This window comes from Canis lupus, chromosome 27 (genome assembly GCF_048164855.1).
Source record: "Canis lupus baileyi chromosome 27, mCanLup2.hap1, whole genome shotgun sequence".
Classification (NCBI taxonomy): Eukaryota; Metazoa; Chordata; class Mammalia; order Carnivora; family Canidae; genus Canis; species Canis lupus.
Window position 1 is genome coordinate 32,644,702 of NC_132864.1, and position 144,179 is coordinate 32,788,880.

The window sequence follows — 144,179 nt, forward strand, 5'->3', positions numbered from 1 at the left end:
CCTCTGGTTATAGAAATTAGATGGTGGCTTTCCCTCAACCCATATGTAAACCTACATCATCTTTTCCTTCTTCCTGTGAAAAGAGCCATTACCATGAATTTTAAATAAGGTATAATTATATGGGAAATAATTTATAAACATTCCATACATTCTGATGTATGGAACAGTCATGAGGAATAAGACCCCATATGTCATGAGTGACTCCATTCCCAAGAGCAAAAGGAAAGAAGGAGCAAGACTGTCCCCAGATATCATGGTGGTGCCCAAGAGACTGTGCAGTCATATTTCCTTCGTCGTTCAATGCCCAATTGCGACCTGAAATGTACTTGAGAACACCACCTGCTACCCAGTCTATCTCAGAGAGAAAACCCTGCTCTCACGTACAGGACGTGGTAGCCACCATGTGACCCCCTGCCCCAACCATGTGGGATACCAGAACTCCCACCTATTTCTACTCTGCACACATGAGCACCAAGAACTACATAGTCAGCATGATTAAGGTCTTTGTTCAGGTGACCAAATGTCAGAGAGGGCAACTGAGGATAGGACGCTTGTGATGGGAAGAATAACTGGGTGGTGTCCAGAGAGGAATGAGGAGGAGCTCCCTCAAATTGGAAGACTAAGGTGAGTGGCAGATGACAAGTTGTTCAGTTCACAGGGGCTTCTCTGGCCTGACAGTAGCCTGAGCTGTGAAAGGATCAATCTTCTCCCAGGTTCCCTATATCCATCCAGCTTCCTCATGCCCTCAGCCATTCACTCCAGAACATTCTGCAGGTTCCTCAGACAGCTCTCCTGTGGAGGGGCAGGGACTCTGTGCCGGGGAACCTGCAAGAGTCCAGGCAGAGGAAGTCCATTCTTTTTGCCTTAGATGGTCCTCTCTCATCTGCACTTTTTGCTTAACCTTCTTTCCTCTCCTGGGCATCTTCATACTTTTGACCTCCTATCCCTCTGGTATTGACTTGGTTCCCCAAACACTAATCACCTCCATTCTCAGAGGACAGGGTGGAAATCTCACCTTCACCTGGGATTCCATTAAGAACATGTCTCTCATATATTAACAGGCCCAGAGTGATCCTATTCCTGAACCACAATTTTCTAAGACAGAGTTTCATAATTCTGTCTCCAACTTCTCCTTCTTATACTTGCCTTTGTCTAAGACCAGAAGTAGAGACGGGCAAACATGTGGAATAGATGTATGGGGATAGGCCACTACCTCATATGAAGAAGATGCATCTTCTCAAATGAACCTTAATTTTGTTGAAGGTCCATATATCTTCCCCAGAATCCTCATTCAGACCCTCCCTCACATGGATAGTTCAGAGGTGGGGCAGACCCACACATCTCAAGGGAGGACTGCTGGTTTTTGACAACCTCCTCCCCTAAGGACTCAGTTGGTCTCTGTCCTCCTCAACATGAATTACCCTTATTTTCACAATCTGACCTTTGTTATTCAAATATCAAATCCCATCTATACCGATGTGTTTTAGATATTTATATACAATTCAGATATTACCACGTATTTGAAAATTATGTACTCTATGAATATCTGGCTCTTAGTCTAGAGACTCAATACTGAAGAATTTCTATATCTTCTTAATTTGAATCTGAAAAGTTTCAGCAGAGGAACATAGGAATCAATGAAATAAGGTATAATTGTCTGGGAAATAATTTATAACCAGAAACTTATAGGTTACTAACTGCACGATTCCAGCATAAATAGAAAAAAAAAGATGCTTCATTGGAGTGAAATATGCTTTTTTTCTCCACCTGCAAATAATTCAACAGTCCTAGGTGTGTGTCAAATATTGAGGGGTATTCCCTGGATATCATTGTTCTCAGAAAAAAGGGAATCATGGTCCAGTGAGGAGATGGGGGAGATGTTAGAGCCTGGAGGTGGGAGTGGGAGCTGGGGAACCAGCAGAGAAAGGCTGCTTGTAAGGAGGAGGGTGTCCTCTCCCAGGAGCCACATTCTGAGGAAGCAAAGAGCTAGAAGCATATCTCTCTTCTCCTTCCTGCCAAAATCACTGGGTCAGGAACAAAGAGGGAAGCTCCTTCCTCACCGGACCTATTATTCCTTCATCTGCATCAATCAGAGAATTCTTGGTTCTTGTGAAATACATGTTTCACAAATGATTACATAGGTTCTAGAAAACATAAATCAGGTATTCCTCAAACAGCAAAAGAAGAAAAGCTTTAGGGTTTTCTATTTTCCCCATAAGAGGTGGAAGCAACACCCATTCTATTTAGTCATCTACTTTCTCCTGTGCATACAGTCAATCATGTGAGATTGCTTATTTTAAGGTCACAGATGCAGAGCTTTCTCCTTATTCTTTGTTTCATTTCTTGTTCCTACTCTTCCAAAATAGGGAACAAACTCTATCATCAATCCTCAATGGGATTTATCTAGTATCTCCTACAGGAGTTCAAGTGGTAATGCCCTATAACAATCAGGTAGTTTTGTCTATATCAACAATGAAGAAGCCCAAAAAAGATACTAATAAGCAATTCTATTTAGGATAGCATCAAAAAGAATAAAACATTTAGGAGGGAATATAACCAGTAGGAAAAAAAAACTTGTGAACTGAAAACTACAAAAGATTACCAAAGTATAAACAGATTTAAGTAAGTGAGAGGACACGGTGGCAATGGATTAGATGACTTAATATAGTGAAGCGACAACCACCATCATCCAAATACATCTACACACTCGGTGCCATCCTGCCATTTGTGTACTGTCCCCGGTTTGATCCCTCAATGGCCTCTGCTCATCCCCTCCTGTTCCCTGTTAGTCAAGATGTTGGACAATAACTGTTCATTGGACTCAGATCTTAGAAACACAACTCCAGTGAAATCCATGGAAGTCTGAACAAAACATCTAGATTAGGGTCCACTGTATGTAGAGTGCAGGTCCACGAGGGTTTGAGTGCAGGGGAGGTTGAAGAACCCCTCAGAAGTGAGGAGAGGTCCATCGTTAGTAATGTTCTCTAGATAGGAATCATCATGCTGAGTAAGTAATAGAATGAGCCTAAAAATACTAAGTATATCAGAGGGACAAACAAATTAGAATTTCTGGCTAACACTCAAGGGAAAATTTGAACTCAGACAAGTCAGTAGGAGTGGAAGACACATTTCCCCTAATGGCATTATATTGTCATAGCAAATATAGGCTGAAAAGTCTTAGCACTGAGAGATGCACCCTGACAGGAAAATATATAGACAACAACAGCAACAACAACAACAACAAAACAATGCTCAAATGAAAGAAGTCACATAGAAATATTACAAGGTGTGAACCACCTTAGCACTCTGAGAACTTTATGACATTTACTTGTTTCAAAATGATGATAGACTGATAAGGACCTCATGCACCTGGAAGAGGCAACTCAATGTCAGATAATTCTGAAATATCCAGTAATATGAGCACCACGCAATACATCATGTATTTAATAACTGAGGTCAGTAGTGATTTTAAAATAAGTGTCAGGGCCAAAGGCGAGAGGGGGCACCTCCTCATTCTCCTGTCCTGGGCAGTGACATTAAAATGATCCAATTGCACAGTCTGGACACCATCCTAGGAGTGTTGGATGGTGTCAGAGGGGATGGTGGGCTAAGGATGTTAGTGCAATAGGGGGAGCTGTCACATTTGTCCTGTGAGAAAAGACCTCTGGGCCAGACATCTAAGAAAATACACAAATTCTTGCAAACTGGGAAGGCAGTGTCCTTAGTGAAGTGTGATTGTGCTGCACAGGAGTCACTGGAGTCTCATGATTTCTCAGTTCTGACTCACTTTCTCCAGATACATTTCATCCTCAATCCCCATGAAGTCCTTTTCAGAGCTGATGTTCAGGAAGGGGGAGATATCCCATATCTGGGCAAAAAAAAAAATATCTCTGTTGAAAAAAAGAGAGAGAGAGAGAATCAACCACAATGAGATACCACCTCACACCAGTGAGAATGGGGAAAATTAACAAAGCAGGAAACCAAAAATGTTGGAGAGGATGTGGAGAAAGGGGAGCCCTCCTGCACCTTTGGTGGGAATGTGAACTGGTGCAGCCACTCTGGAAAACTGTGTGAAGGTTCCTCAAAGAGTTAAAAATAGATCTTCCCTACGACCCAGCAATTGCACTGCTGGGGATTTACCCCAAAGATACAGGTGCAGTGAAACACCAGGACACCTGCACCCCGATGTTTATAGCAGCAATGTCCACAATAGCCAAACTGTGGAAGGAGCCTCAGTGTCCATGTAAAGATGAATGGATAAAGATGTGGTTTATGTATACAATGGAATATTCCTCAGCCATTAGAAATGACAAATACCCACCATTTGCTTTGACGTGGATGGAACAGGAGGGTAATATGCTGAGTGAAATGAGTCAATCGGAGAAGGACAAACAATGTATGTTCTCATTCATTTGGGGAATATAAATAATAGTGAAAGGGAATAGAAGGGAAGGGAGAAGAAATGGTTAGGAGATATCAGAAAGGGAGACAGAACCAAAAGACTCCTAACTCTGGGAAATGAACTAGGAGTGATGGAAGGGGAGGAGGGCAGGGGGTAGTGGTGAATGGGTGGCGGGCACTGAGGGGGGCACTTGACGGGATGAGCACTGGGTGTTATTCTGTATTTTGGCAAATTGAACACCAATAAAAATAAATTTATTATTTAAAAAAAAAGAAACGACAAATACCCACCATTTGCCTCGACGTGGATGGAACAGGAGGGTATTATGCTGAGTGAAATAAGTCAATCGAAGGACAAACATTATATGGCCTCATTCATTTGGGGATATAAAAAATAATGAAAGGGAATAAAGGGGAAAGGAGAATAAATGATTGGGAAATATCAGAAAGGGAGACAGAACATGAAAGACTCCTAACTCTGGGAAAGGAACTTGGGGTGGTGGAAGCGGAGGTGGGCGGGGGTTGGGGGTGACTGTGTGGCGGGTACTGAGGTGGGCACTTGACGGGATGAGCACTGGGTGTTATTCTGTATGTTGGCAAATGGAACACCAATAAAAAATAAATTTATAATAAAAAATAATAATAAAATTTAAAAAAAGAGAATCACCAGTATTGCTACCTGGGTCTAGGGTAAGAGACCCTTGAGGAGGGGAGGATGACAATGCCAACAGTGAGTCCTCAGGGAGCAGAGTTCTGGGGCTTCTCTGCCCTGTCCTGATTCTTCCCTTTACCTCCTCCCTCATCAAAAGGATTTCTTTTCAGTGATGAGAGAAAACATGCAGAGAGAGGTCATTTGTGTTCACTTGCTCCCATTATTTACACAGGATGGTCATCACCCCAGTCTTCCTGTTGCTTTATGGTCAAGCTCTTCTTCAGGGAGCTAACCTGGAATATGCTATACTGTCATCCATATAACTGATTTTCACTTAGAAAAAAAATATTCATATTTGCGTCTAATTTGTAATATATATATATTCATATTATATATTTGACATTATATTTCAAAAATATATAAGCATTAAACACATATGTTAAATGATGCCTGGGTGGCTCAGCAGTTAAGGGTCTACCTTTGGCTCCAGGTGAGATCCTGAAGTCCTGGGATCCAGTCCCACATCAGGCTCCCTGCATGGAGTCTGCTTCTGTCTCTTCCTATGTCTCTGCATCCCTATCTCTCTGTCTCTCATGAATAAGTGAATAAAATCTTAAAAAAATAAACACATATGATAAATATATAATAAAATATTTTTAAAGACTTTATTATTAGAGCAAGAGAGAGAGTGTGTGGGGGAGGGCAGAGCGAGAGGAGAGAGAAATTTTAGCAGACAGCTGAACAGGTTATCAGGCTGAACAGGTAGCTGAGAACAGGGCTAGATTTCAGGTTCCTGGGATCATGATGAGAGTCAGTACCATAAATGGGACACTTAACCAACTGAGCCACCTCGCACTCCAAAGGAAATACATTTTATCTAGCCTCTTTATTATCTAATGCCTATTATGATTCTCAAAAAAAATGTGAATCAATATTTGTAAGCAAAAAATGTCAATCAGATACAGGGCGACTCAAACAACAACACCAGCAATAAATAACACAGTAATACCCAAGATAATAAGGGAAACCTATGCAGAACTGTAATGACCTGTGGAGTTATGGGATATTCTGGGGACCTCTAACCTTTAACACTGGATTAAGATGGCTCTAGATTGGTAATCACCCCGGGCGCTGGCAGAGGACAACTCAGTGCCAGGTTATGCCGAAACCCCTATAGAGGTGACAAGTAGATGTGTGGAATTGAGGCCAAACCTCCTTAGTTCTGTCCTCAATCCATTGGGACTGAACAAAATGGCTTTTGTTTGGAAGCTTGTTTGTAGCATGTATGGATTCAGGCTGTGTGTTCTCTACGCCTCCAGATGAGATCGTCATAAGGACTTTTACTACCAATGCTGGTATCACTTCAGAGCAGTTATTTCTTCTTCAACAAGTCATTAGAAACACTGGTGTATTTCGCCAAACTCATAGGCAAAGATTATAGCAGCAGAACACAGAGACTTGGGGTTTCAGGAACATGGGAGCTGATGGAGAGCAGCTGGTGCCATGACTGGTATGGAACCACTTCTAGTATGACCTGCCTGACTGGAAAATGCGATGTTAAATGATGTTAAATACCTCTAAGAGAAGATGTGTCCCATTTTCTCTGAATAATGACAAAAATAAAGCCTAACAGAGGGATCCCTGGGTGGCGCAGTGGTTTGGCGCCTGCCTTTGGCCCAGGGCACGATCCTGGAGACCCAGGATTGAATCCCATATCGGGCTCCCGGTGCATGGAGCCTGCTTCTCCCTCTGCCTGTGTCTCTGCCTCTCTTTCTCTCTCTCTCTCTCTCTCACTCTCTGTGACTATCATAAATAAATTAATTAATTAAAAAAAAACCTAACAGAGAAAATCAATAAACCAGAAACAATATATTTCAGATAAATTGCCAATCTTCTGGAGAGTTGAGCAGTCATAAATACACAAATACAGATATATATAAGAAGGAAAGGAAGAAAGGAAAGAGAGACAGAAAAAGAAAGAAAAAGAAAGAAAAAAGGAAGGAAGGTTAGAAGTGATACAATGAACTTCTCAAAGCACAAAAAAAAAACCTCAATAAAGAGTAAGTTAAAGACATTACTAGATATTTCACAAAAGGAGATAGGCAGATGGAATTTAAACGTGTGACATCGTGTTCCATATTATATATCATTAGGGAAAAGCAAATGCAATCATGAATGAGTTACCATTGCACACCAATCAGAATGGCCAAAATCCAGTAGACTGGCATCAGATAGATTATGTACAGAGAAAGAATAATTTAAAATAGCACCAAGAGGCACGGTTCCCCACCCATATGCTCAGTGATATGTCATGTTAATATGACACATCTTCCCAATGATGCACAAAGAACATCAATGCACCTCTGTGCTTTTCTTGGCACAAATTGATAATATTAGCGTAATCATGAGAAAACCTCAGATAGGGCAGCCCGGGGGGCTCAGCGGTTTAGCGCCGCCTTCAGCCCAGGGTGTGATCCTGGAGACCCAGGATCCAGTCCCACGACAGACAGGCTGCCTGCATGGAGCCTCCTTTTCCCTTTACCTGTGTCTCTGCGCCCCTCTCTCTCTGTCTCTCTCATGAATAAAGAAATAAAACCTTAAAAAAAGAAAACATCATATAAACCCATACTCAGGGATATTTTACAAAATACCACACCAGGTGTCTCCAAATCCCCAAAATCAAGAACAGGGAAAGACTGGAAACTCATATATTGGAGGATTTTAGTATCTCCTGATGAATAGATGCAATGTTGTTAGTTGGATTGATTGCAGGAAAAACAGTGTTAAAATAAATAAATAAATAAATAAATAAATAAATAAATAAATAAATAAAAAACAAATAAATAAACTTTGAAATGTAGGTAAAGTCTGTAATTTTGCAAAATGATCAGAACACCAGTAAGTAATTGATTTTACAAACGATTCATAACAATACAAAATGTTACCATTCAGAAAAGCTTGGTGAAACGTAGTGATCTCTATCCCATATATGCATTTATTTCTGGAAATATAAAATTATTACAGAAAAAAATTTCTACATACAATACATAATGGAAAAAAGGAATAAAAATTTCTTCCCTCCACTCCTCACATTTAAGATCAGAAAGCCAGACGTCTGTGCTCTACTGGTTTCCACACAGCCTATAAAACTTTTCACATTGAGTTCTTGGTTATGGAATGTATTTACTTTTTATTATGCTGTAAATAGTAATATAAAAATAATAATCATGTTCCTTGTCTTTTATGAGTCAAGATAATTCACCTCCATCACAGCAGCTCAGGAGGATACCCAGCATCCTAGCACTGGAAAAAAGCAGACATCAGACACCAGAGGATCCCTAGTTCTGGACAGTAGGAAGTGCTCCTATTCATACATGCTCTCTCTTACAGCTGAAATGTTCTGACACACTACAACAAACAAATACAGGTAGTCTCTGACGGTAGAAAGAAAATGAAGACTTCAAACAAATTGAGGAAAACACAACAGCATGTACCCTGGTTCCTTTTCTTATTATGTTGCCCACATGTAAGACAGGATCCTGTAGGTTCCTCCAACCAAGAAACATTCAAAGGCTGAGATCCAGAAAATCAAACCAGAAAACACTAAAACTTCAAAAGCACCAACTCCTCTGGTCAGAGGATATTGAGATAAGTTGGCCTGAGTGGAGGGAATATTTGGGTAAACGTGTCCACCACTTGCACACACTAATGAATCTCCAAACTGTGCCTCATGCAGGGTTCACATTATTGCTCAGCAGAGACATGGTGTCCATATCCTCCTGGCAGAAGCAGGCAGTGCCCCAATACCCACCCGCCATGGTGTCAGTGACTCAGGAGATAGCTGAGCCTCCATCGCATGGGATCATCAACAACTATGGGCAATGCAGGCTTAGATGACTAGTTTGCACTCCAGTTTTTCCCACCTATGATATTGGCAGGTCCTGGGTAGCTCATCTGAAGCCCATTGATCCGGAGAGAGAATGAATGCAGTGGTACAAGGCAAAGCTGGTTTGTTGTCATATACCCAATGCTGGTGACTGTCTGAACTCTGGGGACTGAGACTGGGCTCTCCCTGAGCATGAAAATACTGAATTTTGATGCAGGAGGCAAGGGAGCTGGACCTGCATTTGATCCTCCACTCCCTGGTGTCAGTGAGGACAAGGAATGCAGTGGGGAGCAGAGGATCCACTCCCTGAAGGAAAGGAACTCCATTCAGTCCTGTGCATCCCACCCTGATGTTGGCAGGGCCCAGCAAAGAGCTTGTCCCACAACCCCCCACCTGATGGGAGCTGGGAAGTGGCAATCACTGCCCCACCTTCTCCAGCAGAGAGTAAGCAGCAGAATGCTAAGCATTTTCACTTGAGTCACCTGGAAGCTGACACAAACACCCTTCACCTGCTGAGGCACCTCAGCAGGAGGATCATTTGTTTGAAGAAAAATAACTGAGGACCAAGCATCTCATTATATAATAACCATAATATCCAGGGTCCAATAAAAAATATGATATGTCAAGAACCAGTAAAATAAAATCCTGAATGAGAAAGGTGAATTTAATGACACCAACACTGAGGTTACTAACATGCTGTAATTATTGGACAGGTAGTTTTAGGCAACTATCATAGAATCCATGTGGTGTAAAATTACACTCTTCAAACAAATGGAAAAAATAGAAATGCAGAAATTAAAGAGAAATCATCAAAACAAACCAAATGGAAATTTTAGATCTGAAAAAGACAACAGAAGTCATCGAAAAAAAAAAGGAAAATCTCCAGAGGGACTCAAGAGTAGGTAACACTTCTTATTTGTTTGTTTTCTGGCTTATTTGTTGAAACCAAAAATGGGCTCCATTCCTTCTGTGCAGTTCCCACCACCTTGACTGATCTGCTGCGGCTGTCAGCAGAGGGCGCTGTGCACCTGCTCAGAGGTGGCCAGGCCTGAAACCCACTGAAATGGTTCCACCTGCCTGGGCCCTGCACTGGTGCTCACTGCCAGAGGGAGAGATGACAGCAGCTGTCTCCTCCCAGGGGACAAACCCATAGCTCTCACCAACCCCAGAACTCCTCCCTGGATGGAAGCTCCTAGCTAGGCTGAGGATCCAGAATCATATGGCATTGTGGGCTCCTATTTGCATAACATATCACCAAGCATGCCCTTCATGGCTGGAGCTGAGGAGGAGATAAAGGAAACACCCCAAATACAAATCAAAGTTAAACTGAGGGGATCCCTGGGTGGCTCAGCGGTTTAGCGCCTGCCTTTGGCGTAGGGCGCGACCATGGAATCCCGGGATCAAGTCCCGCATCAGGCTCCCGGCATGGAGCCTGCTTCTCCCTCCTCCTGTGTCTCTGCCTCTCTCTCTCTCTCTCTATCATAAATAAATAAATAAATAAATAAATAAATAAATAAATCTTTAAAAAAAAGTTAAACTGAGATATGACCTCCCACCAATCATAACAGCTAACAGACACAACATAGGAAACAGCAAGTGTGGGCAATGATGCGGAGCAAAAGGAACCCTCTTGCACTTATGATGGGTGTAAAACTTGTGAGCTCCTTTGGAAAACAGTCTGGAGGATACTCAATACATTAAAAATAGAAATACTCTATGATTCAGCAATTACCCTCCTAGGTATTTACTTAAAGAATACAAAAATAGTAATTTACAGGGATACATGCACCCAAAGTTGTATAGTAGCACTTCCAACAATACCCAAATTATAGTGTAAGCCCAACTGATAAATGGTTAAAGAAGTTTTATATAGGTATAGATACAAATATAAATATCATACATACATGAAGGAATATTATATATTATATATGACGGAACATTATATATAATATCTGATGATGGAATATTACTCAGCCCTAAAAAAGAATGAAATATTATCATTTACAAAGAAGTGGATGGAGCTAATGAGTATACTGCTAAGTGAAATAAGTCAATCAGAGAAAGACAAATATCATATAATTTCACTCATGTAGAATTTAAGAAATGAAACAAAGTATCATGTGGGAAAAATACAGTAAAACAAGAAACAAACCCTTAACGCCAGAGAACTAACTAATGCTTACCAAATGGAAGGCGGTTGGAGGGATGGGTTTAAAAGGTGGTGGGGAGGGCAGCCCAGGTGGCTCAGCTTTTTAGCACCACCTTCAGACCAGGGCCTGATCCTGGAGACCCAGTATTGAGTCCCACATCAGGTTCCCTGCATGGAGCCTGCTTCTCCCTCTGTCTCTGTCTCTGTCTCTCTCTGTCTCTCATGAATAAATAAACAAATAAAATCTTTTTTTTAATTTATTTATGATAGGCACACAGTGAGAGAGAGAGAGGCAGAGACACAGGCAGAGGGAGAAGCAGGCCCCATGCACCGGGAGCCCGACGTGGGATTCGATCCCGGGTCTCCAGGATCGCGCCCTGGGCCAAAGGCAGGCGCCAAACCGCTGCGCCACCCAGGGATCCCCAAATAAAATCTTAAAATAAATAAAAGGTGGTGCGGGGGTTAAGGAGTGCACTTTTGACGAGCACTGGCTGATTTATTTAAGTCTTGAATGACTAAATTGTACTCCTATTACACATGGTGTTAGATAATTGAAATATAGAGAAAAACTTAAATAGAAAAGAGACATACCAGCGACCAGAGCAAGTTTCAAGGCCAGGGAATCTGTGGAAATTCCACATCATGATCTTAACTCCTCTCCTCACCTCCCCCTCTTGGACACTTCTTCTGTTAGAGATTTCAGAGGCATCCTTAGGAGGGATTCCTCTGTCTTTCTTCTCCATTCCTAATAAGAGTCTATTTTCATTTCAGGGATGAATTATCAGATTGTGGTGACTCAGTAGCCTTCTTGGCCATGTCCCCAGGAGGGAGAGTCACTCTCAACAATGCCTCTAGCAGAGGACACTATCCATACTGGATCCAGGAAGAGATTGGCCAAGTCTAGGCCATTTATTTATAATAAAAACAATAAATACTGATTTCTCAGGCTCCCTTCATGGGAACAAGTCTGACTTGACCATCTGCTAGTGCCCAGCCTGAGGACGAGGATGAGTACCCCTGGGGGCTACACTATAGTGGTGCTGGGTCCAGTGAGAGACCCAGATGATGAAGGGAGACATACACTTTGTTTCATCCACTGTGGATACAAATATCATGTGATTAATGACATCGCATGGCCAAACACCTGAGCCCAGAGCAGTATAAATGCAGACTGGCCATGGGGAGATGGGCATTGGGAAGAGTCTGGACTGATTTCCATCCCTGTGTGAGTCCTAACATTGAGTAAGTGTATGAGTGACTCAGGAGGAATTAGTTCACAAAAACCCAAATTTAGGTATTTTGTATTATAAAATGTCTGTTGGATCAGAACTATAGATGGAGGCTAAATACATTTCTTCAAGGACAAAAAAGAACATTAAAAAAATCTTCCTTTACAGCTAAGAAATGAAAAATGGAAAAATCCTCATTTTGTATTCTCTTAATATTTACTTTATTAGATGGCATTTCAGTGTAATGCAACTGTGTTGCATATTTTAAAAAAGTAATGATAATGTGTTGAAAAAAAAAAAGGGACACCACCTTGGCTCAGCGGTTGAACTCCTGCCTTCCACCCTGGGCTTGATCCTGGAGTCCTGGGATCAATTCCGATGTCGGGCTCCCGGCATGGAGCCTGTTTCTCCCTCTGCCGGTGTCCCTGCCTCTCTCTGTGTGTCTCTCTTGAATGAATAAATAAAAATTTTGAAATAAATAAATAAATAGTGATAATTATAAGCCTTTTTGGAAAAAATTATTCTTTCCTAATATCCTCATTTAAACTGTATCCTACCGGGATCCCTGGGTGGCGCACCGGTTTGGCGCCTGCCTTTGGCCCAGGGCGCGATCCTGGAGACCCAGGATTGAATCCCACATCGGGCTCCCGGTGCATGGAGCCTGCTTCTCCCTCTGCCTATGTCTCTGCCTCTCTCTCTCTCTCTCTCTGACTATCATAAATAAATAAATACATAAATAAAAAAGGTTAAAAAATAAAAATAAATAAAATAAATAAATAAACTGTATCCTACCAAAGAACATATGTTGAAATTGTAGATCTCAGGACTTTAGGATATGACCTTCTATGGAAAAGGGGTGCTGCAGTTATAACTGGTCCAGATGCGGTGATGAAGGGGGTGGGGTGACCTCCTAATTCAATTGATTCTTGTGCTTGTAACATGACAGTCAGATGGAGTCAAGGAGGCATCCGTGGGAGGGTGAAGACAGAGATTGTGGTTCTGCAGCTGCAGACAGGGAACCCCAAAAATTGTCTTCAAATTTCTTACAGTTATGGAGAGGCAAGAAGGACTCCTCTGTAGGTTCCAAACAGATCATGGCCACACCCTACAGACTGTGGAGTTGTGTATGAACAGCAGAAATGCACTCTTACTGTTTTTAAGTCACCGATTCTGTGGTGCTTTATTATGGCAGCCCTAGAAAAAACAAAGTGTATCTAAGAACCAATACATAGATCTAGGAAATGTCACTAATAAGTGGATTACAAATGAACAATGAAATTATTTCTTAATTATAAAATTGGAAGATATTGAGTTTGACTTTATCCACTGAAATTGTCTGCTGAAATAGGAAATCTCATACTTTGATGATGAGAGTATAAATTGGTCAATCAATTTTGGAACATAAATCTTTTTTTTTAAGATTTTATTAATTTATTCACGAGAGACCCAGAGAAAGAGGCAGAGAGAGGGAGAAGCAGGCTCCATGAAGGGAGCCCGATGTGGGACTTGATCCCGGGTCTCCAGGATCAGGCCCTGGGCTAAAGGCGGTGCTAAACCGCTGAGCCACCGGGCTGCCCGGATAATAAATCTTAAATGCTTATCAAATATTAAATATATATATGACCTGCATCAGTGTTACAAATTTTTGAAATTAATTCTTATGAAAATTATCTAGCTAATATACTCCAAGATAAATGTACAGGTACATCTAGTTAAGACATGTTACAATAACAAATAATTGAAACCAAAATGAATATTCTTCTGTGGAAAAGTTGTGAAATTATGGTAAATTATCCTATGAATTAATGATGAACTATGAATCAAAAGGAGAGCATCCTAATGCTTTTTAAGCATCCTAATGCTTGTCAAAAATCAGTGATTAGCGGACCCCTGAGTGGCTCAGCAGTTTAGCGCCTGCCTTCGGCTCAGGACATGATCCTGTGGTCCCAGGATTGATTCCCACTTCAGGATCCCTGCTCGAGCCTGCTTCTCCCTCTGCCTGTGTCCCTGCCTCTCTCTCTGTTTCTCTCTCATGAATAAATAAATGAAATCTTTAAAAATATAGTTGATTTTATTTTTATTTTTTATTTTATGAGGGGGCACTTGATGGGATGAGCACTGGGTGTTATTCTATATGTTGGCAAATTGAACATCAATAAAAAATAAAGTAAAAAAATAAAAAATAAAATAAAATATATTTTAAAAAATTCAGTGATTATGTTGTATAAGGAGCAATGGAACTACAGCAAAAACAAAATTATGTTATGTAATATATACTGTTTGGGTATGTGTGGGAGTGTGTCTATATATATTATGAGAGCACATCTTCGAGACTCATATCAGTCATCCCTTCAGGAAGTAAGTGGCAGTGGAACTAAGGGTGCACTGGTATCACATTAATTTTTGTAAAGGATTTATTTATTTATTTATTTATTTATTTATTTATTTATTTATTTATGATAAAGAGTCAGTAAGAGAGTATGAGCAGTGAGATGATAAGAGGGAGAGGGAGAAGCAGACTCCTTACTGAGCAAAGAGCCCAGTGCAAGGCTCTGTCCTGGATTTCTGAGATCATAATCTGAACAGAAGGCAGACACTTAACCAACTGAGCCACCCAGCTCCTAATTTCAATTTTATAGACCATTTACAGCAATGTTACTTTATTTATTTATTTATTTATTTATTTACTTACTTACTTACTTACTTAGTTGTTTATTAAAGATTTTATCTCTTTAAAAAAGAGAGACAGAGAGAGAGAGAGGCAGACAGGCAGAGGGAGAAGCAGGCTCCATGCAGGAAGACCAACATGGGACTGGATCCCGGGACTCCAGGATCACACCCTGGGCTGAAGGTGGCACTAAACCACTGAGCCACACAGGCTGCCCAAGAGCAATGTAATTTTATACCAAACTTTGTACTGAGCAAATTACAGAAGTAGACCAAAAATATCTTAAACGTCTCAACAAGTCACTATAAAATAAATCATGTAAAGGTAATATCCAGGAATAAATGAGAACCCACAGAAGTAACCAAAGGAAAAAGTACATGTCATCCCTCAAAGCATGATATTCTTGTTGCAAAGACAGAGATCAAAGCCAACACATGCATCATGGAGGCTGGTGAACCTAGCAGGAGACCCTGACAACAAGAGCAATAACTAAGTAAGTCAGCCTATAAGGGTAACCCAAGGAGAATTATTACCAAGGTTGAACCAATGGGCTTCTCTAGAGACTTTAAATCTTGAGCTTACTTCAAGTGCATTAAATCCCAGTAATGATACCAGGGACAAGGCAGATGCAAACTCCAGTGTCCGGAAAACCTGAAACATACTGAGACATAAATATTCCAGTAAGCTATTCAATTGAGGGAATCGATGCCCTGCAAAAATGAATGGCTCAACCCCACAGAGCTGACCTGCTCATTGTACTGTCCTGGGTGGTGACATCAGAGGTCCACCTGCAAAGGTCAGAGGCCCTTCCAGGAGGTCTGGGAAGGTTAATTCAGGCTGGGGGACATGGTGTCTGAGGCCAGCAGGGGGCGCAACTGGGCTGCTCCTGGGAGTCAGGGTCTGGGTGAGGAAGACCAGGAAAATCTGACTGGCTCCTGCACATTAGAGGAAGCAAGTGGCCACCTCACTGTGGGTGACTTTCCTGAACTTATGGCCTTGGAGCCACAAGAGCTCTCAGCTCTGAATCACACAGGCCTCATAATTTGTCCTCTAGTACAGCATGGAGTAACCTGTCCAGACATGATTTCACGGAATGATAGATGGACAGGACAATCATACAATACAATCAATCATCAGCAGAACACAAAGGGGAATGGCGTTCAAAATGATCCATGAGCATCACCTGTTCACACAATGTCATCTTCAATTCTGATAAAGAAACATCCCTGTTCAGCTCCCTGGGGACTACTGCAGACCGGGTCCATGATTAACTGAGAAGAGACCACTGCCCCTACCTCTGTCACAGGGGCTCTGAGATTTCCAGTGTCCTTACTGTTGGAAGGGGCACTACTATGACCCTCCAAGGACAGAAGAGGGAATGTCACTGGGGAGGGAAGAAAATGTTCCAGGGATGGGTTAGGTTTGAGGTGAGGTAGATGTGGGGCCAGGAGGTGAGAACACACCCATCTCCTCATTCAGCTCTCAGGCTTTTCAGAGAAGAACCTTGGGACAGAGGTCTCTAGAGACAGTATGGTGATCATTTGCTGAAAGATGTCCTCCTGACACCCAGTGTCTCAGGACACCCTGCAGTCACTTGTGTGTGTGAAGTCCCAGTTTCTGCTCATTTCAAAGTCTCCTAGGGGACATGCTGGTGACTCTTGGGCAGGGAGAGAGAGAAAGCTGATTTGCATGAAATGCTTTCTTAACCTCATAGGACAGGAGACATGAAAAGGTCCAGGGACACCCCATTCCATCCCAGGAGTCTAAGGAGGCTGTAGTCTGTGAGGGTTCCCACCATGGCCTGGACAGTGTTTCTTCTTGGGCTCCTTGCCTATGGCTCAGGTCAGGGAAAAGACTTTACATCTGTGGGGAACACTTAAAACAGGGACTCATGTGACCCTTGTCTCCCATATCAACACCTTTCTCTCCTCTTGATTTTAGGAGCAGATTCTCAGACTGTGGTCACCCAGGATCCGTCACTCTCAGTGTCTCCAGGAGGGACAGTCACATTCACATGTGGCCTCAGCTCTGGGTCAGTCTCTAAAAGTAACTACCTCAGCTGGTACCAGCAGACCCAAAGCCGGGCTCCTTGCATGCTTATCTACAGCACAAGCAGCCACACCTCTAGTGTCCCTGATTGCTTCTCTGGATCCGTCTCTGGGAACAAAGTCGCCCTCACCATCACAGGAGCCCAGCCTGAGGATGAGACTAACTATTATTGTTCACTGCATATGGGTAGTACATTTACACAGTGATTTAAATCCATGGGGAGGTGCAGCCAAAACCTCCTCATGGGCTAAGAAAAGCTCAGCTTTAAAGGCAGGAGAGAAAGTGAGATGGGGAAAGAGTCAACACCACCATGGGAAGTGAAGCTCCCTGACCCCATTCTCCTGTTCAGTGGTTCATGAAATGAACCCCATTTCTCTCTCCCAAGGTGTGTCCATCTCTCCAATGTGACCTTCCAAGACTGTGCTTCCTTGCTCCCTCTCTGTCTAAAATGTTGAGGAGTGGGGCTTCCTTTCCATTATACTTAAACAAATACTGAGCCTCAATCGATGGTTTTCCTTTTTTTGATCGACAGTTTTCAATATGGTCTATTAAACATAGAGCCTTGGTAGGGATCCCTGGGTGGCGCAGTGGTTTGGCGCCTGCCTTTGGCCCAGGGCGCGATCCTGGAGACCCGGGATCGAGTCCCACATCGGGCTCCCGGTGCATGGAGCCTGCTTCTCCTTCTGCCTGTCTCTCTGCCTCTCTCTCTCTCTCTCTGTGACTATCATAAAAAAAAAGTAAAAAAAATAAACATAGAGCCTTGGTAGATCTCATTTTATTCACTAATTTGATGATGAGGATCAAATTAATATTTTCATCATGTGGAGCTTGATAAAACTATCATTCTCCATTTTATAATTCTAAATCAGAAACCATTCTCATTGTTCATAGATGTATATTTAACAAGCATTCCAAGATACTCGTATGCAAGTTAGTGTTAAGTGTCTGTTACTGTATTAATATGAAATTAGTTCTGAAAATATCCCCTTACATGTAAAGAGAGTAACATCTTCTAACTTAATCATTCTCACATCCCACTAACGATCCAAGAACACTGAGAAACAGATTCAAAATTGCAATCTATTTGTGGTCACAACAGCCTGCTTTGGAGCAGTGCATGCTGTGACATGAAGAGGTGAGGGACAACACGTGACCAGTAGATGTCAATGTGTTACTCAGCCTGGAGACTGTACGATTTGAGCATCATGGTTCCTGATGACCATGGGCTCTCAGGGAAATATCAAGAGACATAGGATAGCGTAATTATTGTATGTCAGATGGCTCCTTCTAAATAATGTTGTGCAACACTTGACATTATACTTGGATGATTTCTGTTTATTTTGCTTTAAAATACATTATATTTATTAAATATTACTAAAATAATCTCATTGTAATAAAATTAGCATTTTAGTTCTTTTTACATCAACAATGATATGGGGGCACCTGGGTGGGACATTTGGTTAAGCATCTGTTTTCAGCTCAGATCATGATCTTGGTGTCCTGGGATTGAGCCCCACATCCAGCTACCTGCTAAGCTGTGAGCCTGCTTCTCCCTTGGCCTATGCCTGGCTCTCCTCCTGATTGTGTGCACTCTCTAAAGTCAGAGATCACTCTGTCAAATACATAAATAAAATATTTAAAATAAAAAACAAAAGAAACCATGATATTAAAGGTAAATGAAAATTACAATCAAATAAAGTGGAGCCACGGACATAATTTATGCACTGTAGATTATGTTTAAGGAATGAGGAATCACTTTGTTTAACTCATACTCACCAGTACTTATACCAAGTTATTTGTTCATATCTGCTGCTGACATCCTTGCCACAAGTGTAACTCCAGGTTCAAAGGCTTTTCTAGAGAATCCCTTCAAACATTTAAGGAGGAAATAATGAGAATACTACAGAGAAGCAGGAAGGAATGAACAACTTTGAGTATACATTATAAAGCTTATTTTCCTCATTTATTATACCCAGACTCAAATTTCAAAATAAAGGATATTAAAAATCCATAAGTTTCATGAAGATAGGGGGAGGAGCAAGATGGCGGAAGAGTAGGGTCCCCAAATCACCTGTCTCCACCAAACTACCTAGAAAACCTTCAAATTATCCTGAAAATCTATGAATTCGGCCTGAGATTTAAAGAGAGACCAGCTGGAATGCTACAGTGAGAAGAGTTCGCGCATCTATCAAGGTAGGAAGACGGGGAAAAAGAAATAAAGGAACAAAGGCCTCCAAGGGGGAGGGGCCCCGCGAGGAGCCGGGCTGAGGCCGGGGCGAGTGTCCCCAGGACAGGAGAGCCCCGTCCCGGAGACGCAGGAGCTGCACCGACCTTCCCGGGGTAAAGGGGCTCTCGGGGAGTTGGAGCAGGACCCAGGAGAGCGAGGATGCCCTCGGGCTCCCGGGGAGAGTAACAGCAACTGCGCGCCCAGGAGAGTGCGCCGAGCTCCCTAAGGGCTGCAGCGCGCACGGCGGGACCCGGCGGGATACGGAGCAGCTGAAGGGGCTGGGGGGCGGCTCCGCGGAGGGGGCTGCGCGGCCCCGGGAGCAGCTCGGAGGGGCTCGGGCAGAGGAAGAGGCTCCGTGCGGAGGGGGCTGCGCGGTTCCAGGAGCAGCTCGGAGGGGCTCGGGCGGCAGCTCCGCGGAGGGGGCTGCGCGGCCCGGGAGCGCGAATCCAACAGCGCAGGCTCCGGAGCACAGGGCGCCGGGACACAGCCCAGGATCCGGCCTCCCCCGGGACAGGCAGAGGCCGGGAGGGCCCAGGACAGCAAGGACGCTCCTGCCCCAGCTGAGCACATCAGCGGCCCCGCCCCGGAGCCTCCAGGCCCTGCAGACGGAGTTCCTGCCGGAGCTGAATCCAGGGCTCCAGAGCTGCCCCGCCACTGGGGCTGTTCCTCCTGCGGCCTCACGGGGTAAACAACCCCCACTGAGCCCTGCACCAGGCAGGGGCACAGCAGCTCCCCAAACTGCTAACACCTGAAAATCAGCACAACAGGCCCCTCCCCCAGAACACCAGCTAGACGGACAACTTCCAGGAGAAGCCAAGGGACTTAAAGTACACAGAATCAGAAGATACTCCCCGGTGGTTCTTTTTTTGTTTGTTTGTTTTTGTTTTTGTTTTTGTTTTGTTTTGCTTTTTGATTTGTTTCCTTCCCCCACCCCCTTTTTTTCTCCTTTTTCTTTCTCTTTTTCTTCTTCTTTTTTTTTTCGTTTTTTTTTCTTTTTCTTCCCTTTTTTTTTCTCTTTCTCTTTTCTTTCCTTCTTTCTCTCCTCTTTTACTCTTTTTCCCAATACAACTTGCTTTTGGCCACTCTGCACTGAGCAAAATGACTAGAAGGAAAACCTCACCTCAAAAGAAAGAATCAGAAACAGTCCTCTCTCCCACAGAGTTCCAAAATCTGGATTACAATTCAATGTCAGAAAGCCAATTCAGAAGCACTATTATACACCTACTGGTGGCTCTAGAAAAAACTATTAAGGACTCAAGAGACTTCATGACTGCAGAATTTAGAGCTAATCAGGCAGAAATTAAAAATCAATTGAATGAGATGCAATCCAAACTAGAAGTCCTAACGACGAGGGTTAACGAGGTGGAAGAACGAGTGAGTGACATAGAAGACAAGTTGATAGCAAAGAGGGAAACTGAGGAAAAAAGAGACAAACAATTAAAAGACCATGAAGATAGATTAAGGGAAATAAACGACAGCCTGAGGAAGAAAAACCTACGTTTAATTGGGGTTCCCGAGGGCGCCGAAAGGGACAGAGGGCCAGAATATGTATTTGAACAAATTCTAGCTGAAAACTTTCCTAATCTGGGAAGGGAAACAGGCATTCAGATCCAGGAAATAGAGAGATCCCCCCCTAAAATCAATAAAAACCGTTCAACACCTCGACATTTAATTGTGAAGCTTGCAAATTCCAAAGATAAAGAGAAGATCCTTAAAGCAGCAAGAGACAAGAAATCCCTGACTTTTATGGGGAGGAGTATTAGGGTAACAGCAGACCTCTCCACAGAGACCTGGCAGGCCAGAAAGGGCTGGCAGGATATATTCAGGGTCCTAAATGAGAAGAACATGCAACGAAGAATCCTTTATCCAGCAAGGCTCTCATTCAAAATGGAAGGAGAGATAAAGAGCTTCCAAGACAGGCAGCAACTAAAAGAATATGTGACCTCCAAACCAGCTCTGCAAGAAATTTTAAGGGGGCCTCTTAAAATTCCCCTTTAAGAAGAAGTTCAGTGGAACAGTCCACAAAAACAAAGACTGAATAGATATCATGATGACACTAAACTCATATCTCTCAATAGTAACTCTGAATGTGAACGGGCTTAATGACCCCATCAAAAGGCGCAGGGTTTCAGACTGGATAAAAAAGCAGGACCCATCTATTTGCTGTCTACAAGAGACTCATTTTAGACAGAAGGACACCTACAGCCTGAAAGTAAAAGGTTGGAGAACAATTTACCATTCGAATGGTCCTCAAAAGAAAGCAGGGGTAGCCATCCTTATATCAGATAAACTAAAATTTACCCCAAAGACTGTAGTGAGAGATGAAGAGGGACACTATATCATACTTAAAGGATCTATTCAACAAGAGGACTTAACAATCCTCAATATATATGCTCCGAATGTGGGAGCTGCCAAATATATAAATCAATTATTAACCAAAGTGAAGAAATACTTAGATAATAATACACTTATACTTGGTGACTTCAATCTAGCTCTTTCTATACTCGATAGGTCTTCTAAGCAAAACATCTCCAAAGAAACGAGAGCTTTAAATGATACACTGGACCAGATGGATTTCACAGATATCTACAGAACTTTACATCCAAACTCAACTGAATACACATTCTTCTCAAGCGCACATGGAACTTTCTCCAGAATAGACCACATATTGGGTCACAAATCGGGTCTGAACCGATACCAAAAGATTGGGATTGTCCCCTGCATATTCTCGGACCATAATGCCTTGAAATTAGAACTAAATCACAACAAGAAGTTTGGAAGGACCTCAAACACATGGAGGTTAAGGACCATCCTGCTAAAAGATAAAAGGGTCAACCAGGAAATTAAGGAAGAATTAAAAAGATTCATGGAAACTAATGAGAATGAAGATACAACCGTTCAAAATCTTTGGGATGCAGCAAAAGCAGTCCTAAGGGGGAAATACATCGCAATACAAGCATCCATTCAAAAACTGGAAAGAACTCAAATACAAAAGCTAACCTTACACATAAAGGAGCTAGAGAAAAAACAGCAAATAGATCCTACACCCAAGAGAAGAAGGGAGCTAATAAAGATTCGAGCAGAACTCAACGAAATCGAGACCAGAAGAACTGTGGAACAGATCAACCGAACCAGGAGTTGGTTCTTTGAAAGAATTAATAAGATAGATAAACCATTAGCCAGCCTTATTAAAAAGAAGAGAGAGAAGACTCAAATTAATAAAATCATGAATGAGAAAGGAGAGATCACTACCAACACCAAGGAAATACAAACGATTTTAAAAACATATTATGAACAGCTATACGCCAATAAATTAGGCAATCTAGAAGAAATGGACGCATTCCTGGAAAGCCACAAACTACCAAAACTGGAACAGGAAGAAATAGGAAACCTGAACAGGCCAATAACCAGGGAGGAAATTGAAGCAGTCATCAAAAACCTCCCAAGACACAAGAGTCCAGGGCCAGATGGCTTCCCAGGAGAATTTTATCAAACGTTTAAAGAAGAAATCATACCTATTCTCCTAAAGCTGTTTGGAAAGATAGAAAGAGATGGAGTACTTCCAAATTCGTTCTATGAAGCCAGCATCACCTTAATTCCAAAGCCAGACAAAGACCCCGCCAAAAAGGAGAATTACAGACCAATATCCCTGATGAACATGGATGCAAAAATTCTCAACAAGATACTGGCCAATAGGATCCAACAGTACATTAAGAAAATTATTCACCATGACCAAGTAGGATTTATCCCTGGGACACCAGGCTGGTTCAACACCCGTAAAACAATCAATGTGATTCATCATATCAGCAAGAGAAAAACCAAGAACCATATGATCCTCTCATTGGATGCAGAGAAAGCATTTGACAAAATACAGCATCCATTCCTGATCAAAACTCTTCAGAGTGTAGGGATAGAGGGAACATTCCTCGACATCTTAAAAGCCATCTATGAAAAGCCCACAGCAAATATCATTCTCAATGGGGAAGCACTGGGAGCCTTTCCCCTAAGATCAGGAACAAGACAGGGATGTCCACTCTCACCACTGCTATTCAACATAGTACTGGAAGTCCTAGCCTCAGCAATCAGACAACAAAAAGACATTAAAGGCATTCAAATTGGCAAAGAAGAAGTCAAACTCTCCCTCTTCGCCAATGACATGATACTCTACGTAGAAAACCCAAAAGTCTCCACCCCAAGATTGCTAGAACTCATACAGCAATTCGGTAGCGTGGCAGGATACAAAATCAATGCCCAGAAGTCAGTGGCATTTCTATACACTAACAATGAGACTGAAGAAAGAGAAATTAAGGAGTCAATCCCATTTACAATTGCACCCAAAAGCATAAGATACCTAGGAATAAACCTCACCAAAGATGTAAAGGATCTATACCCTCAAAACTATAGAACACTTCTGAAAGAAATTGAGGAAGACACAAAGAGATGGAAAAATATTCCATGCTCATGGATTGGCAGAATTAATATTGTGAAAATGTCAATGTTACCCAGGGAAATATACACGTTTAATGCAATCCCTATCAAAATACCATGGACTTTCTTCAGAGAGTTAGAACAAATTATTTTAAGATTTGTGTGGAATCAGAAAAGACCCCGAATAGCCAGGGGAATTTTAAAAAAGAAAACCATATCTGGGGGCATCACAATGCCAGATTTCAGGTTGTACTACAAAGCTGTGGTCATCAAGACAGTGTGGTACTGGCACAAAAACAGACACATAGATCAGTGGAACAGAATAGAGAATCCAGAAGTGGACCCTGAACTTTATGGGCAACTAATATTCGATAAAGGAGGAAAGACTATCCATTGGAAGAAAGACAGTCTCTTCAATAAATGGTGCTGGGAAAATTGGACATCCACATGCAGAAGAATGAAACTAGACCACTCTCTTTCACCATACACAAAGATAAACTCAAAATGGATGAAAGATCTAAATGTGAGACAAGATTCCATCAAAATCCTAGAGAAGAACACAGGCAACACCCTTTTTGAACTCGGCCATAGTAACTTCTTGCAAGATACATCCACGAAGGCAAAAGAAACAAAAGCAAAAATGAACTATTGGGACTTCATCAAGATAAGAAGCTTTTGCACAGCAAAGGATACAGTCAACAAAACTCAAAGACAACCTACAGAATGGGAGAAGATATTTGCAAATGACATATCAGATAAAGGGCTAGTTTCCAAGATCTATAAAGAACTTATTAAACTCAACACCAAAGAAACAAACAATCCAATCATGAAATGGGCAAAAGACATGAACAGAAATCTCACAGAGGAAGACATAGACATGGCCAACATGCATATGAGAAAATGCTCTGCATCACTTGCCATCAGGGAAATACAAATCAAAACTACAATGAGATACCACCTCACACCAGTGAGAATGGGGAGAATTAACAAGGCAGGAAACAACAAATGTTGGAGAGGATGCGGAGAAAAGGGAACCCTCTTACACTGTTGGTGGGAATGTGAACTGGTGCAGCCACTCTGGAAAACTGTGTGGAGGTTCCTCAAACAGTTAAAAATATACCTGCCCTACGACCCAGCAATTGCACTGTTGGGGATTTACCCCAAAGATACAAATGCAATGAAACGCCGGGACACCTGCACCCCGATGTTTCTAGCAGCAATGGCCAAGATAGCCAAACTGTGGAAGGAGCCTCGGTGTCCAACGAAAGATGAATGGATAAAGAAGATGTGGTTTATGTATACAATGGAATATTACTCGGCTATTAGAAATGACAAATACCCACCATTTGCTTCAATGTGGATGGAACTGGAGGGTATTATGCTGAGTGAAGTAAGTCAGTCGGAGAAGGACAAACATTATATGTTCTCATTCATTTGGGGAATATAAATAATAGTGAAAGGGAAAATAAGGGAAGGGAGAAGAAATGTGTGGGAAATATCAGAAAGGGAGACAGAACGTAAAGACTGCTAACTCTGGGAAACGAACTAGGGGTCGTAGAAGGGGAGGAGGGCGGGGGGTGGGAGTGAATGGGTGACGGGCACTGGGTGTTATTCTGTATGTTAGTAAATTGAACACCAATAAAAAAAAAACTGAAAAAAAAAGTTTCATGAAGATAGGAACAGAAATATAATGAAATATTTGCAAATGCAAAGTGACAGATTATCAAGAGTGGTCATTTTAGACATTTAATTTGTGTAACATTTAAAATCAATCAACTTGTCAGGTATCCTGCTCAGGAGAGAGCCTGCTTCACCCCTCCCGATCTGTCTCTCTCTTACTATCCCAATTCTCTCTCTTACATAAATAGATAAATAAATAAATAAATAAATCTTTTATAAAGATATAAAAGAAAATCAGGGTAACCCGGGTGGCTCAGCGGTTTAGCACCGCCTTCAGCTTCAGGATCCTGGAGATCCTGGATTGAGTCCCATGTCAGGCTCCCTGCATGGAGCCTGCTTCTCCCTCTGACTGTGTCTCTGCCTCTCTCTCTTTCTGTGTATCTCTCATGAATAAATAAATGAAATCTTAAAAACAGGAAAACAGTAAATGTAATACATTTTATAAGAGAATAAATTAAAAGATATGGCCATCTAAATAAATGCATCATGACTCATCTGAAACATTCATCCTAAAGTTGTCTGAGGGAAGAAGGTGATCATGGTCATATATCTTTTACCTCAGGTCCTTAAGAGTCTAGATATTTTGTGACTATTTGCACATATACCAAAGTTGTTTGGGGCCCATTGAGAACATGATCTGCACGCCTATCCCAGGCATGTGGAAACAACGATAAAACTTCACATTCATATTCCAATTGAAGGAAAGCAAAGGGCATGAAACTACAAGTGAAAATAATTGGGTACACTTGATGGGATGAGCACTGGGTGTTATTGCTATATGTTGGCAAATTGAACTCCAATAAAAAGAAATTTAAAAAAGAAAGAAAACAATTGGGTACAATATGAACAGAGTGTGAAGCAACAAATAACCTGAAAGGAATTGGAAAACACAAATGCACAGAAACCATGAATTTACGAGATATGTCTCACTTCCAAACCTAAAGAGCTATGTCTAATATTCACCAGTAAATGTTCCACCAGACAAAGCTGTTTGCTTTTCACAAATCACTCGGTCATATCTGATCCCGAACAGATTGTAACAGCATCATTTGAACTTTAAAATCATTGCTGACCTGCTGTCTTTGCAATAAGCCACGGATCTTACTTCCTGGACAGTATGCAACTCCAGCAATCCCTCATGATCCGCTACAAGCCCCTCAAACCAGCTTCACTGTCCTCTGATTGGTGATGCTTGACAGGATACATACTTTACTTTCACCTTGTGGTAACTTCTCTGGTGACACCTGAATGGGTCATTTGTGTACATGTTTGTCTTTTCCATACAGAAGCATCACTTCAGAGAATGAGGAAGCAGAGTAATTGTGTGCAGTGTGTACGAATCATGGTATCTAGAGATCAGACATGGGACTGTCAATAGACATGGACCTGGTGAGCTGGTGAAAGCCCCTGGGATTCCAGGTCTTTGGTCCAAGGTGGGCTGGGTGCCTGTGACCAGTAAGGGGAGGTATGGGCCCGTGATCCCTACATAGCTGCTCAGAGAGGACCCTTCACTCTGTGTATTGGGCCCTGTGCTCCTTGTTGGGGCTCAGCAGCTGTGTCCTCTCAGGCCTGGAGGAGTCCCCTAAGCAGACACTTGTATGTGGTCTCAGCAGGTGCATCCTCCAGGGCTCTCCCCAGAGGTGATGCAACTCCCAACCTCCACCGTGTGGTGTGAGCTGAGCTCCAGCACCAGGACTCAGAGAAGGGCTGGGAAATCACTAGATGGACTTAATTTGCATGGATACCCCTCTTGTAGAAAAGAGTGGAGGACAAAAAAAGGTCTGGGGCAGCCCACCTGGTGTGGGGATGGTCATCATCACCTGTACTCCTGTCTCCTGATATACTTCTCTCAGTGCACAGGTACAGACAAACAGGCCTCACATGCCAGATCTCAGTTCCTAGGCTCCATCAGCTCCTCTGGTTCAGATGCTGGGAAGCTTTACCTTGGTCTCTGATCCATTACCCATCAGTGTCTGTGTTTGCAGGTCCTTGTCTCAGCCTGTATAGACCCAGTCACCCTCCCTTTCTGCATCTTTGGAACAACAGTCAGACTCACCTGTGCCCTGAGAAGTGGCTCCAGTCTTGGCAGCTACTACATATACTGGTTCCAGGAGAAGCCATGGAGCAATCCCCGGTATCTCCTGTACTACTCAGGCTCAGATGAGCACCAGGGCTCTGGGATCCCCAGCTGCTTCTCCTGATGCAAGGATGCCTCAGCCAAGGCAGAGCTCCCTCATCTCTGGGCTACAGCCTGAGGACTATACTGACCTTCACTGTCTAATCAGAAACAATAATGCTTCTCACAGTGACACTGGCAATTTGGGACATAGGACAAAATCCTTCATCTGTTCAGATGCTTCTGAACTTTGAGTATACATTATAAAGCTTATTTTCCTCATTTATTATACCCAGATGCGTCTTCCATGAAAATTTATAACGTGTAAAATAAGTGGTATATCTAACATGTACTTAAAAGTACCACCTGGTTCATAATGAGCCTATTCTCAATTATCTCTTCAAGTTCTATATGTCCTCTGAAATAAGAAAACAATAATAAAACAAAACACTTCAATGTGGTAACAGTCATGCTACCTGGGTTTCCAAATGTCATAAAACCAGAGTCTGTGCTGCGAAGCTTTTTTCTCCTGAAATGAGGACAATGAGCCTTTCCTTGACTTTATCCCCCTCAGAGGTCCAGGACCATCTAAATAGGGGGTACAGTCCTTCCCAGCATGGATTCTGCACCTCCAGGGCTCAGAACAGAGCCTACCCTTCCCTCACAGGCTCCAGTGCTCAGAAGTGACCAAGGTTCACTGTGTCTTAGGCCTGAACACTGGGATATGGGATGTTGTGTGAGGACACAGGTCGTAGGCAATCCCATTCTCAGAGCTGGATGGGATCCCTCGCTCAGCACCTGAGGCTTGGGTTGTGCACTTGAGGAGAAGGGGGTCCATCAAAGTAGGAATTTGGGGCCTATGGCCATGAACCCTTTTATGGGCTATGAGATTTGGGGGATGTTGCACCATTACTGGGAAAATGCTCAGCCTGCCTCAGTGAAGTTGGTTGATGTGGGTGCATGAATGAGCCTTTGCTATAGCTGCCACCAGGTTGATGGAGACTCCTGTGAGTGGGTGTCCTGAGCCCACAAGTACTGACTCTGTCTCCCTCTTCCCTTAGTCCCCATTGGAGCTTTTCCATAATCCAGGGCTGTAAGGGATGTGAATATCAAGAGTAAGAACTCTCCCATGTGTACATGTGTCACTGCCCTAAGGAATCTCTTGATGACCCCAGATCCAAGGTCATCTTCTCTTTCACAAGAGCAGTAGAAACACAGCGGTTACCATGGCAATGTTACCACAGCTCTCAGGCAGAGATCCTACATTGTGACCCAGAACAGCATTGAGAGACCAGCCAGGGATTCAAACCTAATTTTCCAGGCCCAGGTATGTTGACAAAACGTCTTTGACCACCTTGGGCTGCAGCCTGGGGAGAGATTGATCATCATTGCTATAGAGCTGCATACAATCAATATCACCCAGATAATTTCTGTTTCCCAGGGACATGTGATAACATCTACTCTTCACATCTTTTATTTTCTTCTATTTATTTATTCATGTGAGACACACAGTGAGAGAGGAGAGACACAGGCAGAGGGGGGAAGCAGGCTGCATGCAGAGAGACAAACATGTGCCTGGATTCCGGGTCTCCAGGGTCTCGCCCTGGGCTAAAGGTGGCGCTAAACCACTTGGGCTGCCCTACTATTCACCTCTTATTCCATCACTCCCCTGTCCCTGCCTTTAAGCAACACAGGCTCAGAATCTAGCTTTGAATGCTTTGTTACTCACTAGAAACAGAATTGTTTAAATTTAAATTCCAGACTTGTTTAAATTTAAAAGGTCAATGAAAATACCTCCTTTTGAAGATATTCATCTCCCAATGAAAAAATAGTTACATGGATTTCAGAAGCGATATGGCTCACATTATTGCCATGTTGGAATGAGAAGGGCAGTTGTGCAACATGTGTGACCCAAGAGAACCAGTTGGCACACTGCCCAGCCCTGCCTGTCCACTGGTACCATCCTAGGGATTTAGTGAGAAATCCCTGAGTTCTTGTATTTGGTGATAATGATTTTCTCTTTTTTTTTCAGATTAGAACTTTGGGAGCTCCTGAATTCCAGGGTGCTGGGTCATGTTGTCCCAGTGAGAGATGTGAACAGACCCCTTATCAAAAATGTACACAGAGAACAATTGTACCTGTGTAAAGATTTCCCACATGATAAGTCACCGGGGGATTACACACCAAAACAGTGAGTTAGCACCAGACTCGCATCAGCATGGCTAAAATTAAATACCATGTCAGCATCAGATGGTGCCCAGGATATGGGGCAACAGGAACTCTCCTTCACTGCTGGGGGGAAGGCCAACTCTCCCAGCTGCTTGGGAACATACATGGGTAGTTTCTAACAGAGCTAAATGAAATATTATTTATTTATTTATTTATTTATTTATTTATTTATTTATTTATTTTTTTGTTGTTTAATTTGCCAACATATAGCATAACACCCAGTGCTCATCCAGTCAAGTACCCCCCTCAGTGCGCGTCAACCAGTCACCCCCACCCCCTGCCCACATCCCTTTCCATGGCCCCTTGTTCTGTTCCAGGAGCCAGGATTCTCTCCTGTTCTGCCTCCCTTTCTGATATTTCCCACTGATTTTTTCTCATTTCCCCCTTTATCTTTTTCACTATTTTTTATATTCCCCAAATGAATGAGACCACACACTGTTTGTCCTTCGGTGATTAACTTATTTCACTCAGCATAATACCCTCCAGTTCCATCCACGTTGAAGCCAATGGTGGGTATTTGTCATTTCTAATGGCTGAGGAATATTCCAATGCATACATAGACCACATCTCCTTTATCCATTCATCTTTCGATGGACACCGAGGCTCCTTCCACAGTTTGGTTATTGTGGACATTGCTGCTATAAACATGAGGGCGCAGGTGTCCCAGAATTTCACTGCATCTGTATCTTTGGGGTAAATCCCCAGCAGTGCAATTGCTGGGTTATAGGGCAGGTCTATTTTTAAATCTTTGAGGAACCTCCACACAGTTTTCCAGAGTGGCTGCACCAGTTCACATTCCCACCAAAAGTGTAAGAGGGTTCCCTTTTTCTGCATCCTCTCCAACATTAGTGGTTTCCTGCCTTGTTAATTTTCCCCATTCTCACTGGTGTGAGGTGGTATCTCATGGTGGTTTTGATTTGTATTTCCCTGATGGTCAGTGATGCGGAGAATTTTCTCATGTGCTTGTTGGTCATGTCTATGTCTTCCTCTGTGAGATTTCTGTTAATGTCTTTTTCCCATTTCATGATTGGATTGTTTGTCTCTTTAATGTTGAGTTTACTAAGTTCTTTATAGATCTTGGAAACTAGCCCTTTATCTGATACGTCATTTGCAAATATCTTCTCCCATTCTGTAGGTTGTTTTTTAGTTTTGTTGATTGTTTCTTTTGCTTTGCAGAAGCTTCTTATCTTGATGAAGTCCCAATAGTTCATTTTGCTTTTGTTTATCTTGCCTTTATGGATGTTTCTTTCAAGAAGGTACTGTGACCAAGTTCGTGGTGAATAATTTTTTTTTTCTGGAGAGGGAATTTATTTTATTTTATTTTATTATTTTATTTTATTTTTTTAATTTATTTATTTTTTTTTTAATTTTTATTTATTTGTGATAGTCACAGAGAGAGAGAGAGAGAGAGAGGCAGAGACATAGGCAGAGGGAGAAGCAGGCTCCATGCCGGGAGCCTGACGTGGGATTCGATCCCGGGTCTCCAGGATCGCTCCCTGGGCCAAAGGCAGGCGCCAAACTGCTGCGCCACCCAGGGATCCCTAATTTATTTTTATTGGTGTTCAATTTACTAACATACAGAATAACCTCCAGTGCCCGTCACCCATTCACTCCCACCCCCCGCCCTCCTCCCCTTCTACCACCCCTAGTTCGTTTCCCAGAGTTAGCAGTCTTTATGTTCTGTCTCCCTTTCTGATATTTCCCAGACATTTCTTCTCCCTTCCCTTATATTCCCTTTCACGATTATTTATATTCCCCAAATGAATGAGAACATATAATGTTTGTCCTTCTCCGATTGACTTACTTCACTCAGCATAATACCCTCCAGTTCCATCCATGATGAAGCAAATGGTGGGTATTTGTCATTTCTAATAGCTGAGTAATATTCCATTGTATACATCCATGAAGGCAAAAGAAACAAAAGCAAAAATGAACTATTGGGACTTCATCAAGATAAGAAGCTTTTGCACAGCAAAGGATACAGTCAACAAAACTAAAAGACAACCTACAGAATGGGAGAAGATATTTGCAAATGACATATCAGATAAAGGGCTAGTTTCCAAGATCTATAAAGAACTTATTAAACTCAACACCAAAGAAACAAACAATACAATCATGAAATGAGCAAAAGACGTGAAGACAAATCTCACAGAGGAAGACATAGACATGGTGAATAATTTTCTTAATGTATTGTTGTATCCTATTGGCTAATATCTTGTTGAGAATTTTTGCATCCATGTTCATCAGGGATATTGGTCTATAATTCTCCTTGTTGGTGGGGTCGTTGTCTGGTTTTGGAATTCAGGTGATGCTGGCCTCATAGAACGACTTTGGAAGTATTGCATCTATTTCTGTGTTTCCGAACAGCTTTAGTAGAATAGGTATGTTTTCTTCTTTAAACGTTTGATAGAATTCCCCTGGGAAACCATCTGGCCCTGGACTTTTGTGTCTTGGGAGGTTTTTTTTTTTTAAATATATTGTTTTGATTTTTTTTTAATTTTTATTTATTTGTGATAGTCACAGAGAGAGAGAGAGAATGAGGCAGAGACACAGGCAGAGGGAGAAGCAGGCTCCATGCACCAAGAGCCCGATGTGGGATTCGATCCCTGGTCTCCAGGATCGCGCCCTGGGCCAAACGCAGGCGCCAAACCGCTGCGCCACCCAGGGATCCCATCTTGGGAGGTTTTTAATGACTGCTTCAATTTCCTCCCTGGTTCTCGGCCTGTTCACATTTTCTATTTCTTCCTGTTCCATTATTGGTAGTCTGTGGTTTTCTAGAAATGCATCCATTTCTTCTAGATTGCCTAATTTATTGGTATATAGCTGCTCACAATAACTTTTTAAATTTGTTTGTATTTCCTTGGTATTGGTGTGATCTCTCCTTTATCATTCATGATTTTATTAATTTGAGTGTTTTCTCTCTTCTTTGTAATAAGCCTGACTAATGGTTTATCTATCTTATTAATTCTTTCAAAGAACCAACTCCTGGTTATGTTAATCCATTCCACAGTTCTGGTCTGTATTTCATTGAGTTCTGCTATAATCTTTATTAATTATCCCCTTCTTCTGGGTGTAGTATCTATCTGCTGTTTTTTCTACAGCTTCTTTAGGTTCAAGGTTAGCTTTTGTATTTGAGTTCTTTCCAGTTTTTGAATGGATGATTGTATTCCGTTGTATTTCCCCCTCAGGACTGCTTTTGCTGTATCCCAAAGATATTGAATGGTTGTATCTTCATTCTCATCAGTTTCCATGAATGTTTTTAATTCTTCCCTAATTTCCTGGTTGACCCTTTCTTCTTGTAGCAGGATGGCCCTTAACCTCCACATGTTTGAAATCCTTTCAAACTTCTTGTGATTTTGTTCTAGTTTCAAAGCATTATGGTCTGAAAATATGCAGGGGACGTTCTCAATGTTTGGTATTGGTTAAGATCTGATTTATGACCTATTATGTGGTCTATTCTGGAGAACGTTCCATGTGCACTTGAGAAGAATGTGTATTCAGTTGCGTTTGGATGTAAAGTTCTGTAAATATCTGTGAAGTCCATCTGGTCCAGTGTATCATTTAAAGCTCTTGTTTCTTTGGAGATGTTGCGCTTAGTAGATCTGTCGATAATAGAAAGTGTTGTGTTCAAGTCACCAAGTATAAGTGATTTATTATCTAAGTATGTCTTAACTTTGGTTATGAATTGATTGATATCCTTGGCTGCTCCCACATTCGGGGCATAAATATTCATGATTGTTAGGTCCTCTTGTTGGATAGATTCTTTAAGTATGATATCGTGTCCCTCTTCATCTGTAACTACAGTCTTTGGGATAAACTTTAATTTATCTGCTATAAAGATGGCTACCCCTGTTTTCTTTTGAGGATCATTTGATTGGTAAATGGTTCTCCAACCTTTTATTTTTAGGCTGCAGGTGTCTTTATGTCTACAATGAGTGTCTTGTAGACAGCAAATAGATGGGTCTTGCTTTTTTATCCAGTCTGAAACCCTGCGCCTTTTGATGGGGTCATTAAGCCCATTCACGTTCAGAGTTACTATTGAAAGGTATGAATTTAGTGTCATAATGATACCTATTCAGTCCCTGTTTTTGTGGACCATTTCCTTAAACTTCCTCTTTCTTTTTCAGTGTCCCCTTTAATATTTCTTACAGAGCTGGTTTGGTGGTCACATATTCTTTATATTTCTGCCATTTTGGAGGCTCTTTATCTCTCCTTCTAATCTGAATGAGAGCCTTGCTTGATATAGTATTCTTGGCTGCATGTTCTTCTCATTTAGGACCCTGAATATATCCTGCCAGCCCTTTCTGGCCTGATAGGTCTCTGGAGATATCTCCTCTTAACCAGTACTTCTCCCGATAAAGGTTAGGGATTTCTTGTCTCTTGCTTCTTTAAGGATTTTCCCGTTACCTTTGCAATTTGCAAGTTTCCCTATTGAATTTTGAGGTGTTGAATTTTGATTTTATTTTTATGATATTAGGGTGGAATCTTTCTATCTCCTGGATCTGAATGCCTGTTTCCCTCACAATATTAGGGAAGTTCTCAGATACGTTTTGTTCAAAGACACCTTCTGCTCCTCTATCCTTTTTGTTGCTCCCTGGATCCCCAATTATTTTTTTTTATAAGAGACTCTTAAATTTTATTTTATTTTTTTTATGATAGTCACACAGAGAGAGAGAGAGAGAGAGAGAGAGAGAGAGGCAGAGACACAGGCAGAGGGAGAAGCAGGCTCCATGCACCGGGCCCAATGTGGGATTCGATCCCGGGTCTCCAGGATCGCGTCCTGGGCCAAAGGCAGGCGCTAAACCGCTGCGCCACCCAGGGATCCCTGGATCCCCAATTAAACATAGATTTTTCTTTCTGAGGCTGTCGTTTATTTCACTTAACCTTTCCTCATGATCTTTTAATTGTTTTGTCTTTTTTTTTCTCAGCTTCCTTCCTTGCCATCAACTTGTCTTCTATGTCACTCACTCATTCTTCTATGTCATTAACCCTTGCCATTAGGACCCTCAGTTTGGATTGCATCTCATTTAATTGATTTTTAATTTCAGCCTGATTAGATCAAAATTCTGCAGTCATGTAGTCTCTTGAATCCTTTATGCTTTTTTTCCAGAGCCACCAATAGTTTTATAATTGTGCTTCTGAATTGGCTTTCTGACATCAAATTGTAATCCAAATTACAGAATTTTTATTACAATTTGATGTCAATAAGTCAATTGGAAAAGAACAAATATTATATGGTCTTATTCATTTGGGCAAAATAAAACTTAGTGAAAGGCAATAAAGGGAAAGGGGAGACAATGAGTGAAAATATTAGCGAGGGTGACAAAACATGAGAGATGCCCAACTCTGGGAAATGAACAAGGGGTAGTGGAAGGGGATTTGGGAGGGAGTATGGGTGACTGGGTGATGGGCATTGAGGGGGCACTTGGCGGGATGAGCACTGGGTGTTATACTATATGTTGGCAAATTGAACTGCAACAAATTTAAAAGGAACAAATTGTGATTCATCATATAGGAAGAGAAAAACCAAGAACCATATGATCCTCTCATTAGATGCAGAGAAAGCATTTGATAAAATACAGCATCTATTCCTAATCAAAACTCTTCAGAGTGTAGGGATAAAGGGAACATTCCTCAACATCTTAAAAGCCATCAATGAAAAGCCCACGCCAAATATAATTCTCAATGGGGAAGCACTGAGAGCCTTTCCCCTAAGATCAGGAACAAGACAGGGATGTCCACTCACACCACTGCTATTCAACATAGTACTTGAAGACCTAGCCTCAGCAATCAGACAACAAAAAGACATTAAAGGCATTCAAATTGGCAAAGAAGAAGTCAAACTCTCCCTCTTCGCCAATGACATGATACTCTACATAGAAAACCCAAAAGCCTCCACCCCAAGATTGCTAGAACTCATACAGCAATTTGGTAGTGTGGCAGGATACAAAATGAATGCCCAGAAATCAATGGCATTTCTAGACACTAAATGAGACTGAAGAAAGAGAAATTAAGGAGTCAATCCCATTTACAATTGCACACAAAAGCATAAGGTACCTAGGAATAAACCTAACCAAAGAAGTAAAGGATCTATACCCTAAAAACTATAGAACACTTCTGAAAGAAATTGAGGAAGACACAAAGAGATGGAAAAATATTCCATGCTCATGGATTGGCAAAATTAATATTGTGAAAGTGTCTATGTTACCCAGGGCAATGTACACATTTAATGCAATCCCTATCAAAATACCATGGACTTTCTTCAGAGAGTAAGAACAAATTATTTTAAGATTTGTGTGGAATCAGAAAAGACCCCGAATAGCCAGGGGAATTTTAAAATAGAAAACCATAGCTGGGGGCATCACAATGCCAGATTTCAGGTTGTACTACAAAGCTGTGGTCATCAAGACAGTGTGGTACTCGCACAAAAACAAACACATTGATCAATGGAACAGAATAGAGAACCCAGAAGTGGACCCTGAACTTTATGGTCAACTAATATTCGATAAAGGAGGAAAGAGGGATCCCTGGGTGGCGCAGCGGTTTGACGCCTGCCTTTGTCCCAGGGCGCGATCCTGGAGACCCGGGATTGAATCCCACATCAGGCTCCAGGTGCATGGAGTCTGCTTCTCCCTCTGCCTGTGTCTCTGCCTCTCTCTCTCTCTCTGTGACTATCATAAATAAATAAAAAAAATAAAAAAAAGGAGGAAAGACTATCCACTGGAAGAAAGACAGTCTCTTCAATAGATGTAGCCTCAGTGTCCAACGAAAGATGAAGGGATAAAGAAGCTGTGGTTTATGTATACAGTGGAATGTTACTCAGCCATTAGAAATGACAAATACCCACCATTTGCTTCAACGTGGATGGAACTGGAGGGTATTATGCTGAGTGAAGTAAGTCAGTCGGAGAAGACAAACATTATATGTTCTCATTCATTTGGGGAATATAAATAATAGTGAAAGGGAATATAAGGGAAGGGAGAAGAAATGTGTGGGAAATACCAGAAAGGGAGACAGAACATAAAGACTGCTAACTCTGGGAAACGAACTAGGGGTGGTGGAAGGGGAGAAGGGCGGGGGGTGGGAGTGAATGGGTGACAGGCACTGGGGGTTATTCTGTATGTTAGTAAATTGAACACCAATAAAAAATAAATTAAAAAAAAGAAATGTGTAGGAAATATCAGAAAGGGAGACAGAACATAAGGACTCCGAACTCTGGGAAATGAACTAGGGGTGCTGGAAGGGGGAGGAGGGCTGGGGGTGGGGGTGAATGTGTGACAGGCACTGAGGGGGCACTTGACAGGATGAGCACTGGGTATTATTCTGTATGGTGGCATATTGATCACCAATAAAAAATAAATTTATTATTAAGAAAAACCCTATTATCATTGGGTAAAATAAATGGCACATTTGTGTTTAACCTTCAGCATAACAACTGAAAGGCCAGTGACTCCCACATGAGATTCTAGAAAAATCTGAAGGACACATAGTGCCATGCTGGATGCCACTTGCCAGGGGACAGTTTACTGGCTTTTGTTAGTTATCCTGTTTGAATGTCCTGTAAGGGTTCTTCAGGACATCAGAATAAAATGAACATATATTCTAGGATTGAAAATGCTCCATGATTCAAAGATCACAGTTTGGTAAAAATTTGCAAGATATGTAATAGAGCACATCCTTAGATTCAGATAGACTCTGTGATATAAGAAAGTGATTTAATCATATAGATACAACATTTACTAGTGAATAATATCATCTTTTTTTCTCTAGAGTCATAGGTTTCTCTGAGTAAAGTGGGTGTTTGTGCATAACTGTGTCATATATTTCTTGTTGGGATTTTGTGCTAGGTTTTATCATTTGCTCCTTTTGTTATAGCCCCACCTTAATTTCTCATTGGGTATTTTCTATATCTTGGCAAGACCAGTATTTATTTTAAATTCCTACTCAGATATTTTGACTATTTGGTTATGCCTGAACAGAAATATGCATTTCCTCAAAGTCACATGCAAATATACCTGTATGAATTCAGAGAGTATCCCCAGATTTCATGTTGGAACTTTCTTTCTTTTAAGATTTCATTTATTTATAAAAGTCAGAGGGAGAGAGAGAGAGAGAGAGAGAGAGAGAGAGAGAGGCAGAGACACAGAGAGAGGGAGAAGCAGGCTCCATGCAGGGATCCTGTTGTGGGACTGGGTCCTGGGACTGCAAGATCACACCCTGAGCCGAAGCCAGACGCTCATCTGCTGAGCCACCCAGGCATCCCTTGTTGGAACTTTCATAAGGAATCCAGGATCTTCAGTAAGAATCCAATGTCTTCAGAAAATAATGCAGTAGTAAACATCTGTTTCTCCTAGGCATGCTTTCATTATCTCCCTTTGATTTTCTCAGATCCAGTTCAGGATTCTTTTCAACATTTAGTTCTGAAGTCTCCTTAAGCATCTCTCATTGTGACATTTTTTCAGACTTTTCTTGATTTGGTGACTTTGTCCACACTTTAGGAGATTATTCCTAACATCCCACAGTGCTAACTGCATGCACCTGTTACTTGAAAGCTCTATACTGGGATGTGTCCCTTCTCCCGCCATTTATTCATTTCTTCAAACAGTTAACAATAAGGAGCATGGACAGCTATTTTAGACTTTGAAATTCTGTCTGTGATCAAGGTGGTTGTTAACATACGGGCTATGGTTGTGTGCTCAGTCACACAAGAGTCAGATTTTATGGCATGAGATGTGGGTATGAGCCTGAATGTCTTGGCGCCATTTTCAGTAGAGATATCTTATGGTGAGATCTTAGAAATTACAGTCAAGACTACCCCTGGTTCCTGGCTGCTGAAACCATCATCAATTCGTAAGTGACAAGAGCACTGGGAGCATCTTTGTTTGAATGAAGGGAAGGGACTCTGTGTGGGCTCCTGGGTGGCTCCCTAGAGAGATGGGGCTGGTCCCTAGAGAGATCAAGCCCTGGTCTGAGGCTGGGAAAATACACCTCCGTAGCCTCATCCTTGAGAAAGAGGGAATGAGATCCAAGAGGGTAGGCACATCCATTCCAGGAGCGTGATACCTCCCAACTTCACAGGTAGAGAAGCTACTACACATAAGTCACTCCCAGATTTAGCCCTAGATGTCTCTCTACCTGGCTGTTCACCTATCTCATTTATCAGGTCCTTTAATGGACTGGCAAACAGAAGAAAGAGTTTCCCAGAGTTCTGTGAGCTGCTCTACGAAGTTAATCAAATCTGAGGAGGGAATCATGAGAACTCCTGATTCCTACCCAAGTTGGACAGAAGGTAAGCTATTCCTTCCTGTTGGATTCAAAGAAGGTAGCCATGTCCAGGGACTGAGCTCTGGCGCTGTGCATGTGACACAATCTCTGGACAGAGAAATTAAGTGTTGCATTGACATACATTGTAGAACACCCAGTAGGTACCACATCCCACAGAATTGCTGGTTTTGGAGAAAGGAAGAAAAAAAGAGAAAACAAAACAAAACCTAAAAAATGTAGGGTTTAAGACAATAGTATGAAGCAAATGGTGGGTATTTGTCATTTCTAATGGCTGAGTAATATTCCATTGTATACATAAAGGGAGAAGAAATGTGTGGGAAATATCAGAAAGGGAGACAGAACATAAAGACTCCTAACTATGGGAAACGAACTAGGGGTGGTGGAAGGGGAGGAGGGCGGGGGTGGTGGTGAATGGGTGATGGGCACTGAGGGGGGCACTTGATGGGATGAGCACTGGGTGTTATTCTGTATGTTGGTAAATTGAACACCAATAAAAATTAAATTTATTATTAAAAAAAAGACAATAGTATGATATGTGAAACATGTAGTGTGTGTAGTAAAGGAGAGACAAGAGGAGGAAATCCAAGATTTTTGTTTTTGTAGTTTTTGTTGGGATTCCTGAGTGGCTCGGTGGATGAGCATCTGTCTTTGTCTCAGGCATGATCCTTGGGCCCTTGGATCCAGTCCCACATGGTGCACCCTGCAGGGACACTGCTTCTCCCTCTTTCTGCGTCCTACCTCTCTTTTCGTGTTTCTCAGGGTACAGGTGAGTCTGGCTTTAGTACCTGGAGACACAGGGAAGGGGGTGGCTGGGTAGCAGAGGCTGGGACAGGGTACTTACAAACACGGACATGCATGAGTGATAGAGCATTTTTGCCAGAAAGTTCTCAGTTGTGGGGGCTGTTAACATCTTGGAAGCTCCCCCAGAAGTCAGATTTTGTCTCTACCTGACCAAAGAGACTGGAACAGGAGGAGGACAGGTATCTACTCCATGTTGCTGAAGACCCTGCCACCACAGTGAGAATGGCTTGTCCCAGGAATGTCATATCTCACTGAGGACCCAGAGAAATGAAAGTGCTTGTTATGCAACTTTGCACCTTCTGCCCGACTCTCAGACTCTACTTGATTAGTGATTCAAGATCAGAGGTAGGACCTGAGGACAAGAAGGCTGAACAGGCTCTGCTCAGAGTGGGAAACAGGGATGGGTGGAGAGATCAGCTGGGGGAACCCCCACAGGACACTGCCCAGGAGCCGCTGCCAGGCCCTGAGGACACCAGGCTGCTGGGGTCTCAGCCTCTGACCAGCCCTGAGGTCCAGGGGCCTTCCCCAGCTGGGAGGGTCCCCCTGCAGGGCCCAGGGGATGCACAGTGCCGCCTGCTGCTTACACGTCCCACTCAGGGTCCTCAGTGTCCTGAGGTTAATATCCAGAGTTGTGTCACCAGCACTCACCTGTGACCTGAAAGACTCTGTGAAGCAGCCTGTGGGGTCTGATGCAAGTAACATCGATACACTGTGGTTGAGAGCTTCCCACATGGAGGGAACAGTCATCCAGCTATAATCACTCCTGTGACTGTGGGAATTTCTACAAAATAAAAGTCATGCAAAAGACTGAGCCTATCCCAACTGTGGGACATTTTGGGAGCTCCTCAGAGGAGTGCCTTTCAAGTTCATCTCAAGAGAGGAGTAACCGTGTCCTGCACAAAGAGTCATAGAAGAGAAAATCAAAGCAGGGCATAAGGATACTCAAACCAGGATGGAAGGCAGTGATTTCACAGAAGCAACAGCACCTGGTGACATTTGGGTCACCTCCCCGGTGAGATCCCCTCATTTGGGGATCTCCTCCCTGGATGGGAGGACAGAGAGAACAGGGCAGGACTGAAGATAACAAGTTGTCAAGGTAGAGCAACTTAGGAACACGTCAGGTGGGGATGCAAGCAGCTGTGCTCCCAGGAGCCACTCAGGGCTGTGCAGCAGGAGGAAGGCTGGGAGAGAAGGGGGAAGAGGACTGTGTGAACCAGGGTCTCTATTATGACAGGCCCCAGAGAGGGTGCTGCTGTCAGTGCAGGGGAGCCTCAGGTAGGGAGAGGCTTCTCTGTGCATGAAAGAGTAGAAGATCTGGGGAAGGAGCACAAACACTGAATTCCTAGCTCAGAAGTTGGGGCCCCAGACTGCACTGGGGCTGCACTCATGAACCCAAATGGCTCTGAGTCCCCTGCTGTGGCTCCTCCCTGGGGACTGTCTCCAACTGTCCCCACTGCTCCACTGCTTCTCCAGGATCAGAGTGAGGCTCAGGGTCAACACGATCCCCAGGGCAGGGAGCACATGGACAAGGACATCAGGGATGCTGCCCCCATGGACTCCACTATGGGTCCCTGAAGCCTGGTCACTCTCTGTCTCTGTGTCTCACCCCAGCTCCTTCTCTGTCAGCGGAGCCTCTGTCCACACTCCTGGTGGGGAGGCCACAGGCTCGCTCTGTCTCTACGATCTCCTCTGTCTGTGGCCCCCGGTGTGTGCTATAATTACAGGTTTATAGATGACCAAGCTCTATTTTTCAAAGTTTCCTGTGTTGTAGCTGAAGGACCTCTTGCAGTCATCACCAGATCCACAAGGGCAGATCCGACCTTGACATTGGTTATGGAGAGGCTGAGACCCTCACTACACAAGACCTTCTGTTCCTGAAGGGACAACGCTGGATCCCACCCTCTGTGACCACGGAGGTCGTGGTTCAATTCCAGGCACGGCTCTGACACATCACAATGCCTGACTACCCCGCCCTGGGGACACACTCTGACAACTGGACTAAGGGGCTCATGTGAAGTTTCTTTGCTCCCTTTTCTAACTGCCTGTTCAAACTCCCTCAGAACCCCTCCCTCCTGTCCTCCCCCTTTCAAGGACAGGGGGTCACACCTCCTTGAGCAGTGGATGGGATGATGTCACCCTGTCAGCTCCATCATGGATCCCAGACTCCTAGATGACCTTCTCTGTCTGTACAAAGGTGCTGTCGCTCTGGGGTAGAGTTTACTGAGCTGTGACAACACAGCAGTGGTGTGGCCACCCTCAATGGGCCCTGTAGGAGAGTGACATCACCAGGAATGCAGTCACCTCACACACTCACCCTCCTCCTTCCTCCCCCTGCTGTCAATACCTGGCCTCCTTAGGACCTCTAGATTCCCACCTCTTCCAAAATACATTGAGATTCCAATGATGTGGAGTGTAGCCAGTGGTATGTTCTTCCAAAGAAATGTGCAGTTAATACTTATGCATATTTTAGGACTTGACAACTTATTTTCTTTAAATATTGACTAATATCACCCTTTATTAATATACATCATGTTTGAGGACATCTTCATTACATCAAGTCTGATCATTTTATAAACAGCTGGTATAAAAATCAGTGTGTAAATTTTTTTTATGCTTTCAGGGTTGCTGATTATGCATAAAGTTTCCATAAACAAGCACATGGTGGTTTTTCTCTGGAAAGCTTTTTTTTATACCTTTTATAATTTTGATTGTGGCATTGATTTATGGTATCCATGCAATCAACAAATAATAAGGAAAACTAGTCATTTGGTTGAAGCTAAGGCAATAATGATCCCAGCTGCAAAAAGATGTGACATGTGCATCAGCAGAACAGGGATGGGGCTGAAGGACCATGATAGCTTCATGACCTAAGGGTGTTTCATTTACTGAGAAATCAGAAGATGAAAAGTGAATATACACTAGCCTAAAAGAACCTGTCCCTGATCCTGAGGACAAAACTGTCTCTTTCATTTGACACCTTCTGTGTATTATGGGCTACTCTGAGTGACTCTGAGGTCAGAGACGTGAAGGAGTCTCCATTCCCAGGAGGGTCCCCCAGATGCACCTGGGCCTAGGGTATCAACTGAAGAATGAGCAGAAACCCAGGGGGAGCCTAAGCAGGCAGCTGCTGGGGTGCTCACTCACTTTGCAGATGGGTAAGTGGGTCTTTGTCTCACTTCCCCACAGACCTGGAGCACTGTGAGAGCACTGAGACTGCTGTCCCAGGATGAGCAGTAATAATCAGCCTCATCCTCAGCCTGGAACCCAGAGATTGTCAGAGTGTCTGTGCTGCCTGACCTGGAGCCAGAGAATCGATTGGGGACCCCTGAGGGTTGGTTACTACTACCATATATGAGGGTTCTTGGGCGTGTTCCCAGGAGCTGTTGGTACCAGATCACATAACCTCTACCGACTTTGGAGCTGCTTCCAGTGCAGGAGATGGTGACCCTCTGGCCCAGGGACCTGAACACTGAGGGAGGCTGAGTCAGCACAGACTGGGTCCAGAACCCTGCAAGAGGCAGAGACACAGAGAGGGTGATGCTGGATACAAGAGGAAGATGCAGGACCCCACATGCCCTCCAAGAGCCCCTCCTCTGTCCCACATCCAGTCACCTGTGCAGTGAGCCAGGAGGGTGAGGAGGAGAGGGGACCAGCCCATGGTGGAGGTCATCACTGATCCTGTCTTCAGTGGCCCCTCAGCTGAGCAGAGCCTCCCCTCGTCTCTCCCTTCCCCTCTTCATCCTCTGAGAGAGGGAGGAGCCCTCCCATGCAAATGAGACCCCAGATCTTTAACCCCTCCCTGGCCCTGGGTCAGGTCCCTCTGCTTAGGATGTCAGGGGGGTAAGTAGGGGAGGGGCTATGTGGGGCTGGGGTGTGGTTAGGGAGGTCCCAACTGTGAGACCTGAGAAGAGGCCACAGTTAGTGCTAGGTGGTGTTCCCAGCTCTGATCAAGCCTGACACCTCATAAATATGCCTCAATCACTTTCTGGCATCCTGACACCACCTCACCCTGCATGACCTGGGGATCAGTTGGCCATAGGACTCAGGTCCTGTCCCCAGATCTCTACGCACTCTCCTCCTATGATCAGGACATGTGTCCACGCACATGGTCTCCCACCTTGCAGCATAGATTTTAGGCTACACTCTCATTTCTCTGTGTGAGGGACGCCTGGGTGGCTCACTGGTTAAGCGTCCGTCTTTGTCTCAGGTCATGATCCTGGAGTCCTGGGATCAAGTCCCACAACCGGCTTCCTGCAAGGAGCCTGCTGCTCCATCTCCCTATTTCTCTGCACTTGTAGTTGGATGAATGTTCTTTTTTAGAAATCCTTCCCAAATACACTGATTAAGTCTCACTGACGATGTCACTGTGAAGATGTAGGTGGAATCACTAGGACATTGTTTTCAGATCTGTGTGGACTGCATGGAGAATAACGATGGAAGTTGCAGTTAAAACCTCAGTGCAGTTGCACCTGGTGGCTCAGTGATTGAGCATCTGCCAATGACTCAGGTCATGATTCTAGGGTCTTGGGATCGAGACCTATATCAGGTTCCCTGAGGGGACCGTGCTTCACCCTCTGACTGTGTCTCTGCCTCTCTCTCTCTATGTGTCTAATGAATAAGTAAATAAAATGTTTTTTAAAAAAGGAATGACTTTGGCTTTCATTTAAATAGACATTTAAAAACATTTTATAAAATCATTTGTCTCTTTTTTTAACCTTATGATTATATCATGCGTCTGATCGTGCAGGTAGGAAAGCCTGAAGTAGTGCCCATGAGCCCCCATGAGGACCCAGTTGTATGAACTTTACAGCCATCTGAATGGGGAATTCGCAAATATAGACCAGCTTCTATGATGAGCAATTCAGGGTCCAACTACAATCTGGGGTGGGCACAGCTGGGGCCTGGGTCCAGCATGTCAGGACAGAGCAATTACTCATTCAGCCATGCATGAGTAGGAGAATAATGTTCTTTTTGTTTGTTTGTTTATTTATTGGAGTTCGATTTGCCAACATATACACCCAGTGCTCATCCCAACAAGTGCCCCCCTCAGTGCCTATCACCCAATCACCCCTATCCCCCACCCACCTCCCTTTCCACTACCCCTTGTTCATATCCCAGAGTTAGGAGTCTCTCATGTTTTGTCATCCTCACTGATATTTTCACTCATTTTCTCTCCTTTCCCTTTATTGCCTTTCACTAATTTTTATATTCCCCAAATGAATGAGACCATATAATATTTGTCCTTCTCTGATTGACTTATTTCACTCAACATAATGAAGATCTATTGGCAAAAGCCACCTGGACCCAGAGTTTCTATCATAGGTCACCTGTGAGTGGTGGAGAGTGGAGATGAAGGAACCATGTCCCTGAGGTCACAGACTCTGTGGTCCTGACTTGGAAAGATTATTTAGCAGAGGTCCAGCCTAGCTTATGTGTCCCTGTTGAGACTCAGGGAGTGACAGCCCAGCCCTGAGAGCATAGGGAGTGTGAGTCCCACATCCCCAGGGACCTTGATCTCCGGTGGAGCAGCCCTGAGGCTGGGGACCCAGAATCAACGTACTGATCAGCCTCAGGTGCCGATTGGATCCCAGAAATGGTGAGGGACAGAGCTACCCGTGGGGACGAAGACTCTCCCTAGGAATCCTGAGGATCAGCTTTGTCCCAAGGAACAGGTATTCAGAGCACATCCTGGCTACCCAGGTCACAGCACCTCAGTAACTTGAGTTCCCTGTTACTAGGGATTGTGTCTTCTGGAGATTGTGACACCAAGGACAGCAGGTGAGCACAGATTAGTCTAACATTTGAATGGATGGAGAAGCCCAAAAACACGGGAGATTGCCCTTTATCTCAGGTCCTGGTACCCAGATTTCAAGGCCTTTGTCTCAAAGCCCTTCTCCCTGAGAGAGGATTGATCCAGGCAGTGAGGACTCAAATGAGAACAGCTCTGAATCAGACGTGCAGGTGCTGCCGAGTGACAGAAACAGGAAGGAGAATGTAGGGTGTCACATGCAGCCCCAATTTCTGGTCATTCTTCCCCACAGATGGACCCTAGGGACTGGGAACTTCAGCAAGATCATTTCTGATTTTCTCTGAAATCCTGAGGTGGAGACAGAGTTCAGACCTGAAGAACCGGAGGGAGAGACAAGCCTGAGGGACAGGAGCGCAGAGGGGAGAAGAGGAGGGAGGGGGTGGGGATGTTGTCAGGGAGAGTCTGCAGGAGCTTGTCCAAATTCACGTGTGTCTGGTTCAGAGAGAGGAGACCGTCCAGGACCAGGTTATTGACAGTGCATCAGCCATGGGTACATCAGGAGTGACAAAGGTCACACTTCATGGAATGAGATGATAGAACTGACTGTGGATGAATATTTGCTGGGCAGCAAGTTCAGTTGCAGAAACAGTATTTATCCCTGTCCATCTTCTCCAGACCCCAAGGGGGTGTGCAGCTGGACTCTGACCTCTCATTTCTTCCTGTCTTCCTCGGATGTCCTATGACGTGTCACCTTGCAGGCATATCCTTAGTTTTTCTCTTTCATCTTCTGAAACATGACCTTTGGGGCAGCTGGGTGCCTCAGTGATTGAGCATCTGTCTTTGGCTCAGATTGTGATCCCAGGTCCAGGGATGGAGTCCTGCATCAGGTTCCCTGCAGGGAACCTGTTTCTCCCTCTGCCTATGTCTCTGCCTCTCTCTCCATGTCGCTCATAAATAAATAAATAAATAAAAAGAATATTAAAAAGAACCCAGACCTTCCTACATATATGTGCCCCTGCATGTATCTCTGGGTAAGATTCTCTGAAAATTAGCTCCGGACCATGTCTGTGGGTCCAGAGGTCTTTGTCTCACATCCTCCATATCTGAGACGCTGTGAGTATTGGGAGCTGTTCCCACTGCCATGGTCTGTAGCACAGTGACAGTCAGCCTCATTCTCAGGCTGCAGCCCAGAGATGAGCAGGAGCCCTGCATTGGCCAAGGTGTTCTTGGAACCAGAGAAGAGGCTGGGGACCCCAGGGCCCTGGTGAGTCTCAGTAGACCATCAGCAGGTACTCAGGAGGCCTCTTGCATGCTGGAACCAGCATATGGCCACCGCTGCAGCTGCTGCTCAGGGTGCAGGTGAGTCTGGCTGTTGTTCCCAGGGATGCAGAGAGGGAGGGCGGCTGGGTCAGCACAGGCTGGGACGGGAAACCTGCAGACACATTCACGGGTGATCGATCAGGGGCCAGACTGAATTTCCTCAAACCTCTAAGCTAGACCAGCTGACGTAGGCTGACAGTGGCTCTGTGTCCCTGAGGTCAGTCCTGACCTGTGCACTGACAGAGTAGAAAGAACATTAAAGATCTGGTCCCCTCTGTGGCCTGGGCTGCCGCAGATCTCCTCGTATCCCCCCTCTGCCACAGGAGAGCCTGTCCTTGCACATGGGCTCCACCCACTGACTGCCCAGCCCCTCCCTGGGCCCTGATCCTGGAGCTCTGCTCACACCACACACTGAGGAGGATGGAGGTGGCTTCAGCCCTGGGGAGAGCCCTGGATGGAAGCACCTGCTGGGACCACACACAGGTCCTCAGAGGAGACTGCCAGGCCAGAGGGGACACAGATGATGAGTCCCCATCAGGAAGCTCATAACCCCGTTCTCAGGCCCAGGCACCCTGAGTGAAGGGTCCTCACTGAGCAGCCCTGTAGGGACCACAGGGCGGTCCCTCAGCGCCCCCTCCTTGTTACAGGACACACACCTCAGCAACGCCCAAAGCCCTGAGAGCCCAGCTGGTTTCCAGGCTCACCAGTTCCCTCCCCATTGACGTGTCCAGGTCAGATTCTCAGAAGCGGTTCCATCTCTGGGGAATTAGAAGCATGAGTTCCACATGTTCTCACAGAAATGTATTTGTGTTTTAAACTCCCTTTTTTGTTTATTTTTGTGTATTTTTTACTGGAGTTTTGGATTGACTTACTTCACTCAGCATAATACCCTCCAGTTCCATCCACGTTGAAGCCAATGGTGAGTAATTGTCATATCTAATGGCTGAGGATTATTCCATTGTATACATAAACCACATCTTCTTTATCCATTCAACTTTCAATGGACACCGAGGCTCCTTCCACAGTTTGACTATCGTGGACATTGCTGCTAGAATCATCGGGGTGCAGGTGTCCCAGCGTTTCATTGCATCTGTATCTTTGGGGTAAATCTCCAACAGTGCAATTGCTGGGTCATAGGGCAGATCTATTTTTAACTCTTTGAGGAACCTCCACACGGCTTTCCAGAGTGGCTGCACCATTTCACATTCCCCCAACAGTGCAAGAGTGTTCCCTTTTCTCCGCATACTCTCCAACATTTGTGGTTTCCTGCCTTGTTAATTTTCCCAATTCTCACTGGTGTGAGGTGGTATCTCATGGTGGTTTTGATTTGTATTTCCCTGATGGCAAGTGATGCAGAGCATTTTCTCATGTGCATGTTGGCCATGTCTATGTCTTCCTCTGTGAGAGGAAAGTTTTCAGCTATGATTTGTTCAAATACATATTTTGGACCTCTGTCCCTTTCGGCACCCTCAGGAACCCCAATTAAACGTAGGTTTTTCTTCCTCAGGTTGTCATTTATTTCCCTTAATCTATCCTCATGATCTTAAAATTGTTTGTCTTTTTTTACTCGGTTTCCCTCTTTGCCATCAACTTGTCTTCTATGTCACTCCCTCGTTCTTCCACCTCATTAACCCTTGTGGTTAGGACTTCTCGTTTGGATCGTATCTCATTCAATTGATTTTTAATTTCTGCCTGATTAGATCTAAATTCTGCAGTGATGAAGTCTCTTGAGTCCTTTATGCTTTTTTTCTAGAGCCACCAGTAGCTTTATAATAGTGCTTATGAATTGGCTTTCTGACATTGAATAGTAATCCAGATTTTGTAACTCTGTGGGAGAGAAGACTGTTTCTGATTCTTTCTTTTGAGGTGAGGATTTCCTTCTAGTCATTTTGCTCCGTGCAGAGTGGCCAAAACCAAGTTGTATTGGGAAAAGGAGAAATGGAGAGGAGAGAAAGAAGGAAAGAAAGGAGAAAAAAATAAAAGATAAAGGAAGAAAAAAAGAAAAAAAAGAATAAAAAGAAAAAGGAAAAAAAGGGTGGGGGAAGCAAACAAAGAAATCAAAAAGCAAAAAGAAAACAAAACAAAACATTGGGGCGTATCTTCTGATTCTTTATACTTTAAGTCCCTTGACTTCCCCTGGAACTTGTCCGTCTAGTTGGTCTTCTGGGGAAGGGGCCTATTGTGCTGATTTTCAGGTGTTAGCCCTTGGGGAGCTCCTCTCCCCCTGCCTGGTGAAGCGCTCAGTGGGTGTTGTTTACCCCGTGAGGCCCAAGGAGGAACAACCCCAGTGGCAGCGGCCAGGTCTGAAAACCTGTATACAGCCCCTGCAGTAACTCCGGAGCAGTCAATCTGCAGGGTCTGGAGGCTCCGGGGTGGGCTGCTGAAATGCCCAGCTCTGGGCAGGAGCATCCTTGCTGTCCTGGGCCCTCCTGGCCTCTGCCTGTCCCGGGGGGGGGCCAGATCCTGGGCTGTGTCCCGGCGCCCAGTGCTCCCAGGCATGCACTTTTGGATTCGCGCCCCTGGTGGTGCAGCCCCCTCCGCGGAGCCACTGCCTGAGCCCCTCAGAGCTGCTCCCGCCCCGCAGCACCCTCCACGGAGCCGCCACCCCAGCCCCTCCGAGCTGCTCTGGTCCTGCCGTGGGCGCTGCAGCCCTTAGGGAGCTTGGCGCACTCTCCCGGGGCGCAGGTGTCTGTTAATGTCCCAGGGAGCCTGAGGGCATCCCCGCCCTCCTGCAGCCCTGCTCTAACTCCTTTAGAGCGCCTTTTTGCCCACGAAGGTTGTTGTAGCTCCTGCTTCTCTGGGAGGGAGCTTTCCTGTCCTGAGGACACTCGCCCCAGCCTTAGCCCGGCTCCTCGCGGGGCCCCTCCCCCTTGGAGGCCTTTTGTTTGTTTAATTCTTTTTTCCCGTCTTCCTACCTTGACAGGAGCGTGAACTCTTCTCACTGTAGCATTCCAGCTGTTCTGTCTTTAAATCTCAGGCTGAACTCGTAGATTTTCAGGATGATTTGAAGGGTATCTAGGTAATTTCGTGGGGACAGGTGATTTGGGGACCCTACTCTTCCGCCGTCTTGCCCCTCCCTCCGATAATAGGGTTTTTTATTAAGAAAAACAGAATTGACATCCAGGACAGGAAGGTATGGGAAAACCACAGGCAAGTCCAGAGAAGAAAAGATAAGAGAGTTCTTTTTTTTTTTTTTAATTTTTTTTAATTTATTTATGATAGTCACACACACAGAGAGAGAGAGAGAGAGAGAGAGAGAAAGAGGCAGAGACACAGGCAGAGGGAGAAGCAGGCTCCATGCACCGGGAGCCCGACGTGGGATTCGATCCCGGGCCTCCAGGATCACGCCCTGGGCCAAAGGCAGGCGCCAAACCGCTGCGCCACCCAGGGATCCCGAGAGTTCTTTTATAGAGCAAAGGGTGATTGACTGTGGGAGGGCTGTTATTGATAAAAGGTCCATGGGAGTAAATTGAAATATGGCTTGTCATCGGTTGAGTTGTTACAATGTCTTATTGGCTGGGTTGTTGCCAGGGGAGGAAATCTTTCTCTTACTGAGGTAGTAAGGCAGTGACTACAGTAGTGTAGACTTGCAAGGTCTGTCTTCAGGTGGGTCTGCAATTGAGGGTTGTGGTCACAAGTGCTCCCTACTGGTTTCAGAACTCCCATTCAAAGAGATTTTCCTTCTATTAATTTTCACGGACACTGCCATATCAGGACCCCCTCTGAGAGTGAGACTCAACAGAATCATGGGCAGGCCTAAAGGATCCTGGTACCTAGAAATGAGACCTAGTGAGGTCGAGGCACTAACTAGCTCACTCTCAAGGTTTGGGTCGTGGTGAGGTGTGTGCCCTGGCCAGCAGTGGGGGGGCTGTGGGGCTGCTTGTGGTCCCTAAGCAGCTCATTAGTGAGAAGCATTCAAAGGATCCTGGGCCTTGGGGCCTGGCACAGTGCTCCCTGATGGGACTCAGCAGCTGTGTCCCCTCTGGACTGACACAGTCCCCTGAGCAGGTACCTGTGTGTAGTCTCAGTGGGTTCTTCCTCCCAACAGCTCTCCACAGGGCTGAAGCCACCTACATCCTCCTCAGTGAGTGTTGTGAGCTGATCTAGCACCAGGGGCTGAACAGTCACGGAATGGAGCCCATTTTCATGGACAGCCCCTCCTGTGGCAGAGGGTGAAGGAAAAATGGAGCCTGGGGCAGCCTAGACCACTGCAGGGACCTTGGGGACGTATCATCATGGCCTGGACTCCTGTCCTCTTTATGCTCCACTCTCATTGCACAGGTAGGGACGGGCTTACCTCAGAGACCAGCCTGCATCGCCCCTGTGGTTCAGAGCCTAGATATAATTTACTCTGAATCTAGCTAATATTTATGTGTGTCTGTGTCTACAGGTTCCCTGTCACAGGCTGTGAGGACACACTCCTCCTTCCTCTCTGCACCTTTGGGATCATCAACCAGACTCACCTTCATCCTTCCCAGGGCCTGAATGTTGGCAGGTACTGAACATACTGGACAAGGAGAATCAAGGAGGCATCAGGAGTTCCCTCAGATCCAGATAAGTGCCAGGGCACGGGGTTCTCAGCCACTTCTATGGATCTAATGATGCCTCAGGCAATGCAGGTCTCCTGCTCATGTCTGGGCTGCAGCCTGAGGACGAGGCTGACTATGACTATGCTGCACATTGTGGGGTGGGAGCAGCTCCCGATACTCACAGGGTCTCAGATAGGGAGGACATGAGACAAATCCTCAGGACCCAAGGATCTTGTCTCTGAGCCTCCTTTCAGAGCTTTCTCTCCAAGAAAATTACCTGGAGAGACAAAGCAGGGTGGTCTCTTCTGCACTATGATCCATCATTCCACAGGAAAGAGAAACAGTCCTGTGATGCATATGAAGTAAGAAAACTGGGACATCCCAGGAGACACAGGCAGATGAGGTATCAGCATCTAGTGGCACATCGCCACTCAGTGTGGAGAAGAAGAACAGGGACAACTACTGTTTGCAACTGACCATGTGGATCCAAACAGTGTTGCACAATCAGCTCTATCATCTCATCCCATAAACTGTGACCCTGCGTCACTACTGATGTATCCACAGTTGAGACATTGACCTTAACCCTGGTCACAGACACAGTCTCCTCTCTCTAAACCAGCTCTGTGTTCATATCCTCCATATTGGACCAGATCCTGCAGATTCTCCCTGCCAAAATCCCCAAGCCCTCCCTCGTCTTCTCCTCTCTGCTCCCCTGTCCCTCAGGCTTTGGTCTCTCCCTCTGGCTCTTCATGTCTGAGCTATGTCTCTAAGCCATTATTGTAGAGAAAATCAAAATGATCTTTCTGTAGTTTCCAGTCTTCAGGGTCCATCTCTAGGGAGGACAATGACCAGAAAATGGAGTTGCATGCAACCCCTCAATTCTCCTTCCTGCTCTAAGATCTAGGCTCCATTTTTTGGTACCCAGCACTCCTAATCAGTCTTAATTTTTTTAGAGGTTTCTTTATTTTATATATAGAGAGATCCTGCAGTGGCAGGGAGGGAGGTGGGGGAAAGCAGAGAAAGAAGGAGACTGGAGAAGGACAAATATTATATGGTCTCATTCATTTGGGGAATATAAAAAATACTGAAAGGGAATAAAGGGGAAAGGAGAAATTGAGTGGGAAATATCAGAAAGGGAGACAGAACATGAGAGACTCCTAACTCTGGGAAATGAACAAGGGATGGTGGAAAGGGAGGTGGGCGGGGGGTGGGGGTGACTGGGTGACAGGCACTGAGGGGGGCACTTGATGGGGTGATCAGTGGATGTTATGCTATATGTTGGCAAATTGAACTCCAATTAAAAAAAAAGGTAAAATTAAAAAAAAAATGAATGGGTAGCTGAAATCTGCCTCCAAGGCATACATACTTCTAAAAAAATAAAAGGAGCCTGGGCTCAGTGCAGAGCTCTGTGCGGGGCTGGAGCTCATCATCTGGAGATAAGGACCCCAGGCAAAATAAGAGCTGATGCTCAACCACCTGCACCACATAGGTGCATGTTCCCTCTCTTTAAAATGAAAGAAGAGTTATTACATTTCCCTGAAAAGGATATGTTTATCTACTTTTAGGCATTTGCACATGGGATGTAATGATTTTTACCTACTTCAGAATTATCCGATACCCTCACACATGGGGAACCATGGAGAAATCCATAGACAAAGGTTTGACTGGATATTTTAAAATATGCCATTATTTTTCTTGTTCTCCAAATTCTCATTCTGAAGGATTCTCTGGACACTAGATCCACCATGGAAATATTTTTTACCATAGACAAAGTCCCAGGCTGTAGCGTTTTTTTCACACAGAGACACAAAACTATCAGCAATGTATTTTCTCATTCCCTGAAAGACCCCTTGGAGCTCAGGGGATATTGGTCTGGCTGGGATGTGGGGTCCAAAGGAGAAGGCTGTGTGCTCACCCTTGCCTTGTGTTCCAGTCACCTGGAAACCCTAGAACTGTAGGTTTCATGTCTGCAGACATAAAAAATGGACATTTTTTTGTCACTGAACAAGTCCTACACTCCTGAATCAGTGGATTCTTAACATGTTTGATCTCATAAGAGTCCTCTTTGCTAAAATAAGTATTTCTAATAAAAATCTTTGAGACATTTATCTCTAAACGTAGGAACAGGATCCTGAAGAATTACAAGAAAATCTCCATGGAGAACCATCCCATGCTTCAAAGTCATTAGAAGGAAGAGTCACATAACCTGCTTCTCTCTCTCTCTCTCAATCTCTCTCTCTCTCTCTCTCTCTCTCTCACACACACACACACACAACATACACACACACACACTCACGCAGAGTTCTTTCCTCTGCCTGAGTGAATAGTATCCTCGACTCTGCAGTTTGCATGCTTAGCTCTCCCTCCAGAGCCAACCTGTGCTCACGCAGTCATCCTCAGATATATAATCTCCAGGAGACAGAAGTTTCTTCAACAGGGAACACTGGTGACACCTACTATGACTGGAGTCCTGTCACCGGGGCTGCCTGGATGTGCACAGAGTCGCTCCTCTGGGAAGAGGTTGATGCCCAGGATTCCCAGGGGGAATCTCTGTCCTCATGGGTAACTCAGCTGCTGAGCATCTCTGGGCTCCAGTCAGTGCCTGAGACTGATCAGTACATTGATTCTGGGACCCCAGCCTCAGCGGTGCTCCACCAGAACTTCAGGCCCCTGGGGACATGGAACACTCCCTCCCTGTGTTTTTTGCCTGGAATTTCACTCTCCCAGTCACTCAACTTCCACCTCCAACCGAGCTGAACTCTGATGGAAAGTCTTGTGCCCCAACGCAGGGCCACAGAACCTGTGAGCTCAGGGCAATTGTTCGCCTCAGCACCAACGCTCTTCCAATCACATGTGGGATGTTTGAAAGAAACTTCTGTGTCTATGTGGCCTTGTGTAGGAGAAATTCATGCCTGTAGTCATAGGGACTTAGTAATAACTGATCTATCCTGAACATGCTGGACACAAGTTGCAGGGACTTGAGCTGTGCCCACCCCAGAGAGTCTGTCTCCAAATCCCTTTGTCCTAGAAGCTGTCTGTGGTTGGTAAATTTGTCAGTAGGATGGTTCTCAGTTCATACTTATTATAAAGTTACTGGTGACTCTAGGAAAAAGCATAAAGGACTCAAGAGACTTCATCACTGCAGAATTTAGATCTAATAAGACAGGAATTAAAAATCAATTGAATGAGATACGATCCAAACGAGAAGTCCTAACCACGAGGGTTAACGAGGTGGAAGAACGAGGGAGTGACATAGAAGACAAGTTGATGGCAAAGAGGGAAACTGAGGAAAAAAGAGACAGACAATTAAAAGACCATGAGGATAGATTAAGGGAAATATGTGACAGCCTGAGGAAGAAAAACCTACATTTAATTGGGGTTCCTAAGGGCGCCGAAAGAGACAGAGGTCCAGAATATTTATTTGAACAAATCATAGCTGAAAGCTTTCCTAATCTGGGAAGGAAAACAGGCATTCAGATCCAGGAAATAGGGAGATCCCCCCCACCTAAAATCAATAAAAACCGTTCATCACTTCAACATTTAATAGTTAAGCTTGCAAATTCCAAAGAAAGAGAGAAGATCCTTAAAGCAGCAAGAGACAAGAAATCCCTGACTTTTATGGGAAGGAGTATTAGTGTAACAGCAAACCTCTCCACAGAGACCTGGAAGGCCAGAAAGGGCTGGCAGGATATATTCAGGATCCTAAATGAGAAAAACATGCAACCAATAATATTTTATCTAGCAAGGCTCTCATTCAGAATGGAAGGAGAGAAAGAGAGCTTCCAAGACAGGCAGAAACTGAAAGAATACACCTTAAAATTCCTTGCAGAGCTGTTATGGAGGTCACATATTCTTTCATTTCTGCAAGAAATTTTAAGGGGGACTCTTAAAATTCCCCTTAAAGAAGAAGTCCAGTGGAACAATCCACAAAAACAAGGACTGAATAGATATCATGACGATACTAAACCCATATCTTTCCATAGTAACTCTGAAGGTGAACTGGCTTAATGACCCTATCAAAAGTCACAGGGTTTCAGACTGGATAAAAAAGCAGGACCCATCTATTTGCTGTCTACAAGAGACTCATTTCAGACAGAAGGACACCTACAGCCTGAAAATAGAAGGTTGTAGAACCGTTTACCATTCAAATGGCCCTCAAAAGAAAGCAGGGGTAGCCATCCTTATATCAGATAAACCAAAATTTACCCCGAAGACTGTAGTGAGAGATGAAGAAGGACACTATATCATACTTAAAATATCTATCCAACAAAAGGACTTAACAATCATCAATATATATGCTCCGAATGTGGGAGCTGCCAAATATATCAATTAATAACCTAAGTTAAGACATACTTAGATAATAATACACTTATACTTGGTGACTTCAATCTAGCGCTTTCTACACTCAATAGGTCTTCTACACAACATCTGCAAAGAAAGGAGAGCTTTAAATGATATACTGGACCAGATGGATTTCACAGATATCTACAGAACTTTACATCCAAACTCAACTGAATACACATTCTTCTCAAGTGCACATGGAAATTTCTTCAGAATACATCACATACTGGATAACAAATCGGGTCTGAACTGATACCGAAAGATTAGGATCATCCCCTGCATATTCTCAGACCATAATTCCTTGAAATTAGCACTAAATCACAACACGAAGTTTGCAAGGACCTCAAACACGTGGAGGTTAAGGAACATCCTGCTAAAAGATGAAAGGGTCAACCAAGAAATGAAGGAAGAATTAAAAAGATCCATGGAAACTAATGAGAATGAAGATACAACCGTTTAAAATCTTTGGGATGCAGGAAAAGGAGTCCTGAGGGGGAAATACATCACAATATAAGAATCCATTCAAAAACTGGAAAGAACTAAAATAGAAAAGATAACCTTACACCTAAAGGAACTAGAGAAAAAACAGCAAATAAATCCTACACCCAGCAGAAAAAGACAGTTAATAAAGATTCGGGCAGAACTCAACAAAATTGAGACCAGAAGAACTGTGGAATAGATCAACAAAACAAGGAGTTTGTTCTTTGAAATAATTAATAAGATAGATAAACCATTAGCCAGCCTTATTAAAAAGAAGAGAGAGAAGACTCAAATTAATAAAATCATGAATGAGAAAGGAGAGATCACTACCAACACCAAGGAAATACAAACGATATTAAGAACATATTATGAACAGCTATACGCCAATAAATCAGGCAATCTAGAAGAAATGGACGCATTCCTGGAAAGCCACAAACTACCAAACCTGGAACAGGAAGAAATAGAAAACCTGAACAGGCCAATAACCAGGGAGGAAATGGAAGCAGTCATCAAAAACCTCCCAGGACACAAGAGTCCAGGGCCAGATGGCTTCCCAGGGGAATTCTATCAAACATTTAAAGAAGAAACAATATCTATTCTACTAAAGCTGTTTGGAAAGATAGAAAGAGATGGAGTACTTCCAAATTCGTTCTACGAGGCCAGCATCACCCTAATTCCAAAACCAGACAAAGACCCCACCAAAAAGGAGAATTACAGACCAATATCCCTGATGAACATGGGTGCAAAAATTCTCAACAAGATACTAGCCAATAGGATCCAACAGCACATTAAGAAAATTATTCACCACGACCAAGTAGTATTTACCCCCGGGACACAAGGCTGGTTCAACACTCGTAAAACAATCAATGTGATTCATCATATCAGCAAGAGAAAAACCAAGAACCATATGATCCTCTCATTAGATGCAGAGAAAGCATTTGACAAAATACAGCATCCATTCCTGATCAAAGCTCTGATTCAGAGTGTAGGGATAGAGGGAACATTCCTCAATATCATAAAAGTCATCGACGAAAAGCCCACTGCAAATATAATTATCAACAGGAAAGAACTGGGAGCCTTTCCCCTAAGATCAGGAACAAGACAGGGATGTCCACTCTCACCACTGCTATTCAACATAGTACTAGAAGTCCTAGCCTCAGCAATCAGACACCAAAAAGACATTAAAGGCATTCAAATTGGCAAAGAAGTCAAACTCTCCCTCTTCACCGGTGACATGATACTCTACATTGAAACCCCAAAAGACTCCACCCCAAGATTGCTAGACCTCATACAGCAATTTGGCAGCATGGCAGGATACAAAATCAATGCCCAGAAATCAGTGGCATTTCTATACACTAACAATGGATGAGACTGAAGAAAGAGAAATTAAGGAGTCAATCCCATTTACAATCGCAACCAAAAGCATAAGATACCTAGAAATAAACCTAACCAAAGAGGTAAAGGATCTATACCCTAAAACTATAGAACACTTCTTAAAATAATTGAAGAAAACAGAAAGAGATGGAAAAATATTCCATGCTCAAGGATTGGCAGAATTAATATTGTGAAAATGTCAATGTTACCCAGGGCAATTTACACATTTAATGCCATCCCTATCAAAATACCATGGACTTTCGTCAGAGAGTTAGAACAAATTATTTTAAGATTTGTGTGGAATCAGAAAAGACCCCGAATAGCCAGGGGATTTTAAAAAAGAAAACCATATCTGGGGGCATCACAATGCCACATTTCAGGTTGTACTACAAAGCTGTGGTCATCAAGACAGTATGGTACTGGCACAAAAACAGACACATAGATCAGTGGAACAGAATAGAAAATCCAGAAGCGGACCCTCAATTTATGGTCAACTAATATTCAATAAAGGAGGAAAGCTTCTCCACAGGAAGAAAGACTGTCCCTTCAATAAATGGTGCTGGGAAAATTGGACATCCACATGCAGAAGAATGAAACTAGACCATTCTCTTTCACCATACACAAAGATAAACTGAAAATGGATAAAAGATCTAAATGTGAGACGAGAACCATCAAAATCCTAGAGAAGAACACAGGCAACACCTTTTTTGAACTCGGTCACATTAACTACTTGCAAGATACATGCATGAACGCAATACAAACAAAAGCAAAAATGAACTATTGGGACTTCATCAAGATAAGAAGCTTTTGCACATCAAAGGATACAGTCAACAGAACTAAAAGACAACCTACAGAATGGGAGATGATGCTTGCACATGACGTTTCAGATAATGGGCTATTTCCCAAGATCTATACAAAAATTATTAAACTCAACACCAAAGAAACAAACAATCCAATCATGAAATGGGCAAAAGACATGAAGAGAAATCTCACAGAGGAAGACATAGACATGGCCAACATGCACATGAGAAAATGCTCTGCATCACTTGCCCTCAGGGAAATACAAATCAAAACCACAATGAGATACCACCTCACACCAGTGAAAATGGGGAAAATTAACAAGGTAGGAAACCACAGATGTTGGAGAGGATGCGAGAAAGGGGAAGCCTCTTACACTGTTGGTGGGAATGTGAACTGGTGCAGCCACTCTGGAAAACTGTGTGGAGGCTCATCAAAGAGTTAAAAATAGACCTGCCCTATGACCAGCAATTGCACTGTTGGGGATTTGCCCCAAAGATACAGATGCAATGAAACGCCGGGACACCTGCACCCTGATGTTTATAACAGCAATGTCCACGATAGCTAAACTGTGGAAGGAGACTTGGTGTCCATTGAAAGTTGAATGGATAAAGAAGATGTGGTTTATGTATACAATGGAATATTACTCAGCCTTAGAAATGACAAATACCCACCATTTGCTTCAACGTGGATGGAACTGGAGGGTATTATGCTGAGTGAAATAAGTCAATCAGAGAAGAACAGACATTCTCATTCATTTGAGGAATATAAATAATAGTGAAAGGGAATATAAGGGAAGGTAGAAGAAATGTGTGGGAAATATCAGAAAGGGAGACAGAACATAAAGATTCCTATGTCTGGGAAACGAACTAGGGGTTGTGGAAGGGGAGGACGGTGGGGGGTGGGGGTGAGTAAGTGACGGGCACTGAGAGGAGCACTTGATGGGATGAGCACTGGGTGTTATTCTGTATGTTGTTAAATCGAACACAAATAATAAATAAATTTATTAAAACCAAACCAAACCAAAACAAAACAAAACAAAACAAAACAAGAGCCAGATTCACCTGCTTCCTGAGCAGTGGCTTCAGTGTTGGTGGCTATAACACACTGGTACCAGCAGAAGCCAGGGAGCCCTCCCTGTTACCTCCTGTACTACTACTCAGAATCAGATAAACACCATGGCTCCGGGATCACCAGCTGCTTCCCTGGCCCTATGGACACCTCGGCCAATGCAGGGCTCCTGCTCATCTCAGGGTTGCAGCCTGAGAACGAGGCTGACTACTACTGCGGTATACTCCACAGCAGTGGGAGCAGCTACTCTTACCCTCAGTGTCTCAGAAAATGAGGAAGTGAGACAAAAACTTCTCCAACAACAGGTCTTGTCTCTGAGTCTCTTTTATTGAGAAGCATCTGTGGAGGCTCCTGTAGGGAGAATCATATGTGGGGAGACCTGTCGTTGAGGAGGGAGGAGTTACACATGGATTCTGCTGTAGCTTGAGATAGCACAGGTTCCCCAGGAGCACACCCAGATGAAGGAATAGAGACCAGGTGCTCGTGCCCCAGAGTCTGGGGTAAATTATAAAGAGTACATATTTTGGGACTCCAGTGGTTGAGCATATCCCTTTGGCTCAGGGCATTATCCCAGAGTTCTGGGATCGAGTCCCACATCTGGCTCCCTGTGAGGAGCCTGCTTATCATTCTCCCTATGTCTCTGCCTTCTCTCTGTGTCTCTCATGAATCAATGCCTGAAATATTTTAAAAAATGATTACATTTTAAAGCCAAAACCTCAACCTTTCCTTCCTGTTGTGTCTCTGTGACTACAAACAGGAAGAAGGAACATCAGGTCCATTTTAAGATCCTTCTACCTGAACTAAGAATCAAATTGGCATAAGACAGATTAATCAGATAAAATCAATTTTAATAGCCCATATATGGGAATTTGCATGGACATGGAAATTCCAAAGACACCCTAACAAAATGAGGGATCTCTGGTTTTGGGAACTAAGGAAAAGTTAGGGGTCGAGTATTCAATGCAAAGAAATACCATTCAGACAAGAAGAGTCCTCTTTTGCTGACAAATGTGTATGTGGCCGCTGGGAAGCAGTGACACATGGAGGACTTTGACCAAACAGGCCTGCTGGGTCCCTCCCTGTCTGCCCCACAAAGTTCATGTCCTGTTGTCCTTGTCTGTGCTGCGAGCTCTCTTCCTGCATCAGATGCTTGGCCTACATTCCTTTACTTGACTCAGGGTGTGGTGAGGAGCTGTTCCGGAGTCTGCTGGGTTTCAACTGCTTTTTCACTCAGGATCATCTTCATGACAAAGTGGCCCATTTAGGAGCATCCTTCCCTTGTCCCCTCCAGCTCTCTCCTCTGGTTTTTCCCTGAAGTCTCACACAGTTACATGTGAGCTGGGAGTGTGTTTCCTCTGGTTGAACCAGAACACTTGTCTGACCATAGGTCAGTTCACTTAATCTCATTTCAGGAGGCAGACATGCAGGTGGGCCTGCCAAGTTAGGCCCACAAAGTAAAACACAGGATAATGGTTGGAGCTAATTATAAACTCAGGTCTGAGGCCTGGGTACTGCCAGGGAGAAGACTCCTAGGTGTGGGGCTGGAAGCATCTGCAGATGGAGTGAGGGCAGGCAGTGACCTCTACTGGGTTTTCCTGGTTTCTAGTTTTGATGTCTCTGGTGATTTTTTTCTAAGTGGCCCACAAAGCAGCAGGCAGAAAGATTATCTACATGTGATCTAATGCGCGGATTTCTTTCAAGTTTATATCAAGCAACTCATATTAAATTGTAGAGCATCTGAAAAACAGCAACTTTAGCTCTGAAACGATTTCTATTGTGAGAAAGTGGGAGAAAAAAATTTTTTAACCATTACCTTGGACAGATATAGCCAGACATTGGAGGATACTAGAAATATCAGGATCTAGTCCTATTTATAATGAACAGTATTAAAATCTAATATCTATCATGTATGTTCCTGAAAGTTATTTGTCTCTATAATCATCCCTAGTTTTACTGAAGATAGCCAAATTAATATGAATGTACTTTCAAAATAAGTCTAGTTTCAAAAAAAATGTACTAATTATTTCAAAATTGAACCAAGAATAGTGGTTGACCATATAGGTTCTTTAACACTTGCTTTTCTAGAACTTCCATGAGGAATCTCTAGATTGCACTTTTAGCTGCCCTTCAAGACCATGAGGCAAGCCAATTACTTAGCAACAGGCTTCCCACATGAAACCTATAGAACTGGTGAATTCTTCTCAAGCTACTCAAAATATCTTGTGGTTTCTGCACCTGCCAGAAAGTGACCTTCTTTACTCACCTGGTGAGGCTGCTGGGATACTAGTTAGAAGGGACCAGACTCGTATTTCTTAAGGGTTTTAATGGCTCCATCAAATTATGTTACTTCCTAAAGCTGTCTGGTCATATGTCTCTCAAATGTGATATTCCAGCAAACTGCTCTGTCACAAGGAGACCAGGTTCATATTGAATGAATAGAAGTAAATACATTGTCATAAAAATATAGACATATGTACTGAGAGTTTCTGAGTTTTAGAGGGATCAGTTAAGGAAAAAAGATGAATGTTTTCATTTGCTCACAAAGCTATATTTTAATAAAAATTTTCTAACTCCGCTTCAGATGAAAAAAAAGTTCCTAAATCTGGAAAAACAAATTATGTATATTTTGAGAGTCTGGAATATTTTGGGCACCTAGGTGGCTCAGTGGTTGAGCATCTGCTTTTGGCTCAGGGCATGATCCAGGCATCCTGGGATCAAGTGTCGCATCGGGTTCCCTATGGGGGAACCTGTTTCTCTTTCTGCTTATGTCCTGCCTTTCACTCTGTGTCTCTCAGAAATAAATGAATAAAATCTTCAAAAAAGAAAAAGGAACTTGCAATTTTTTACTTTTTGTCTTGTATAATTTTTATTGGAGTTCTGTTTGCCAACATATAGCATAACACCCAGTGCTCATCCTGCCAAGTGCCCCCCTCAGTGCCTGTCACCTAGTCACCCCAACCCCCCTTTCCATGACACCTTGTTCATTTCCCAGAGTTAGGAGTCTCTCATGTGCTGTCACCCTCACTGATATTTCCGACTCATTCTCTCCTCTTTCCCCTTTATTCGTTTTCACTATTTTTTATATTCCCCAACTGAATGAGACCATATAATGTTTGTCCTTCTTCAATTGACTTATTTCATTCAGCATAATAACCACAGTCACATCCATGTCAAAGCAAATGATGGGTATTTGTCATTTCTAATGGCTGAGTAATATTCCATTGTATACATAAACCACATCTTCTTTATCCATTCATCTTTCGATGGACACCAAGGCTCCTTCCACATTTTGGCTATTGTGGACATTGCTGCTAGAAACATCAGGGTGCAGGTGTCCCGGCGTTTCACTTCATCTGTATCTTTGGAGTAAATCTCCAGCAGTGCAATTGCTGGGTCATAGGGGAGCCCTATTTTTAACTCTTTGGGGAACCTCCACACAGTTTTCCAGAGTGGCTGCACCAGTTCACATTCCCACCAACAGTGCAAGAGTGTTCCCCTTTTACCGCATCCTCTTCAACTTTTGTTGTTTCCTGCCTTGTTAATTTTCTCCATTCTCACTGGAGTGAGGTGGTATCTCATTGTGGTTTTGATTTGTATTTCCCTGATGGCAAGTGATGCAGAGCATTTTCTCATGTGCATGTTGGCCATGTCTATGTCTTCCTCTGTGAGATTTCTCTTCATGTCTTTTGCCCATTTCATGATTGGATTGTTTGTTTCTTTGGTGTTGAGTTTAAGAAGTTCTTTATAGATCTTGGAAACTAGCCCTTTATCTGATATGTCATTTGCAAATATCATCTCCCATTCTGTAGGTTGTCTTCTAGTTTTGTTGACTGTATCCTTTGCTGTGCAAAAGCTTCTTATCTTGATGAAGTCCCAATAGTTCATTTTTGCTTTTGTTTCTTTTGCCTTCGTGGATGTGTCTTGCAAGAAGTTACTGTGGCCGAGTTCAAAAAGGGTGTTGCCTGTGTTCTCCTCTAGGATTTTGATGGAATCTTGTCCCACATTTAGATCTTTCATCCATTTTGAATTTATCTTTGTGTCTGGTGAAAGAGAGTTGTCTATTTTCATTCTTCTGCATGTGGATGTCCAATTTTCCCAGCACCATTTCTTGAAGAAACTGTTTTTCTTCCAATGGATAGTCTTTCCTCCTTTGTTGAATATTAGTTGGCCATAAAGTTCAGGGTCCACTTCTGGGTTCTCTATTCTGTTCCATTGATCTATGTGTCTGTTTTTGTGCCAGTACCACACTGTCTTGATGATCACAGCTTTGTAGTACAACCTGAAATGTGGCATTCTGATGCCCCCAGATATGGTTTTCTTTTTTAAAATTCCCCTGGCTATTCGGGGTCTTTTCTGATTCCACACAAATCTTAAAATAATTTGTTCTAACTCTCTGAAGAAAGTCCAAGGTATTTTGATAGGGATTGCATTAAACGTTTAAATTGCCCTGGGTAACATTGACATTTTCACAATATTAATTCTGCCAATCCATGAGCATGGAATTTTTCCATGTCTTTGTGTCTTCCTCAATTTCTTTCAGAAGTGTTCTATAGTTTTGAGGGTATAGATCCTTTACGTCTTTGGTGAGGTTTATTCCTAGGTATCTTATGCTTTTGGGTGCAATTGTAAATGGGATTGACTCTTTAATTTCTCTTTCTTCAGCCTCATTTTTTTAACATTTATTTATTTATTCATGAGACAGAGAGAGAGAGAGAGAGAGAGGCAGGCAGAGGGAGAAGCAGGCTCCATGCAGGAAGCCCAACGCGGGACTCGATCCTGGGTCTCCAGGATCACACCCCGGGCTGTAGGCGGCGCTAAAATGCTGTGCCACTGCGGCTGCCCTTTCTTCAGCCTCATTGTTAGTGTATAGAAATGCCATTGATTTCTGGGCATTGATTTTGTATCCTGCCACGCTACCAAATTGCTGTATGAGTTCTATCTATCTTGGGGTGGAGGCTTTTGGGTTTTCTATGTAGAGTATCATGTCATCAGCAAAGAGGGAGAGTTTGACTTCTTCTTTTAATGTCTTTTTGTTGCCTGTAGGCTGAGGCTAGGACTTCCAATACTATGTTGAATAGCAGTGGTTAGAGTGGACATTCTTGTCTTGTTCCTGATCTTAGGGGAAAGGCTCCCAGTGCTTCCCCATTGAGAATGATATTTGCAGTGGGCTTTTCATAGACGGCTTTTAAGATGTCGAGGAAATTTCCCTCTATCCCTACACTCTGAAGAGTTTTGATCAGGAATGGATGCTGTATTTTGTCAAACGCTTTCTCTGCCTCTAATGAGAGGATCATATGGTGCTTGGTTTTTCTCTTACTGATATGATGAATCACATTGATTGTTTTACGAGTGTTGAACCAACCTTGTGTCCCGGGGATAAATCCTACTTGGTCGTGGTGAATAATTTTCTTAATGTTTTGTTGGATCCTGTTGGCTAGTATCTGTTGAGAATTTTTGCATCCATGTTCATCAGGGATATTGGTCTGTAATTCTCCTTTTTGGTGGGGTCTTTGTCTGGTTTTGGAATTAGGGTGATGCTGGCCTCATAGAACGAATTTGGAAGTACTCCATCTCTTTCTATCTTTTCAAACAGCTTTAGTAGAATAGGGATGATTTCTTCTTTAAACGTTTGATAGAATTCCTCTGGGAAGCCATCTGGCCCTGGACTCTTCTGTCTTGGGAGGTTGTTGATGACTGCTTCAATTTCCTCCCTGGTTATTGGCCTGTTCAGGCTTTCTATTTCTTCCTGTTCCAGTTTTGGTAGTTTGTGGCTTTCCAGGAATGCGTCCATTTCTTCTAGATTGCCTAGTTTATTGGCATATAGCGGTTCATATTATGTTTTTAAAATCGTGTGTATTTCCTTGGTGTTGGTAGTGATCTCTCCTTTCTCATTCATGATTTTATTAATTTGAGTCTCCTCTCTCTTCTTTTTAATAAGGTTGGCTAATGGTTTATCTATCTTATTAATTCTTTCAAAGAACCAACTCCTGGTTCTGTTGATCTGTTCCACAGTTCTTCTGGTCTTGATTTGGTTGAGTTCTGCTCGAATTTTAATTAATTCACTACTTCTGCTGGGCGTGGGGTCAATCTACTGTTTTTTCTCTAGCTCCTTTAGGTGTAAGGTTAGCTTTTGTATTTGAGTTCTTTCCAGTTTTTGAATAGATGCTTGTATTGCGATGTATTTCCCCCTTAGGACTGCTTTTGCTGCATCCCAAAGATTTTGAATGGTTGTATCTTCATTCTCATTAGTTTCCATGAATCTTTTTAATTCTTCCTTAAGTTCCTGATTGACCCTTTCATCTTTTAGCAGGATTGTCCTTAACCTCCCCGTGTTTGACGTCCTTCCAAAATTCGTGTTGTGATTTAGTTCTAATTTCAAGGCATTATGGTCTGAGAATATGCAGGGAACGATCCCAATCTTTTGGTATTGGTTCATTCCCAATTTGTGACCCAGTATGTGGTCTATTCTGGAGAAATTTCCATGTGCACTTGAGAAGAATGTGTATTCAGTTGAGTTTGGATGTAACGTTCTGTAGATATCTGTGAAATACATCTACTCCAGTGTATCATTTAAAGCTCTCGTTTCTTTGGAAATGTTGTGCTTAGAAGACCTATCGAGGGTAGAAAGAGCTGTATTGAAGTCACCAAGTATAAGTGTATTATTATCTAAGTATTTCTTCACTTTGGTTATTAATTGGTTTAAATATTTGGCAGCTCCCACATTCGGGGCATATATATTCAGGATTGTTAAGTCCTCTTGTTGGATGGATCCTTTAAGTATGAGATAGTGTCCCTCTTCATCTCTCACTACAGTCTTCGGGGTAAATTTTAGTTTATCTGATATAAGGATGGAAAACCCTGCTTTCTTTTGAGGACCATTCGAATGGTAACTGGTTCTCCAACCTTTCATTTTCTGGTTGTAGGTGTCCTTCTGTCTAAAATGAGTCTCAGGATCCCTGGGTCGCGCAGTGGTTTGGCGCCTGCCTTTGGCCCAGGGCGCGATCCTGGAGACCCGGGATCGAATCCCATGTTGGGGCCTGGTGCATGGAGCCTGCTTCTCCCTCTGCCTGTGTCTCTGCCTATCTCTCTCTGTCTCTCTCTCTCTCTGTGTGTGACTATCATAAATAAATAAAAATAAAAATAAAATAAAATGAGTCTCTTGTAGACAGCAAATAGATGGGTCCTCCTTTTTTATCCAGTCTGAAACCCTGTGCCTTTGATGGGGTCATTAAGCCCGTTCACGTTCAGAGTTACTATTGACAGATATGAGTTTAGTGTCATCATGATATCTATTCAGTCCTTGTTTTTGTGGATTGTTGCACTGAACTTCTTCTTAAAGGGGAATTTTAAGAGTCCCCCTTAAAAGTTCTTGCAGAGCTGGTTTGGAGGTCACATATTCTTTCAGTTCCTGCCTGTCTTGGAAGCTCTTTATCTCTCCTTCTATTTTGATTGAGAGCCTTGCCAGATAAATTATTCTTGGTTGCATGTTCTCCTCATTTAGGACCCTGAATATATCCTGCCAGCCTTTTCTGGCCTCCAGGTCTCTGTGGAGAGGTCTGCTGTTACCCTAATATTCCTCCCCAGAAATGTCAGGGCTTTCTTGTCTCTTGCTGCTTTATTTTTTTTTTCTCTTGCTGCTTTAAGGATCTTCTCTTTGTCCTTGGAATTTGTAAGCTTCACTATGAAATGGAGGTGTTTAATGGTTTTTATTGATTTTAGGGGGGGATCTCTCTATTTCCTGGATCTGAATGCCTGTTTCCCTTCCCAGATTAGGAAAGTTTTCAGCTAGGATTTGTTCAAATACATATTTTGGCCCTCTGTCCCTTTCGGCGCCCTCAGGAACCCCAATTAAACGTATGTTTTTCTTCCTCACACCTTCGTTTATTTCCCTTAACCTGTCTTCATGGTCTTAATTTTCTGTCTCTTTTTTCCTCAGTTTCTCTCTTTGCCATCAACTTATGTTCTATGTCACTCACCCGTTCTTCCACCTCTTTAACCCTCATCGTTAGGACTTCTAGTTTGGATTGCATCTCATTCAATTGATTTTTAATTTCTGCCTGATTGGATCTAAATTCTGCATGAAGTCTCTTGAGTCCTTTATGCTTTTTTCTAGAGCCACCAGTAGCTGTATAATAGTGTTTCAGAACTGGCTTTCTGACATTGAATTGTAATCCAGATTTTGTAACTTTGTGGGAGAGAGGAGTGTTTCTGATTCTTTCTTTTGAGGTGAGTTTTTCCTTCTAGTCATTTTGCTCAGCGCAGAGTGGCCAAAAACATGTTGTATTGGGAAAAGGAGAAAAAGAGAGAGAGAGACGGAAAGAAAAGAGAAAAAGAAAAAAGTAAAAGGAAGAAAAAAATGAAAAAAGAGAAGAAAAAGAGCAAGAAAAAGAAAGGCGAGAAAAATGGTGGGGGAAGCAATCAGAAATCAAAAAGAAAGAAAAAAAAAGAAGAAGAAAAAAAAACGGGGGAGTATCTTCTGACTCTATACTTTAAGTCCCTTGACTTCCCCTGGAACTTCTCAGTCTAGCTGGTCTTCTGGGGGAGGGGGCTGCTGAGCTCTTTTTCAGGTGTTAGCACTTGGGGGAGCTGCTCTGCCCCCTGCCTGGTGCAGGGCTCAGTGGGGGTTGTTTACCCCGTGAGGCCGCAGGAGGAACAACCCCAGTGGTTGCTGCAGCTCTGGAAACCTGGATTCAACTCCCGCAGGAACTATTCTGTCTGTAGGGCCTGGAGGCTCCGGGGTGGGGCCGCTGATCTGCTCAGCCCGGGGCAGGCGTGTCCTTGCTGTCCTGGGCCCTCCTGGCCTCTGCCTGTCCTGGGGTGAGGCCGGATCCTGGGCTGTATACTGGCGCCCTGTGCTCCGGAGTCTGTGCTGTTGGATTCGCGCTCCCGCCCCGCAGCCCCCCGGCGGAGCCACCCCCCGAGCCCCTCCGAGCTGCTCCGGATCCCGCCGCGCGCTGCAACCCTTTAGGGATCTCAGCGCACTCTTCCCGGGGCGCAGGTGTCTGTTACTGTCCCAGGGAGCCCGAGGGCATCCCCGCCCTCCTGGGGTCCTGTTCCAACTCCCTGCGAGCCTCTTTCCACCCGGAAAGGTTTGTGCAGCTTCTGCTTCTCCGGGACGGGGCTCTCCTGTCCTGGGGACACTCGCCCTGGCCTCAGCCCGGCTCCTCACGGGCTCCCTCCCCCTTGGATGCCTTTTGTTTCTTTATTTCTTTTTCCCCGTCTTCCTACCTTGATAGAAGTCCGAACTCTTCTCACTGTAGCCTTCCAGCTGGTCTCTTTAAATCTCAGGCCGAATTCGTAGATTTTCAGGATAATTTGAAGGTTATCTAGGTAATTTGGTGGGGACAGGTGATTTGGGGACCCTACTCTTCCGCCATCTTGCCCCTCCTTCTCATGCGTTTCTTGACCATGTGTATGTCTTCTTCAGTGAAATGGAAAAAGCATTTTCTCTTCATTAAATGGTACTGGGAAAATTGGACAGCCACATGCAGAAGAATGAAGCTGGATCATTCTCTTACACCACAGAAAAAGATAAACTCAAAATGAATGAAATATCTAAATATGAGATAAGAATCCATCAAAATCCTAAAGGAAAACACAGGCAACACTCTTTTTGAACTTGGCCACAGCAACTTCTTGCAAGATACATCCATGAAGGCAAGGGAAACATAAGCGAAAATTAACTATTGGGACTTAATCAAGATAAAAAAACTTCTTCACTGTAAATAAACAGTCAACAAAACTCCAAGACAACCTACAGAATGGGAGAAGATATTTGCAAATGACGTACCAGATAAAGGGCTAGTATCCAAGATCTATAAAGAACTTATTAAACTCAACATCAACGAAATAAATAATCCAATCATTAAATTAGCAGAATACATGAACAGAAATTTCAGTTCAGGTACTTTTAACTCTCTCTTCAATGTATTTTTTTTTACCTTTTACAAGTTTCTCTCTCCCTTCTGTACTCTTGAAAAGAAAAAGAAAAGCGAGAATTCACTTCTGTATTTTTATACTCTAAGGACAGATGCACATGAGTAGTTTTATGTATCTTCTGCTCTTCTTTTCATATTAGGATTCCACATCCCAGGTCCAAAAACAAGACCACTGCAGCCTCTTCTAAGACATAAGCAAGTTCAGCATGTACCTTAGTATGTAGAGGGGTTCTGACCACATCTATGAGTGTTTCCCTGTCCATTTTTTTTTTGCGTTTTTGATTCGGTTCAAAACTGAAGTCCCTTTTCCTTTATAGTTTTACATGCTTTGGTTATTATTCTGGGAGGAAGACCTTCAGATATGTACATTCTGCTGTTTCAGCAGCTTCCTAATGATTGGAAATTAAGAGTCAGTTACTTAAACAACTGAGCCATCCAGATGCCCTGTCTGTGCATAATTATTTATGAAAAGTTGGAAAATCTTTTACAGGTAGGACAAATGACCAGAGGACAATTGGATATCCGTAGAGGGAAATGAATCTCACCTAAACCTCTCACCTTCTAGAAAACCATCATTAAAAGTATCCTAGCCCTAACTATAAAACATAAAGTTACAATCTTTTAAAGAAAATAGAAAAAATTTTTACAGGATTTCTGTAAACATGTTTAGACAAAACACCAAAATCACAACATATAATTGAAAAAAACTGATAAGTTGAACTTCTTTAAAGACAATTCATTCTTCTTCCTTCATGAATCAGACAAATGATCTGAAAGAGATTAAAATACAACACAATTTATGGAAAAGTTGTTGGAACCCACCGCTTTAATGAACAAATGAACATAGCTGTGGAACACTCAAAATGTATGTGAATATTATAAATTGCAAATAAAAGAGGGATATAACATTTGCAGGATCTTCTCTGGTGTGCCAGCAACTTACATCATAGTTTAGGTGAATGTTTGCATCTCACAGAAATCGGGATTCCTTTGGAGAGTGAAAAACATTATAGTTATCATGCGCAGCACTAGAGAAGCACACTGTCAGTGAATTAGATCACTGATATGTAAATAATCAGGGACCTGGTAAATTGAAGAAACCAGCTAGGCTTTCAGAGATTGGGGCCTAGTGAGGCGTGTGTCCTTTTGCCCAGTAGGTGGTGCTGTGGGACTGCCCTATGGTCTCCATACAGTTGCTAAGTGAGAATCATTCACTTAAAGAAGTGTGGACATTGGGGCTGGGCTTGTGTTCCCTGATGGGGAGTCAACAGCTGTGTCCGATCACTTTTGACAGAGTCCCCTAAGCAGGGATCCATGCACTGTCACTGCAGGTGCTTCCTCCCAGGGCTCACCACAGGGGGGAAACCAACCCTTATAATAAATGATAATTAATTAATTTAATTAATTAATTAATTAAAATAATAGAAACAAACAAACAAAGGAAAATCCAGCAAAGAAACAAACAATCCAATCATGAAATGGGCAAAAGGCATGAACAGAAATCTCACAGAGGAAGACATAGACATGGCCAACAAGCACATGAGAAAATTCTCCGCATCTCCTGCCATCAGGGAAATACAAATCGAAACCACCAGGCGATACCACCTCACACCAGTGAGAAATTTCCAAATTAACAAGGCAGGAAACAACAAATATTAGAGAGGATTTGGAAAAAGGCGAACCCTCTTGCACTGTTGGTGGGAATGTGAAGTAGTGCAGCCACTCTGGAAAACTGTGTGGAGGTTCCTCAAAGAGTTAAAAATAGATCTGCCCTATGACCCAGTAACTGCATGCTGGGGATTTACCCCAAAGATACAGATGCAATGAAACGCTGGGACACCTGCACCCCGATGTTTTTAGCAGCAATGTCCACAATAGCCAAACTGTGGAAGGAGCCTCGGTGTCCAACGAAAGATAAATGGATAAAGAAGATGTGGTCTATGTATACAATGGAATATTGCTCAGCCATTAGAAATGACAAATACCCACCATTTGCTTCGACATGGCTGGAACTGGAGGGTATTATGCTGAGTGAAGTAAGTCAATCGGAGAAGGACAGACGTTATTTGATCTTATTTATTTGGGGAATATAAAAAATAGTGAAAGCGAATAAAGGGGAAAGGAGAAAAATGAGTGGGAAATATCAGATAGGGAGACAGAACATGAGAGACTCATAACTCTGGGAAATGAACAAGAAGTGATGGAAAAGGGAGTGGACGGGGGGTTGGGGTGACTGGGTGATGAGCACTGAGGGGGGCACTTGATGGGGAGAGCACTGGGTTTTAATCTATATATTGGCAAATTCAACAGCAAAAAAGGAAATTTTAAAAAACATTATTAATTAATTAATTAATTTGAGAGGGAGAAGATGAGGCAGGGAGGGGCAGTAGGAGTAGCAGACTTTAGTAAGTGGAGAGACAAACACAGGGCTCTATCTCTGGATACCAGGGACATGACCTGAGCTGAAGGTAGATATTAACTGACTGAGCTACCCAGACACCCCCCTCCTCCAATTAGAAATCCTTAATCCAGATTAAAAATGAGAAAGGTTTTGGATAGGTCACAGGACAAACTCTGTATCGCTGTTGCTGGAGGATGTCAGAAATAGGTGTAACCGCAGATTGACCCAAGAGCTGGGTTCAGGCCCTCTGAGGCTCTTCACCTCTGTCCTTGTCTGTGGTTGGTGTGTTCTGGTTGCCTTGCTCCTCCAGAGTCTGCCCCAAGGATGCATACTTGAGATAGTGATTTGGTGTACACATGCCTCAACCTAGTAAAGACCTCTTCATAAAGTTATGATTCAGTGGATGTGTGTGAGGATCTATTAATCTTGCTGCTGATCAAGACAAGACTTGTATGCATGTCCCCTTTACTTACTAGTCATCTACTGATCTAGGATGGCCTTCCTCTTTCTCCTGTCTCTCCCAGCTCTCTCAGAACTGGGGCATTTCAGCTCACATGTAGGAGCTCCCAAAAGTGTTGGAAGCCAACACCAGGTGGGCAGAGCTGAGCACCTGTACTGAGGCGCCTGGAATGGAGCAGGGAGGTGTGAAGCGCAAGGCCATGCTTGAGAGAGCATGGAGAAGGTTACTGTTGAAGTTCTGTAGGAGGTGAGGGAGTCTGCACAGGCAGTGGCTCCACATAGCCAGGGTGATCTCGTGTTGGATAGCATGAACAGCATCTCTGTGTCTGTCTTCTTTTTTTTTTTAATTTATTTTTTATTGGTGTTCAATTTACTAACATACAGAATAACCCCTAGTGCCCGTCACCCATTCACTCCCACCCCCCGCCCTCCTCCCCTTCCACCACCCCTAGTTCGTTTCCCAGAGTTAGCAGTCTTTACGTTCTGTCTCCCTTTCTGATATTTCCCACACATTTCTTCCCCCTTCCTTTATATTCCCTTTCACTATTATTTATATTCCCCAAATGAATGAGAACATATAATGTTTGTCCTTCTCCGACTGGCTTACTTCACTCAGCATAATACCCTCCAGTTCCATCCACGTTGAAGCAAATGGTGGGTATTTGTCATTTCTAATAGCTGAGTAATATTCCATTGTATACATAAACCACATCTTCTTTATCCATTCATCTTTCGTTGGACACCGAGGTCTGTGTCTGTCTTCACTGTGTGTCCCACACTTGAGATTTTTCCTTTTGTGTATGTGTTACTACTGAATACACAAAGCTGAAACCCCACCCGGACACCAAAGACAAATTCAACACCAGCTTGTTGAATACATTCGTAAATTCACCTCAATAGGAAATCCCTGAAGAGGAATAGATCTGTGGCAATAAAAAAATGACCTATGCCTGTGGACCTTTCTATATTTGGAGGTCTGATTTGATTGGAGAGGAGTTGTGAACTAAGGAATTGATATTATGACAGAGGACAAGAGGAATACATAGACTTCCGTCTTGGGGAGGGTGACAGATCCATGGACTGGATTCCATTTGTTCACATGGGGAAGAAGAAAGGACCCGACTAGCCTCCAGCTACTGGTTGAAGAAAATGAACAGCTGAATTGTGGAGAACATTCTGAGCACAGAAGACAAAGTTCTTGATAAAATGAACTGCAGCATGCAGGTCAGCTGTATGAAAATCTGCTAACATTTCACTTAACTGAGTACCTGTTGAATTGTCATTTGCCTACATAAGGATGCATTTTGTAAAACACATTATAGGATTGCACAATTGTCGTATTTACCTCCCCATCGAAATTCCTTGAAAAGACCTCATAGGGGATCCCTGGGTGGCGCAGCGGTTTGGAGCCTGCCTTTGGCCCAGGGCGCGATCCTGGAGACCCGGGATCGAATCCCACGTCGGGCTCCCGGTGCATGAGCCTGCTTCTCCCTCTGCCTATGTCTCTGCCTCTCTCTCTCTCTCTCTCTCTCTGTGTGACTATCATAAATAATTAAAAAAAATAATAAACATATTAGAAATGTTAAAAAAAAAAAAGAAAAGACCTCATAGTGGCAAATCTATTGAAGAATGATGGTACGTGAGTGCAATATTCAGAGAAGAGAAGGCTCTTCAGATAGAGAAGGGGAGGATGGAAGCCAGTGAATAAATGCCTGAGAATTGATACCTCCATTGCATTTTACTTTTCGACAGTGTGGCATGCTGTAAACATAGCATCTGCAAAATGCCGTACATGATGCTCCTGTCACAATACCAATTAGAGGAACCTTTCTTTTATGACAACATGAAGCCGTGCAACACAATGTAATTTTTTGTGACAGTAGGTAAAAACTCTTATTTTGATGCATAGCAGATGGAAAGCTACCAATGAAAGTGTAACCAAAATCACAGGCCAATGAAGTGATACAAAGTGTGCAGTGCCTTCTTTGGAGAAGAATATCTTAAGTTGTCACTGATGTACATTCCTGAACCTCCTAAAGATTGGGACACCTCCCAAGGGTGAGATACAACAGAATGAAGTACAATATATTAGTTTTACCATATCTAGAAATCAAATCAGCAATCTCTGAATAGACAGGGATCTGGCAAGTTGCAGAAACCTGCTGGACTCAGGTCTTTGGGCCAGGGTGAGTGTGTGCTCTGCAACCAGCAGGGGGTGCAGTGGGACTGCCTTGTGGTCCCTACTCCACTGCTTACTGAGGATCATTGACACTAAGGAGCCTGGTCCTGGGGGCTGGGCCCTGTGCTCCCAGCTGGGGACTCAGGCCTGGCAGAGATTTCTGAGGGATGTCCAGTGTATAATATCCTACAATGCACACGACCACTTCTACCCACAACCTGGGAAGAGCGATCCCTGGTCCTCAGTGCTGAGGGAACTTCTGGGAGAAGAGAACTCCACAAACCAGAGAGAAATCAAGTAAGAGGAAAGAAATAAAAACCGGCCATGTGTCAATATGGACACATCACTGCTCTTGCTGTGATCCTCATCTGTGTGGTTCTACAAGATACATCACTTCAGTCCTGTCCCATGAACAGCCCAGGGATCTGTGGACAGACTCACTATGTGGAGCATGAATAGAGTAAAAATGTGCCCTGTGGGGATAGGAGGCCACATAAGGTGACACATGCCCTGGCCCTAAGGAGTTTGACAGTGGACAGTGTAGTGAGGAGGCATGAGTTATCTCTAATAGACTCATTGTGTCACCATGTCATACAATGCTTTGTCTAGGCCTGGACCCAGGGAGCATCCTTCACCTGTTTCTGAAGGATAAGAGTTGATAAGAACAAGAAATTTTCCACCTGCTGGTGCCTGTGTCAGGGCTCATAGCTCAGACCTCCCACCCCTGGCCCATTCAGCCACTCCCAGTCACACCCCATTAATATCCTCATGTAGTGGGACCTGGGGTCTTATTGGCATGGATGGCCCCTCCCTCTCTCAGAGGATGAAGAGCGGAAGGGAGAGATTAGAGGTCTGCTCAGCTCTGCGACCACTGAAGGCAGGATTAATGATGACCTCCACCATGGCCTGGTCCCCTCTCCTCCTCACCCTCCTTGCTCACTGCACAGGTGATTGGATATGGGGATGAGAGAAGGGGCCATGGGAGGATAGATGTGCCTTGATTTCTCCTCTTGTCTAAAGAAAAGAACATCACTCTCTCTGTGTCTCTCCCCCATTCAGGGTCCTGGGCCCAGTCTGTGCTGAATCAGCTGCCTTCAGTGTTAGGATCCCTGGGCCAGAGAATCACCATCTCCTGCTCTGGAAGCACGAATGACATCGGTATGCTTGGTGTGAACTGGTACCAAGAGCTCCCAGGAAAGGCCCCTAAACTCCTCGTAGATGGTACTGGGAATCGACCCTCAGGGGTCCCTGACCGATTTTCTGGCTCCAAATCTGGCAACTCAGGCACTCTGACCATCACTGGGCTCCAGGCTGAGGACGAGGCTGATTATTATTGTCAGTCCACTGATCTCACGCTTGGTGCTCCCCCAGTGCTCTGGGCCTAGAGGGAAGTGAGACACAAACCTGCTGTCCCTCGAACAGTGGCACTGCCTGTGCAGCCCTGGCCTTATGGCAAAGTCAGCTGCTTCTTTGATATGAACTGAGTTTTGAGATCCATCTCACTGAATTTGTTTACCCCAGTCTTTCCACCTTCTTTGAAATTTCTCCTTGAAGCCTATCCTTGGGAGCTAGATATTGTGTGATTTTCTTAAATTGAGCACAGATTCCTGGGTGCCAGGGGCAGCTGTCCTGAAGATAGATTCCATGACAGATCAGGGCAGAATCAGCAACCCTGAATACAGGTCTGTCTGAGTCAGGACACATCAGAAGTGTCCCGTATGTGTCCTAGTACAAACAGCTCCTTGAATGGGCAACCAAATCCTCATCTATTATGGTGGTTAGATGTTCTGTGGACGCTGATCCATTCTCTGGCTCCTTGTCTGGTGATCTAGCTCCCTGACCATCGCTGGGCTGAGGAGGAGGCTGCTCCTCAAAACCTCTCCTATGACAACATCTTAGAGCTCACACAGAGCTCCAGCCCTGTGGGAACTAAGATCAGAAGCCCTTCCTCATCTGCTCAGGCTTAGCCTTTGGCTTCTGTTTCTGTTGCTCCTGCTTCCACCAACATGGATCTAGGTGCTTCCAGGGGAACCACTTGGGAGGAAGCAATCCACCTTCCCTCTGTCCCCAAAGTCATTCAGCCACTTCCTAGACAAAGGGGCTAAAAGGACACAGAAAGGTCATCTCCACCATCAGGTTAGTGCACAGAGTTTCTTTGGACTGAAGTACGTTGACTGGGGAGTGAAAGGTTCAGGGTGCTCATTCTCTCACCTGACCTCTGATGAATCCAGGATCTCCATCCTTGGTCATTTACCTATTTCTGGAATTTCGAGACCCATTTAATACTCTTAGTAGTCTTCAATAGGAAGGCCTATTATTTTTGCTCATTGGGGTGATTTCTCCTGTCACAACTGCACCAGCCCCAGAGAATCTATGGAAGAATTATATATTTGGGTCTTTTGAAATAACTTCATGACCATTCCCTCAATGCTATGATGTAACCAGTAATTTTTCTTTTTTACTTGTGTTGTCTAATACTTGAAGAAGATGTTGAATTATAATGGAATTTAAGTCACACTTGCTTGTTTCCAAACTTGTAGAAATGTACTCCACCCACCACCTCACTGGCTAATATCCTAGCTGTGGGGCTGAGTTTTTTTTGTGTGGGAGAGAGTGTGTTTAGTCAAAGGATCTTTCAGGGTCTAATGAGACCATGTGATATTCATCAGTTGATTTACTAATTTGATGTCTTATCTCAGAGGATTGAACATTATGCAATCCAATTCTATATCTAAAAAAAATCACTATAACAAAATTTGGAAACAATTCAATGTCGAAAAGCCAATTCAGAAGCACAATTATAAAGGTACTAGTGGCTTTGGGGAAAAAAAAACATAAAGAATTCAAGAGACTTCATGCTTGCAGAATTTAGATCTAATCAGACCGAAATTTAAAATCAGTTAAAAGACATGCAATCCAAACTGGAGGTCCTAATGACAAGGGTAAACGAGGTAGAAGAACAAGTGAGTGACATAGAAGACAAGTTGATGGAAAAGAGGGAAACTGAAAAAAAAACAGAGAAAAACAATTAAAAGATCAAGAGGAAAGGTTAAGGGAAATTTATGACAGCCTCAGAAGGAAAAATTTCCGTTTAATTGGGGTTCCTGTGGGCACCAAAAGGGACAGAGATCCAGAATATGTATTTGAACAAATCGTAGCTGAGAAAATCCCTAGCTTGGGAAGGGAAACAGGCATTCCAATACAGGAGTTAGAGAGATATCCTCCCCCTAGAATCAATAAAAACCGCTCAACACCACAACATTTAATAGGGAAAATTGCAAATTCCAAAGATAAAGAGAAGATCCTTAAAGCAGCAAGCGAAGAGAAATCCCTGACTTTTATGGGAAGAAGCATCAGGATAACAGCAGACCTCTCCACAGAGACCTGGCAGGCCAGCAAGGGCTGGCAGGATATATTCACGGTCCTACATGAGAAGAACATGCAGGACCATCCTTCTAAAAGTTGAAAGGGTCAACCAGGAAATTAAGGAAGAATTAAAAATATTCGTGGAAACCAATGAGAATGAAGACACAACCATTTAAAATCTTTGGGATAACGGGATCCCTGGGTGGCGCAGTGGTTTAGCGCCTGCCTTTGGCCCAGGGTGCGATCCTGGAGACCCGGGATCGAGTCCCACGTCAGGCTCCCGGTGCATGGAGCCTGCTTCTCCCTCTGCCTGTGTCTCCGCCTCTCGCTCTCTCTCTGTGACTATCATAAATAGGTAAAAATTAAAAAAAAATTAAAATCTTTGGGATAGGGATCCCTGGGTGGCGCAGCGGTTTAGCGCCTGCCGTTGGCCCAGGGCGTGATCCTGGAGACCCGGGATCGAATCCCACGTCGGGCTCCCGGTGCATGGAGCCTGCTTCTCCCTCTGCCTGTGTCTCTGCCTCTCTCGCTCTCTCTGTGTGACTATCATAAATAAATAAAAATTAAAAAAAATAAAAAATAAAATCTTTGGGATACAGCAAAAGCAGACCTGAGGGGGAATACATTGCAATACAAGCATCCATCCAAAAACTGGAAAGAACTCAAATACAAAAGCTAACCTTGAACCTAAAGGAGCTGGAGAAAAAACAGCAAATAGATCCTACACCCAGCAGAAGAAGACAGTTAATAAATATTCGAGCAGAACTCAATGAAATTGAGACCAGAACTGTGGAACAGATCATCAAAACCAGGAGTTGGTTCTTTGAAAGAATTAATAAGATAGATAAACCATTAGCCAGCCTTATGAAAAGAAGAAAGAGAAGACTCAAATTAATAAAATCATGAATGAGAAAGGAGAGATCACTACCAACACCAATGAAATACAAATGATTTTAAAAACATATTATGAACAGCTATATGCCAAAATATTAGGCAATCTAGAAGAAATGGACGCATTTCTAGAAAACCAGAAACTACCAAAACTGGAACATGAAGAAATAGAAAACCTGAAAAGACCAATAACCAGGGATGAAATTGAAGCAGTCATCAAAAACCTCCCAAGGGGGATCCCTGGGTGGCTCAGTGGTTTAGCGCCTGCCTTTGGCACAAGGTGTGATCCTGGAGTCCCAGGATCGAATCCCACGTCAGGCTCCCGGCATGGAGCCTGCTTCTCCCTCCTCCTGTGTCTCTGCCTCTCTCTCTCTCTATGTCTATCATTCATAAATAAATAAATATTTAAAAAAAACCTCCCAAGACACAGAAGTCTATGGCTTCCCTGGGGAATTCTATCAAACATTTAAAGAACAGAACCATACCAATTCTACTAAAGCTCTTCGGAAAGATAGAAAGAGATGGAATGCTTCCAAACTCGTTCTATGAGGCCAACATCACCGTAATTCCAAAAGCAGACAAAGACCCCACGAAAAAGGTGAATTATAGACCAATATCCCTGATTAACATGGATGCAAAAATTCTCAGCAAGATACTTGCCAGTAGGTTAGAACAATACGGGCACTTCAGGGATTGAGCACTGGGTGTTATTCTATATGTTGGCAAATTGAACACCAATAAAAAATAAATTTATAAAAAAGAAAAGGATACAAAAATACATTAAGAAGATTATTCACCAAAAAAAAAAAGACTATTCACCATGAGCAAGTGGGATTTAACAAGAACCATATGATCCTCTCAATAGAAACAAAGAAAGCATGTGACAAAATACAGCATCCATTCCTGATCCAAACTCTTCAGGGTAGGGATGGAGGGAACATTCCTCAGCATCTTAAAAGCCATCTACAAAAAGCCCACAGCAAATATCATTCTCAATGGGGAAACACTGGGAGCCTTTCCCCTAAGATCAGGAATGAGACAGGGATGTCCACTCTCACCACTCCTATTCAACATAGTACTAGAAGTCCTAGCCTCAACAATCAGGCAAGAAAAATACATAAAGGCATTCAAATTGGCAAAGAAGAAGTCAAACTCTCCCTCTTCGTCAATGACATGATACTCTACATAGAAAACCCAAAAGACTCCCCCCCAAGATTCTTAGAACTCATACAGCAATTTGGCGGTGTGGCAGGATACAAAATCAATGCCCAGAAGTCAGTGGCATTTCTATACATTAACAATGGGACTGAAGAAAGAGAAATTAAGGAGTCAATCCCATTTACAATTGCACCCAAATGCATAAGATACCAAGGAATAAACCTAACCAAAGTAGTAAAGGATCTATACCCTAAAAACTACAGAACACTTCTGAAAGAAATGTAGGAAGACACAAAGTCTTGGAAAAGTATTCCATGCTCATGGATTGGAAGAATTAATATTTTGAAAATGTCCATGCTACCCAGGGCAAATTACACATTTAATGTAATCCCTATCCAAATACCATGGGCGGGACTGTCCCTGTGGTGCAGCGGTTTAGTGCCGCCTGCAGCCTGGGGTGTGATCTTGGAGGCCCAGAATAGAGTCCCACGTCGGGCTCCCTGCATGGAGCCTGCTTCTTCCTCTGCCTATGTCTCTGCTTATCTCTCTTTCTGTGTCTCTATGAATAAATTTTAAAAATCTTAAAAAAAAATACCATGGGTGGTAGGTTGCAGTGATGGGGTAACAGGCACTGAGGGGGGCACTTGATGGGATGAGCACTCGGTGTTATGTTATATGTTGGCAAATTGAACTACATTTTAAAAAATATGTAAAAAATACAAAATAAAAATAAATAAATAGATAAATAGATAAATAAATAAATAAATAAATAAATAAATAAATAAATAAATAAATATCTTCTGAGCGAAAAAAAAATACCATGGACTTTCTTCAGAGAGGTGAAACAAATTATCTTAAGAATTGTGTGGAATAACACTAATGAGAATGGGAAAATTAACAAGGCAGGAAACAACAAATGTTGGAGAGGATGTGGAGAAAGGGGAACACTCTTGCACTGTTGCTGGGAATGTGAACTGGTGCAGCCACTCTGGAAAACTGTGTGGAGGTTCCTCAAAGAGTTAAAAATAGATCTGCCCTACGACCCAGCAATTGAGCTGCTGGGGATTTCCCTCAAAGATACAGATGCAGTGAAACTCCCAGACACCTGCACCCCGATGTTTCTAGCAGCAATGTCAACAATAGCCAAACTGTGGAAGGAGCCTTGGTGTCCATCGAGAGGTGAAAGGATAAAGAAGATGTGGTCTATGTATACAATGGAGTAATACTCAGCTATTAGAAACAACAAATACCCACCATTTGCTTCGACGTGGATGGAACTGGAGGGTATTATGCTGAGTGGAATAAGTCAATCAGAGTACAAACATTATATGATCTCATTCATTTGGGGAATATAAGAAACAGTGAAAGGGAATAAAGGGGAAAGGAGAAAAAATGAGTGGGAAATATCAGAAAGGGAGACAGAGCATGAAAGACTCCTAACTCTGGGAAACGAATTAGGGGTCATGGAAGGGGAGGTGGGCGGTGGGTGGGGGTGACTGGGTGACGGGCACTGAGGTGGGCACTTGACGGGATGAGCACTGGGTGTTATTCTATATGCTGGCAAATTGAACACCAATAAAAAATAAAAAAGTAACATCAATTGAAACCAGATCCACCATGCATATTCTTCCAGGAGAGCTGAGGATTCCAGTGAGCTGTTTCGGTCCCTGGGTGCAATGAGACAGAAAGCAAGGTGCCTTGAAGAGTGAAGGGAAGAGTTTCACCTGGTGCTGGTGAGCTCTGCCCAGTTTGGGGGCCCAACTCAGAGGGAATACCTTCCCCTGGAGGCAGGGTGAAGTGTGCACCTGAGCTTACTGGAGACCAGAGCATCTGCCTGCACCCAAGCCAGGCAAGCTGCCATGGCTGCCAGGTCCTATATGTCCTAGGTCCTGGCCCATTATTGTTCTTTGCCAGCTTAGTGAGCCTCACTATACGCTTGTGATCACAGGGTGCCCAACTTTATCCACAGATCCAGGACACATCTGTTCTTTTGTGACCACAACCTTTCTGTTTATCCCATATCAGACAAGATACCAGAAGGGAGGCCCCATGGACTTAGATTCTTGACCATGACTAACGCCAGCCTCCATGCAAATGTAGCTGCATGCAACTAGGTACCAAGAGCTCCCCATCTGATGCAGGATTCCACCACCCCAGGAACAGACCATGCCTTGTGGTCCCAGGTGCCAGGAGGGCTCCTGTACACCCAATCTTCTGACCCACCTTTGTTTCAGGCTGACTTCAAGGACCTAGCCTCCAGACTGGCTCCTCTAGACAGAGGCACCAACCCGTTACAATATGAGGCCAGAACCTACCGACCCAGACTCAAGACCACTCCCCCTCTGTGGCACCCAGCACATGGTCACCCCTGTGGTTGCAGAATCTCGGCCCACTCCGACAGCCCCAGGACCATGGCAATCGCTGCAGGAGGTGGAGATGGACAAGATGGGCCCTCTGTACTGAGTTAGGAAAGCACAGGGAGAAGGAGGGAGAGGACAAATCCTGAGCACAAGAGATAAGTTCTGTGAGCAAGTAAAGTGCAGAGTGTGGCTAATCTGGGTAATTGTCCCTAATGTTACCCTAAAAAATATATAAGTTCACCATTTGTAACAAGATGTTACCTATTGAGTTCATAGCCCAGAATATGAGCAATAATTTATAATTTTCATGTTTCAACACAATCCTACTAAGAGGATTACACACCAAAATATGTGAAAAAATTAGGTTTGTCCAAAAAGAAAAGACTCTGTACAGGGAGAAATGAATTATGGAGACAATGAGTGAGGGTCTGAAAATGTCCCTAAAGTGTAGACTGTATGCTAACACAATATGGCCACACTAGTGCTCAACTGTGAACACACTGTGCTTCTCGGATTTGTCACTGATACAACAAATATTTTGGTACAAATGAACAAGGGAAATATCAGAAAGGGAGACAGAACATGAAAGAATCCTAACTCGGGGAAATGAACAAGGGGTAGTGGAGGGAAGGTGGGCAGGGGGTGGGGGTGAATGGGTGATGGACACTGAGGTGGGCACTTAACGGGATGAACACTGGGTGTTATTGTATATGTTGGCAAATTGAACACCAATAAAAAATAAATTTACATAAAAAAACAAGACAAAACGAACAAGGGTAATGGAATGGGAGGTGGGTGGGGAATAGGGTGTCTGGGTGACAGGCAATGAGGGGTCACTTGACGGATGAACACTGGATGTTATAATATATGTTGGACAAATAACTCCAATAAAAAATACACAAAAATAAACAAAAACGGGAGGTCAAAAAGCAAATATATTTCTGTGAGAACATGTGGAACTCATGCTTCTAATGCCCAAGAGATGGAACCCATTCTGAGAGTCAGACCTGGACATGTCAATGGGGAGGGAACTGGTGAGCCTGGAAACCAGCTGGGCTCTCAGGACTTTGGGCCTTGCCAAGGTGTGTGTCCTATGAACAGGAGGGGGCGCTGAGGGACTGCCCTGTGGTCCCTACAGGGCTGCTCAGTGAGGCCCCTTCACTCAGGGTGCCTGGGACTGAGAACTGGGTTCTGAGCTCCCTGACGGGGACTCAGCATGTGTGTTGCCTCTGGCCTGGCAGTCTCCCCTGGGGGCCTGTGTGCAGTCTCAGCAGGTGCTTCAGCCCAGGGCTCTCCCCAGGGCTGGAGCCACCTCCATCCTCCTCAGTGTGTGGTGTGAGCAGAGCTCCAGGATCAGGGACCAAGGAGGGGCTGAGCTGTCAGTGAGTGGAGCCCATGTGCATGGAAAGCCCCTCCTGTGGCAGACTGGGGAGAAGAGGAGGCCTGGGGCAGCCCAGCCCATGGAGGAGATCAGGGACTGTCACCCTGACCTGTGATCTTTAATGTTTATTCTACTCTGTCAGTGCACAGGTCAGGACTGACCTCAGGGACACAGAGCCACTGTCAGCCTACTTCAGCTGGTCTAGCTTAGAGGTTTGAGGAAATTCAGTCTGGCCCCTGGTCCATCACCCGTGAATGTGTCTGCAGGTTCCCCGTCAAAGCCTGTGCTGACCCAGCGCCCTTTCTCTCTGCATCCCTGGGAACAACAGCCAGACTCACCTGCACCCTGAGCAGCGGCTGGAGTGGTGGCTATAGGCTGGTTCCAGCGGCCAGGAAGCCTCCTGAGTACCTGCTGATGGTCTACTGAGACTCACCAGGCTATGGGGTCCCCAGGATCTTCTCTGGCTCCAAGGAAGCCTCGGCCAATGCAGGGCTCCTGCTCATCTCTGGGCTGCAGCCTGAGGTCGAGGCTGACTGTCACTGTGCTACAGACCATGGCAGTGGGAGCAGCTCCCGATACTCACAGCGTCTTAGATAAGGAGGACATGAGACAAAGACCCCTGGACCCACAGACATGGTCTGGAGCTACTTCTCAGAGAAACTTACCTGGAGATACATGCAGGGACACATATCTGTAGGAAGGTCTGGGTTCTTTCTTTTTTTATAGTTTATTTATTTATTTATTTATTTATTTATTTATTATTTATTTATTTATTATTTATGAGCGATATGGAGAGAGACAGAGACATAGGCAGAGGGAGAAGCAGGCTCCCTGCAGGGAACCTGATGCATGACTCCATCCCTGGACCTGAGACCACCTGAGCTGAAGATAGATGCTCAACCACTGAGCCACCACAGAGCCCTAGAAGGTCTGGATTCAAAAGACAAAAGATAAATGCTAAGGGGATGTCTGCAAAGTGACACATCACAGGACTTCTGAGGAAGACTGGAAGAGATGAGGAATCAGAGCCCAGCTGCACACCCCTTGGGGGCTAGAGAAGATGGACAGGGATAAATACTGTGTCTGCAACTGAACCTGCTGCCCAGCAAATATTCATGCACAGTCAGTTCTATCATCTCATTCCATAAAGTGTGACCTTTGTCACTCCTCATGTACCCGCAGCTCATACACTGTCTCTAACCCTGGTCACAGACAGTCTTCTCTCTCTGAACCAGACACATGTGAATTTGGACCAGGTCCTGCAGACTCTCCCTGACAACACCTCCACCCCCTCCCTCCCCTTCTCCCCTCTGCTCCCTTGTCCCTCAAGCTTGTCTCTCCCTCTGGTTCTTCAGGTCTGAGCTCCGTCTCCACCTCCGGATTTCAGAGAAAACCACAAATTACCTTGCTGATGTTTTCAGTCCCCAGGGTCCATTTATGAGGAGAAGAATGACCAGAAATTGAGGCTACATGTGACACCCTACATTCTCCTTCCTGTTTGTGTCACTCGGCAGCACCTGCACGTCTGATTCAGGGATGTTGTTACAGGGCTGCTCTCATATGAGTTCTCACTACCTGGATCAATCCTCCCCCAGGCAGAAGGGCTTTGAGACACGGGCCTTGAAATCCGGGTACCAGGACCTGAGATAAAGGGCATTCCCCCAGTGTGTGGAGAAGGCTTAGAAGGGAATGAGGGCCACTTGGCCTAATTTTGGGTCACGTGTGCACAAACATGCAGACACACACACGTTCACACTCACAATTGTCTCATCTTTGGTTGTATATTGTCCTGGGCTCTGCAGTTTTTGGGCTTCTCCAGCCGTCCAAAAGTTAGGCTACTCTGTGCTCACCAGCTATCCTTGGTGTCACAGTCTCCAGAAGGCACAATCCCTAGTAACAGGGAACACAAGGAACTGTAGTCGTGTCACCTGGGCAGCCAGGATATTCTCTGAATTCCTGTTCCTCGGGAGAATGCTGATCCTCAGGATTCCTAGGGAAACTCTCTGTCTCCATGGTCAGCTCAGCCCCCCCACCATTTCTGGGCTCCAATCAGAGCCTGAGGCTGATCAGTACATTGATTCTGGGACCCCAGTCTCAGTGCTGCACCACCAGTTGTCAAGGCCCCTGAGGATGTGGGACTCACCCTCCCTATGCTCTCAGGGCTGGGGTGTCCCTCCCACAGTCTCAACGGGGACACATCCAGCCAGGCTGGACCTCTGCTAAATCATCTGTTCCAAGTCAGGACCACAGGGTCTGTGACTTTAGGGATGTGGCCCCTCATCTCCACTCTCCACCACTCACAGGTGACCTTGACAACAACCCTGGGTCCAGGTGCTTTTTGCCAATAGAAATTCTTTCTCCTACTCATGGGGGGCTGAATTAACAATTGCTCTGTCCGGCACATGCTGGACCCAGGCCCAAGCTGTGCCCACCCCAGATATGAGTGGGACCCGGAATTTCTCATCCAGAAAGCTCATTTGTGTATGGGAATTCCAGTACTCAGATGGCTGCGAAGTTCATACAACAGGGTCCTCATGGGGGCTCTTGGGTATCACTTCCGGTTTTCCTGCCTGCATGATCAGACCCATGATGTTAAAAAAAAGACAAAGCATTTTATAAAATGTTTATATATGTCTGTTTAAATGAAAGCCTTTTAAAAAATGTTTTATTTATTTAAACTAAGTTTAAAACAGGCCAAAAAACAGTGACAGACAACAACGATGTTCAGTGTGTAACCTTTCCTGGAAAGCACATGAGGGCTTCCACCCACAACCTGGAAAATCTACCTCCCTGGGCTTCAGTATTTCAGAAAACTCAGAGAAGGAGAGGGCTGAAACCAGGGTCATCATATAGGAGGAAGGTCTCAGCATCCTGCACAGAAAAGGCCAATTGTACACGGGGACACTTCACTCCTCTGGCTGTGACAGTGATGTCAGACGAATTGGTGTAGAGACACCACCTGAGTCCTGAGTGGCCCATGAAAAGCCAAGGGATACGTGGCAGACACACACACACACACACACACACACACAGAAACAGAGAGAGACAGAGACAGAGACACAGAGAGACAGAGACAGAGAGAGAGACATAGGCAGAGGGAGAAGCAGGCTCCCTCCACAGAGTCGGATGTGGGGCTTGATCCCAGACTTCCAGGATCATGCCCTGAGCCAAAGACAAATGCTTAAGCACTGAGCGACCCAGGAGTCCCTCACACCGAGACACTAGATTGTAACCTAAAATCTATGCCACAGTCATGGGAGACTAAATTCACCTAAAATCTATGCCACAGTCATGGGAGACTAAATGTGGGGAGACATGTCCAGATAATAGGAGGAGAGTGGATAGAGCTCTGGAGACAGGACCTGAGTCCTATGGCCAACTGATCCCCATGTCATGCAGGGTGAAGTGGTGTCAGGATGCCAGAAGGGAATTGAGGCTTATTTCTTAGGGCTCAGGCTGGATCAGAGCTGGGAACACCTCCTGGCACTGACTGTGGCCTCTTCTCAAGTCTCACAGCCGGGACCTCCCTAACCACACCCCAGCCCCACATAGCCCCTCCCCTACCTACCCCCTTGACATCCTCAGCAGAGGGATCTGACCCAGGGCCAGGGAGGGGTCAGAGACCTGGGGTCTCATTTGCATGGAAGGTCACCTCCCTCTCTCAGAGGATGAAGAGGGGAAGGGAGAGATGAGGGGAGGCTCTGCTCAGCTGAGGGGCCACTGAAGACAGGATCCGTGATGACCTCCACCATGGGCTGGTTCCCTCTGCTCCTCACCCTCCTGGCTCACTGCACAGGTGACTGGATGTGGAACAAGGGGAGGGGCTGGGAGGCATGTTGGGTCCAGACTACAGCATCACCCTGTTTATTTCTCTCCTTCTTGCAGGTTCCTGGGCCCAGTCTGTGCTGACTCAGCCAGCCTCAGTGTCTGGGTCCCTGGGCCAGAGGGTCACCATCTCCTGCACTGGAAGCAGCTCCAACATTGGTAGTGGTTATGTGGGCTGGTACCAGCAGCTCCCAGGAACAGGCCCCAGAACCGTCATCTATGATAATAGTAACCGACCCTCGGGGGTCCCTGATCGATTCTCTGGCTCCAAGTCAGGCAGCACAGCCACCCTGACCATCTCTGGGCTCCAGGCTGAGGACGAGGCTGATTATTACTGCTCAACATACGACAGCAGTCTCAGTGGTGGCACAGTACTCCAGGCGTGTGGGGAAGTGAGACAAAAACCCACTTACCCATTTGCAAAGTGAGTGAGCGCCCCAGCACCTGCCTGCTTAGGCTCCCCCTGGGTTTCTGCTGATTCTTCAGTTGATGCCCTGAGCCCAGGCGCATCTTGGGGACCTCCCGGGAATGGCACTTGCTTCATCATCTCTGACCTTAGAGTCACTCAGAGTAGCCCATTATACACAGAGAGTGTCAAAGGAAAGAGACAGTTTTGTCCTCGTGATCAGGGACAAGTTCTTTTAGGCTAGTGAACATTCACTTGTCATCTTCTGATTTCTCAGTAAAAGAAATTCTCTTAGGTCGCGATGCTATCATGGTCCTTCAGCCCCATCCCTGTTCTGCTGATGCACATGTCAGCTCTTTTTGCAGCTGGGATCATTATTGCCTTACTTTCAACCAGAGGATGATTTCTTATTATTTGATTATTGCATGGAACACATAAATCAATGCACACTAAGAAATATAAAAGGTAAAAAAAAAAGCTTTGTAAAGAAAAATCCCCACATGAATATTTATGGAAATTTTATTCATAATCAACACAATTCAAAGCAATCATAAATCTGCACACTTCCTTAGTTCTATCCTCAATGCATTGGACCTGAACAAAATGGCTTATTGTTTGGAAGTTCATTTGCAGCTGGTATGGATTCAGGCTGTGTGTTCTCTAGGCCTCCAGATGGGATCGTCATAAGGACTTTTACTACCAACCCTGGTGTCACTCCAGAGCAGAGTTATTTCCTCTTCGCCAAGTCATTAAAAACACTGGTGTATTTCGCTAACTTTATAGGCAAAGATTATAGCAGCCGAACACGGGTTTTAGGAACACGGGAGCCAATGGAGAGCAGCTGGTGCCATGACTGGTATGGTAACACATCTAGTATCATCTGGCTGACTGGAAAATGTGATGTTAAATGTCTATAAGAGAAGATGTGTCCCATTTCCCCTTAATAATGACAAAAATAAAATCTAAGAGAAAATCAATAAATCAGAAGCAGAATGTATTTCAGATAAATTGCCAAACTTCGTCAGAGTTGAGCAGTAATAAAAAAATAGAAAAATACAAATATATATAAGAAGGAATAAAAGAAAGGATACAAAGAAAGGTACATAAATAAAGAAAAGGAAGAAAGGAAAAAGGAAAGAAAGAAGGAAAAAAGCTATATAATGAACTTCTCAAACAAAGCACAAGAAAAAAAAAACAGAAGAAAAAGTAAGTTAAATTGTTACCACTAAGGTGGGCACTTGATGCAATGAGCACTGGGTGTTATTCTGTATGTTGACAAATTTAACACCAATAAAAAATAAATTTATTAGAAAAAAGACATTACCAGATATTTCACAGAAGGAGATAGGCAGATAGAATTTAAACGTGTGATATTCTGTTACATATTGCATATCATTAGGGGAAAACAAATGCAAACGTGGATGAGCTACCATTGCACACCTATCAGAATGGCCACAATCCAGTAGACTGGCATCAGATAGATTATGAACAGAAAAGGAATCAGCAAATTTGGACTGTCCCCATCCATATGCTCAATGATATGTCATGTTAGTTTGACACATCTTCCCTATGAGGTATTAAGAACATCAATTCATCTCTTGTTATTTTCCCCCAAATCCATAACGTTAGCATAATCATAAGAAAACATGAGATAAACCCATATTTTGGGACATTTAAAAAATAGCATACCAACTGTTTCCAAATTCCCAAAATCAAGAGCAGAGAAAGACTGAAAACTCCTACATTGGAGGATTTTAATATGTCCTGATGAATAGATGCAATGTTGTTACTTGGATTGATTTCAGGCAAAACTGTGTTATAATAAGTAAGTAAGTAAGTAAGTAAGTAAATAAATAAATAAATAATAAGTAAATAAGTAAACCTTGAAATCTAGATAAATTCTGTAGTTTCACAAGATGATCAGGCAAGTACTTGTTTTTATAAACATATCATAGGAACACAAATGTTACATTAGAAAAAGCTAGGTGAAATATAGAGATATCTATCCAATATTTGCATTTATTTATCTAAATATGAAATTATTGCAGAAAAAAGTTCTACACACAAACAATAAGGGAAAGAAGGAATCAAAATTTCTTCTTTCCACTCTTCTGCATTTAAGAACAGAAAGACAGACATTTGTGCTATGCTGGTTTCCTGCTGGCCTTTAAAACGTCTCACATTGAGTTCTTGGTTATGGAATGTATTTAATTTTATTACCCTGTATAGAATAATGTAAAACTAATAATCACGTTCTTTGTCTTTTAATTACACAGCTTGAGAGTCAAGATAATCTCCTCCATCGCAGCAGCTCAGCAGGATCCCCGGCATCCTAGCCCTGGAAGAAAGCATTCAGAGAAGGCACCATGAGGATCCCCAGTTCTGGACAGTAGGGAGTGCTCCCATTCATGCAGGTCCTCTCTCTTACAAATGAAATGTCCTGACACACGACAGCAAACAAGTATAGGAAGACATCAAAAGGTAGAAGAAGGAAAAAGGAAGAGTTCAAACAAATTGAGGGAAACACAAGAGTGCATACCCTGGTTCTTTTTCTTGTATGATGTCCCACACAGGTAAGACAGGATGCTGTAGCTTCCTCCAACCAAGAATCATCCAGAGCCTGAGATCCAGAAAATCAAACCAAAAAACACCCAAACTCCAAAAGCAGCAACTCCTCTGCTCAGAAGATATGGAGATAAGTTGGCCTGAGAGGAGGAAATATTTGGACAAACCTGCCCATCACTTGCACACCTAATGAATCCCCATACTGTGCCCTCATGCAGGGTTTACATTATCGTTCATCAGAGACATGGTGTCCATATCCTCCTGGCAGAAGCAGGCAGTGCCCCAATACCATCAGCCATGGTGTCAGCTACTCGGGAGATAGCTGAGCCTCCATCGCATGGGAACATCAACAATTCTGGACAAGGCAGGCCTAGTTGGCAGTTTGCACTCCAGTATTTCCCACCCATGATTTTGGCAGGTCCTGGTGACCCCATCTGAACCTCATTGCTCAGCAGAGAGAATGAATGCAGTGGTACAAGGCAAAGCTGGTTTGTTGCTATATACCCATTGCTAGTGACTGTCTGAACACTGGGGAACTGAGCCTGTGCTCTCCCTGAGCATAAAATCACTGAACTTTGATGCAGGAAGCAAAGGAGCTGGACCTGCATTTGACCCTCTTCTCCCTGGTGTCAGTGAGGACAAGGAATGCAGTGGGGAGCAGAGGATCCATTCCCTGCAAGAAAGCCATTCCATTCAGTCCTGTGCATCCCACCATGGTGTTGGCAGGGCCCAGGAAACAGCTCGTCCCACACCTCCACCTGATGGGAACTGGGAAGTGGCAATCACTGCCCCACCTTCTCCAGCAGAGAGTAAGCAGCAGAGTGGTAAACATTTCACTTGAGCCACTGGGGAACTGACACAAACACCCTTCCACTTGCTGCTGCTCATCAGCGGGAGGATCACTTGTTTGAAGAAAAGTAACTGAGGACCAAGCAAAACATTATATAATAGCCATTATATTCAGGAGCCAGTAAAAATATATGACATGTCAAGAACCAGGAAAATAAAATCCTGAATGAGAAAGGAGAATCTATACTGGATCCAGGAAGAGATTGCCCAAGTAAATACTGATTTCTCAGGCTCCCTTCTTGGGAACAAGTCTGACTTGACCATCTGCTAGTGCCCAGCCTGAGGACGAGGATGAGTACCCCTGGGGGCTACACTATAGTGGTGCTGGGTCCAGTGAGAGACCCAGATGAGGAAGGGAGATATACACTTTGTTTCATCCAGTGTGGATACAAATATCATGCGATTACTGACATCTCAAGGCCAAACACCTGAGCCTAGAGCATCATGCAGACCAGCCATAGGGAGATGGGGATGAGAAGGGTCTGGATTGATTTCCATTCCTGTGTAAGTCCTAATATCGAGTAAGTGTATGAGTGACTCAGGAGGCATTAGTTCACAAAAACCCAAATTTAGGTATTTTGTATTATAAAATGTCTGTTGGATCAGAACTAGATGGAGGCTAAATACATTTCTTCAAAGACAGAAAGAAACATTAAAAAATCTTCCTTTACAGCTAAGAAATGGAAAATGGAAAAATCCTCATTTTGTATTCTCTTAATATATATTTTATTAGATGGCATTTCAGTGCTATCCAACTGCGTTGCATATTTAAAAATAGTAATGATAATGTTTTGAGAAAAAAAAAAAGGACGCCACCTTGGCTCAGCGGTCGAACTTCTGCCTTCCACCCTGGGCTTGATCCTGGAGTCCTGGGATCAATTCCCATGTCGGGCTCCCTATATGGAGCCTGTTTCTCCCTCTACCTGTGTTCCTGCTTCTCTCTGTGTGTCTCTATTGAATGAATAAATAAAAAATTTAAAATAAATAAATAAATAAATAGTGATAATTATAAGCCTTTTTGGAAAAAATTCTTCTTTCCTAATATCCTCATTTAAACTGTATCCTACCAAAGAACATATGTGAAATTGTAGAACTCAGGACTTTAGGATATGACCTTCTATGGAAAAGGGTTGCTGCATATATAACTGGACCAGATGCGGTGATGAAGGGGGTGGTGTGACCTCCTAATTCAATTGATTCCTGTGCTTGTAACGTGACAGTCAGATGGAGTCAAGGAGGCATCCGTGGGAGGGTGGAGACAGAGATTGTGGTTCTGCAGCTGCAGACAGCAAACTCCAAAAATTGTCTTCAAATTTCTTACACTTATGGAGAGACAACAGGGACTCCTCTACAGGTTCCAAACAGATAATGGCCACTCCCTACAGACTGTGGAGTTGTGTATGAACAGCAGAAATGCACTCTTATTGTATTAAGTTACCGATTCTGTGGTGCTTTATTATGGCAGCCCTAGAAAAAAAGTGTATCTAAAAACCAATATATAGATCTACGAAATGTCACTAATAAGTGGATTAAGTGGAATAAGTGGAGGCTGGTGAACCTAGCAGGGGACCCTGACAACAATAGCAATAACCAAGTAAGTCAGCCTATACGGGTAACCCAAGGAGAATTATTACCAAGGTTGAACCAATGGGCTTCTCTAGAGACTTTAAATCTTGAGCTTACTTCAAGTGCATTAAGTCCCAGTAATGATACCAGGGACAAGGCAGATGCAAACTCAAGTGTCCAGAAAACCTGAAACATACAGAGACATAAATATTCCAGTTAGCTGTCCAATTGAGGGAATCGATGCCCTGCAAAAATGAATGGCTCAACCCCACAGAGCTGACCTGCTCATTGTACTGTCCTGGGTGGTGACATCAGAGGACCACCTGCAAAGGTCAGAGGCCCTTCCAGGAGGTCTGGGAAGGTTAATTCAGGCTGGCGACATAGTGTCTGAGGTCAGCAGGGGGCGGTAGTGGGCTGATCGTGAGACTCAGGGTCTGGGTGAGGAAGACCAGGAAAATCTATGACTGGCTCCTGCACACTAGAGGAAGCAAGTGGCCACCTCACTGTGGGTGACTTTCCTGAACTTATGGCCTTGGAGCCACAAGAGCTCTCAGCTCTGAATCACACAGGCCTCATAATTCATCCTCTACTAAAGCATGGGATAACCTGTCCAGATATGATTTTCATGGAATGATAGATGAACAGGACAATCATGCAATACAATCAACAGCAGAACACAAAGGGGAATGGAGTTCAACATGCTCCATGAGCATCACCTGTTCACACAATGTCATCCTCATTTCTAATAAAGAGACATCCCTGTTCAGCTCCCCGGGGACTACTGCAGACCGGGTCCATGATTAACTGAGAGGAGACCACTGCCCCTACCTCTGTCGCAGGGGCTCTGAGATTTCCAGTGTCCTCACTGTTGGAAGGGGCACTACTAAGACCCTCCAAGGACAGAAGAGGGAATGTCACTGGGGATGGAAGAAAATGTTCCAGGGATGGGTTAGGTTTGAGATGAGGTAGATGTGGGGCCAGGAGGTGAGAACACATCCACCTCCTCATTCAGCTTTCAGGCTTTCCAGAGAAGAGCCTTGGGGCAGAGGTCACTAGAGACAGTATGGCGGTCATTTACTGGAAGATGTCCTCCTGACACCCAGTGTCTCAGGTCACCCTGCAGTCACTTGCGTGTGTGAAGTCCCAGTTTCTGCTCCTTTCAAAGTCTCCTAGGGGACATGCTGGTGACTCTCGGGCAGGGAGAGAGAGGAAGCTGATTTGCATGAAGTGTTTTCTTAACCTCATGGGACAGGAGACATGAAAAGGTCCAGGGACACCCCATTCCATCCTAGGAGTCTAAGGAGGCTGTAGTCTGTGGGGTCCCCACCGTGGCCTGGACAGTGTTTCTTCTTGGGCTCCTTGTCTATGGCTCAGGTCAGGAAAAAGACTTTACATCTGTGGGGAGCACTTAAAACAGGGACTCATGCGACCCTTGTCTCCAATATCAACACCTTTCTCTCCTCTTGAATTTAGGAGCAGATTCTCAGACTGTGGTCACCAAGGATCCATCACTCTCAGTGTTTCCAGGAGGGACAGTCACATTCACATGTGGCCTCAGCTCTGGGTCAGTCTTTACAAGTAACTACCCCAGCTGGTACCAGCAGACCCATGGCCGGGCTCCTCGCATGCTTATCTACAGCACAAGCAGCTGCCCCCCCGGGGTCCCTGATCGCTTCTCTGGATCCATCTCTGGGAACAAAGTTGCCCTCACCATCACAGGAGCCTAGCCTGAGGATGAGACTATTATTGTTCACTGCATATGGGTAGTACATTTACACAGTGATTTAAATCTATGGGGAGGTGCAACCAAAACCTCCTCATGGGCTCAGAAAAGCTCAGCTTTAAAGGCAGGAGAGGGACATCTGCTTTCAGCTCAGGGAGTGATCCTGGAGTTCTGGGATCGAGTCCCACATCGGGCTCCCTGCATGGAGCCTGCTTCTCCCTCTGCCTATGTCTCTGCCTCTCTCTGTGTGTCTCATGAATAAATAAACAAAATCTTAAAAAAAAATAAAGGCAGGAGAGAGAGTGAGATGGGGAAAGAGTCAACACCACCATGGGAAGTGAAGCTCCCTGACCCCATTCTCCTGTTCAGTGGTTCATGAAATGAACCCCATTTATCTCTCCCAGGGCATGTCCATCTATCCAATGTGACCTTCCAAGACTGTGCTTCCTCGCTCCCTCTCTGTCTAAAATGTTGAAGAGTGAGGAGCTTCATTTCCATTATACATAAACAAATACTGAGCCTCAATCGATGGTTTTCTTTTTTTTTTAATCGACAGTTTTCAATATGGTCTATTAAACATAGAGGCTTGGTAGATCTCATTTTATTCACTAATTTGATGATGAGGACCAAATTAATATTTTCATCATGTGGAGCTTGATAAAACTATAATTCTCCATGTTATATTTCTAAATCAGAAACCATTCTCATTGTTCATAGATGTGTATTTAACAAGCATTCCAAGATACTCGTATGCAAGTTAGTGTTAAGAAGCATCTGTTATTGTATTAATATGAAATTAGTTCTGAAAATATCCCCTTACATGTAAAGAGAGTAATATCTTCTAACTTAATCATTCCCACAACCCACTAACGATTCAAGAACACTGAGAAACATATTCAAAATTGCAATCCATTTGTGGTCACCACAGCCTGCTTTGGAACAGTGCATGCTGTGACATGAAGAGGTGAGGGACAACACGTGACCAGTAGATGTCAATGTGTAATTCAGCCTGGAGACTGTACGATTTGAGCATCATGGTTCCTGATGACCGTGGGCTCTCAGGGAAATATCAAGAGACATAGGATAGTGTAATTATTATCTGTCTGATGGCTTCTTCTAAATAATGTTGTGCAACACTTGACATTATACTTGGATGGTTTCTGTTTATTTTGCTTTAAAATACATTATATTTATTAAATATTACTAAAATAATCTCATTGTAATAAAATTAGTATTTTAGTTCTTTTTACATCAACAGTGATATAGGGGGCACCTGGGTGGGTCATTTGGTTTAGCATCTGTCTTCATCTCAGATCATGATCTTGGTGTCCTGGGATTGAGCCCCACATCCGGCTCCCTGCTCAGCTGTGAGCCTGCTTCTCCCTTGACCTATGCCTGGCTCTCCTCCTGATTGTGTGCACTCTCTAAAGTCAGAGACCACTCTGTAAAATACATAAATAAAGTATTTAAAATAAAAAACAAAAGAAACAATAATATTATAGGTAAATGAAAATTAAAATCATATAAAGTGGAGCCACAGACACAATTTATGCACTGTAGATTATGTTTAAGGAATGAGGAATCACTTTGTTTAACTCATGCTCACCAGCACTTATACCAAATTATTTGTTCATATCTTCTGCTGACATCCTTGCCACAAAGATAACTCCAGGTTCAAAGGCTTCTCTAGAGAATGCCTTCAAACATTTAAGGAGGAAATAATGAGAATACTACAGAGAAGCAGGGAGGAATGAACAACTTTGAGTATACATTATAAAGCTTATTTTCCTCATTTATTATACCCAGACTCAAATTTCAAAATAAAAGATATTAAAAATCCATAAGTTTCATGAAGATAGGAACTGAATTATAATGAAATATTTGCAAATGCAAAGTGACAGATTATCAAGAGTGGTCATTTTAGACATTTAATTTTTGTAACATTTAAAATCAATCAACTTGTCAGGTATCCTGCTCAGGAGAGAGCTTGCTTCACCCACCCACTCGCCCCCCACTCATCTGTCTCTCTCTTACTATCCCAATTCTCTCTTTCAAATAAATAAATTTTTTATAAATGTATAAAAGAAAATCAGGGCAACCCGGTGGCTCAGCGGTTTAGCGCCACCTTCAGCCCATGGTGTGATCCTGGAGACCTTGGATCGAGTCCCACGTCGGGCTTCCTGCATGGAGCCTGCTTCTTCCTCTGCCTGTGTCTCTGCCTCTCTCTCTTTCAGTGTATCTCTCATGAATAAATAAATAAAATCCTAAAAAAAGGAAAACAGTCCATGTAATAAATTTTATAAGAGAATAAATTAAAAGTTATGGCCATCTAAATAAACGCACCATGACTCATCTGAAACATTCATCCTAAAGTTATCTGAGGGAAGAGGGTGATCATGGTCATATATCTTTTACCTCAGGTCCTTATGAGTCTAGAGATTTCTTGGCTATTTGCACATATACCAAAGTTGTTTGGGGCCCATTGAGAACATGATTTCTCCACGCTAATCCCAGGCATGTGGAAACAACGATAAAACTTCACACTCATCTTCCAATTGAAGGAAAGTAAAGGGTACGAAACTATAAATGAAAATACTTGTGTACACTTGATGAGATGAGCACTAGGTGTTATTGTTATATGTTGGCAAATTGAACTACAATAAAAAGAAATTTAAAAAAAAGAAAAAAATAATTGGGTACAATATAAACAGTGTGTGGAGCAACAAATATCTGAGAGGAATTGGAAAACACAAATGCACAGAAACCATGAATTTACGAGATATGTCTCACTTCCAAACCTAAAGAGCTATGTCTAATATTCACCAGTAAATGTTCCACCAGGCAAAGCTGTTTGCTTTTCACAAATCACTCGGTCATATCTGATTCCGAACAGATTGTAACAGCATCACTTGAGCTTTAAAATCATTGCTGAACTGCTGTCTTGGCAATAAGCCTAGAACCTTACTTCCTGGATAGTATTCAACTCCATCAATCCCTCATGATCTGCCTCAAACCCCTCAAACCAGCTCCACTGTCCTCTGATCAGTGATGTTTGACCTGATAGACGCTTAACTTTCACCTTGGGGTAACTTCTTTGGTGACACCTGAATAGGTCAGTTGTGTACATGTTTGTCTTTTCCATAGAGAAGCATCACTTCAGAGAATGAGGAAACAGAGTAATCATGTGCAGTGTGTACAAATCATGGTATCTAGAGATAAGACATGGGACTGTGAATAGACATGGACCTGGTGAGCTGGTGAAGGCCCCAGGGATCCCAGGTCTTTGGTCCAAGGTGGGCTGGGTGCCTGTGACCAGTGGGGAGCTATGGGCCCGTGATCCCTACATAGCTGCTCAGTGAGGACCCATCACACGGTGTGTTGGGCCCTGTGCTCCTTGTTGGGGCTCAGCAGCTGTGTCCTCTCAGGCCTGGAGGAGTCCCTTAAGCAGACACTGTATGTGGTCTCAGCAGGTGCTTCATCCAGGGCTCTCCCCAGAGGAGAAGCAACTCCCAACCTCCACAATGTGGTGTGAGCTGAGCTCCAGCACCAGGGCTCAGGGAGGGGCTGGGAAATCACTTGATGGACTTCATTTGCATGGACACCCCTCTTGTAGAAAAGAATGGAGGACAAAAAGAGGTCTGGGGACCCCACCTTGTGTGGGGATGGTCATCATTGCCTATACTCCTGTCTCCTGATGTATTTCTCTCAGTGCACAGGTACAGACAGACAGGCGTCACATACCATGTTCCAGTTCCTTGGCTCCATCAGCCCCTCTGGCTCAGATGCTGGGAAGTTTTACATTGGTCTCTGCTCCATTACACATCAGTGTCTGTGTTTGCAGGTCCCTGTCCCAGCCTGTGCTAACCCAGTCGCCCTCCCTCTTGACATCTTTGGAACAACAGTCAGACTCACCTGTACCGTGAACAGTGGCTCCAGTATTGGCAGCTATTACATCAACTGGTTCCAGGAGAAGCCATGGAGCTCTCCCTGGTATCACCTATACTACTACTTAGACTCAGATAAGCACCAGGGCTCTGGGGTCCCCAGCTGCTTCTCCTGATCCAAGGATGCCTCAGTCATTGGAGGGCACCCTCATCTCTGGGCTGCAGCCTGAGGACTAGACTGACCTTCACTGTCTAATCAGAAACAATAATGCTTCTAACAGTGACACTGACAGTTTGGGACATGGGACAAAATCCTTCATCTGTTCAGATGCTTCTTCCATGAAAATTTATAACGTGTAAAATAAGTGATATATCTAATGTGTACTTAAAATTACCGCCTGGTTCATAATGAGCCTATTCTCAATTATCTCTTCAAGTTCTATATGTCCTCAGAAATAAAACAAGAATAAAACAAAACACTTCAATGTGGTAACAGTCATGTTACCTGAGTTTCCAAATGTCATATAACCAGAGTCTGTGCTGCGAAGATTTTTTTCTCCTGAAATGAGGACAATGAGCCTTTCATTGACTTTGTCTCCATCAGAGGTCCAGGACTATCTAAACAGGGGGTGTAGTCTTCCCCAGCATGGATTCAGCACCTCCAGGGCTCAGAGCAGAGCCTTCCCTTCCCTCACAGGCTTCACTGCTCAGAAGTGACCAAGGTTCACTGTGTCTTAGGCCTGAACACTGGGATATGGGATGTTGTGTGAGGACACGGGTCATAGGCAATTCCATTCTCAGAGCTGGATGGGATCCCTCACTCATCACCTGAGGCTTGGGTTGTGCACTTGAGGAGAAGGGGGTCCATCAAAGTAGGAATTTGGGGCCTATGGCCATGAACCCTTTTATGGGCTATGAGATTTGGAGGATGTTGCACCATTACTGGGAAAATGCTCAGCCTGCTTCAGTGAAGTTGGTTGATGTGGGTGCATGAATGAGCCTTTGCTATAGCTGCCACCAGGTTGATGGAGACTCCTGTAAATGGGTGTCCTGAGCCCACAGGTACTGACTCTGTCTCCCTCTTCCCTTAGTCCCCATTGGAACTTTTCCATAATCCAGGGTGGTAGGATATGTGAATATCAAGAGTAAGAACTCTCCCATGTGTACATGTGTCACTGCCCTAAGGAATCTCTTGATGACCCCAGATCCAAGGTCATCTTCTCTTTCACAAGAGCAGTAGAAACACAGGGGTTACCATGGCAATGTTACCACAGCTCTCAGGCAGAGATGCTATATTGTGACCCATTACAGCACTGAGAGAACAAGCAGGGATTCAAACCTAATTTTCCAGGCCCAGGTGTGTTGACAAAAACATCTTTGACCACCTTGGGCTGCAGCCTGGGGAGAGATTGATCATCATTGCTGTAGAGCTGCATACGATCAATATCACCCAGATAATTTCTGTTTCCCAGAGACAAGTGATAACGTCTACTCTTCACATCTTTAATTTTGTTCTATGTATTTATTCATGAGAGACACACAATGAGAGAGGAGAGACACAGGCAAAGGGGGAAGCAGGCTACATGCAGAGAGACAAAAGTGTGACTGGATCCCAGTCTCCAGGATCTCGCCTGGGGCTAAAGGTGGGCTGCCCTACTATTCACCTCTTATTCCATCACTCCCCTGTCCCTGCCTCTAAGCAACACAGGCTCAGAATCTGGCATTGAATGCTTTGTATCTCACTAGAAACAGAATTGTTTAAATTTAAATTCCAGACTTGTTTAAATTCCAATGAAAATACCTGCTTTTGAAGATATTCATCTCCCAATGAAAAAATAGTTACATGGATTTCAGAAGCGATATGACCCACACTATTGCTGTGTTGGAATGAGAAGAAGGGCAGTTGTGCAAGATGTGTGACCCAAGAGAACCAGTTGGCCCACTGCCTGCCTGTCCACTGGTACCACTCTAGGGATTTAGTGAGAATTCCCTGAGGTCTGGTATTTGGTGATAATGATTTTCTCTTTCCTTTCAGATCAGAGCTTTGGGAGCTCCTGAATTCCAGGGTGCTGGGTCGTGTCATCCCAGTGAGCAGATGTGAACAGACCCCTTACAAAATTGTACACAGAGAACAATTGCACCTGTGTAAATATTTCCCACGTGATAAGTCACTAGGGCCTACACACTGAAACAGTGAGGCAGCATCAGACTCCCATCAGCAAGGCTAAAATTCAATACCACAACATCAGATGGTGCCCAGGATGTGGGGCAGCAGGAACTCTCCTTCATTGCTGGGGGGGGGGGAATGCCAAATGTCCAAATCGCTTGGGAACATAACTGGGTAGTTTGTTGCAGAGCTAAACGAAATATTTATTTATTTATTTATTTATTTATTTATTTATTTATTATTTATTTATTTATTTATTGTTTATTTATTTATTTAGTTTTATTGGAGTTCAATTTGCCAACATATACCATAACACCCAGTGCTCATCCCATCAAGTGCCCCCTTGGTGCCCGTCACCCAGTCACCCCCACACCCTGCCTTCCTCCCTTTCCACCACCCCTTGTTCTTTTCCCAGAGTTTGGAGTCTCCCATGTTCTGTCTCCCTTTCTGATAATTCCCACTCATTTTTTCTCCTTTCCCCTTTATTCCCTTTCAGTATTTTTGATATTCCCCAAATGAATAAGACCATATAATGTTTGTCCTTCTCCGATTGACTTATTTCACTCAGCAGAATACCCTCCAGTTCCATTCACTTCAAAGAAAATTGTGGTATTTGTCATTTCCAATGGCTGAGGAATATTCCCTTGTATACATAGGCCACATCTTCTTTATCCATTCATCTTTCGATGGACACCAAGGCTCCTTCCACAGTTTGGCTACTGTGGACATTGCCGCTATAAATATTGGGGTGCAGGTGTCCTGGAATTTCACTGCATCTCTATCATTGGTGTAAATCCCCTGCAGTGCAATTGCTGGGTCATAGGGCAGATTTATTTTTAACTCTTTGAGGAAACTTCACACAGTTTTCCAGAATTTTTGCATCCATTTTCATCAGGGATATTGGTCTATAATTCTCCTTTTTGGTGGGGTCTTTGTCTGGTTTTGGAATTTAGGTGATGCTGGCCTCATAGAACGCGTTTGGAACTGTTCCATCTCTTTTTATCTTTCCGAACAACATTAGTAGAATAGCTATGGTTTCTTCTTTACACATTTGATAGAATTCTCCTGGGAAGCCATCTGGCCCTGGAGATTGTGTCTTGGGAGGTTATTGATGACTCCTTTAATTTCCTCCCTTGTTATTGGCCTGTTCAGGTTTTCTGTTTCTTCCTGTTCCATTTTTGGAAGTTTGTGGTTTTCCAGAAATGCATCCATTTCTTCTAGATTGCCTAATTTATTGGCGTATAGCTGCTCATAATAAGTTTTAAAATTGTTTGTATTTCCCTGGTATTAGTAGTGATCCCTCCTTTCTCATTCATGATTTTATTAATTTGAGTGTTTTCTCTCTTCTTTTTAATAAGGCTGACTAATGGTTTATCTATCTCATTAATTCTTTTAAAGAACCATCTCCTGGTTTTTTTAATCTATTCAACAGTTCTTCTGGTCTCTATTTCATTGAGTTCTGCTATAATCTTTATTAATTTCTTCTTCTTCTGGATGTAGGATCTATCTGCTTTTTTTTCTCCAGCTCCTTTCGGTACAAGGTTAACTTTTGTACTTGAGTTCTTTCCAGTTTTTGGATGGATGCTTGTATTGCGATGCATTTCCCCCTCTGGAGTCCTTTTGCTGTATCCCAAAGATTTTGAAAGGTTGTATCTTCATTCTCATCAGTTTCCATGAATCTTTTTAATTCTTCCCTAATTTCCTGGTTGACCCTTTCTTTTTGTAGCAGGTTGGTCCTTAACCTCCATGTGTTTGTAATCCTTTCAAACTTCTTGTGTTTTAGTTCTAGTTTCAAAGCATTATGGTCTGAAAATATGCAGGGGACATTCTCAATTTTAGTATTGATTAAGATCTGATTTATGACCCATTATGTGGTCTATTCTGGAGAACATTCCATGTGCACTTGAGAAGAATGTGTATTCAGTTGCATTTGGATGTAAAGTTCTATAAATAGCTGTGAAATCCATCTGGTCCAGTGTATCATTTAAAGCTCTTGTGTCAGGCTGGTTCAACACCCGTAAAACAATCAATGTGATTCATCATATCAGCAAGAGAAAAACCAAGAACCATATGATCCTCTCATTGGATGCAGAGAAAGCATTTGACAAAATACAGCATCCATTCCTGATCAAAACTCTTCAGAGTGTAGGGATAGAGGGAACATTCCTCGACATCTTAAAAGCTATCTATGAAAAGCCCACAGCAAATATCATTCTCAATGGGGAAGCACTGGGAGCCTTTCCCCTAAGATCAGGAACAAGACAGGGATGTCCACTCTCACCACTGCTATTCAACATAGTACTGGAAGTCCTAGCCTCAGCAATCAGACAACAAAAAGACATTAAAGGCATTCAAATTGGCAAAGAAGAAGTCAAACTCTCCCTCTTCGCCGATGACATGATACTCTACATAGAAAACCCAAAAGTCTCCACCCCAAGATTGCTAGAACTCATACAGCAATTCGGTAGCGTGGCAGGATACAAAATCAATGCCCAGAAGTCAGTGGCATTTCTATACACTAACAATGAGACTGAAGAAAGAGAAATTAAGGAGTCAATCCCATTTACAATTGCACCCAAAAGCATAAGATACCTAGGAATAAACCTCACCAAAGATGTAAAGGATCTATACCCTCAAAACTATAGAACACTTCTGAAAGAAATTGAGGAAGACACAAAGAGATGGAAAAATATTCCATGCTCATGGATTGGCAGAATTAATATTGTCAAAATGTCAATGTTACCCAGGGCAATGTACACATTTAATGCAATCCCTATCAAAATACCATGGACTTTCGTCAGAGAGTTAGAACAAATTATTTTAAGATTTGTGTGGAATCAGAAAAGACCCCGAATAGCCAGGGGAATTTTAAAAAAGAAAACCATATCTGGGGGCATCACAATGCCAGATTTCAGGTTGTACTACAAAGCTGTGGTCATCAAGACAGTGTGGTACTGGCACAAAAACAGACACATAGATCAGTGGAACAGAATAGAGAATCCAGAAGTGGACCCTGAACTTTATGGGCAACTAATATTCGATAAAGGAGGAAAGACTATCCATTGGAAGAAAGACAGTCTCTTCAATAAATGGTGCTGGGAAAATTGGACATCCACATGCAGAAGAATGAAACTAGACCACTCTCTTTCACCATACACAAAGATAAACTCAAAATGGATGAAAGATCTAAATGTGAGACAAGATTCCATCAAAATCCTAGAGAAGAACACAGGCAACACCCTTTTTGAACTCGGCCATAGTAACTTCTTGCAAGATACATCCACGAAGGCAAAAGAAACAAAAGCAAAAATGAACTATTGGGACTTCATCAAGATAAGAAGCTTTTGCACAGCAAAGGATACAGTCAACAAAACTCAAAGACAACCTACAGAATGGGAGAAGATATTTGCAAATGACATATCAGATAAAGGGCTAGTTTCCAAGATCTATAAAGAACTTATTAAACTCAACACCAAAGAAACAAACAATCCAATCATGAAATGGGCAAAAGACATGAACAGAAATCTCACAGAGGAAGACATAGACATGGCCAACATGCATATGAGAAAATGCTCTGCATCACTTGCCATCAGGGAAATACAAATCAAAACTACAATGAGATACCACCTCACACCAGTGAGAATGGGGAAAATTAACAAGGCAGGAAACCACAAATGTTGGAGAGGATGCGGAGAAAAGGGAACCCTCTTACACTGTTGGTGGGAATGTGAACTGGTGCAGCCACTCTGGAAAACTGTGTGGAGGTTCCTCAAACAGTTAAAAATATACCTGCCCTTCGACCCAGCAATTGCACTGTTGGGGATTTACCCCAAAGATACAAATGCAATGAAACGCCGGGACACCTGCACCCCGATGTTTCTAGCAGCAATGACCACGATAGCCAAACTGTGGAAGGAGCCTCGGTGTCCAACGAAAGATGAATGGATAAAGAAGATGTGGTTTATGTATACAATGGAATATTACTCAGCTATTAGAAATGACAAATACCCACCATTTGCTTCAACGTGGATGGAACTGGAGGGTATTATGCTGAGTGAAGTAAGTCAGTCGGAGAAGGACAAACATTATATGTTCTCATTCATTTGGGGAATATAAATAATAGTGAAAGGGAAAATAAGGGAAGGGAGAAGAAATGTGTGGGAAATATCAGAAAGGGAGACAGAACGTAAAGACTGCTAACTCTGGGAAACGAACTAGGGGTGGTAGAAGGGGAGGAGGGCGGGGGGTGGGAGTGAATGGGTGACGGGCACTGGGTGTTATTCTGTATGTTAGTAAATTGAACACCAATAAAATATAAAAAAAAAAAGGAAGAAAAAAAAAATAAAGCTCTTGTGTCTTTGGAGATGTTGTACTTAGAATATGTGTCGATTCTAGAAAGCGTTGTGTTCAAGACACCAAGTATAAGTGATTTATTATCTAAGTATGTCTTAACTTTGGTTGTTAATTGATTGATATACTTGGCAGCTCTCACATTCGGGGCATAAATATGCATGATATTTAAGTCCTCTTGTTGGATATATCCTTTAAGTATGATATCGTGTCCCTCTTCCTCTCTTACTAGAGTCTTTGGAATAAACTTTAGTTTATTTGATAAAGGATGGCAACCCCTGCTTTTTTTGAGGATCATTTGAATGGTAAATGGTTCTCCAACCTTTCTTTTCAGGCTGCAGGTGTCCTTATGTCTACAATGAGTCTCTTGTAGACAGCAAATAGATGTGTCCTGCTTTTTTATCCAGTCTGAATCCCTGCGCCTTTTGATGGGGTCATTAAGCCCATTCACGTTCAGGGTTACTATTGAAAGATATGAATTTAGTGTCATCATGATGCTTATTCAGTCCCTGTTTTTGTGGAATGTTCCCTTGGACTTCCTCTTTCTTTTACAGAGTCCCCCTTAATATTTCTTGCAGAGCTGGTTTGGTGGTCACATATTCTTTCAGGTCCTGCCTATCTTGGAAGCTCTTTATCTCTCCTTCTATTCTGAGTGTGAGTCTTGCTGGATAAAGTATTCTTGGCTGCATGTTCTTCTCATATAGGACCCTGAATATATCCTGCCAGCCCTTTCTGGCTTGCCCGGTCTCTGTGGAAAGGTCTTCTGTTAACCTAATACTTCTCCCCATAAAGTTTAGGGATTTCTTATTTCTTGCTGCTTTAAGGATTTTTCCTTTATCTTTGGAATTTGCAAGTTTCCCTATTGAATGTCGAGGTGTTGAATTTTTTTTATTTTTTTGATTTTAGGGGGAATCTTTCTATCTCCTGGATCTGAATGCCTGTTTCCCTCCCAATGTTAGGGAAGTTCTCATCTACGTTTTGTTCAAAGACACCTTCTGCTCCTCTATCCTTTTCGTCACCCTCTGGAACCCCAATTAAACGTAGATTTTTCCTGTTGAGGCTGTCATTTATTTCCCTTAACCTTTCCTCATGATCTTTTTATTGGTTTTCTCTTTTTTCCTCAACTTCCTTCCTTGGCATCAGCTTGTCTTCTATGTCATTCACTTGTTCTTCTACGTCCTTAACCCTTGTTGTTAGGACCTCCAGTTTGGATTGCATCTCATTTAATTGATTTTTAATTTCGGCCTGATTAAATCTAAATTCTGCAGTCATGTAGTCTCTTGAATACTTTATGCTTTTATTTCCAGAGCCACTACTAGCTTTATAATTGTGGTTCTGAATTGGCTTTCTGACGTCGAATTGTAATACAAATTCTGTAATTTGGCGAGAAAATGAGTGAAAATATCAGTGAGGGTGACAAAACATGAGAGATACCTAACTCTGGGAAATGAACAAGGGGTAGTGGAAGGGATTTGGGCAGGGGTTTGAGTTGACTTGGTGATTGGCACTGAGGGGGGTACTTCAGATGAGCACTGGGTGTTATGCTATATGGTGGCAAATTGAACTCCAATAAAAAAATTAAAAAAAAATACAAATTCTGTAACTCTGTGGGAGAGAGTACTGTTTCTGATTCTTTTGTGGTGAGTTCTTCCTTCTAGTCATTTTGCTCAGTGCAGAGTGGCTAAAATCAAGTTATACTGGAAAATGGAATGGAAAAAACATAAGGTATAACAAATAAAGAACAAAAAACCATACCAAAACAAACCAAACCAAACAGAAACAAACAAACAAAAAAACAAAAAACAAAACAAAACAAGGAGCGGTATCCCCTGTTCTGTATACTGGAAGTCCCCTGATTTCCCCTGTTGTTTCCAGCACTGCTTGGTCAAGAACTTGCTCTTCTGCTTTTGGCTTTAGGCTCAGAGGAGGCAAAGGTGCAACTCTTTGGTCCTCCTGAATCCAGGGTCACCCGACACCAGCTGCCTCCACCATGCCGCCTAAGTTCAATCCCAATGAGATCAACGTCATGTTCTTGAGGTGCACCGGTGGCGAGGTCGGTGCCATGTCTGCCCTGGCCCTGAAGATCGACTGCCGGGTCTGACTCCAAAAAAGGTTGGTTATGACATCGTCAAGACAGCCGGTTATTGGAAGGGTCTAAGGATTACAGTGAAACTGATCATTCAGAACAGACAGGCCCAGATTGAAGTGATACCTTCTGCCTCTGCCCTGATTATCAAAGCCCTCAAGGAACCACCAAGAGACAGAAAACAGCAGAAAAACATTAAGCACAGTGGAAATATCACTTTTGATGAGCTTGTCAATATTGCCTGACAGACGTCACACCGATCTCTAGCCAGAGAACTCTCTGGAACCATTAAAGAGATCCTGGGCACTGCCCAGTCTGTGGGCTGTAATGTTGGTTGCCGTAACCCTCATGACATCATAGATGACATCAATAGTTATGCAGTGGAATGCCCAGCGAGGTGACTACAAAGAAAAATATTTTAACAAAGGATCATTTGACAAAAAATAAAAAATAAAAAACTTGCTCTTCCCCTGTCCTTCTAGCTGGTTCTAGGGGAGGGGCCTGTTGTGCTGACTCTCAGGTTTGTGCACTTGGGGAGCTGTCCTGCCCCCTGCCAGGTCGTCTCAGTGGGAGCTGTTTATCCTGTGAGGTCCCTCTTCCCCGGCAGCCCTGCTCTGTCCGTAGCACAAGGTGACACAAGGAACAATAGCAGTGGCGGTGGCCAGCTCCCCAGCCCTGGAGTCAGCTCCCGCAGTAACTACTGCAACTCCCAGTCTGCAGGGGACTGGATGCTCTGGGGCGGGGCCCCTGACCTGCTCAGCTTGGGGCCCCCAGCGGCAGGTGTCCTTGCTGTCCTGCCTGGGCCCTCCCGCCTCCGCCTGTTCCGGGTGGAGGCCGGATCCTGGGCTGTGTCCCCGGCGCCCTGGGCTCCCAGGCTTGCACTGCTGGATTCGGGCTCACGGCCGTGTAGCCCCCTCTCTGCGGAGCCTCCGCCCGAGCCCCTCCGAGCTGCTCCCAGGCCACGGGGCATGCTGCAGCCCTTTAGAGAGCTCAGCCACAGGGTGTGGGGCTCTCCCGGTGCAGGGGCTTTTTCGTACCCCCGGGAGCCTGAGGGCATCCCTGCCCTCCTGGGGTCATGCTCTGAATCCTTGTGGGCGCCTGTCCATCCGGGAAGTTTGGTGCAGCTCCTGCTCCTCCGACAGGGCTCTCCTGACCTGGGGGTGCTCGCTGCGGCCTCAGCCCAGCTCCTCAGGGCCCCTCCCCTTGGATGCTTTTAGTTTCTTTATTTCTTTTTTTCCGTTTTCCTACCTTAATAGAAGTGTGAACTCTCCTCACCGTAGCATTCCAGCTCTTGTCTCTTTAAATCTCAGGCCGAATTCATAGATTTTCAGGATGATTTGAACGTTATCTAGGTAAGTTGGTGGGAACAGGTGACTTGGGGACACTACTCTTCCGCCATCTTTGGTAGTATATATAATTTCCATATTTCAACACAATCCTACTGAGTGGATTCCACAGCAAAATATGTGAAAAAAATGAGGTTTGTCCATAAAAGAAAAGAATCTGTATAGGGAGACATGAATGATGGAGACAATGAATGAGGGTTTGAATATGTCCCTATAGTGTAGACTGTATTCTAATACAATATGGCCTGATGGGAGCCACACTAGTGCTCATCTGTGAACACACTGTGCTTCTCGGATTTGTCACTGATACACCAAATATGTTGGTACAAAACGAACAAGGAGTAATGGAAGAGGAGGTGGGTGGGGTAACGGGGTGACTGGGTGATGGCCAATGAGGGGGGCACTTGACAGATGAGAACTGGGTGTCATACTATATGTTGGCAAATAGAAGTCCAAAAAAAATACACAAAAATGACAAAAACAGGAGTTTAAAACACAAATACATTTCTGTGAGAACATGTGGAACTCATGTCTCTAATGCCCAAGAGATGGAACCCATTCTGAGAGTCAGACCTGGCCATGCCAATGGGGAGGGAACTGGTGAGCCCTGGAAACCAGCTGGGCTCTCAGGGCTTTGGGCCTTGCTGAGGTGAGTGCCCTGTGACCAGGAGGGGGCGCTGAGGGACTGCCCTGTTGTCCGTACAGGGCTGCTCTGTGAGGATCCTTCACTCAGGGTGCCTGGGCCTGTGTGCTGGTCCCTTGCTCCCTGATGAGAGCTCAGCAGCTGTGTCCTCTCAGACCTGGACCCTGAGCAGGGAATTGTGTGTGGTGCCAGCAGATGCTTCCCCCCAGGGCTCTCCCAGGGCTGAAGCCAACCCCATCCTCCTCAGCGTGTGGTGTGAGCAAAGCTCCAGGATCAGGGCCCAGGGAGGGGCTGGGCAGTGAGTGGGTGGAGCCTATGTGCATGGACAGCCCTTCTGGCAGAGGGGGGAGTAGAAGAGCAGGCGTGGGGCAGCCCAGCCCATGGAGGGGACCAGGGACTTTGTCACCCTGACTTGTGATCTTTAATGTTCATTCAACTCTGTCAGTGCACAGGTCAGGAGTGACCTCAGGGACACAGAGCCACTGTCAGCCTACGTCTGCTGGTCTAGCTTAGAGATTTGAGGAAATTCAGTCTGGCCTCTGATCCATCACCCGTGAATGTGTCTGCAGGTTCCCCATCCCTGCCTGTGCTGACCCAGCCGCCCTCCCTCTCTGCATCCCTGGGATCAACAGCCAGACTCACCTGCACACTGAGCAGTGGCTGCAGCTGTGGCCATATGCTGGTTCCAGCAGCCAGGAGGCCTCCTGAGTACCTGCTGATGGTCTACTGAGACTCACCAGGGCCCCAGTGTCCCCAGCCACTACTCTGGCTTCAAAGACACCTCGGCCAATGCAGGTCACTCAGATAGCTGCGAAATTCATACAACAAGGGTCCTCATGGGGACTCATGGGCACCCCTTCAGATTTTCCTGCCTGCATGAACAGACCCATGATATAATCATAAGGTTAAAAAAAGAGACAAATGATTCTATAAAATGTTTCTAAATGTCTATTTAAATGAAAGATGAAGTCATTCTTTTTTTTAAAAAGTTTTATTTATTTATTCATTAGACACATAGAGAGAGGCAGAGACAGAGTCAGAGGGTGAAGCAGGGCCCTTGCAGGGGGCCTGATGCAGGTCTTGGTCCCAGTACCCTGGAATAATGACCTGAGCCAAAGGTAGATGCTCAATCACTGAGCCACCAAGTGCAACTGCACTGAGATTTTCAATGCCACTTCCATCATTATTTTCCATGCAGTCCGCACAGATCTGTGAACAATATACTCGTAATTCCGCCTGTGTCTTCACAGTGACATCATCATTGAGTCTTAGTCAATGCACATTGAGAAGATTTTCTTAAAAAGAACATTCAGGACTGTGGGCTGATGAGGTCGGTGAAGGATCTCAAGATGGCTGGGCGAAAACTTGCTCTAAAAACCATTGGGTAGCTTTTGTGGAGATCATACCCTGAAACCAGAAGGCCATTGCCAACTCCCTGAAATCCTGGAATGAGATGCTTACCTCCAGGTTGGCTACTCTTCCTGAGAAACCACCTGCTACCGACTGGGTTTACTACAAGGCCAATGTGGCAAAGGCTGGCTTGGTAGGTGACTTTGAGAAGAAGTTTAATGCCCTGAAGTTTCCTGTACCAGAGGATAAATACACTGTCCAGGTGGATGCTGAGGATAAAGAAGATGTGAAAAGCTGTGCTGAGTTTTTATCCCTCTCAAAGGCCAGGATTGAAGAATATGAAAAAGAGCTGGAGATGATAAAGAACATCATTCCATTTGATCAGATGACCATTGAGGATCTGAATGAAGTCTTCCCAGAAACCAAATTAGACAAGAAGTATCCCTATTGATTTCACAAGCCAGTTGAAAATTTATAAACTTGAGTTGAGGAGAAAGCCCTGGTCCTCATATTATAAATGTTGGATATTAAAAATAATGATACGGAAAAAAAGAACATTCATCCAATTTATGTGTACAGTTGGTCTAGGGAGTGACCAATACGCAATCTCTTCCTCTGGATTCTTGCCAGAAATTCTCCAGCTGTCACATCTTCCTGCTAAAACACCCTGCAGGTCTGCCTCTTGTGCTCTGAGGTCAGTGGCACACAGACAACCTCAAATGGCAGGGCTCCTGCAGACCTGTGTCCATATGCGGGGAGGACAGACTCTAGGAAGGAGTTCTTGCCCAAGGGGTGGGGAGAACTAATGTTTAAAACAGGTGAAGGGATCCCTGGGTGGCACAGGGGTTTAGCGCCTGCCTTTGGCCCAGGGCGCGATCTTGGAGACCCGGGATCGAATCCCACGTCAGGCTCCCAGTGCATGGAGTCTGCTTCTCCCTCTGCCTATGTCTCTGCCTCTCTCTCTCTCTCTCTCTGACAAATCATAAATAAATTTAAAAAAATTAAAAAAAAAGGTGAAAACAGTGAAAGATGACAACGATGTTCAGTGTGTAACCTTTCCAGGAAAGCACACGAGGCCTTCCACACACAACCTGGAAAATCTAGCTCCCTGGGTCTTCAGTATTTCAGGAAATTGAGAGAAGGAGAGGGCTGCAACCAGGGTCATCATATAGGAGGAAGTTCTAAGCATCCTGTGCAGAGGAGGCCACTTGTACACGGCGACCCTTCATTCCACTGGATGTGACAGTGATGTCAGACAAATTGGTGTAGACACCACCTCAGTCCTAAGTGGCCCATGAGAATCCAAGGGATTTGTGGTAGAAACACAGAGATGGAGAGAGAGGCAGTGACATAGGCAGAGGGAGAAGCAGACTCCCTGAACAGAGCCTGATGGGGGGTTTGATCCCAGGACTCCAGGATCATACCCTGAGCCAAAGACAGACACTTAACCCCTGAGTGACCCAGGAGTCCCTCACACCAAGAAATGAGAGTGTAGCCTAAAATCTATGCCACATTCAGGGGAGACCACATGTGGGGAGACTCGTCCAGATCATAGGAGGAGAGTGGTCAGAGCTCTGGAGACAGGACCTGTGTCCCATGGCCAACTGATCCCCATGTCATGCAGGGTGAGGTGGTGTCAGGATGCCAGAACACAGTTGAGACTTATTTCTGAGGGCTCAGGCTGGATCAGAGCTGGGAACACCACCTGGCACTGACTGTGACCTCTGCTCAGGGCTCACAGCTGGGACCTCCTGAACCGTACACCAGCCCCAAGCCCCTCCTCTGCCCACCCCCCCTGACATGCTCAGGCAGAGGGAACTGACCCAGAACCAGGGAGGGGTCAGAGAGCCGGGGTCTCATTTGCATGGAAGAGCCCCTCCCTCTCTCAGAGGATGAAGAGGAGAAGGGAGAGATGAGGGGAGGCTCTGCTCAGCTGAGGGGCCACTGAAGACAGGATCCGTGATGACCTCCACCATGGGCTGGTCCCCTCTCATTCTCACCCTCCTCGCTCACTGCGCAGGTGACTGGATGTGGGACAGGGCGAGGGGCCCTGGGAGGACATATGCAATCCAGACTCCAGCATCACCCTGTCTATTCTCTCCTTCTTGCAGGGTCCTGGGCCCAGTCTGTGCGGACTCAGCCGGCCTCAGTGTCTGGGTCCCTGGGCCAGAGGGTCACCATCTCCTGCACTGGAAGCAGCTCCAATGTTGGTTATGGCAATTATGTGGGGTGGTACCAGCAGCTCCCAGGAACAGGCCCCAGAACCCTCATCTATGATAGTAGTAGCCGACCCTCGGGGGTCCCTGATCGATTCTCTGGCTCCAGGTCAGGCAGCACAGCAACCCTGACCATCTCTGGGCTCCAGGCTGAGGATGAAGCCGATTATTACTGCTCATCCTATGACAGCAGTCTCAGTGGTGGCACAGTACTCCAGGCGTGTGGGGAAGTGAGACAAAAACCCACTTACCCATCTGCAAAGTGAGTGAGCGCCCCAGCAGCTGCCTGCTTAGGATTCCCCTGGGTTTCTGCTCATTCTTCAGTTGATGCCCTGAACACAGGTGCATCTTGGGGACCTCCTGGAAATGGCACCTGCTTCATCATCTCTGACCTCAGAGTATCTCAGAGTAGCCCATTGTGCACAGAGGGTGTCAAAGGAATGAGAAAGTTTTGCCTTTGGGATCAGGGACTGGTTCTTTTAGGCTAGAGTACATTCACTTGTCATCTTCTGATTTCTCAGTAAAAGAAACACTCTTAGGCCACGAAGCTATCATGGTCCTTCATCCCCATCCCTGTTCTGCTGATGCACATGTCAGCTTTTTTTACAGCTGGCAACATTATTGCCTTATCTTCAACCAGATGACCAGTTCTTCTTATTATTTGATGATTGCAAGGAACACATAAATCAATGCCACACTCAGAAATATAAAAGGTAAAAAAAAAGCTTTCTAGAGAAAAATTCCCACGTGAATGTTTATGGAAACTTTATTCATAATTAGCACCCCTGAAAGCAATAAAAAATATACACACTGATTTTTATACCAGCTTTTTATGAAATATCCAGACTTGAAGTAACGAAGATTTACTCCAACCTGATGTATAGTCGTAGAGTGTGATAGTAGTCAACATTTAAAGAAATAAGTTCTTAAGTTCAAAAGCATGCATGAATATTAACTGCATATTTCTTCAGGATGAGATACCACCTCACACCAGTAAGAATGGGGAAAATTAACAAGGCAGGAAACAACAAATGTTGGAGAGGATGCGGAGAAAAGGGAACCCTCATACACTGTTGGTGGGAATGTGAACTGGTGCAGCCACTCTGGAAAACTGTGTGGAGGTTCCTCAAACAGTTAAAAATATACCTGCCCTACGACCCAGTAATTGCACTGTTGGGGATTTACCCCAAAGATACAAATGCAATGAGACGCCGGGACACCTGCACCCCGATGTTTATAGCAGCAATGTCCACGATAGCCAAACTGTGGAAGGAGCCTCGGTGTCCAACGAAAGATGAATGGATAAAGAAGATGTGGTTTATGTATACAATGGAATATTACTCAGCTATTAGAAATGACAAATACCCACCATTTGCTTCAACGTGGATGGAACTGGAGGGTATTATGCTGAGTGAAGTAAGTCAGTCGGAGAAGGACAAACATTATATGTTCTCATTCATTTGGGGAATATAAATAATAGTGAAAGGGAATATAAGGGAAGGGAGAAGAAATGTGTGGGAAATATCAGAAAGGGAGACAGAACGTAAAGACTGCTAACTCTGGGAAATGAACTAGGGGTGGTAGAAGGGGAGGAGGGCGGGGGGTGGGAGTGAATGGGTGATGGGCACTGGGGGTTATTCTGTATGTTAGTAAATTGAACACCAATAAAAAATAAATTTAAAAAAATAAAGAAATAAGTTGTTAAGTTCCAAAACATGCATGAATATTAACTGCATATTTCTTCAGGATGAATAACACATAAAAGGCTAAATTCCACATCATGGGAATTTCATTGTAATTTGGAAGATGTGGGTATCTAGAGGTGGCAAGGAGGCCAGTGATTGACAGCAGGTGGAGGAAGGAGGAGGGGGAGTGTGTTAGGCGACTCTATTCGAGGTGATGTCACTCTCCTACATGGCACTGTGAAGGCAGCGGCACCCCAGTGCTGTGTTGTCACAGCTCAGTAAACTGTACCCCAGAGTGACAGCTCCTTCATGCAGGCAGAGAATGTCTTCTAGAAGTCTGGGGTCCATGACAGCTCACAGGGAATATCATCTCATCCACTTCTCCAAGGAGGTGTGACCCTTGTCCCCAAAGGGGGAGGACAGGAAGGTGGAGACCTCAGGGAGTGTGAACAGGAAATTTGAAAAGGGAGCAAGGAAACTGCACGTGAGCCCCTTAGGATGACAGAGTGTGTCCCCTGGGCTGAGGGCTCAGTCCTTGTCATGTGTCAGGGACGGGCCTGGAATTGAACCGTAACGTCCAAGGTCATAGGTGATGGTAGACATCGTTGTCCCTTCAGGAACAGAAGGTCCTGTGTTGTGAGAGTCTCAACCTCTCCATAGCAAGTGTGGAGATCGGACCCGCCCTTATGGTTCTGGAGACGATTGCCCTAGGACACTGGATACAGCTATAACACTGGATAGTTTGAAAACTAATGGTTGATTATTTATAAACCTGCAAATTACAGCACACACCTGGGGCCACAGACAGAGGTCATCGTAGAGACAGAGCGAGCTTGTATCCTCCCCCCCCAGGAGAGTGGACAGAGGCTCAGCTGACAGAGGAGCTGGGGTGAGAGACAGAGACAGAGAGAGACAGAGACCAGGCCTCGAGGACCCACCTTGGAGTCCATGGGGGCAGCATCCCTGATGTCTTTGTCCATGTGCTCCCTGCCCTGGGGATGGTCCTGACCCCAAGCCTCACTCTAATCCTGGAGAAGCAGTGGAGCAGTGGGGACAGTAGGAGACAGTCGCCAGGAAGGAGCCACAGCAGGGGGTTCTGAGCCATTTGGAGTCATTAGGTGCAGCCTCAGGAGGGTGGGTGGGACCTGGGTGTGGCCTGTCCTCCATGCACAAGGTTTGGGGACCCACAGCACTGGAGGCAGAGGGCTCTGCTCTGCAATCCTCTTCCCTCATCTCAGCCAGTGTGGACCAGGACTGGGGCAGCAGGAGCCTGGAAGCCTGTCCCTCAGCTCCATGGGATGCTGTGCATCCCTTGCCTGAGTCTGGGCCCAGGTCCCACCTGCTGTCAGCCTCAGAAACCCTGAGCTCAGAGGGGTTACATTACAGGCACCAGGAGAGGACCTGGGAGTGGGGAGCAGTGACCAAGATGATACTTTCCTCCCTCTGGGGGCTGAAAGGTTGAGAAAGATCCCCAAGCTCTGCTGCCCTGTGGCTGGGATCCTGGGGCTGTGCATTTCAAGGCAGAGGTTGGGGTTCTCCACCCCATTTCTTCATGACCCCCATATCCCGGGCACTGCAGCCTGACCTTGGACATTCAGGTCATGTTCCTCCATGACTCCTCATTCTGCTGGGCTGTAAAGGTCTGCAAACCCCCAACACATGGTCACTGGCCTCAACCCTCCTGGAACATTTTTATGTGGGAGACGAGGAGGGGCATATGTCTTATCATTGACACCTGGCTCACCTCTGGGGACCTGGAGCAGAGGGGAAGACTAACATCACCACACACTGCAGGGATGATGCAGGGAAGGCCCCCTGAGTCAGCCTGGACTGAGGGACGCTGCCTCCTGGACATCTGTCCCCTGTCCCGTACCCAGGGAAGGGGTCCAGGGTACCAATCTAGGCTCCTGTCCCCCTACACGACACATACACCACAGGGCCTGCTCACCAGGGCTGCATACCTGCCTCAGGCTATGGGCACTGATCCTGACGCTCAAGGTCAGGGTCTCCCATTTCTGAGCTAGGAATTCAGTGTTTGTGCTCCTTCCCTAGATCTTCTACTCCTACATGCTCAGAGAAGCCTCTCCCTACCTGAGGCTCCCCTGCAGTGACAGCAGCACTCTGAAGGGCCTGGCATAGCAGAGACCCCAGTTCACACAGTCCTCTTTCCCGCTTCCCTCCCCGCCTTCTCCTGGGACCACAGCCACCAGCATCCCCTCCGGCTGTGCTCCTGCTTCAGGTGCTCTGCCCTGACACCTGGTTATCTTCAGTCCTGCCCTGTTCTGTCCCCCCTCCTATCCCCCGGGGCCACAGGTTCACCAGGTGGTGATGCTTTTGTTAAATCACCACCTCCCATCATGGTTTGAAGATCTTTATGCATTGTTTTAATATTTTAATATTTTCTTCGATGACTCTTTGTGCAGAACACCGCCACTCCTCTCTTGAGATTATTATGAAAGGCCGTCCCATGAGGAGCTCCCTAAATGTTCCATGGGTTAGGATAGGCTCAGTCTTTTGCAGGATTTATGTTTTGTAGACATTCCCTCCCTCACAGGAGTGCTTATTTTGTGAGGACTCTTCCCTCCATGTGGGAAGCTCTCAAATCACAGACGCTGTATCCATGTTCTTTACAGCAGACCATGCAGGGTGCTCCACCCAGTCCTTCAGGTCACTGGTGAGTGCTGGGATCACAGCTCTGGATGTTACCTTCAGGACACTGAGGACCCTGAAAGGGACATGTAATCAGCAAAGGGCAATGTGCATCCCCTGGGCCCTGCAAGGGGACCCTCCCACCTGGGGGAGCCCCCCTGACCTCACAGCTGGGCAGAGGCGGAGCTGCACTCTGGGTCCCTGGTGAGACCCAACGCCTGGTTCCCTAAGGGCCTGGCAGAGTCTCCTGGGCAGGGTCTTGAGCGTTTCCCACAGATGCTCCCTCCATCTTTCCTATGTCCACTCTGAGCAGTCCCTGCCTTCAGCATCCTCTGTCCCCTGTTTTCCTGAATTACTGACCAGATGGAGTCAGAGAGAGACTGGAAGGGGTGACAATTTGCATAAAGTGCACTGTCATTTGCCGGGAGACTGTAGGGAGAATTAGACAAGCTTAACAGAGTGCAGCTCCATTCCTGGGACAGGGGATTTGTCAACATTGCCTGGACTCCTCTCCTCCTCCATTTCTTGTCTTTCTTCCCAGGAAGGGACATCATCTGTCTTCTGGGGGACCTTCTTCGATATTAACATCCCCTGGAAACTACCACCAAAAATTCCCCACCTCCTGGGAGTTTGTGTATCTACAGTTTCCCTGTCCCAGCCAGGGATGGCCCAGCTGTTCCCCCACCTCCCTCTGCATCTCCAGGAACAACAGCCAGACTCACATGAACCATGAGCAGTGGCTTCATTGTTGGCGGCTGCTACATATACTGGTTCCAACAGAAGCCAGGGAGTCCCCTTCCCCCCATATCTCCTGAGTTTCTACTCAGACTCAGATAAGCACCAGGGCTCAAAATCCCCAGCCCTGTTCTGGATCTGAAGACACCTCAGCCAAAGCAGCGCCTCTGCTCATCTCTGGGCTGCAGGGTGAGGATAAGAATGACTCTTACTCTACAATCTGGCTCAGTGGTCCTGGTCACAAGGGCACACACAGAAGAGGATGAGGGGCAACACCTCAGCCTGCCTATGGCCTTGGACTTTGTCTCCCAATTTAAGATAACTTGAATACACACTAATTTTCCTGGAAGTAGATTTTGGGTCACAATATCCTTCCTCCTAGTTTTCTATTTACACATTTCTGAAGACACAGAAGAAATAAAAACTGAGAAGAAATAGATACAGAAATATTGTTAGTGATCCAAATTGAAAAATTAGCCTCAGTGTCCATTGAAAGATGAATGGCTAAAGAAGCTGTGGTCTATGTATACAATGGAATATTCCTCAGCCATTAGAAATGGCAAATACCCACCATTTGCTTCGATGTGGATGGAACTGAAGGGTATTATGGTGAGTGAAGCAAGTCAACTAGAGAAGGAGAAACATGATATGATCTCATTCATTTGGGAATGTAAAATAGTAAATGGGGTTATAGGGGACAGGAGAGAAAATGAGTGGGAAATACCAGACAGGGAGACAGAACATGAGAGACTCCTAACTCCGGGAAACGAAAAAGTGGTGTTGAAAAGGGAGGTGGGTGGGGGTTGGGGGTGACTGGAGGACGGGCACTGAGGGGGGCAGTTCACAGGATGAGCACTGGGTGTTATTGTGGTATATGTTGGCAAATCGAACTCCAATAAAAAATACACAAATAAAAGAAAAATTAGATCCTGTTGTCATGGTGGTCCTTTTCTCTTCCCATAGAACGTCTACTTTTATTAATTTAATATTCAGAACAAATGACAATCCCAGCAGTTTGAAAGTCCTACTCAGGGTGGACTCTTCCCTTCCAGCTGTCAGAGCAGAAACCTCCTCTTCTCTACCAGGCCTCTGCTCTCAGAACAGGCCAAGGCTCATTGAATCCCAGGTATGAGACACTAGGCTGTGGGGATGCTGGGTGAGAACCAGGCCCAAGAGGAATTCATGGCCCATAGCTGTGGACTTGACCCTCAGTTGTGACATCAGAGTTGTGGTTAGGAATGGGGGTTTTGGGGTCCTGAAATGTTGTAAAAACGCTGACCCTGCTCCAGGGACACTGGTTGAAGTAGTCCTGTGGATGTAACTTCCTACAGCTGACACCACTCAGGACCATGGTCATCCTCTGGGGTCCTGTTCCTGATCCCCCAGTGCCTGCTTGTGGCTTCCTCTCCTCTGGTACACAGTGGAGCTTTGCAATAGTCCTGGGTGGAGGAGTATGGCTTGGATGTCTAGGGAGGAGGAATCTGATCATTTGATGCAAAACCCTTTGCCTGTGAGGCTGTTGTGAATGTAGAATTTAACTTTTGTGGAGTGAAGAGAAGCAAAATGGGAGTTAATATAGGACAAGCTCTCTGGCAGAAGCCCTGAGTTGTGAGCTAGCACAGCCTTGACTGAGCTTCCAGGCTACAGCCTGACTTTCTTCCACAGACTTTGTCAGCTTGTCCTCCTTGACAAGATACTCACAGGGTCTCAGATAAGGGGGGAGTGAGACAAATCTCTGGACCCAAGGATCTTGTCTCTGAACCCCCATTCAGGAAGAAACTTATCTGGAGAGACTGAGCAGGGTGGGCTCTGCTGCACGATGATCTATGCTTCCACAGGAAACAGAAACATTCCAGTAAAGCGCATAGACCAAGAGAAATTGGAACATTCCAGGAGACACAGACATATAATGTAAAAGAGCCCAAGGCACCTCCCCTCTCAATATGGAGAAGATGAACAGGATGAAACACCGTGCTCCACCTGAACGTGCAGACTCCAAACATTCTTCCACACTCAGTTCTATCATCTCATTCTGTAGAGTGTGACCTTGTGTCACTACTGTTATATCCACAGGGGATACACTGACCATAACGCTGGTCACAGACACAGTCTCCTCTCTCAGAACCATCTCCATGGGAACTTGGACCAGATCCTGCTGGCTATGCCCGACAACACCCCCTCTCTTCTCTTCTCCCCTCTGTTCCTCTGTCCTTTGGCTTTGGTCTCTCCCTCTGGCTCCTCAGGTCTGAGCTATGTCTCCACCAGGATTTCAGAGAAAACCAGAAATGATCTTGCTGTAGTTTCTAGTCTGAGGGGTCCAACTCTTGGAGGAGAATGATAAGAAAATAGAGTTGCAAGAATCTCCTGACATTCTCATTCCTGCTCTAAGATCTAGGCTCCATTTTTTTTAACCCAGCACTCCTAGTCAGTCTTAATATTTTTAGAGGTTTCTTTATTTTTATATATAGAGAGGGCATGCATTGGGGGGTTGTGGGCAGGCAGAGGAGGGAAGGAGACTCAAGCAGACTCTGGGCTCAGTGCAGAGCTCTGTGCAGGGCTCGAGCTCACTATCCTGGGATTAGGACATCAGCAAAAACAAGAGTTGATGTTCAATGACCTGCACCTCCTAGATGCACTCCCTACTCCATTGTATTTAATATGAAAGTAAAATTATTACATTTCTTGAAAAGGATGTGTTTATCTACTTTTAGGTATTTGCACATGGATGTAATGATTTTTACCTACTTCAGAATTATCCGATGCCCTCACTCATGGGGAATCCTGGAGGAATCCATAGACAAAGGTTTGCCTGCATATTTTAAGATAAGTCATTTTTTTTCTTGGGCTCCAGACTTTCATTCTGAAGAATTCTGTGGAAAGTAGATCCACCACAGAAACATTTTCTACCATAGAAACAGTCCCAGGCTGTATCGTTTCTTCACATACACAGACACAAAACTCACAGCAGTATGTTTTCTCACTCCTGGTGAACACCAGAGAAACTCAGGGGACTTTGGGTGTGGCTGAGTTGTGGGGTAAGAAGGAAGAGGCTGGGTCTCACCCCTGTCCTGCGCTCCATGACACCTGGAAACCCTAGAGAGGTAGGTGTAGTGTCTGCGGAGATAAGGAATGGACAGATTTCTTGTCACTCAACAGGTCCTAGACTCCTGATTCAGTGGATTGTTAAGCGTTTGCTCTCACAGCAGTCCTCTTGGCTAACAAAATTTTCAAGTCATCCCCTGTGGTTCAGGGTTTTAGCCCCTCCTTCAACCCAGGGTGGGACCCTGGAGTCCTGGGATCCAGTCAGGCTCCCTGTATGGAGCCTGCTTCTCCCTCTGCCTGTCTGTCTCTCTATCTTTCTCTCTCTCTCTCTCTCTCTCTCTCTCTCTCTCTCTCCCTCTCTCTCTCTCTCTCTCTCTCTCTCATACACACACACACACACACACACACACGCACAGTTCTTTCATCTGCCTGAGTGAATAGCATCCTGGATGCTGCAGTTTCCAGGCTTCTGAATCCCTCCAGAGCCATCCTGTCCTCAGTCAGCCATTCTCAGAGCCTCAATCTCTGGGAGACAGAAGCTTCTTCAACAAGAAACACTGGTGACATCTAGTGTGACTGGGGTCCTGTCACCAGGACAGCCTGGATGTGCACTGAGCCTGTTCCTCTGGGGTGAGCCTGATGCTCAGTATACCCAGGGGGAGTGTCCATCCCCATGAGCAGCTCAGTCTCTGAGCATGTCTTGGCACCATTCAGTGTCTGAGCCTGATCATTCCATTCATCCTGGGACCTCAGCCTCAGGGCTGCCCCCACGGAGCTCAAGGCCACTGGGATGTGGGATACACCTCCCTGTGCTGTCTGCCTGGGCTGTCACTCCCTCAGTCACCCAACTGCCACATCCAACCAGGCCGCACTCTGATGCAAAGTCTTGTGACCCGTCCCAGGGCCACAGGACCTGTGAGCTCAGGGCCATCATTCCCCTCAGCACCTACTCTCCTCCAATCACATGTGGGAAGTTTGACAAAAATCTGGGTCGAGGGGACCTTGGGGAGGAAAAACCCATGCCTGTAGTCATGGGGGGTTCACGAATAATGTTCTATCCTGAACATGCTGGACACAAGTTGCAGAGGCTCAAGCTGTGCCCAACCCAAAGGGTGGTCTGTCTCCAAATCCCTTTGTCCAAGAAGCTCTGTTTGTAATTTTGGCCCCATGTCCTCAGTGCTGTGCAAAATTCAGGGGAAGATAACTCTGGAAATCCGAGAAGCCTCATTAGAGGAAAGTTCCAGCATCCTGCATAGCAGGGGCTGTGTGCCCATGCAGATGTGTCACTGCTCTGGACTGGATTCTGAACTCTAAGAGGATTTTGTGTAAGAGATACCACCTTCACCCTGACCAGGAATGGTCAAGGGAGTTGTGGACAAACTCTCTCTGAAGATTCCCAGTGGAGCAAATAGTGAGCCCTGAAGTAATGTGAGCTGGCATACGGGGACTGGCCTGGCCCTGATGCAGCCCTAATGCAAGGAACAGTAGGCAAAGATTTGGGGAAGCAGGAGATGTGGGCCCTGGTCACCTTGTCACACAGTGGTGCCTCTGCGTCTGGACACCAGGGTGCATTCTGGTTCCATTTCTGAAGAGTCAGGGTGATCAGAGTTGGGACCTGCCACCTGGCACTGGTTGTGCCCTCTGCTCAGAGATCACAGCTCTCTGGCCTTACACAGCCCCTCCCTTGCCCATGCCCCTGTCATCTCAGGCAGAGGGACCTGACCCAAGGCCAGGTGGGTGTCAAATGCCAGGGTCTCATCTGCATGGACGGGTCCTCCCTCCCAGAGAGGATGAAGAGGGGAAGAGAGAGATGAGAAGAGGCTCTGCTCATCTGTGGGAACACTGAAGGCAGGATCAGTAATGACCTCCACGAGGGCCTGGTCCCCTCTCCTCCTCACACTCCTCGCTCACTGCACAGGTGACTGGATGTGGGGACATTGGAAGGGCCCTGGGAGGACATGTGGGGACATGCTTCCTCCTCTTGTCTCCAGGCCCCAGCATCACCCTCTCTGTGTCTCTCCCTGTTGCAGCGTCCTGGGCCCAGGCTGTGCTGACTCCGCTGCCCTCAGTGTCTGCGGCCCTGGGACAGACGGTCACCATCTCTTGTACTGGAAATAGCACCCAAATCGGCAGTGGTTATGCTGTACAATGGTACCAGCAGCTCCCAGGAAAGTCCCCTGAAACTATCATCTATGGTGATAGCAATCGACCCTCGGGGGTCCCAGATCGATTCTCTGGCTTCAGCTCTGGCAATTCAGCCACACTGGCCATCACTGGGCTCCAGGATGAGGACGAGGCTGATTATTACTGCCAGTCCTTAGATGACAACCTCGATGGTCACACAGTGCTCTGGGCCAGGGAGGAAGTGAGACACAAACCTGCTCTCCCCCCAGAAATTAATTTTGCTTTGCAACACCCACTGTTTGGCCAATTCAGCTTCCCCCTTTGTTTGGTGTAAACTGCAGTCTGTGGTCAACGTGAGGGAACTTTGGCTCCAAAATGATCCTGATTCTCTTCACTTCAGCCCCTGCACCCTGTCCTTGGCTCAAACATATTCTATGGTTTTCTCATATTGGGGAAAAATTCCTTGTTGTCAGGAGCATGATGCTCTGTTCACAGTCTGTTGATGAAGAAAGAAAGACAAGAAAATGTAGATTAAATTAAATGTCCTTACAGCCTGCAGCCCACTGTTAGAGACCTGACATATATGCAGAGAGTGAGTTGCTCAAGGAACTCATGGCTGCCTTCGTGCCTTAATGTTTATCTTTAGTAAATATTGAGAATAACCTCACCTTAACAGCATCTAGATCATGAAGGTCCTGAAAGCCTTGCTTCCAAATTCCTTAGAGTTTTACACTATCCCCGACCTCCACTTATTAAAAAGCATATCATCAGTCCCTCCTCACAATCCCAGTGCAGCTTTCTGCCCACAGGTCCTGTTCCTGCTATAATAAAATCACTTGTTACCACCATTATATATCTTAGAATTTGTTCTTGGCCATAGGGATCGGCAATCCTGTATCACTGTGACAAGTCAGGACAGAACAGGAGACACAGAGTCCACCTGCGTCTGACTGAGGATGGAGCACTGTCCTTACAGTGTGCATTCACACCACGTACTGAACACCTTGTATGTGCCCCATGTGAGCCTAGGGATGTGGGACACTAGTGAACATGGCAGAGTCCCCATGATCAAGGAGCTGACAGTGTCTGGGGGAAGAGAGAGGACACAGAATACGTATAATAAGGAAAGCTTGTCCCTGGATACTGAGGTTGGGTGAGCTTGGTGGGGTGGAGTTGGAGCATTGGAGGAGTTCCCAGGGAACCCCAGAATGTGATGTCCCACAATGACACCCCAGTCCTGTCCGGATAGTGATGGAGCAGGGCGTGAGCATGTAGGGGGGACGTGGCAGGCATATGGACTCTGTCCCAGTCAGACTAGGAGTTCTGAACAAGGGGATGATGATGAGGAAAGTCAGAGTCCTCATGACATAGAGGAAGCCAGGACTGGGATGAGAGTTGGAAGGAGGGGAAGGAGGTGGGTTTCTTGGGATCAGTGTGGGGAGGAGCCTCCACCAGCTAGGACAGTGTGAGGATCCATATCTGATGCAGGATGACGTCTACATCATGTTTCCAGGATATAGGATCAGCCCCTGATCCAGGGAAATGTTGATCAGGAGTCCTAGTGATGCACATCTCTGGTTACTCTTGACTGACCTTGATGAAACTTCACCAGTGCCTGTTGCTGTGGAGGTAAGTATTTCCTGTGCTCTTCAGGCCCCTCTGTTTTAATAAGAATCTAATTGACATTTGGCAGATTAACAAGAGAAAATCAAATTTCATAGCCTACATATTGGGTATCCACACAGACGTGGAGAATTCCAAAGACAGTCAGGCACCATGACACATATGTGAGTGAAGGAGAGGGGCAGGGGTCTGATAACCAAAGAGGAGAAAGTGCATTAGAGGGAAGGTGAGAGGAGTTGTTTGGAAAAGAGAGGTTGTCCTGCTGTGTAGATACATGACTTAGGTAAAGAGGGAGCCTGGTAATAGCTCTCTTCCTGATACAAGCTGGCAGTTTGGGGGGATTAAAGAGCTTTTCCTAAATCTGCTGAGTTACATTTGTTTAAAGTGAAACTAATGTTCATGCCAATGGGGTTCAATCTGGGGCAGCCTATCTTTAGCCAGTTCCCTCTCTTCTCTGAAATATCCCAAGGATACATGTGTTAAAACTTATGCTAGCAGATTGTTCATTTTGTTGACCCTCTCCTGACGATAGGCCAGTTTATTTAAACTCATTTCAGAAGGGGTTGATGGAGGTGCATTCTCAAAGTCAGGCTTGTGGTTCAAGAAATCAGGTATTAAACAAGAAGCATTTGTAGGGGGGAAAAAGGATGGTAAATGATCAAATGAAATTGTAGGCAGTTGCTGAGTTCTGAGGGCAACCAGTGGAGAAGATTTCTTGATGTCAAGCTCATGTCGTCTTCAGGTAGAGTGACAGAAGTCTGTGACAATCTGACAGACTTTCCTGGTTTGTAGTTCAAATGTGTCTGGTAATCTCTGTCTGTCCCATAGATCTACTGGCATGAAAACCACCTCTACATGAGCTGCTTTGGTGACTTCTCTGAAGGTTCTATCGTTGGATTCACATTTACTTTTCAGGACTTCAGGATATAGGGCAGTTTGAATGCACTTCCAAAGGTGGGAGAAAAATCAACATGCTGGTTTTCAAATTTGTACCCAGAGATCCTAGGAAGCTAGAGAAAATCAGGATCAAGTTCAGGTTATAATGAAAAGGAATCGACTCAAGTATTTTCCCTTATCAAACGTGTAGAACAGAAGTAGAAAGCCATCCCTATGACAGCACATACCATCATATTATGTTTTAGGAAATGTTACACATATATGTTTATTTTCATTTTTTCTTTTATGATTTAATTATTCAGTAATCTCCACACCCAGGTGGGGCTCATGCTTACAAGCTCAAAATCTAGAGTCCCACCCTCTACTGACTGAGTCAGTCAGGCCCCTCTAGATGCATATTTTCAACACCGAGTGTCACTTGCTGCTGATCCCAGCCCAGGGCCTGCCTCTTGCCTCCAAAGGAGAAAGGTAATTAAATAGATGAATTTCATGACGAGCCTCCCTCCATAACAGAGATTTCTCCAATAACCAGTGTACGTTCCCCAGTGGAAACTGGCAGTGAGTCCAGATTTGAGAAACCAAACTGTCTGGAGGTACTGTATTTAACATAAAATCCTGTCTCTGGGTCAAATATGTAAGCTGCCCTGGGAGCTCACCTCAAGGACCTCACACTTTGTTTAGTGGTTGTTGTTTCTTTGTGTTTGTTTTTTCCTTCTCATTTTAGAGTCCAATGCACCATCCATTTGAGTACACAATTCCCAGGGCTTCTTCAATGAGTGGTATATAATCCTGTGAAATAAAAGTAGAGTTTATATATATATTTTTTCCCCATACTTTGCCCCACTTTGCATCACAAATTAACTTTCCTGACTCTTGTTAGATCTTGTTTAACTACTCTCTTAATTTTGAATAAAAATAATGTAGAGGGCAGCCTAGGTGGCTCAGTGGTTTAGCACCTGCCTTCAGCTTGGGGCCTGATCCTGGAGACCTGGGATCGAGTCCCGCATCAGGCTCCCTGCACGGAGCCTGCTTCTCCCTCTGCCTGTGTCTCTGCCTCTCTCTCTCTCTCTCTGTGTCTCTCATAAATAAATAAATAAATAAATAAATAAATAAATATGTCTTTTTTTATGATAGTCACACACACACACAGAGAGAGAGAGGCAGAGACACAGGCAGAGGGAGAAGCAGGCTCCATGCACCAGGACCCCGACGTGGGATTTGATCCAGGTCTCCCGGATCACACCCTGGGCCAAAGGCAGGCGCCAAACCGCTGCGCCACCCAGGGATCCCATAAATAAAGTCTTTAAAAAAATAAAATAATGTGTAGCCTTTGCAAGGGAGAAAGAGAAATGTTTCATTTAAATTTAGGGATCCCTGGGTGGCGCAGCGGTTTGGCGCCTGCCTTTGGCCCAGGGCGCGATCCTGGAGACCCGGGATCGAATCCCACGTCGGGCTCCTGGTGCATGGAGCCTGCTTCTCCCTCTGCCTGTGTCTCTGCCTCATTCTCTCTCCCTCCCTCCCTCTCTCTCTCTCTCTCTCTCTATCACAAATAAATAAAAATTAAAAAAATAAATAAAAAATACAAATTTAGTAGCAATATGAAATATCTCCGGGAGATAGTTCCCAGTTCAATTCACTAATGCAAAGAGGTGCCATTGTGATTAAATCAGGGAGATATATTTGCTCTAATGCCAAAATTCTCATCTGGGTAAACCTCTTTAAATAATAATAGAGACAATTCAGGACACCTGGATCCACAGCCAGGGTTTGGCGGATTGTCCAAAAGAATCTAGCTTCCTGTGTGTTCCAATTCAATCTTTGTTATTTCAGGATTTATTTCCTATTTTGTTTAAAACAATTCATCCTCATGGATTTCCTTGGGACAAATGAAATCTATGCATTATAGTCTATGTCTTTATTCTTATGGGAGTTTAGCAGGCCGGTTCTATATGTTTGGTCAGTTCTTCTTTCTGTCCTAATACATATGTAGAAATGGATTTCATCTAATGTAAAATCTTCTCATGCACACTTGCTATCACTATATCTCCCTTGCTGATCTTTACTTGGTTTAATAAAAAGTGGACTTTTATGTTCTAATTGTTGAATTTCTAGAGTTCCTTATATCTTCCGTGCACATTTGAGATTAAATGAAAAGACAGCATAATGACAGGATTAATCCTTCTATCTGCAAGCTGAACTGCTCACACTCATATGAGAGACAAGAACCAAAGCTGACAAACTGTAAGTTGGTGCAAAGGCTCCCTTGTCGTAATGCTTTTTAATGGAAGGGACATTAAGGCTTGGACTCAAGGAAAGAAAGGATCAAGAAGTTACCATACACCTTGGGTAGAGAGCTAGACATGAAAGTGGAGAAGGAAATTCTCTTTAAAAATAGGGGGTCGGGGCAGTCGGGTGGCTTAGTGGTTTAGTGCCGCCTTTGGCTCAGGGTGTGGTCCTGGGGACCTGCGATTGAGTCCCTCGTCAGGCTCCCTCCATGGAGCCTGCTTCTCCCTCTGCTTGTGTCTCTGCCTTTCTCTGTCTGTGTCTCTCAGAATAAATAAATAAGATCTTAAAGAAACGATTGGAGTTATCAAGTCAAAAAGCATAGGGAGGAAACTTCCATGCATAATTCTAAGTGAAAGAAGCCAATCTGAAGAAGGTGAACAGTGAGCAGTGGGGGATGAGGGACAAGAGCCCTGGGCACCATATGGAGCCCAAGGTGGACATATCTCCCATTCCACCAGAGAGCGCTGGTTCTCCCCTGTTCCTCAGCTGCGAGCTCTTCTTGTCTCCCTGCCTCTTTCAGGTGCTCCTGCCTCAATCCTGGATGAACTGCCTCCACTCCTGCACTCTTCTTTGCTCAGCTGCCACTCAGACATGGCTCCAAATAGAGGCCTGCATGGTCTCAGGACAGGGAATGATTTGCATAGAAGACCCCATCCTGAGGATCAGGAGGAACCTTAGAAGGGTTAAATTCCTCATGCCTGGCAGTGGGGCTCAAGAAGCAGAGTTTGGGGCATCTGTACCAGGGTCTGGGCGCCTATTCTCCTGATCCCAATCTTCAGTCAAATGGAAAAGATAGAAATGCAGATTTGAAATAGAATTAATCAAAATATACCAAACGTATTGTAGAACTGAAAAAGAAAAGAGAAGAATTTGAAAAAAGGAAACTCTAGAGCGACTCAAGTTACCGTTTCTCTGCTCCTTTGCTTGTGGAAACCAAAAATAGGCTACCTTTTTTTTGTTCTGTTCTCTTCCTCATGAATGATCTCCTGAGGCTGTCAGCAGGGGGCACTGTGTACCTGCTCAGAGCTGGCCAGGCCTGAAACCCACTGAAATGGATCCACCTGCCTGGGCCCTGCACTGGTGCTCCCTGCCAGAGGGAGAGATGACAGCAGCTGTCAACATGGGGAGGGGCTGCCCCCATGGACTCCAAGGTGGGTCCTTGAGGCCTGGTCTCTCTGTCTCTCTCTGTCTCTGTCTCTCACCCCAGCTCCTTCTCTGTCAGCTGAGCCTCTGTCCACACGCCTGGTGGGGAGGCCACAGGCTCGTTCTGTCTCTATCATGACCTCTGTGTGTGACCCCAGGTGAGTTCTACAATTTTTAGTTTAGCTATGGGTTTGTCCCCTGGGAGGAGACAGCTGTCCCGACTAGCCCCTCCCCATGATAGACACCAGGGAGAGGAAGTAGGAGTGGGGAGCATTGCTGAGAATACAGAGATACTCCTCCTGGGGAGGCTGAAGAGATGAGAGAGACCCCTAGCTCTGCCTCCCTGTGCCTGGGGTCCTGGGATATCAGGTGGGGGGAGAAGTTCGTGTCCTTCTCCAGCCTCCCTCTTCATGATGTCTAGTGTATTAGGCACTGCAGCCTCACCTTGGACATTCAGTTCATGCTCCTCCATCACTCCTTCTCCCCTGGGGTGTGAAGGATTGCAAACATCTCCCCCAAACACATGCTTATGGTCTTGAGCTCTCCTACAACATTCCCATGGGAAGATGAGGAGGGGCAGGTCTCACCTCATCTGACACGCGGTTCACCCCTGGAAACCTAGAAAAGCGAGGAGGATTCATTCACCCTCATGATGCAGGGACACTGAAGGGATGGCCCCAGGGAGCCAGCCTGGACTGAGGGATGCTGCCTCCAGGACTCCTGTCACCCGTCCTGCCCCTGGGAGGGGTTCTGGGTCAGTTCCAGGCTCTGCACCCCCCTACACAGCCACACCTGCCCTGGGACGTGCTCATCTGGCCTGCAAAAAAGTCTTGGGCCGTGGGCACTGCTCCTGAAGGCCAGGCTCTCCCATTTCTGAGCTAGGAATTCAGTGTTTGTGCTCCTTCCCCAGATCTTCTACTCCTTCATGCAGAGAGAAGCCTCTCCCTACCTGAGGCTCCCCTGCAGTGACAGCAGCACCTCTGAAGGGCCTGGCATAGCAGAGACCCCAGCTCACACTATCCTCTTCCCCCTCTCTCCTCACCTTCCTACAGCTACAAAGGCCTGAGCAGCTCCTGGGAGTACAACCACCTGCAACCCCACCTGCTGTGTTCCTGCCTCAGTTGCTCAGCCCTGACAACTTGGTATCTTCAGTCCTGCCCTGTTCTGTCCGCCTTCCCATCACAGGCCACATCGCCACCAGATGCTCGTGCTTCTGTGAGATCACTGCCTTCCATCCTAGTTTGAGGATCTTTCTGCCCGGCTTTGATTTTTTTTTCTTCTATGACTATGTGCAGAAAATGGTCACTGCGTTATTGAGGTGAACTGAAAGGCCCTCCTCTGAGCAGCTCCCTAAACGTCCCAAGGGGTGGCATAGGCTCAGTCGTTTGCATGACTTGTTTTGTAGATATTCCCATACTCACAGGGGTGCTTATTTCAGGATGACTCTTCCCTCCATGTGGGACGCTTTCAGATCACAGACCCTGTATCCAATGTTCTTTATATCAGACCCCGCAGGGTGCTCCACACAGTCCAGGTCACTGCTGAGTGCTGGTGACAGAGCTCTGGATGTTAACCTCAGGACACTGAGGACCCTGAGAGGGACATTTAACCAGCAAGGGGCACTGTGCATCCCCTGGGCCCTGCAGGGGGACCCTCCACACACACACCTGGGCAGTCGCTCTCCTGGCAGGGATATGTTCACCCTCCTGGAGCTCATTCTCTCTCTCTCTCTCAAGGATGGGGCTAGGCAGGTGTATGTTCCCAGCCTCTGACCAGGGCTTGATCTCTCTAGGGACCAGCTCCATCTGGGAGCCACCCAGGAGCCCATCCAGAGTCCCTTCATTCAAACAAAGATGCTCCCAGTGCTCTTGTCACTTAGGAATAGATGGGGGTTTTCAGGATCCGGGAACCAGAGGCAGACCGAATAGTAGTTTTTAAGATCTCACAATAAGGTGCTCAACTGAAAATGGGGCCAAAACAGTCAGGCTCATACCCATATCTCATGGCATAAAATGTGACTCTTGTGTGACTGAGGACAAAACCATAGCCTGTATGTTAAGACCCACCTTGATCACAGACAAAATTTCCCCTCCCTCTGAGCCAACTGATAAATAGTCACAGCTTCTTCAGACTCCCTGACAACACCTCCACCTCCATACCCCTCTTCTCTCCTTTCCCTTGTGCTTCAGGCTCCAGTGTCTCTGGCTCTTCTGGTCTGAACTCTGTGTCCACATCAGGAATTCAGAGAAAAGTGACAATGCTCTTGGTGTCATTTCCGGTCTCCATGGTCCATCTCTAAGAAGTAGCAGAACTTGGACCAACATGGAATCCCTTCACCATCTGACTCCTGATCTCATCCTCGATGTAGTTCACACACGCCACCAGCCTGGTCAATCTCTGTAATATGGCAATGACGTGATAGTATTTCCCACAAATGGATGTTCTTTCAGGCTTTGAGGGTTGGCACATAGGACCTACTTGTGTATTTAATTTTTCACCTTCAGCATCACTGGGGCCCCACGGAAGGTCAGTGTTGACATAGTCGGCACAGGAGACAGTGGATTTACATTTTCACATACACTATTTTTCTTGTTTTGGAGAATATTTGTTTCAAAAATCATCAGGACACTCACTCAGCCACACACTTTCCCTCCATCCATGAAGTCACATTCATTAGCTCCTTTACAAATGTCCCCTCAAGGCCACCCCAGGGAGTCCCCAGTGGTCCTGTGGCACAGTGAGGTATGTCAGTGAAGTTGGAGGAGCAGGAAAAGGGGAATGTGTGGTCCCTGTTGTGCTGTGCTTCCTGGGACCTGGAGACCCCTCAGCTGTGAGACTTGTGTTTGCAGGGATGAAAATGGATAGACATCTCCTGCTGCAAAAGACTCAATCTTCCTTTTCACAGGATGTGTTATCAGAGTCCATCTGCACCAAGTTCCTTGTCCTTGTGTCAATTCCAACCTCCTGAGGGGAAGTGACGTTCCAGACACTGGCCTTCTTTAGCTCCGGGCTCCAGGACTCTGGGAAGTCTGACAGGAATCCTGCTCTGGGATGGGTGTGCATGGAGATCAACCCTCGATAGTAGAAAAGGCATAAGAGGGACAGGGGACACTTGTCCTCATGCTTAGCCTCTAAGGAAAGGTATAGTTAGCATGCATGGAGATTTTTCTCATTCTAGATGTGTGTGTCTGTGTGTGTGTGTGTGTGTGTGTGTGTGTGTGTGTACGTGTTTGGGACACCCTTCTCTCCTCCTCTTTCATAGAGATTTCTCTTCAGTTTCCAGGCCTCCCTCTCACTCTCAAGTCAGGGTCACCCTCAGCATTATAATATCCAAATAGCATAATCCCCATCAATAAGTAATACCAGTGACACTCAGTGTAACAGGGTTCCTGTCACCAGGAAAGCCATGAGATGCCCTGAACCCCTGCTTTCCTGGGAGGAGGCTGATGTACAGGAACCTACAAACACGTCTGTCCTTGTAAGCAGCTCAGCTCCAGAGGATCTCTGGGCTCTATGTTGTGTCTGAGGTTGGTCCAGCCAGGGTACTGCCTCGGAGGAAGGGATCCTCCTTTCCTTCTATCCTCAAGTCACTCACAGCAACCCTTTCTAGACCAAGTTCCAAAAAGACATAAAAAAGACATCCCCATTCAGGGTGGGACACAGAATGTCTTTGCACTGAAGTTCATGACTGGGACTGGCAGGTGTGGATCTGACTCCTGACATCTCAGGATTCCTGGGTTTTCATTTACTTATTCATAGAAGTTTCCAGAAATATCTCATCCCCTCATTAGTCATCAGTAGGATCATGGATTATTCATACAATTGGGGAGTTTTCTTCTGTTATGGCTGCACCAGGACTGGACTATGTATTGCTGGATTCTGTATTTGCACCTTTTAGAATGACTACCTGTCCATTCCCATCCATTACAAGATGCAGCCAGTGATTTTTCTTGTCTAATTGCATTATCTAATACTTGCAGAGGAGAGGAGGGGCAAGATGGCAGAAGAGTAGGGTCCCCAAATCACCTGTCCCCACCAAAGTACCTAGATAACCTTTAAATCATCCTGAAAATCTATGAATTGGGCCTGAGATTTAAAGAGAGAACAGCTGAAACGTTACAGTGAGAAGAGTTCATGCTTCTATCAAGATAGGAAGATGGGGAAAAAGAAATAAAGAAACAAAAGGCCTCCAAGGGGGAGGGGCCCCGCAAGGAGCCAGGCTGAGGCCAGGGCCAGTGTCTCCAGGACAGGAAAGCTCTGTCCCGGAGAAGCGGGAGCTGCACCAATCTTCCCGGGCAGAAAGGCGCCCGCAGGAAGTTAGAGCAGGACCCCAGGAGGGCAGGGAAGCCCTCAGGCTCCCTGGGACACTAACAGACACCTGCAGCATGCTCAGGAGAGTGCGCCTAGATCCCTAAGGGCTGCAGCGAGCACAGGGGACCCGGAGCAGCTCAGATGGGTTCCCGCAGCGGCTCTGCGTAGGGGTCTGCCTGGCCATGGGAGCAGCTCAGTGGTGGTGGTTCCGGCAGAGGAAGAGGCTCCATGCGGAGGGAGCTTCGCGGCTCTGGGAGCAGCTCTGAGGGGCTTGGGCACGGCTCCGCGGAGGGGACTGTGTGGCCGAGAGCACGAATCCAACAGAGCAGACCAGGAACACAGGGCGCCGGAACACAGCCCAGGATCTGGCCTCCCCCCGGAAGAGGCAGAGGCCAGGAGGGCTCAGGACAGCAAGGACGCTCCTGCCCCAAGCTGAGCAGATCAGCGGCCACGCCCCCAGAGCCTCCAGGTCCTGCAGACAGAGTAGTTCCTGTGGGAGCTGAAGCCAGGTTTCCAGAGCTGCCACAGCCACTGGGGTTGTTCCTCCTGCGGCCTCTCTGGGTAAACAACCCCCACTGAGCCCTGCACCAGGCAGGGGGCAGAGCAGCTCCCCCAAGTGCTAACACCTGAAAATCAGCACAACAGGCCCCTCCCTCAGAAGACCAGCTAGACAGACAAGTTCCAGGGGAAGTCAAGAGACTTAAAGTATACAGAATCAGAAGATACTCCCCCGTGTTTTTTTTAGTCTTTTTGATTTCTGATTGCTTCCCCCACCCTTTTCTTGCCTTTCCTTCTTTTTCTTTCTCTTTTTCTTCTCTTTTTTCCTTTTTTTCTTCTTTTTTTTTCTTTTTCTCTTTTCTTTACTTCTCTCTCTTTTTCTCCTTTTCCGAATACAACTTGTTTTTGGTCACTCTGCACTGAGCAAAATGACTAGAGGGAAAACCTCACCTCAAAACAAATAATCAGAAACAGTCCTCTCTCCTACAGAGTTACAAAATCTGGATTACAATTCAATGTCAGAAAGCCAATTCAGAAGCTCTATTATACAGCTACTGGTGGCTCTAGAAAAAAGCATAAAGGACTCAAGAGACTTCATGACTGCAGAATTTAGATCCAATCAGGCAGAAATTAAAAATCAATTGAATGAGATGCAATCTAAACTAGAAGTTCTAACGATGAGGGTTAACGAGGTGAAAGGAGCAAGATGGCGGAAGAGTAGGGTCTCCAAATCACCTGTCTCCACCAAACTACCTAGAAAACCTTCAAATTCTCCTGAAAATCTATGAATTCGGCCTGAGATTTAAAGAGAGACCAGCTGGAATGCTACAGTGAGGAGAGTTCGCGCATCTATCAAGGTAGGAAGACGGGGAAAAAGAAATAAAGGAACAAAGGCCTCCAAGGGGGAGGGGCCCGCGAGGAGCCGGGCTGAGGCCGGGGCGAGTGTCCCCAGGACAGGAGAGCCCCGTCCCGGAGACGCAGGAGCTGCACCGACCTTCCCGGGCGGAAAGGGGCTCGCGGGGAGTTGGAGCAGGACCCAGGAGGGCGGGGATGCCCTCGGGCTCCCGGGGACACTAACAGACACCTGCGCCCCGGGAGAGTGCGCCGAGCTCCCTAAGGGCTGCAGCGCCCACGGCGGGACCCGGCGGGACCCGGAGCAGCCAGGAGGGGCTCGGGCAGAGGAAGAGGCTCCGTGCGGAGGGGGCTGCGCGGCCCCGGGAGCAGCTCGGAGGGGCTCGGGCAGAGGAAGAGGCTCCGTGCAGAGGGGGCTGCGCGGTTCCAGGAGCAGCTCGGAGGGGCTCGGGCGGCAGCTCCGCGGAGGGGGCTGCGCGGCCCGGGAGCGCGAATCCACCAGCGCAGGCCCCGGAGCACAGGGCGCCGGGACACAGCCCAGGATCCGGCCTCCCCCGGGACAGGCAGAGGCCGGGAGGGCCCAGGACAGCCAGGACGCTCCTGCCCCGAGCTGAGATCAGCGCCCCGCCCCGGAGCCTCCAGGCCCTGCAGACGGAGTTCCTGCCGGAGCTGAATCCAGGTTTCCAGAGCTGCCCCGCCACTGGGGCTGTTCCTCCTGCGGCCTCACGGGGTAAACAACCCCCACCGAGCCCTGCACCAGGCAGGGGCACAGCAGCTCCCCAAGTGCTAACACCTGAAAATCAGCACAACAGGCCCCTCCCCCAGAACACCAGCTAGACGGACAACTTCCAGGAGAAGCCAAGGGACTTAAAGAACACAGAATCAGAAGATACTCCCCGGTGGTTCTTTTTTTGTTTGTTTGTTTTTGTTTTTGTTTTGTTTTGCTTTTTGATTTGTTTCCTTCCCCCACCCCCTTTTTTTCTCCTTTCTTTTTCTTTCTCTTTTTCTTCTTCTTTTTTTTTTCATTTTTTTTTCTTTTTCTTCCCTTTTTTTTTCTCTTTCTCTTTTCTTTCCTTCTTTCTCTCCTCTCTTTTCCTCTTTTTCCCAATACAACTTGCTTTTGGCCACTCTGCACTGAGCAAAATGACTAGAAGGAAAACCTCACCTCAAAAGAAAGAATCAGAAACAGTCCTCTCTCCCACAGAGTTCCAAAATCTGGATTACAATTCAATGTCAGAAAGCCAATTCAGAAGCACTATTATACACCTACTGGTGGCTCTAGAAAAAAGTATAAAGGACTCAAGAGACTTCATGACTGCAGAATTTAGAGCTAATCAGGCAGAAATTAAAAATCAATTGAATGAGATGCAATCCAAACTAGAAGTCCTAACGACGAGGGTTAACGAGGTGGAAGAACGAGTGAGTGACATAGAAGACAAGTTGATTGCAAAGAGGGAAACTGAGGAAAAAAGAGACAAACAATTAAAAGACCATGAGGATAGATTAAGGGAAATAAACGACAGCCTGAGAAAGAAAAACCTACGTTTAATTGGGGTTCCCGAGGGCGCCGAAAGGGACAGAGGGCCAGAATATGTATTTGAACAAATTCTAGCTGAAAACTTTCCTAATCTGGGAAGGGAAACAGGCATTCAGATCCAGGAAATAGAGAGATCCCCCCCTAAAATCAATAAAAACCGTTCAACACCTCGACATTTAATTGTGAAGCTTGCAAATTCCAAAGATAAAGAGAAGATCCTTAAAGCAGCAAGAGACAAGAAATCCCTGATTTTTATGGGGAGGAGTATTAGGGTAACAGCAGACCTCTCCACAGAGACCTGGCAGGCCAGAAAGGGCTGGCAGGATATATTCAGGGTCCTAAATGAGAAGAACATGCAACCAAGAATACTTTATCCAGCAAGGCTCTCATTCAAAATGGAAGGAGAGATAAAGAGCTTCCAAGACAGGCAGCAACTAAAAGAATATGTGACCTCCAAACCAGCTCTGCAAGAAATTTTAAGGGGGCCTCTTAAAATTCCCCTTTAAGAAGAAGTTCAGTGGAACAGTCCACAAAAACAAAGACTGAATAGATATCATGATGACACTAAACTCATATCTCTCAATAGTAACTCTGAATGTGAACGGGCTTAATGACCCCATCAAAAGGCGCAGGGTTTCAGACTGGATAAAAAAGCAGGACCCATCTATTTGCTGTCTACAAGAGACTCATTTTAGACAGAAGGACACCTACAGCCTGAAAATAAAAGGTTGGAGAACCATTTACCATTCGAATGGTCCTCAAAAGAAAGCAGGGGTAGCCGTCCTTATATCAGATAAACTAAAATTTACCCCAAAGACTGTAGTGAGAGATGAAGAGGGACACTATATCATACTTAAAGGATCTATTCAACAAGAGGACTTAACAATCCTCAATATATATGCTCCGAATGTGGGAGCTGCCAAATATATAAATCAATTATTAACCAAAGTGAAGAAATACTTAGATAATAATACACTTATACTTGGTGACTTCAATCTAGCTCTTTCTATACTCGATAGGTCTTCTAAGCAAAACATCTCCAAAGAAACGAGAGCTTTAAATGATACACTGGACCAGATGGATTTCACAGATATCTACAGAACTTTACATCCAAACTCAACTGAATACACATTCTTCTCAAGCGCACATGGAACTTTCTCCAGAACAGACCACATATTGGGTCACAAATCGGGTCTGAACCGATACCAAAAGATTGGGATTGTCCCCTGCATATTCTCGGACCATAATGCCTTGAAATTAGAACTAAATCACAACAAGAAGTTTGGAAGGACCTCAAACACATGGAGGTTAAGGACCATCCTGCTAAAAGATAAAAGGGTCAACCAGGAAATTAAGGAAGAATTAAAAAGATTCATGGAAACTAATGAGAATGAAGATACAACTGTTCAAAATCTTTGGGATGCAGCAAAAGCAGTCCTAAGGGGGAAATACATCGCAATACAAGCATCCATTCAAAAACTGGAAAGAACTCAAATACAAAAGCTAACCTTACACATAAAGGAGCTAGAGAAAAAACAGCAAATAGATCCTACACCCAAGAGAAGAAGGGAGTTAATAAAGATTCGAGCAGACTCAACGAAATCGAGACCAGGAGAACTGTGGAACAGATCAACAGAACCAGGAGTTGGTTCTTTGAAAGAATTAATAAGATAGATAAACCATTAGCCAGCCTTATTAAAAAGAAGAGAGAGAAGACTCAAATTAATAAAATCATGAATGAGAAAGGAGAGATCACTACCAACACCAAGGAAATACAAACGATTTTAAAAACATATTATGAACAGCTATACGCCAATAAATTAGGCAATCTAGAAGAAATGGGCGCATTCCTGGAAAGCCACAAACTACCAAAACTGGAACAGGAAGAAATAGAAAACCTGAACAGGCCAATAACCAGGGAGGAAATTGAAGCAGTCATCAAAAACCTCCCAAGACACAAGAGTCCAGGGCCAGATGGCTTCCCAGGAGAATTTTATCAAACGTTTAAAGAAGAAATCATACCTATTCTCCTAAAGCTGTTTGGAAAGATAGAAAGAGATGGAGTACTTCCAAATTCGTTCTATGAAGCCAGCATCACCTTAATTGCAAAGCCAGACAAAGACCCCGCCAAAAAGGAGAATTACAGACCAATATCCCTGATGAACATGGATGCAAAAATTCTCAACAAGATACTGGCCAATAGGATCCAACAGTACATTAAGAAAATTATTCACCATGACCAAGTAGGATTTATCCCTGGGACACAAGGCTGGTTCAACACCCGTAAAACAATCAATGTGATTCATCATATCAGCAAGAGAAAACCAAGAACCATATGATCCTCTCATTGGATGCAGAGAAAGCATTTGACAAAATACAGCATCCATTCCTGATCAAAACTCTTCAGAGTGTAGGGATAGAGGGAACATTCCTCGACATCTTAAAAGCCATCTATGAAAAGCCCACAGCAAATATCATTCTCAATGGGGAAGCACTGGGAGCCTTTCCCCTAAGATCAGGAACAAGACAGGGATGTCCACTCTCACCACTGCTATTCAACATAGTACTGGAAGTCCTAGCCTCAGCAATCAGACAACAAAAAGACATTAAAGGCATTCAAATTGGCAAAGAAGAAGTCAAACTCTCCCTCTTCGCCAATGACATGATACTCTACGTAGAAAACCCAAAAGTCTCCACCCCAAGATTGCTAGAACTCATACAGCAATTCGGTAGCGTGGCAGGATACAAAATCAATGCCCAGAAGTCAGTGGCATTTCTATACACTAACAATGAGACTGAAGAAAGAGAAATTAAGGAGTCAATCCCATTTACAATTGCACCCAAAAGCATAAGATACCTAGGAATAAACCTCACCAAAGATGTAAAGGATCTATACCCTCAAAACTATAGAACACTTCTGAAAGAAATTGAGGAAGACACAAAGAGATGGAAAAATATTCCATGCTCATGGATTGGCAGAATTAATATTGTGAAAATGTCAATGTTACCCAGGGCAATTTACACGTTTAATGCAATCCCTATCAAAATACCATGGACTTTCTTCAGAGAGTTAGAACAAATTATTTTAAGATTTGTGTGGAATCAGAAAAGACCCCGTATAGCCAGGGGAATTTTAAAAAAGAAAACCATATCTGGGGGCATCACAATGCCAGATTTCAGGTTGTACTACAAAGCTGTGGTCATCAAGACAGTGTGGTACTGGCACAAAAACAGACACATAGATCAGTGGAACAGAATAGAGAATCCAGAAGTGGACCCTGAACTTTATGGGCAACTAATATTCGATAAAGGAGGAAAGACTATCCATTGGAAGAAAGACAGTCTCTTCAATAAATGGTGCTGGGAAAATTGGACATCCACATGCAGAAGAATGAAACTAGACCACTCTCTTTCACCATACACAAAGATAAACTCAAAATGGATGAAAGATCTAAATGTGAGACAAGATTCCATCAAAATCCTAGAGAAGAACACAGGCAACACCCTTTTTGAACTCGGCCATAGTAACTTCTTGCAAGATACATCCACGAAGGCAAAAGAAACAAAAGCAAAAATGAACTATTGGGACTTCATCAAGATAAGAAGCTTTTGCACAGCAAAGGATACAGTCAACAAAACTCAAAGACAACCTACAGAATGGGAGAAGATATTTGCAAATGACATATCAGATAAAGGGCTAGTTTCCAAGATCTATAAAGAACTTATTAAACTCAACACCAAAGAAACAAACAATCCAATCATGAAATGGGCAAAAGACATGAACAGAAATCTCACAGAGGAAGACATAGACATGGCCAACATGCATATGAGAAAATGCTCTGCATCACTTGCCATCAGGGAAATACAAATCAAAACTACAATGAGATACCACCTCACACCAGTGAGAATGGGGAGAATTAACAAGGCAGGAAACAACAAATGTTGGAGAGGATGCGGAGAAAAGGGAACCCTCTTACACTGTTGGTGGGAATGTGAACTGGTGCAGCCACTCTGGAAAACTGTGTGGAGGTTCCTCAAACAGTTAAAAATATACCTGCCCTACGACCCAGCAATTGCACTGTTGGGGATTTACCCCAAAGATACAAATGCAATGAAACGCCGGGACACCTGCACCCCGATGTTTCTAGCAGCAATGGCCAAGATAGCCAAACTGTGGAAGGAGCCTCGGTGTCCAACGAAAGATGAATGGATAAAGAAGATGTGGTTTATGTATACAATGGAATATTACTCGGCTATTAGAAATGACAAATACCCACCATTTGCTTCAATGTGGATGGAACTGGAGGGTATTATGCTGAGTGAAGTAAGTCAGTCGGAGAAGGACAAACATTATATGTTCTCATTCATTTGGGGAATATAAATAATAGTGAAAGGGAAAATAAGGGAAGGGAGAAGAAATGTGTGGGAAATATCAGAAAGGGAGACAGAACGTAAAGACTGCTAACTCTGGGAAACGAACTAGGGGTCGTAGAAGGGGAGAAGGGTGGGGGGTGGGAGTGAATGGGTGACGGGCACTGGGTGTTATTCTGTACGTTAGTAAATTGAACACCAATAAAAAAAAATTGCAAAAAAAAATAAAAAAAAAAACGAGGTGAAAGAATGAGTGAGTGACATAGAAGACAAGATGATGGCAAAGAGGGAAACTGAGGAAAAAAGAGACAGAAAATTAAAAGACCATGAAGACAGATTAAGGGAAATAAACGACGGCCTGAGGAAGAAAAAACCTACGTTTAATTGGGGTTCCCGAGGGCGCCGAAAGGGACAGAGGGCAAAAATATGTATTTGAACAAATCCTAGCTGAAAACTTTCTTAATCTGGGAAGGAAAACAGGCATTCAGATCCAGGAAATAGAGAGATCCCCCCCCCCCCGCAAATCAATAAAAACCGTTCAACACCTCGACAATTAATAGTGAAGCTTGCAAATTACAAAGATAAAGAGAAGATCCTTAAAGCAGCAAGAGACAAGAAAACTCTAACTTTTAAGGAGAAATATTAGATTACCACAGACCTCTCCACAGTGTCCTGGCAGGCCAGAAAGGGCTTGCAGGATATATTCAGGGTCCTAAATGAGAAGAACATGCAGCCAAGAATACTCTATCCAGCAAAGCTCTCATTCAGAATAGAATGAGAGATAAAGGGCTTCCAACATAGGCAGGAACTGAAATAATATGTGACCTCTAAACCAGCTCAGCAAGAAATACTAAGGGGGATTCTGTAAAGGAAAGAGCAAGTCCAAGGGAACAATCCACAAAAACAGGGACTGAATAGGCATCATGATGACACTAAATTCATATCTTTCAATAGTAACTCTGAATGTGAATGGGCTTAAAGACCCCATCAAAAGGCGCAGGGTTTCAGACTGGATAAAAAAGCAAGACACATCTAGTTGCTCTCTACAAGAGACTCATTTTAGACAGAAGGACACCTACAGCCTGAAAATAAAAGGTTGGAGGACCATGTACCATTCAAATGGCCCTCAAAAGAAAGCAGGGGTAGCAGTCCTCATAACAAATAAACTAAATTTTATCCGAAAGCCTGTAGTAAGAGATGAAGAGAGACACTATATCATACTTAATGGATCTATCCAACAAGAGGCCCTAACAATAGTGAATATTGATGCTCCGAAAGTGGGAGCTGCCAACTATATCAATCAATTAACAACCAAAGTTAAGACATACTTAGATAATAATACACTTACAGTTGGTGAGTTGAATGTAGCACCTTCTACAATCAACAGATTTTCTAAGCACAACATCTCGAAAGAAACAAGAGCTTTAAGTGGTACACTGGACCAGATGGATTTCACAGATATTTACAGAACTTTACATCCAAACGCAACTGAATACACATTCTTCTAAAGTGCACATGGAACTTTCTCCAGAATAGACCACCGACTCGGTCACAAATCGGGTCTTAACCAATACCAAAAATTTGGAACCATCTCCTGCGTATTTTCAGACAATAATGCATTGAAACTGGAACTAAATCACAACAAGAAGTTTGGAAGGATTTCAAACACGTGGAGGTTAAGGACCATCCTGCTAAAAGATGAAAGGGTCAACCAGGAAATTAAGGAAGCATTAAAAACATTCATGGAAACTAATGAGAATGAAGATACTACTGTCAAATCTTTGGGATACATCAAAAGCAGTCTTGAGGGAGAAATACATCGCAATACAAGCATCCATTCAAAACCTGGAAAGAACTCAAATACAAAAGTTAACCTTACACATAAAGGAGCTAGAGAAAAAACAGCAAATAGATCCTACACAAGCAGAAGAAGAGAGTTAATAAAGATTCAAGCAGAACTCAACGAAATCGAGACCAGAAGAAATGTGGAACAGATCAACAGAACCAGGAGTTGTTTCTTTGAAAGAATTAATAAGATAGATAAACCTTTAGCCAACCTTATTAAAAATAAGAGAGAGAAGACTCAAATTAATAAAATCATGAATGAGAAAGGAGAGATCACTACCAACACCAAGGAAATACAAATGATTTTAAAAACATATTATGAACAGCTATACGTCAATAAATTAGGCAATCTAGAAGAAATGGAGGAAATGTTATTCTGTATATTGGTAAATTGAACACCAATAAAAATAAATATATTATTAGAAAAACAATCTTAAGACCTGTGCTAATAAATATATTCTCATAAATGTATAAGAGTGCAGAATGCCAGATTGTGAGCTTTGCAGGGATCAGGTATAGATAAAAGTTAAATTGTTTCTTTTCTTTTTTTAAAGATTTTGTTTATTTAATCATGAGAGACACACACAAACACACACCGAGAGAGACAGAGAGAGGCAGAGACACAGGGAGAGGGAGAAGCAGGCTCCATGCAGGGACCAGACTAGGGACTCCATCCTGGGTCTCCAGGATCATGCCCCAGGCTGCAGGCAGTGTTAAACAGCTGAGCCACCTGGGGCTGCCCAAATAGTTTCTTTGTTCAGGAGTGAAGCAGAGGTCACTGTCCCACAGGGGGAGGGCGCTGAGGACCTGCTCTCAGAGCCAGTGTAAACCACAAAGGGTTTGGGCTCCTCCTTTGAGGTCAGGAGTGCAGGGTCTGGATTACTTTGAATCAGCACTGGAGGGTTCACCACTGATTTGTGTTCTCTGATGTGGTCAGGATCTCTCCTGGCCTGGTAGAGACTCTCAGGGCCCCATTCTCTTTGTCCTGTTAAAATTCTCAGCTACTGATTGTGTTTTGTGTTGTTTGTTTTGTATTTCTTTTTAAATCTTAGCTAGATCTGCAAGATGTGTGCTAGGAAAGGAGAGATACTAGGACAGAGATCCCAGACTAAAATGACTTCTCTTGTGTCAGGAAAGCTATATCTCATTGGTTTTGTTTTTTTAGGATTTTTTATTTATTTATTCATAGATACAGAGAGAGAGAGAGAGAGAGAGAGAGAGAGAGGCAGAGACATAGGCAGAGGGAGAAGCAGGCATCATACAGAGAGCCTGACGTGGGACTCGATCCAGGGTCTCCAGAATCACGGCCTGGGTTGCAGGCGGCGCTAAACCACTGTGCCACCGGGGCTGCCCATCTCATTCTTTTTGTTGTTGTTGTTGTTTACATCCTGGGCATGCTCTAGCTTTACCTGCTCACACTTCGTCCCACTGATGGGACTCCTGGGTACCATAGACCCTCATGAACGGAATGCATCAGCATGGTCCTTCAGTGATGAGCAGCACAGCCCAAAGACAGCTCTCCCTGGGGACAGCCTGCATCACCCTAGAGCCAGTGGGGGACAGGGTTTCTTTTTTCTTGTTGTTGTTTGTTTGTTTTATATGTTGTTTGTTTTTAACTCTTTGAGGAACCTCCACACAATTTTCCAGAGTGGCTGCACCAGTTCACATTCCCACCAACAGTGTAACAACATTTGTTGTTTCCAACATTTGTGGTTTCCTGCCTTGTTAATGTTTCCCATTCTGACTGGTGTGAGGTGGTATCTCATTGTGGTTTTGATTTGTATTTCCCTGATGGCAAGTGATGCAGAGCATTTTCTCATGTGCATGTTGGCCATGTCTATGTCTTCCTCTGTGAGATTTCTCTTCATGTCTTTTGCCCATTTCATGATTGGATTGTTTGTTTCTTTGGTGTTGAGTTTAAGAAGTTCTTTATAGATCTTGGAAACTAGCCCTTTATCTGATACGTCATTTGCAAAAAACTTCTCCCATTCTGTAGGTTGTCTTTTAGTT

The 144,179-nt window shown here is 44.6% G+C and overlaps 1 pseudogene; it reads left to right on the top strand.

Annotated features, from left to right (window-relative positions):
* The first annotated feature begins 106,920 nt into the window (after positions 1–106,920).
* LOC140619009 (large ribosomal subunit protein uL11-like) lies at positions 106,921–107,417 on the top strand (annotated as a pseudogene).
* The last annotated feature ends 36,762 nt before the right edge of the window (positions 107,418–144,179 follow it).